General features: G+C 48.9%; 7 protein-coding genes across 14 annotated transcripts; 6 read left to right on the top strand and 1 right to left on the bottom strand.

Moving 5' to 3' along the window:
- The first annotated feature begins 6,832 nt into the window (after positions 1-6,832).
- On the top strand, positions 6,833-8,164 carry LOC131400415 (EKC/KEOPS complex subunit LAGE3-like). Its single transcript, XM_058535149.1, has 4 exons — positions 6,833-6,860; positions 6,997-7,171; positions 7,708-7,836; positions 8,029-8,164. Exons 1-4 carry the CDS (start codon positions 6,833-6,835, stop codon positions 8,162-8,164), a joined length of 468 nt encoding a protein of 155 aa, XP_058391132.1.
- Positions 8,165-65,468: 57,304 nt separating this feature from the next.
- Positions 65,469-85,504, bottom strand: IKBKG (inhibitor of nuclear factor kappa B kinase regulatory subunit gamma). 4 transcript variants are annotated; one of them, XM_058535036.1, is made up of 10 exons: positions 85,250-85,504; positions 81,262-81,463; positions 77,419-77,630; positions 71,975-72,093; positions 69,184-69,336; positions 68,271-68,367; positions 67,006-67,149; positions 66,584-66,726; positions 66,313-66,374; positions 65,469-66,107 (listed from the first exon to the last, which is right to left on the bottom strand). In XM_058535036.1, exons 2-10 carry the CDS (start codon positions 81,446-81,448, stop codon positions 65,965-65,967), a joined length of 1,260 nt encoding a protein of 419 aa, XP_058391019.1. In that variant the 5' UTR covers positions 81,449-81,463; positions 85,250-85,504; the 3' UTR covers positions 65,469-65,964. The 4 variants fall into 4 exon arrangements, with proteins under 4 accessions (XP_058391019.1, XP_058391017.1, XP_058391016.1 ...); XM_058535034.1 differs by lacking the exon at positions 85,250-85,504 and adding an exon at positions 84,956-85,243; XM_058535033.1 differs by lacking the exon at positions 85,250-85,504 and adding an exon at positions 84,376-84,931 and having other exon boundaries at positions 71,975-72,090.
- On the top strand, positions 85,469-103,307 carry G6PD (glucose-6-phosphate dehydrogenase). Of its 2 annotated transcripts, none has more exons than XM_058535030.1 (13): positions 85,469-85,671; positions 86,541-86,668; positions 95,358-95,395; positions 95,486-95,594; positions 96,320-96,537; positions 98,256-98,414; positions 98,535-98,660; positions 99,038-99,131; positions 99,515-99,701; positions 99,924-100,159; positions 100,237-100,313; positions 100,401-100,493; positions 100,582-103,307. In XM_058535030.1, the coding sequence occupies exons 1-13, from the start codon at positions 85,560-85,562 to the stop codon at positions 100,670-100,672; spliced, it is 1,668 nt and encodes a 555-aa protein (XP_058391013.1). In that variant the 5' UTR covers positions 85,469-85,559; the 3' UTR covers positions 100,673-103,307. The 2 variants fall into 2 exon arrangements, with proteins under 2 accessions (XP_058391013.1, XP_058391014.1); XM_058535031.1 differs by lacking the exon at positions 85,469-85,671 and adding an exon at positions 85,848-85,938.
- A 3,574-nt stretch (positions 103,308-106,881) lies between these two features.
- On the top strand, positions 106,882-119,153 carry FAM3A (FAM3 metabolism regulating signaling molecule A). Of its 3 annotated transcripts, XR_009217355.1 has the most exons (11): positions 106,882-107,229; positions 107,327-107,399; positions 108,964-109,077; positions 109,678-109,701; positions 111,898-112,021; positions 112,151-112,209; positions 112,710-112,760; positions 113,094-113,178; positions 113,254-113,380; positions 114,260-118,207; positions 118,584-119,153. XR_009217355.1 is itself a non-coding variant. In XM_058535037.1 (10 exons), exons 2-10 carry the CDS (start codon positions 107,387-107,389, stop codon positions 114,353-114,355), a joined length of 693 nt encoding a protein of 230 aa, XP_058391020.1. In that variant the 5' UTR covers positions 106,882-107,229; positions 107,327-107,386; the 3' UTR covers positions 114,356-119,153. The 3 variants fall into 3 exon arrangements, 2 of the variants coding, with proteins under 2 accessions (XP_058391020.1, XP_058391021.1); XM_058535037.1 differs by having other exon boundaries at positions 114,260-119,153; XM_058535038.1 differs by having other exon boundaries at positions 106,883-106,997; positions 114,260-119,153.
- A 1,948-nt stretch (positions 119,154-121,101) lies between these two features.
- Positions 121,102-124,985, top strand: SLC10A3 (solute carrier family 10 member 3). Of its 2 annotated transcripts, XM_058535028.1 has the most exons (3): positions 121,102-121,595; positions 123,178-124,578; positions 124,904-124,985. In XM_058535028.1, the coding sequence occupies exons 2-3, from the start codon at positions 123,316-123,318 to the stop codon at positions 124,928-124,930; spliced, it is 1,290 nt and encodes a 429-aa protein (XP_058391011.1). In that variant the 5' UTR covers positions 121,102-121,595; positions 123,178-123,315; the 3' UTR covers positions 124,931-124,985. The 2 variants fall into 2 exon arrangements, with proteins under 2 accessions (XP_058391011.1, XP_058391010.1); XM_058535027.1 differs by having other exon boundaries at positions 123,178-124,985.
- A 622-nt stretch (positions 124,986-125,607) lies between these two features.
- Positions 125,608-128,144, top strand: UBL4A (ubiquitin like 4A). The gene is made up of 4 exons (XM_058535029.1): positions 125,608-125,711; positions 125,899-126,004; positions 126,219-126,433; positions 126,549-128,144. Exons 1-4 carry the CDS (start codon positions 125,664-125,666, stop codon positions 126,657-126,659), a joined length of 480 nt encoding a protein of 159 aa, XP_058391012.1. The 5' UTR covers positions 125,608-125,663; the 3' UTR covers positions 126,660-128,144.
- A 7,292-nt stretch (positions 128,145-135,436) lies between these two features.
- LAGE3 (L antigen family member 3) lies at positions 135,437-137,113 on the top strand. The gene is made up of 4 exons (XM_058535026.1): positions 135,437-135,510; positions 135,630-136,097; positions 136,420-136,548; positions 136,792-137,113. The coding sequence occupies exons 2-4, from the start codon at positions 135,889-135,891 to the stop codon at positions 136,904-136,906; spliced, it is 453 nt and encodes a 150-aa protein (XP_058391009.1). The 5' UTR covers positions 135,437-135,510; positions 135,630-135,888; the 3' UTR covers positions 136,907-137,113.
- The last annotated feature ends 2,894 nt before the right edge of the window (positions 137,114-140,007 follow it).

Here is a 140,007-nt window from a genome sequence, read left to right as displayed (position 1 = left end):
AGTTTTTATATATGAACCTCATGTTAACCACAAACCAGAAACCTATAATAAATACTCAAAAAATTAAGAGAAAGCAACCCAAACATAATACTAAAGAAAGCCATCAAACCACAAGGCAAGAGAGCAAGAGAAGAAGAAAAGAACAGAGAAGAAGTACTAAAGCACCCAGAAAAAAAGTAACAAAATTGCAATAAGTACATTCTTATCAATAGCTACTTTAAATTTCAATGGGCTAAATGCTCCAATGAAAAGGCATAAGGCGGCCGGTTGGATAACAAAACAAGACCCATGCATATGCTGCATACAAGAGACACATTTCAGACCTAATTACACTCAAAAACTGAAAGTGAAAGGATGGAAAAAGATACTCCATGCAAATGGCAATGAAAAGAAAGCTGGGGTAGCAATACTTACATCACACAAAATAGACTTTAAAACAAAAACTGTAACAAGGGACAAAGAAGGATACTACATAATGATAAAGGGAACAATCCAGAAAGAGGATATAACACTTGTAAAGATCTATGCACCCAACACAGGAGCACCTAAATATATAAAGCAATTATTAACAGACATAAAAGGAGAAATAGACAGCAACACAATAATAGTAGGGGACTTCTATGCAGAAATAGAAGTACAACGATGTGCACCTGAAATTTATACAATGTTATAAACCAATGTTACTGTAATAACAAAAATATAAAAAGAAATGATAGTAGGGGACTTTACCACTTACACCAATGGATAGATCATCCAAACAGAAGATTAATAAGGAAACATTGGCCTTAAATGAAACATTAGACCAGTTGGACTTGATATATACAGAACATTCCATCCAAAAACCACAGAATACACATTCTTTTGAAATGCACAGGGGACATTCTCCAGGATAGACCACATATTAGGCCACAAAACAAGTCTCAGTAAATTTAAGAAGATTGAAATAATACCAAGCATCTTTTCTGAACACAATGGTATGAAACTAGAATTCAACTACAGGCAGAAAATCAGAAAAGCCACAAATATGTGGAGACTAAACGAACTGCCACTGAACAACGATTGGGTCAATGAAGAAATCAAAAGAGAAATCAAAAAATACCTAGAGACAAATGAAAACGAAAAAACGACATGCAAAAATTTGTGGGATACAGCAAAAGCAGTTCTAAGAGGGAAGTTGATAGCAATACAGGCTTACATCAACAAACAAGAAAAATCTCAAACAATCTAACAGTGCACCTAAAGGAACTGGAAAAAGAAGAAAAAAAGGCCAAAATCAGCAGAAGGAAGGAAATAATAAAAATCAGAGCAGAAATAAGTGAAATAGAGACTTAAAAACAATAGAAAAAAAATCAATGAAACTAAGAGCTGGCTCTCTGAAAAGATAAACAAAATTGGTAAGCCTTTATCTAGACTCACCAAGAAAAAAAGAGAGAAGGCTCAAATCAATAAAATCAGAAATGAAAGAGGAGAAATTACAATGGAGACCTCAGAAATACAAAAGATTATAAGAGAATACTACAAAAATCTATATGCCAACAAATTGGATAATCTAGAAGAAATGAATAAATTCTTAGAATCATACAACCTTCCAAAACTGAATCAATAAGAAATAGAGAATTTGAATAGACCAACCACCAGTAAGGAGATCGAAACAGTAATCAAAAACCTCCCAAAAAATGAAAGTCCAGGACCAGACGGCTTCCCTGGTGAATTCTACCAAACATTCAAAGAAGACTTAATACCCATCCTTCTCAAACTCTTCCAAAAAATTGAAGAGGAGGGGAAGCTTCCTAACTCATTTTACAAAGCCAACATTACCCTGATACCAAAACCAGACAAGGACAACACAAAAAAGAAAATTACAGGCCAATATCACTGATGAACATTGATGCAAAAATCCTCAACAAAATACTAGCAAATTGAATACAACAATATATTAAAAAGATCATACACCACAATCAAGTGGGATTTATTCCAGGGATGCAGGGATGGTTCAACATCTGCAAATCAATCAACGTGATACACCACATTATGAAAATGAAGAATAAAAATCACATTATCATCTCAAGAGATGCAGAGAAAGCATTTGACAAGATACAGCATCCATTTATGATAAAAACCTTGAATAAAATGGGTATAGAAGGAAAGTACCTCAACATAATAAAGGTCATATTTGACAAACCCACAGCGAATATCATTCCCAATGGAGAAAAACCGAAAGCTATCCCTCTAAGAACAGGAACTAGACAGGAACAGGAACTAGACAAGGATGCCCACTCTCACCATTCTTATTTAACATGGTATTAGAAGTCCTAATCAGAGCAATCAGGCAAGAAAAAGAAAAGGGATCCAAATCAGAAAGCAAGAAGTGAAACTAACTATTTTCAGATGACATGATTTTATATATAGAAAACCCTAAAGAATCCACAAAAAACTTTTAGAAATAATAAATGAATACAGTAAAGTTGCAGGAAACAAAATCAACATACAAATATCAGTCGCATTTCTATACACTAACAACAAAGTAGCAGAAAGAAAAATTAAGAATACAATCCCATTTACAATTGCAACAAAAAGAATAAAATACCTAGGAATAAACTTAACCAACGAGGTGAAAGACCTGTACTCTGAAAACTGTAAAACATTGTTGAAAGGAATTGAAGAAGACAGAAAGAAATGGAAAGCTATTCCGTGCTCTTGGATTGGAAGAATTAACATAGTTAAAACGTCCATGCTACCTAAAGCAATATACAGATTCAATGCAATCCCTATCAAAGTTCCAATGACGTTTTCCACAGAAACAGAACAAAGAATCCTAAAATCTACAAGGAACAACAAAAGACCCAGAATAGCCAAAGGAATCCTGAGAAAAAAGAACAAAGCTGGAGGTATCACACTCCCTGATTTCAAAATATACTACAAAGCTATAGTAACCAAAGCAGGATGGCACTGGCACAAAAACAGACACACAGATAAATGGAACAGAATTGAGAGACCAGAAATAAACCCACACGTCTATGGACAGCTAATTATAGACAAGGGAACCAAGAACATACAATGGAGAAAGGACAGTCTCTTCAATAAATGATGTTGGGAAAACTGGACAGCCACATGGAAAAGAATGAAAGTAGACCATTATCTTACACCATACACAAAAATTAATTCAAAACGGATTAAAGGCTTGAATGTAACACCTGAAACCATGAAACTTCTAGAAGGAAACTTAGGCAGCACACTCTTCAACATAGGTCTTAGCAGCATATTTTCAAGCACTATGTCCCAGCGGGCAAGGGAAAATACAGAAAAAATAAACAAATGGGACTACAATCTGAAAAGCTTCTGCACAGCAAAAGAAACTATCAACAAAACAAAAAGACAACCTAGCAATTGGAGAAGATATTTGCCAACCATATTTCTGATAAGGGGTTAATATCCAAAATATATAAAGAACTCATACAATCCAACCACAAAAAAAACAAACAACCCAATTAAAAAATGGGCAAAGGATCTGAAGAGATATTTTTCCAAAGAAGGTATACAAATGGTCAAAAGGCACATGAAAACATGTTCAACATCACTAATTATTAGGGTTGTGCAAATCAAAACTACAATGAGATATCACCACGCCCGTCAGAAAATGACTATAAGTAACAAGACGAGAAGTAACAAGTGCTGGAAAGGAGGTGGAGAAGAGGGAACCCTCATGCACTGCTGGTGGGAAGGCAAACTGGTGCAGCCACTATGGAAAACAGTATGGAGAGTTCTCAAAAAATTAAGAATAGAAATACCATATGACCCAGCTATTCCACTTCTGAGTGTTTATCAAAAGAACACAAAAACACTAAGGCAAAAAGATATATGCACCCTTGTGTTCACTGCAGCATCATTCACAATAGCCAAGACTTGCAAACAACCTAAGTGCCCATCAACGGATGAAAGGATAAAGAAGATGTGGCATGTATACACAATGGAATACTACTCGGCCATAAAAAAGGGTGAAATCTTGCCATTTGCGACAACAGGGATGGACCTTGTGGGTATAATGCTAAGCGAAATAAGCCAGACAGAGCAAGTCATATACCGTATGATCTCACTCATAAGTGTTAAATAAAATTAAAAAACCGATAACAACAGCAAACAAACGTATAGATACAGAGATTAGATTCGTGGTTACCAGTGGGGAAGGGGGGAGGGAGGAGGGTGAAAGGGGTAATAGGGCACATGTGTACGACGATGGGTGGTAATTAGTCCTTGGGTAGTGAAAAAAAATGTCTCTTTTTAAAAAATTGAGCTGTAAAGGCTGAAGCAGCAAGAAAATGAAGAAAGAGAAGACAAAGATGATAATGAAAATAAAGAGGTGGCTGGGGACAAGGAGGACAACAATTATAATTCCACTGAAAAAATTGGTTTCAACAAAGACGTTTGTTGTCTATACAGCATTTAAATCCCATTACAAATCACACTACTTCAAATTAAAAAAAAATTCGATACTCTGGAAGATTTAGATTTCTTTAGGCTGTTCTTGTGTACTCAATACCCTACTGTACATGTCTTTAGACAGTCTTGTCCTTTTGTGTCATTTTCAGTAGCCACTGACTCTGTCCATGGGGGGCTGGAACCCGGCCTCTACAGGTATAGGAGGTTCTTGTTGGTTTCTGAGGACGGCAGGTTTTTCTGGTTCACATGCATTTGATGCAGCCTCAATGAAGTAACCATTGTTCTGTTAACTAAATATCACACTGTATTTGCAAAATCCTACAATTGTTTTGAAAATAAAAGCTGGGTCCCAGCATCTATCCATACCTGGAGATGGGCAGGGAAGTGGGTGTGAGTGGCCCTGCTGGGCTGGCCTGCACCCTGTCTCCCCCCCCAACCCTGCCCTGCCTCCACCTCACATGAGGGGACCCCAGCTACGACCAATCAGGTTTGAGATAGTAGATGATGCCATCCAAGGCGCCAGGCACCAGCACTCCACGCACCAGCAGCACAACGAGGACCACGTAGGGGAATGTAGTGGTGAAGTACATGATCTGGGGGCCAGGCTGCTCAGAGGGGCCCTGCAGCACCCACCTCCCACTTTGAGGCCCTGGCCTGAGCAGGACCACCAGGCAGGCATGGTCCCCGGCTACTGGACAGTATGTTCAGAGGTAGGGAGGGAGGCTGGCCAACAGCGCCCCCCTTCTACTCCTCAGAGCCATGGCTCCTCCCAAAGGAAGCTGGGTGCTCAGCTGGAGCACCAACAGCCCCACGGCAAGCACAGGTCAGTTGCAGAGGGAGGGGAGAGGCAGGGCCCTCCCCAGGCAGGGAGTGGGACATCAGCATGGAGGCAGGTCCAATGCTTCCCCTGCCACCAGCTCCAGGTCATCCTCTGTGGAGAGGCGAGGTCCTAGGTAGTTGGGATTAGAAGTGGGCCAGCCAGAGACAGAGGCAAGAGCAAGACGGTCGACAAAGGCCTCTGCCTCCCATCCAAGTGGGGCCAACCAGCTCAGCAGGTTGGCCCTCGGCACACTGTCTATAACGTGTCTGTTCACACATTTGTCTCCCCAACCTGACAGGGAGCCCCTGAGTGAGGGCATGTGTCTAGCCCCCCCCCCGGGGTCCCCAGGGCCAGAGAGGCAGGCGAGAGAGACAGCCACAGCCCAGGTCCACCCAGACCATCAAAACAGAGTCAGATAGTGAGTGAGAGAGAAACAGGCAGAAACGGGGGTGGGGGTAGGGGCGGGCGCAGGGACGGGGTTGTCCGACACAGGGAAGGGGCAGCTACTGCCTTGGCCTCTCCCCCTCAGGAGGGAAGGCTGCTGGGCCCACATTTGGAGGGTGGGGAGGACTATCCAGCTGTGGGGTGGGGATCAAGTGGCCTGGATTGAAGTACCTGCCCTCTCCCCAGGCCCTGGCCCTGTCCCTGGCCCTGGCCCTGTCACCTCCCGTTGCAACAGGGAGACACCCCTCCCCCAGGCAATGCTGCCCCCCAGCCCTGCCATCATCCCTAGCCCTGCCCTCATCCAGCTGTCCCTTTCCTGTTGACTTGACCCCCTTCCAGACACAGAAGTACACCAGCACCAAGCAGGCCAGCAGACACAGGGTCACCTCCCAGTTGAGGGCCCCTGGCACCTCCAGCCCCCCAGAGAGCCGCCAGGCTTTGTTCCTGGGGGAGGGAGAGCCCATGAGGGCTGTGCCAGCAGAGGGCAGAGGGACAGGGAGCTGTCCCAGGAGTGGTGCTCCCCCTCATGCAGCCCTGCAGTCCAGCTGGTCTCTCCTGGGCCCAGATACCTGCAGACTCGGCCCACATGCGGAGCCCAGAGAGAGGCACAGGCAGGCCCGGCCCAGAGGTGCCTCACTCCCTCCCGGAACTCGAAGACAGGGGACTCGTGGTCAGCAGGCTGGTCACAGGTGAGGTTGGCCCAACTGGCACCGGCCTGGGCTTCGAGGCGCACGCGGCACGCCTGGGCAGGGGCAGGCTTGGCGGGAAACAGTCACGTGTCTGGTGGCCTCAAGGACGACGCCCAGACCACAGCTCTCTTCCCCGGAAACAACCGGCGGTGTGTTCGCACAGGCGCACTGAGGTTACTTAGCGCTCTATGGGGCGGAGCTTTATGAGGGAGTCCTCATTGGCTAGGCAGGCTACAAGGTCTCTGGGCCGGCTTGGCGGGAACCAGTCGCACTCCGCAGGACTCAAAGCGAGTCTGTTCGCGCAGGCGCACTGGCGATCCCAAGTTGCATTGCGCGCAAAACAGTGGGACTCGGTGAGAGGGCCTCAGTCGCTGAGCCGCGGGCTGAGAGGGCAGACGGGTTTGAGTTGGACTCTGAGGGGAACAGCGGAGTGGCAGCAGCTATGCAGGCTGCAGACGAAGGTGGCAGTGGTGCGGCTGGTGCACGGGGTGGCCCCAGCAGCCCTGAAGGCCTGGGTGGCCCTGGAGGCCCTAACAGCCATAGTCTCCCTAGCGTTCTAGAAGGCCAGGGTGGTCCTGTCAGCCCTAGTGGCCCTGGTGGTCCCAGCGACCAAGTTAGCCCTGGGGGCCCTGACAGCCCGAGTGGTCAGCGCGGCCCCGGCGGCCCCCGCGGCCCCAACAGCCAGGGTGGTCCTGGCGGCCCCAGTGGCCGGGGTGGCTCTGGCCTCCCTGATGGCCAGGGTGGCCCTGGTGGCCCAGGCAGCCCTGGAGGCGAGGGGACGGTGGGATCAGCAGCCATAGGTGCTCCCGACGTCGCGCAGGCAGCACATGCTTCAGGGCCAGGTGGAGATGCAGCACCAGTGGATGCAGGACCAGAAAGCCGACAGATGGTCTTGTATCCTTTCCAATGAGCCCCTGGGGCCTGGTGGCCAGGGGATGGGCCAGGGACATCCCACAAGGCCAGGGACAGGTCACAGGGCAGCCGGGTGGAGACAAAAAGGGGAGCAGTGAGGGGAACCTGAGGTAGCTTGCTGGGGGGGAGGGGCGGGGGTGGGCTGGGGGGGTTGACGCCTGAGGGGGCTGGAGGGTGGGGAAACAGGCCTGAAGGAGTGGGGGAGGTGAGACAGGGTGAACCGAGTGAGGAGGGAGGCAGGCAGGCCAGGGTGGCCTGAGCTGGCAGGACTGGGTGTGTGTGTGGGAGGGTGGGGGTGGACGGCCTGAGGGGAAGCTGGGGTGGAGGCCAGCCTCTGAGACGCAAGGAAGTCTCAGGCACTGGCAAATTCGGTAGCAGATGACGCCTTAACCGTGTCTCCCCCAGCACACTCACCGTGCCTTTCCGGTCCCCCCTGGAGGCAGAGATGGCCCACAGGGCCATGGCCCCAGATGCCCAACCCCACCGGCAGGTGGTTCAAAAGGAGTTCACAGTGAACGGCAGCGTCCTGGCTGTGTCAGTTCCAGAAGGAGCCAAGACGGGGGTGGCAGCAAGTGCTCAGGGCCTGAGAGCCAATCTCAGCCCAAGGGGCTCTGTGATGGATACGGGGAGACATTCAAGTGTTAGGTCTCAGGAGAGGGTGTGGTGTGCTGGGTGTAAGAGAGAGTCATCACCTTTAACTTGATGTTTACCCCTCACTTTTAGCAGGTGGACTGCTGAAGACCCAGGCCTCCTCCAAATTTCCATCAACTCCTTCCTGGACCAGCTTTCCCTGGTGATGCGGAACATTCGGCGCATTGGGGCCATCTTTCCCCTAAGTCTTGGCCGGGGAAAAGGAGGCTGATCCCTAACCCCGTGACCCCCACTAGGCAACGCACCGGGCATTGATTCCTGGAGTGGTTGCCACTATCTTACTGGGGCCTCATTGTTTGCCCATGTTGGCGTTTGACTCTCTAGGCCCACCTGTGTTTCCCTGTTGCTGGAGGAGGGGATGATTAAATGCTTGTTACTGCAGAAAACGAAATTGAGCTAGTAGTCTGCGTCTGAGTTTCTTTTCAGCTACTGCACCTCCAGATTTTCTTTCCTTTGTCCTCGTGTGGGAGGGGAGGTTCTGGGATTCAGATAGTCCAGTAGTACCAGGTAATTGACATTTAGGAAATGGAAGAAAATGAAAATCAATTGTGTCCTGGTCTCCAGCATTAAGTACTCTCAACATTTTGGAATATTTTTGCCGTTTTATGCTTGTATTTATACATTAAATGTATAATGATAATATAAACAAATGAGGTTATTACTTATAAGCATGTTTTTGCAAGTTTAGCACTGATCTTTCCTGAAATTCTTTCATTTAATGTAAACATTACCTCTTTCTAAGAGTGCTTCAAAAATATGTTAGGGAATGGATTCATAAAAGATGCATTATAATGTAATTGTCGAACATTCAAATTGATCCCAATTTTTTGATTATTATGGTTAGGGATTCAATGGACTTCTTGTATTAAGTCTTTCCATGAATGGTTATTTCCTTAAGCTAGATTCCGAAAGGTAGAAATATTGACCTGAACGTTTCCTTTCCTGTTTCTTTTTTACGACTCTTGATCACAATTGCTCTTCAGAAAATACACCTCCTACCAGATTTCTGGTTTTCCAATGTTCTTGTCACCATTGAGTTGGTTCCCTACTAAAATAAAAACTTAGTTTGCATGAAAAGAGAAAAAACCCAGGCACACTAAAACAGGAATTTTGTGGCTGACTGGCTTGTTTCAGATCAGTGAGGAAAAGTGCGGGGACAGTTGGCGAAGTGTTTGGGCAGGGGGGAGGTTGGCTCCCTCGAATTTGTCTTTTATCCTGCAATCTTGCTAAACTCACTGATGAGGTCCAGTCACTCTACAAAAGATTTCATTGGATTTTCTACACAGACAATCATATTGTCTGCAGACAAAGTGTTCCTTCTTCCTTTCCGATTGGGAAGACCTTTTATTGATTAATTTATCTCCTCGTAATGGGTTGGATTTTTCTGACTCTTGGCCTATCTGCTTATTTTTTTATTGCAGACTGTGTGTATTTTTCCTTGGGTGCTGGGTATTTTCGTATTCCTAAATGTATTCCTGAGCTTCTTTTTTTTTTATCAAATATTGCTAACTTCCTTTGGAACAGTTTGATCCTTTTGAGTCTTACTTTTAAGATTTGCTACATAGGACCAGAGCAGCTTTTAGTGTAGGATGAACTATTTTCCGCACTATTGATACAAGATCCCTCTGAGTACTGTACCTGATGTCACTCGAATTAGGAAGTTTTCCATGATGGCTAGTGGGCACAGGTGCTCACCTAGGTCCTATTTAACCTTTGATCCTTTCTAGTGGTCCTTTCCCAGGACGAGGGTAGTTTCCTCACATGCCTGTGCTGATCAGTATTCTCCTGAATACTCAAGAGGGACCCTCTGCAGATCTCCAGGATCCTCTCTGCCTACAGCTCTTGATCTACAGTACACCGCGCCTTAGGGCCCCGACTTCAATCTCCTTCTTCCTCGATCACCCGGCAAAGCCCGGACCCGCCTTGGCCCCACAGGTGGACTGCTGAAGCTGCTGGCAACATTAACACCTAAGTCAGGTCACGAAACTCCTCTGTTCCAAACCCTCCCTGGGCTCCCTTCTCACTCAGAGACAAAGCCAAGGTCCTTACGGTGGCCTGCAGAATCCAGTGTGATCTGGACCGCTCCCTCTCTGGCCTCCTCCTCTCCCCTCTCCACCTTGCTCACTCTGATCCAGCCACATTGGCCTCCTCCCCTTTTCTGAAACGCACCAGGCCCATGTCTACCTCGGGGCCTTTGCCTTGGGCTCTTCCCTGTCTGGAACTCCCTTCCCCCAGGGTTCCACCTGGCTCACTCCCTGACCTCCTTCAGGTCCTTCTCAGATGTCACCCCCTCAGAGAGGCTTTGCTGGCCACCCCATTAAAACTGCATCCAGCTTCTCTCACCCCCTGCATTACTTATTACCCCTGCAGTATCCCTGGCTCCGAGAACACTGCCTGCCTGGCACAGAGCAGCCCCAGATACACATGCTCCTTAATCAGGCCGTGGTCTCTCTCAGCGAGTCTCATCAAATGCTATTCTCTTGGCCCAGAACACTCCCGGGGCCTGGCCCAGCTCCCCTCCTTCGTCCTGCATTAATGGGTGGGGGAGGGGAGAAGAGGTCCCTCCCTAGCTTCACCATGATGGAGATACAGCCGGGACAGGAAGGGGTTGCCAGATTTTAAGGACTTTGGGTGCATTGGAGCCACACAGTGACGACATGATCTGCCTTACATCTTAGCAGGTTCTCTCCGCCTCCCACATTGAGCATAGGCTGAGGGAGGCCAGGGCAGGATGCCAGTGAGTGAGGTTGGCAACATCCCTGGGGGGACAGGTATTTACAGACGGAGAGGGTGAGGTGGAGGTAAATTAAATAAATAGGTCGTTGGGGATATAAATAGCAAGGAAGGCAGGGGCTGTCACAACACCTGGGTGCAAGGGCAGGAGGCTGGGGGTATTGCTGCTGCTGGGGTCGGGGGCTTGGTCCTGTCACCCTGTCCCCCTCCACCCCCCACCCCCGCCCCGGCGGGGCCCAAAGCAAGGCACTAATGAAGGGGGCGCAGGTGGGCCAGGGGCACATTGGCCCCGTGGCCTCCCCTGTCCCGCCCGATCCAGGGCTCAGCCCCTAGACCCAGGTGTGTGCCGCCCCCCTCGACGGGAGGACGGCTCAGGACTGAGAAGCCCCCTCCTCACCGGTTCACCACCCTTAGCTGTTGCTGGACAGGAGGCTGATGATCTGTTCCAGCTTCTGGCGCAACTTATGCTTCCGACAAGAGGCATCTCGGTCCAGAGCGGTGAGAACCTGGGGGAGGAGGGCCCCTCGGAGCTGGGCTCGTGGGGAGGGGCCAGCTCCTCCTGGGCAAACACCCCCTCCCCAGCCGGGAGCTCTTCCCTCCCTCACACCTCAGCACATCCCTCCTCCCAGGGGGCCCTGGGCACGTGGGATGGGCTGCAGTCTCTCACCTTTGAATACACCCTGCAGCTTCTCCTCGACCCCAAATCCTCCTCCAACTGCAGAACTTTCTTGTCGTCCTCTCCACAGCCAGAGCGCAGCGCCTCCCAAGAGTGGTCTGGACTCGCTGTCCCTGATTTCCCCTTACCCATTCAGTCCTGACACCCTCCCCTACAGCCTCTCTTGTCCAGGTCTCCATGATCCTGTCGCCAAGCCCCAGTGAGCGTTTGGGGCCTCATCTCCCTTGACTGTCGGCAGCACCCGACAGAGCCGACCACCCCCCTCCTCCCTGACCCCCACCCCCAGGGGGGGTCTCACTCGTGTTCCAGGACCTGCCCGGCACTCTTTGGGTCCCTCCCATCCCTCCTCAGTCTCCGCTGCTGGCTCCCCGTCTTCTCAGCCACCTCTGAGCGTCCCAGGGCCCCAGGGCCCAGTGCTGGGGCCGCTTCTCCCTCTATACCCACTTGGCGGCCCTTGGTGAGCTCAGCCGGGCTCGGGGCTTTCAGGGCCATGTCCTGGCTCACAAGTTCTTGTCTCCAGGCAAGGATACATCCTGAAGTCCACACCTCTACGTCCCCTGCCTCCTGAGGTCTCCCCTCGCAAACCCCCCAGGCGCTACAGTGGGGGGGGCCCCCATCCTCTGGGGATTCCTGCCCACACCTGCTTGAGTCTTCCCAGCTGAGGCCCCAGACATCATAGGGCAGAGACAACACATCTCCACTGTGTTCTGTCCTAATTCCTGACCCACAGGATCTGTGTGCACAACCTGTGGCTGTTTTAAGCCACCTACCCTTTGGGGTAATTTGTTATGGAGCCATAGCAACTGGAACAAATAGTGACGGCGGCAGCAACAAAACAGCCAAATGGTGGTGGCTAACCTTGACGCAACACTGACTTTGTACGGGTCCTTATTGCAAGCACTTTACTTACATTCACTCCAATTACTTCTCATGACAACCCTGCCAGGTAGGTATTCTTCCCACCTCCAGTCCCCAGACCATGAAGCCTAGGTCCAGAGCTGGCAGATTATCGGTCAAAGGTCATGTAGTTCTTAAGGGCAGGGGCTCTGGCTGAATCCCCACAGTCTGGCTCCACAGCCCATCTCTTAGCCACTGTGCTACGTGGCAGGCCACCCCTGATTCTTCTTCCAGCATCCTAACTTGCACTGCATGGACAGTGAGGTCATGGGGCCAGAGGGCAATGGCAGAGGGTGCTCATTTCACATTTCAGTTTTTATTTAGGAAATGTGCTGAGGGACCTTAGCAAGACAAGCATAAATCTCCACCTCCAAAACTGGAAGAGTGTCACCCTGCTGACACAAAGAGAAGGCAGGGATTGACACAGTCTTATTTTCTTAGAGTCTGGGACACCTGTCAGACATTCCAGCGCAACTACCCAGACCCGAGATTCTGAGCAAGTGGCAATGTGTCTTGGGGCAGCAACGGAACAGATTAACGAAAAGATTAGAAGTGATTTAGAGGAAAACAACAGTTCTTAGTTCGAACAGTCTCCACGAAGTTCAAGCTTTTATTCTGAGCAGGTGATGTGCTATTACATAAGTAAATTGCTCCCAATGGTAACCTCTTGCTGCCCTGCATGCCTGACACCGCGGGAACAGGGCAGAAAGAGAAACAGACAGCAGGCCACATCTACAGTGCCCTGGAGAAAGACAGAAATCGTTTAGGATGGGAGAGGCTGAGCCAGGAGGATTAGGGAACATGGATACATGGTGCAGCCCACCTGGAACCAATCAGTCTTTCCTGATCCCCTGCCTGACACCATTCAATGGCTCCTTACCACCCAAGATTCCTCACATGTATGTGTATGTACATATACACGCTTACCTTCATTGGTTTTTCATTTTAAAACTGACAAGTGCTCGCCATAAAAATATTCTGTGATACAAAAGCATAAAAGGTGGAAACTATAATTAAATTCACCCCCTTTCTCCAGTCCTTTCTTATTGTGGGCAGAATTTGAAGATGTCTGCAGAGATTCCCACTCCTGTTGTGTCCGCCCTGTATAATCTCTTCCCCTCGAGGGCAGAAGGGAGCTGAAAAGATGATGGCACTAGCAACCTGTGCCAGGTGTGCTGGCTGCCCTCTCCATCCTACCGCTGATTTGGGTTTTGAGAGATGTTAGGTGGGCAATTTAAAATGCCACGGCACTCTCCTAGCACAAATCAGCCCCTTCTTTCTTCGCCAAGCTTTTCCCTAGTGGTATGTTTTTGATGAGATTCCAGAGTTCTGTAGACATTGATTCTGACAGTTTTTGCCAGCTCATTAGTTGCTTTTGTGGAGGAATGCAGCCCTGGAGATCCTCATCTGCCCTTTGTTGGCGATGTCACGCAAAACATCCATGTGTCATATTTTAATTATAAATATCCAAACTCTAAGAGATGAACAGAATCTAATAGAACCACAGTGGAAGAATGAGGAGGAGAAGCAGAGTGGATGGTGTTGCAAAAGAGCTGAATGCTCTTCTGTGCATCAATAATTAATCTCTAAAAAAGAAGAGTCAAGAAAGGAGAAACGACCAAAACAGAGAGTGAGGGAAAGGGAGAGGGACAGGGAGAAGGAGGAAAAAAGGCAGGCAGGAAGGAAGAAGGGAAGAAAGAGAAACAGAAAGGGAGAAAAAAGGAAGAAGGAAAAAAAGAAAGAAAAGGGAGGAAGGAAGGAAGAAAGCAGAGAAAGAAGGAAGGAAGGGAGGGAGGGAAAAAGGAACAAAGGGAGGGAGGGAGGGAGCAAGGGAGGCAGGCAAGAAGGGAGAGAGGGAAGGAGGTGAAACCGAGAACAGAGAAGTTGAAAAATCTTCCCTAGAGCAAAAACTTGGAGATAAGCTTTGCTAACTGCAGCTGTGCATACTCAGCATAATCAACTGTTGTTCAAAACCAACCAGGTCTTTCTGTCCCTCCTTAGTAAATGAGTGAGCTGTATTTCCCAGGAAGTCAAGGTTCCAGTTAATCAAGATTCAGCCTCACAAGGCCAAACACAGGCTGAAGATGAAAACTAACCGGAAAAGTCCAGACAGTCAAGAGAAAAGAAACTCAGTCTTCAAGGCCAAACACAGGCTGGTGGGAAGACGCCAACCAGCAAGGCCACGTGCTCCCCCTCCCCTACCTAAAACCCCAGCACATGCTCCCCTCCCCCACCTAAAACCCCAGCACATGCTCCCCCTCCCCTACCTAAAACCCCAGCACATGCTCCCCTCCCCCACCTAAAACCCCAGCACATGCTCCCCCTCCCCTACCTACAACCCCAGCACATGCTCCCCCTCCCCCACCTAAACCCCAGCACATGCTCCCCCTCCCCCACCTAAAACCCCAGCACACGCTCCCCCTCCCCTACCTAAAACCCCAGCACATGCTCCCCCTCCCCCACCTAAACCCCAGCACATGCTCCCCCTCCCCCACCTAAAACCCCAGCACATGCTCCCCCTCCCCTATCTACAACCCCAGCACATGCTCCCCCTCCCCCACCTAAAACCCCAGCACATGCTCCCCCTCCCCTACCTACAACCCCAGCACATGCTTCCCCTCCCCCACCTAAAACCCCAGCACATGCTCCCCCTCCCCTACCTACAACCTCAGCACATGCTCTCCCTTGCCTACCTAAAACCCCCAATAAAAACCCCTCCCATTTTCCCTTCTAGGAGGTGGACCTAAATTTTAACTCCCATCTCCTCATCTGGCTGCCTTTTGATAATAAATCTCTTCCTTTGCCACAAGCCTGGCATTTCCAGTTTTTGGCCCTCCTGTGCAGTGGGTAAATGCCAGAACACTGGCCCTATGTGCATTTTTCTTGTGGCAAGGAAACAGGGTCTAAATTTGTTTGTTTGTTTTGTTTCTGGTTTGGAATGGGCATCCTTTTGGTGAGTTTCCTAGTTAAAACTGACCAAGTCCTATTTTTCCTTTCATTTGTTTGCCTCTGCTTCCTGGGTTTTGTTCCAGGTTACTGGAGTTTGTTTGGTGTGGCTCCAATTTGTTGAAAGGACTAGAGATCTCACTCAGAGAGGAACTGCAAGCTCCATCTCTTTTGATACTAGTGTGTGTGTGTGTCTGTGTGAATCTGTGTGTGTGTGAGTGAGTGAGTAGTTTGTTTGCCTCTGTTTCGGGGTTTTGTTCCAGGTTACTAGAGTTTGTTCAGGGGGAGCCTTGATTTGTTGAAAGGACTGACTCTTGGCTCCATCTGTTTTGATACTTATGTGGGTATGTGTGAGTGTGTATAATGTGTGCTTGGGGGTGGTGCTATAATGGGAAACTCATATTCGATTCCCAGTGGCAGCCCTCTGGGTTATGTATTGCAAAATTGGAATGTTTTCAGTTACAAACCTATGAAAAAGAAAAAGATGAAACAATTAAATTTGGGGTCTCAGCTTCCTCTCATGATCTTACAGATGCTAACAAAAAGAAGTTAACAAAAGAATAAAAAGAAGCTGAGAGAAAAACAAAGGGACTCTTCTCAACAAGGTAGAAATTTTTAAAGGTATTATTTTTTACTTTTTTTTATTGAGGTCATAATAGTTTATAACATTGTGAAATTTCAGTTGTACATTATTATTTGTCAGTCACCATATATATGTGGCCCTTTACCCCTATGCCCATCCCCCAACCTGCTTCCCTTCTGGTAAACACTAATCTGTTCTCTTTGTCCATGTGTTTGTGTATCTTCCACATATGAGTGAAATCATGTGATGTTTGTCTTTCTCTGTCTGGCTTATTTCACTTAACCTCATACGCTCAAGGTCCATCCATGTTGTTGCAAATGGGACGATTTTGTCTTTCTTTATGGCTGAGTAGTATTCCATTGTATATAAATATACCAGATCTTCTTTATCCATTCATCAGTTGATGGGCACTTGGGTTGCTTCCATATCTTGGCTATTGTGAATGATGCTGCAATGAACATAGGGGTGCATAAGCCTCTTTGAATTGTTAATTTCAAGTTCTTTGGATAAATACCCAGTAGCAAGATAGCTGGGTCATATGGTAATTCAATTTTTATTTTGTGAGAAATCTCCATACTGTTTTCCATAGTGGCTGCACCAGATTGCATTCCTGTGAGCAGTGTATGAGGGTTCCCTTTTCTCCACATCCTCTCCAACACTTGTTATTTTTTGTCTTGGTGAGTATAGCCATTCTAACAGGTATAAGGTGATATCTTAGTATAGTTTTGATTTGCATTTCCCTGATGGTTAGTTATGTAGAACATCTTTTCATGTGCCTATTGGCCATCTGTATATCTTCTTTGGAAAAATGTTCATATCCTCTGCCCATTTTTTGGTCAGGTTATTTGTTTTTTTGTTGTTGAGTTGTGTGAGTTCTTTATGTATTTTGGAGATTAACCCCTTGTCAGATATATGATTTGCAAATATTTTCTCACAGTTGGTGGGTTGTCTTTTTGTTTTGTTCCTGGTTTCCTTTGCCTTGCAGAAGCTCTTTCATCTGATGTAGTCCCATTTGTTAACTTTTTCTTTTGTTTCCCTTGCCTGAGTAGACATGGTATTTGAAAAGATCCCTCTAAGACTGATGCCAAAGAGTGTACTGCCTATATTTTCTTCTAGGAGTTTTATGGTTTCACATCTTACCTTCAAGTCTTTAATCCACTTTGAGTTAATTTTTGTGTATGGCGAAAGATAATGGACTTCTTTCATTCTTTTGCATTTGGCTGTCCAGTTTTCCTACCACAATGTATTGAAGAGAATTTCCTTTCTCCTTTGTATGTTCTTGGCTCCTTTGTCAAATATTAGCTGTCCATAGATGTGTGCTTTTATTTCTGGGCTTTCAATTCTGTTCCATTGATCTGTGTGTCTGTTTTTGTACCAGTACCATACTGTTTTGATTACTGTAGCTGTGTAGTACATTTTGAAGTCAGGGATTGTGATGTCCCCAGCTTTGTTCTTTTTTCTCAGGATTGCTTTAGCTATTCGGCGCCTTTTGTTGCCCCATGTGAATTTTAGGATTCTTTGTTCTATTTCCGTGAAAAACATCATTGGGATTCTGATTGGGATTGCATTGAATCTGTAGATTGCTTTAGGTAATATGGACATTTTAACTATATTTATTCTTCCAATCCATGTGCATGGGATATCTTTCCATTTCTATATGTCATCATAGACTTCTTTCAATATTGTCTTATACTTTTCATTGTTTAGGTCATTCACCTCCTTGGTTAAAATTATTCCTAGATATTTTATTCTTCTTCTTGCCATTGTAAATGGGATTGTCTTCTTGAGTTCTCTTTCTATTAGTTCATTATTAGAGTATAGAAATGCAACTGATTTTTGTAAGTTCATTTTGTACCCTGCATCTTTGATGTGGTTTTTGATTATTTCTAATGGTTTTCCAATGTATTCTTTAGGGTTTTCTATATATAAAATCATGTCGTCTGCAAATAGTGAGAGTTTCACTTCTTCATTGCCTATTTGTACTCCATTTATTTCTTTTTCTTGCCTAATTGCTCTGGCCAAAACCTCCAGTACTATGTTGAATAAGAGTGGCAAGAGTGGGCACACTTGTATTGTTCCTGTTCTCAGAGGGATGGCTTTCAGTTTTTCCCTATTGAGTATGATGTTGGCTGTGGGTTTCTCATATATGGCCTTTATTATCTTGAGGTACTTTCCTTCTATACCAATTTTATAGAGAGATTTTATCATAAATGGGCGCTATATCTTGTCAAATGCTTTCTCTGCTTGTATTGAGATGATCATGTGATTTTTAGTCCTAATTTTGTGAATGTGGTGTATCACATTGATTGATTTGCAGATGTTCAACCATCCCTGCATCCCTGGTATAAATCCCACTTCATCATGGTGTATGATCCTTTTAATGTATCGCTGTATTTGGTTTGCCAATATCTTGTTGAGGATTTTTGCATCTACGTTCATCTGCGATATTGGCCTATAATTATCTTTCTTTGTGTTGTCCTTGTCTGGATTTGGGATCAGGGTGATGTTGGACTCATAGAATGTGTTAGGAAGTGTCCCATCTTCCTCAATTCTTTAGAATAGTTTGAGAAGCATAGGTATTAAATCTTCTTTGAATGTTTGGTAGAATTCTCCAGAGAAGCCATCTGGTCCTGGAGTTTTTTTAGGGGGGAGGTTTTTGATTACTGTTTCAATCTCTTTACTTGTGATTGGTCTATTGAGATTCTCTATTTGTTCTTGGTTCAGTTTTGGGAGGTTGTATGAGTCTAAGAATTTATCCATTTCTTCTAGATTGTCGAATTTGTTGGCATATAGTTTTTCATAGTATTCTCTTATAATCTTTTGTATTTCTGTGGTATCCATTGTAATTTCTCATCTTTCATTTCTAATTTATTTGAACCTTCTCTCTTTTTTTCTTAGTGAGTCTGGCTAAGTGTTTGTCAATTTTTATTATCTTCTCAAAAAAACCAGCTCTTGTTTCATTGATCCTTTCTACTGTTTTTTCTTTGTTTGTTTGTTTAAATTTCATTTGTTACAGCTCTAATTTTTGTTATTTCCCTCCTTCTGCTGACTTGGGGCTTTGTTTGTTCTTCTTTTTCTAATTCTGTTAGGTGTAGTTTAAGATTGGTTATTTGATATTTTTCTTGTTTATTAAGGTGGGCCTGTATTGCTATGAATTTCCCTCTTAGGACTGCTTTTGCTGCATCCCATATGAGTTGGTATGGTATATTTTCATTCTCATATGTCTCCAGATATTTTTTTTTTGATTTTTATTGATATTTTAATGGTTTCTAACATTGTGAAATTTTGGGTTGTACATTTTTGTTTGTCCATCACCCCATATATGACTCCCTTCACCCCTTGTGCCCACCCCCCACCCCCACTTCCCGGGTAACCACAGTCCAGTTTTCTCTGTCCATGTGTTGGTTTATATTCCACATATGAGTGAGATCATACAGTGTTTGTCTTTCTCTTTCTGGCTTATTTCACTTAACATAATACGCTCCAGGCCCATCCATGTTGTTGCAAATGGGACGATTTTGTCTCTTTTTATGGCTGAGTAGTATTCCATTGTATATATATACCACATTTTCTTAATCCAATCGTCAGTCGAGGGACACTTAGGTTGCTTCCACTTCTTGGCTATGGTGAATAATGCTGCAATGAACATAGGGGTGCATAAGCCTCTTTGGATTGTTGATTTCAGGTGCGTTGGATAGATTCCCAGTAGTGGGATGGCTGGATCATAGGGCATCTCTATTTTTAATTCTTTGAGGAATCTCCATACCGTTTTCCATAGAGGCTGCACCAATTTGCATTCCCACCAGCTGTGTATGAGGGTTCCTGTTTCTCCACATCCTCTCCAACATTTGTTGTTTTTTGTCTTGGTGATTATAGCCATTCTAACGGGCGTGAGGTGGTATCTTAGTGTTGTTTTGATTTGCATTTCCCTGATGATTAGTGATGTTGAGCATCTTTTCATGTGCCTATTGGCCATCTGTATATCTTCCTTGGAGAAGTGTCTGTTCATTTCCTCTGCCCATTTTTTGATCGGGTTGTTTGTTTTTTTGTTGTTCAATTGTGTGAGTTCTTTATATATTATGGAGATCAACCCCTTGTCAGATGTATGTTTTGCAAATATTCTCTCCCAGCTGGTTGGTTGTTTGTTCATCTTGATTCTGATTTCATTTGTCTTATAAAAGCTCTTTAGTCTGATAAAGTCCCACTTGTTTATTTTTTCTTTAGTTTCCCTAGTCTGGGTAGGCATGTCATCCGAAAAGATTCCTTTAAACCCAATGTCAAATAGTGTGTTGCCTATATTTTCTTCTATGAGTTTTATAGTTTCAGGTCTCACCTTCAGGTCTTTGATCCATTTTGAGTTAATTTTTGTGAATGGCGATAGCACATGGTCCACTTTCATTCTTTTGCATGTGGATGTCCAGTTTTCCCAACACCATTTATTGAAGAGACTTTCCTTTCTCCATTGCATGTCCTTAGCACCTTTGTCGAAAATTAGCTGTCCATATATGTGTGGTTTTATTTCTGGGCTTTCAATTCTGTTCCATTGATCTGTGTGTCTGTTTTTGTACCAGTACCATGCTGTTTTGATTACTATTGCTTTGTAGTATGTTTTGAAGTCAGGAATTGTGATGCCTCCTGCTTTGTTCTTTTTCTTTAGGATTTCTTTAGCTATTCGGGGTCTTTTGTTGCCCCATATAAATTTTAGTATTCTTTTTTCTATTTCTGTGAAGAATGTCATTGGGATTCTGATTGGGATTGCATTGAATCTGTAGATTGCTTTAGGTAATATAGACATTTTAACTATGTTTATTCTTCCAATCCACGTGCATGGGATATCTTTCCATTTCTTTATGTCATCGTAGATTTCCCTCAATAATGTCTTGTAGTTCTCATTGTATAGGTCCTTCACCTCCTTGGTAAGATTTATTCCTAGGTATTTTATTCTTTTTGATGCAATTGTAAATGGTATTATCTTTTTGAGCTCTCTTTCTGTTAGTTCATTATTAGCATATAGAAATGCAACTGATTTTTGTAGATTGATTTTGTACCCTGCAACTTTGCTGTAGTTGTTGATTGTTTCTAACAGTTTTCCAACAGATTCTTTAGGGTTTTCTATATATACAATCATGTCATCTGCAAATAGTGAGAGTTTCACTTCTTCGTTACCTATTTGGATTCCTTTTATTCCTTTTTCTTGCCTAATTGCTCTGGCCAAAACCTCCAGTACTATGTTGAACAGGAGTGGTGAGAGTGGGCAGCCCTGCCTCGTTCCTGTTCTCAGAGGAATGGCTTTCAGTCTTTCCCCGTTGAGTATGATGTTAGCTGTGGGTTTGTCATATATGGCCTTTATTATGTTGAGGTACTTTCCTTCTATTCCCATTTTATTGAGAGTTTTTATCATAAATGGATGTTGTATCTTGTCAAATGCCTTCTCTGCGTCTATTGAGATGATCATGTGGTTTTCATTCTTTGTTTTGTTGATGTGATGTATCACGTTGATTGATTTGCGGATGTTGAACCATCCCTGCGTCTCTGGTATAAATCCCACTTGATCATGGTGTATGATCTTTTTAATATATTGTTGTATTCGGTTTGCCAATATTTTGTTGAGGATTTTTGCATCAATGTTCATCAGCGATATTGGCCTGTAATTTTCTTTCTTTGTATTGTCTTTGTCTGGTTTCGGTATCAGGGTGATGTTGGCATCATAGAATGATTCAGGAAGTGTTCCATCTTCCTCTATTTTTTGGAATAGTTTGAGGAGGATGGGTATTAAATCTTCTTTGAATGTTTGGTAAAATTCACTGGAGAAGCCATCTGGTCCTGGACTTTTATTTTTTGGGAGGTTTTTGATTACTATTTCAATCTCTTTACTTGTGATTGGTCTATTCAGATTCTCCATTTCTTCTTGGTTCAATTTTGGGAGGTTGTATAAGTCTAAGAATTTATCCATTTCTTCTAGATTGTCCAATTTGTTGGCATATAATTTCTCATAGTATTCTCTTATAATCCTCTGTATTTCCATGGTATCCGTTGTAATTTCTCCTCTTTCATTTCTAATTTTATTTACTTGAGCCTTTTCTCTTTTTTTCTTAGTTAGCCTGGCTAAGGGTTTGTCTATTTTGTTTATCTTCTCGAAGAACCAACTCTTTGTTTCATTAATCCTTTCTACTGTTTTTTTGGTCTCAATATCATTTATTTCTGCTCTGATTTTTATTATTTCTCTCCTTCTGCTGGCTTTGGGCTTTGTTTGTTCTTCTTTTTCTAGTTCTGTTAGGTGTAATTTAAGGTTGCCTATTAGGGCTTTTTCTTGTTTGTTAAGGTGGGCTTGTATCGCTATGAGTTTCCCTCTCAGGACCGCTTTTGCTGCGTCCCATATGGTTTGATATGGCATGTTATCATTTTCGTTTGTTTCCAGATAGTTTTTGATTTCTCCTTTAATTTCATCAATGATCCATTGGTTGTTCAGTAGCATGTTGTTTAATCTCCACATTTTTGTCACTTTCCCAGTTTTTTTTTCCTGGTTCATTTCCAGTTTCATAGCCTTATGGTCTGAAAAGATGCTTGTTATGATTTCAATCTTCTTGAATTTATTGAGGCTTGCTTTGTTTCCCAACATATGGTCTATCCTAGAGAATGTTCCATGCGCGCTTGAGAAGAATGTGTAGTCAGCTGTTTTTGGGTGGAGTGCTCTGTATATGTCTACTAGGTCCATCTCGTCCAGTTTTTCATTTAAGTCTAATATTTCTTTATTAACTTTTTGTCTGGATGATCTATCCATTGCTGTAAGTGGGGTGTTAAGATCCCCTACTATTATTGTGTTGTTGTTGATTTCTCCTTTTAGGTTTGTTAATAGTTGTTTTATGTACATTGGTGCTCCTATGTTGGGTGCATATATATTTATAAGTGATATGTCTTCTTGATGGAGTGTCCCTTTTATCATTATATATTTCCCTTCTTTGTCTTTCTTAACCTGTTTTATCTTGAAGTCTACTTTGTCTGATATGAGTATGGCAACACCTGCTTTCTTTTGTTTGCCATTAGCTTGGAGTATTGTCTTCCATCCTTTCACTCTGAGCCTGTGCTTGTCTTTAGTGCTAAGATGTGTTTCCTGAAGGCAGCATATTGTTGGGTCTTGCTTTTTAATCCATCCTGCCACTCTGTATCTTTTGATTGGAGAGTTCAATCCATTTACATTTAGGGTAATTATTGAAATATGAGGGTTGAATGTTGCTGTTTTGTCACTTATTTTCTGGTTCTTTTGCATTTCCTTTGTTTCTTGTCCCATTTGTTTTGGACTGCCAATTCAGTTTGGTTGTTCTGTCTTACGATTCTTCTAGTTTTCTCTTTGTTTATCATATGTGGTTTTAATTTGATTATTTGTTTAGTGGTTACCTTGAGGTTTGGGCGAAAAATCTTCTGTATGAGATAGTCCATTATCTGATAGCCTCCTATTTCCTTATACTAAGTCAATTCAGTCACTTTCCTCTTCCCCTTCTAAGTTGCTCTTGTTATACCTTATTCTATCTTGTGTTGTGGCTGTGTGTTTACAGTGATGAGGTTAAATTTATTTTTGGTGAATTTCTTCCTTTGATCTTTGATTTTAGTATTTAAGTGGTTGCTAACCTATTCCGGTAAAGATCTACTATTTCTCTGATTTTGTCTACCTACTTTTCTCCTTACTCCAAGCTTTGTGTTCCCTTTCTCTTCTTGTTTTCAGGCCTGAGGGCCTTCTTGATTATTTCTTGTAGTGGCGGTCTCGTGGCCATGAACTCCCTTAGCTTTTGTTTATCTGGGAGAGTTACTATTTCTCCATCATATTTGAAGGATATTTTTGCTGGATAGAGTATTCTTGGCTGAAAGTTTTTGTCTTTTAGTATTTTGAATATATCATTCCAGTCTCTTCTAGCCTGAAAAGTTTCTGTTGAGAAATCCGCTGAGAGCCTGATGGGAGTTCCTTTGTACGTTATTTTTTGTTTTTGTCTAGCTGCCCTTAATATTGTTTCTTTGTCGTTGACCCTGGCTAGCCTTACCACTAGGTGTCGTGGTGAAGGCCTTTGTCTGTTAATATATATAGGAGTCCTGTTGGCTTCGCTTACTGGTATTTCCTGCTCCTTCCCCAGATTTGGGGAATTTTCAGCTATTATTTCCTTGAATAGGCTCTCTGTTCCTCTTTCCCTCTCCTCTCCCTCAGGAATACCTATAATTCTTATGTTACATTTTCTAATAGAGTCCGATATTTCTCGGAGTCTTTCTTCATTTCTTTTTAGTCTTAGTTCTCTCTCTTCTTCCATCTGGAGTATATCTGTATTCCTATCCTCTAAAGTACTAATTCTTTCCTCCATATTGTCAGCTCTGTTCTTTAAAGATTCCAGATTCTCCTTTATCTCCTCCATTGTGTTCTTCATCTCCATCAGCCCTGATAGGTTTTTCTTTATGATTTCAATCTCTTTTGTGAAGAAACTCCTAATCTCATTTAATTGTTTGTCTGTGTTGTCTCGTATTTCGTTGAGTGTTTTTATGATAGCTATTTTGAAATCTCTGTCATTTAGTTTATGGATTTCTGTGTCTTCGGGGTTGATTTCTGGGTGCTTGTCATTTTGTTTCTGGTCTGGTGATTTCATATATTTTTGCATTGTGGTTCCTGTGTTGGTTTTGATTTTCCTCATCCTGGAAGTCTCTGGTTGCAATTTCCACCTGCCGCCACTGTGTGGTGGTAAAGGGCTGTGTAGTCTAAGCCCCCTGCGCTCTGCCCCAGTTTTTCTGCTGCGATCCGCAGTTTTGTTTTGTTTTGTTTTGTTTCTTTTCCCCACTGCGATCCACGGGTCCAGTCTAGTTTATTCAGGTCTGCCTCGGACCGCTAGATCTGGTCGAGCTGCAGACTCCGGGTTGCGGGGAGGGGGGAGCTCTCTCTTTTGCCCTCTGGGTCCCTGACGTGGGAGGCTTCTCGATTGCCCCTCTTTATCCGCTCTCTGGGTTGCTCAGATGTTGATGGTAGCCCTGTGGCTCCTCTGAGCCCTCTGTGCGGGAGTTTCCCACTGGCTGAGAGAGCCCGAAGAGCTACAGTTTCCCGCCGAGTGCCGCCCCTCCCCCCCTCTGGGAGCCGCGCGGACCGGGATCGCTGATCTGATGGGGAGGGAGCGGAGTTCTCCTTACCTCTCCCCACTTCCTCCGGGGGCCCGGCACGTTCCGCTCTCAGATGTGCGGCAGTGTGGATCCCTCCGCTCCAGCTTTTGACTGTCTGGGATTCCGTTGTTGGTCTGTGGCTGTTACTTTTGTTGTATTTTGTGGGGGAAGAATTCACGGGAAAGCTCACTCCGCCATGATGCTCTGTCTCCAGATATTTTTTGATTTCTCCTTTAATTTCTTCAATGATCCATCTGTTGTCCAGCAACATGTTGTTTAGCCTCCACATATTTGTCACTTTCCCAGCTTTTTTGTTGTAGTTGATTTCTAGTTTCATAGCATTATCTTTGGAAAAGGTGCTTTATGTGATTTCAATCTTCTTAAATTTATTGAAGCTTGCCTTGTTTCTCAACATATGGTCTATCCTTGAGAATGTTCCATATGCACTTGAGAAGAATGTGTATTCTTCTGTGTTTGGATGGAGTGTTCTATATATATCTATTAAGTCCATCTGGTCTAGCTTTTCATTTAAATCCACTATTTCCTTATTCACTTTCTGTCTGGATGATCTATCCCTTATGTGAGTGGGGTGTTAAGGTCCCCTACTATTATTGTGTTGTTGTTAATATCTCCTTTTAGGTTTGTTAATAGTTGCTTTATGCACTTTGGTGCTCCTGTGTTGGGTACATATATATTTATAAGTGTTATGTCTTTTTGATGGACTGTGCCTTTTATCATTATATACTGTCCTTCTTTGTCTCTCATTACCTGTTGTGTCTTGAAGTCTACTTTGTTGATATAAGTATGACAACACTTGCTTTCTTTTGTTTGCCATTAGCTTGGAGTATTGTCTTCCATCCCTTCACTCTGAGCCTGTGTTTGTCTTTAGAGCTGAGATGTGTTTCCTGGAGGCAGCATATTGTTGGGCCTTCTTTTTAATCCATCCTGCCACTCTGTGTCTTTTGATTGGAGAATTCAATCCAATAGAGTGATTATTGATATATGAGGGTTTAGTGCTGCCATTTTATTACTCATTTTCCAGTTCTTGTGCATTTCCCTTGTTTCTCTTCCCTTGGTAATTCGGACTACCAATTCACTTTGGTAGTTCTCTATGATGTTTTTCTCAGTTTTCTCTTTATTTATCATTTGTGTCTCTGTTCTGATTATTTGTTTAGTGGCTACCATGAGATTTGTATAAAAAATCTCATAGATGAGATAGTCCATTTTCTGATAGCCTCTTATTTCCTTAGACTAATCCAATTCCATCCCTTTCCTCTTCCCCTTATAAGTTACTATTGTCACAACTTATTCCATCTTGTGTTGTGAGTTTTCAGTTAAAATGACAAGATTATATTTATTTTTGATGTTTTCTTTCCCTTTATCTTTAATGTTATACTTAAGTGTTTGCTAACCTGTTCTGATAGACAGCTGCAATTTTCTGATTTTGTCTACCTATTTATCTGCTTGCTCAAGGCTTTGTAATTGCTTTCTTATTTTTTTCAGGTATGAGGGCCTTCTTGGTCATTTTGTGGGCGGGGGGGGTCTTATGGTGATGAACTCCCTTAGCTTTTGTTTATCTGGGAAAGTTGTTATTTCTCCATCATATCAGAAGGATGTGTTTGCTGGATAGAGTATTCTTGTTTGAAAGCTTAGTCTTTCAGAATTTTGAATATATCATTCCACTTTCTCTCAGCTTGTAAGGTTTCTGCTGAGAAATCTACTGAAAGCAGATAGGGGTTCCTTTGTAAGTTATTTTCTTCTGCCTTGCTGCCCTTAATATTTTTTCTTTGTCATTGACTTTTGCCAGCTTTACTACTATATGCCTTGGATAAGGTCTTTTTACATTGCTATAATTAGGATTCCTAATAGCTTCTTTAACCTGTATTTACAGCTCCTTCTCCAGGTTTGGGAAGTTCTCAGCTATTATTTATTTGAACAAGCTTTCTGCTCCATTGTTCTTCTCTTCTCCATCTGGAATACCTATAATCCTTATGTTGCATTTCCTAATTGAGTTGGATATTTCTTGGAGAATTTCTTCATTTCTTTTTATCTAAGTTCTCTTCCTCCTCCATCTGAAGTATTTCTGTATTTCTGTCCTCCACACTGCTGATTTTCCCCACCACACCTGGGACAGCTCCCCATCCCTTTTCCCTCTGCTGGCACAGCCCTAATGGGCTCTCCCTCCCCCAGGAACAAAGTCTTGCAGCTCCTTTGGGTGGGGGACTGGAGGTGCCAGGGGCCCTCAACTGGGAGGTGGTGCTGGTGTACTTCTGAGCCTGGACGAGGGTCAAGTCAACAGGAAAGGTACATCTGGAGGCAGGCAGGGCTGGGAATGATGGCAGGGCTGGGGGGCAGCATTGCCTGAGGGAGGGGTGTCTCTGCCAGGGATGACTGTTGCAACAGGAGGTTACAGACCAGGGCCAGGTCCTGGTGAGGGGGCAGGTACTTCAATCCAGGCCATTTGATCCCCACCCCATGGCTAGATAGTCCTCCCCACCCTCCAAATCCAGGCCCAGCAGCCTTCCTTCCTGAGGGGGAGAGGCCAAAGCAGTAGCTGCCCCTTCCCTATGTTGGACAACCCTGTCCCTGTGCCCCACCACCACCATTTCTATGTCATCGCCCCCCCAGTTTCTGTCTGTTTCTCACTCACTATCTGAGTCTGTTTTGATGGTCTGGGTGGACCTTGTCTATGGCTGTCTCTCTCGCCTGCCTCTCTGGCCCTGGGGACCCAGAAGTGAGTCTAGAACCATGCCCTCCTCAGAAGCTTCCTGTCAGGTTATGGAGACATATGTAAGCACAGCTGTGCAGTGGAAGAAGGCTCACTAGATGAAGGTTGGAATAGATGGTGAGGAGCCAAACCACAGAATCCACCACAGCCCTTCCCTTTGTCTACTCGGCACCCAGATGTACTTTTCTTCCAAGACATAATAGTAGCTAACACCTCCTATGTTCCAGGCCCTTTCAAGGGCTTTACATGTGTTAATCCCTTATATAAGTTTTCAGACAATAATAGCAACAACACTCTCCTGCCTGCCATAATGCAGGTGTCCTCCAAACAAGTAAAAATACACTCACTCTCTCCACAACAGGAGAGACTCAAAGCCCCATCCATCTCAGGGTGATGTTCTGTCCATCTCTAGTTCCTTCCTGATGTCATGTAGAGAACCTATAATAAGCTAGGGACTAAATTATAAAGTTAACTTCTACCAACACAACCACTATAACATAACAGACAGAAGGTGGGGAGGGGAGGAAATTGGCTAATATGAATGAAAAGATGCACCAAATAACAATGAGGTAAAGTAGGTATGAGTTACTACAGTCCTCATTTCTGCAATTACACATACAGCCATATGTTTTTTGTTCTTTTATGTGATGGTCAGTTAGGTATGGCCATAAGAGGAGACACAGGAGAGGCACAGAAAAAAAAAATGTTTATTATACTCAGAGTTCCTAAAGAGACAGAGTCACTGTACCTCATGCCAAGAGGGGGTCACATGGGAGGGAGTGCCAAGGGGATGGGCTCAACCAAGCTGGTGGGGAACAGGCAGAAAGCAAGAATCTGTGGGCAAGCACCTTTACTGGGAGTCAGGGTGGAGTACAGAACAGAAAGTGCAAAGGGATTTCATCGGTGTGTTTGAATGTTACTAGGTCACATACAGTAAGGGGAAGGTAGGAAGGGGACCTTGTGGCAGAGGCCAAGCTTAGACTGGTGCACCTGGGTGCCTGGGTGAAGTGCTTACATGCTGTTTGTGAGGATGTTGAGGCAACAGGAAAGTATGAAGTTTTAAAATTTGCAGTACACCATGGTTGATATTTGTCATTTCCCTCCTCTATTATCCTATCCGTGTAGTGTTTTTCCTCAGCCCACATTTCAGCTGATTATGATTCTTTATTATATGAGGTGACCTAAGTCTTCATTCCTGAGGGGGTGAGCCCTTGCTGGTCCTGTCCATAAGGATCTTCTGCTGTCCTCCTCTAAATTTTACCTTCCTACATAGCAGTACTAGCAAGTGCCTTCCAAAATTCTGTGGGTCTCAGAAATACTTTTCTCTTACTCCAGTTACATAGCAGAAATTCTCTCTTCTTGATAATCAGGACCCATCACCCCAGCCAACGCAATAACTCTCCTCTTGCTCATTAGTTCAGTAGCACAAGGATCACAGAGTGGCCAGGCAAAAGTCTCAAGTCTATTTCAGTAGAGCTTTTGTGGGGAGACTGTGATGGCAAATTAGGCTTTAGTATGTCCATGGATGGTATTGCTAACAAACCATGGTGGTGGAGAAGGCAGATACACATACAGAAAAAGTGTCTGTTTCACAGAGGAAAACTTGCTGCCCGCTTCAGAATGGGAAAGAAGCTGGCTGCCATTCACAGAGGAGGTCGTTCTATCCGGCTGATTATTGAAATCTTCCTGTGCAGCGGATGTGCTGCAGTGAACATTCACAGGGGCTGCACATCCCCTCATGTTGTGGACCCATTCTTGGCAATCCATTCATGTACCTCTTTCCCAGCCCACCTTGCTGTCAATCCTCCACCAAGTGCTTCCAGGTCTGAAACACATACCCTGGAAGGGACAGGGCTAAGGTAGAGGGGCAGCCAGCTGGAAGGAGGTGGGAGTGTGAGGAGTGAGTTTCTAACAATTAGTTGTTCACCATCATGTCAAACAATTCGTCCTCTCTTTTCTGATTTTCAGCACCGTACTTCTCTTTTTAAAAGAATATTGATTAAAAAGAATCATAAATGTCAACCAAACAATTGCAGGATTTTGCAAATACAGGGTGATATTTAGTTAACAAAACAATGGTTACTTCATCGAGGCTGCATCAAATGCATGTGAACCAGAAAAACCTGCCATCCTCAGAAACCAACAAGAACCTCTTCTACCTGTCAAGGCCAGGTTCAGACCCCCATGGACAAAGTCAGCGGCTACTGAAAATGACACGAAAGGTCAAGACTGTCTAAAGACACGTACAGTAGGGTATTGAGTACACAAGAACGGTCTAACGATTAAAAACAAATCTTCTAGAGTCTTAAATTTCCTTTTTTTGTTGTTTTGTTTTGAAAAGTATGAGATTGGTAATGGGGCAGTTAACTGCTTTAGAGACAAAAACACCTCTATTAAAACCAACTTTTTCAACAAAATCATCATCGTTGCCATCCTTGTCTTCAGACTCCTCATCGTTTTCATTATCATCTTTGTCTTCTTTCTCTTCCTCTTTTTCTTGATTTTTCAGACTTTACAGCTCCATTTGCTTTCTTTACATTAGGTATCTGTTAACCACATAGGCAATAATATCCATTATATATTTTTCTCCATCTGAACAACCTTATTATCTGCTCATTTCTCTCAGTTTCTTTGTAGCATCTCCCATGGAAAGGGCAGGAAGCTCTCCTTGACTAGAATGTGATACTCAGCACAAAGGAAAGAAATGGACATAGGGCTCTTGAATGCATTAGGATCCTTGCATTGTTTTCTTTTCTCTTTAGTGGAAAATGAGCTGTGTCTGCCTCTGCCATGTCTTGCCCTTTTCAGAGCATTTGGAGTGGAAGACTGAAGCATCTGGATGAAGCTTCTGATGTTCCTTCTGGCACCATCTGGACTCTCAATTCCATTCCACTTGTCTATATGTCTATCCTTATGCCACTAGCACACTGTTTTGATTACTGTAGCTTTGAAATAAGTTTTGAAATCAGGAAGTATGTGTCCTCCAACTTTGTTCTTCTTTTTCCAGATTGTTTTGGCTATTCAGGGCCCCTTGCAAATCCACATGAATTTAAGGATTGGAATTTCTATTTCTGAAAAAATAAAAAGAAATTCATTGGAATTTATATAGATATTGTCTTGAATCTTTAGATCATTTTGGGTGGTATTGCCACCTTAACTAAATTAAATCTTCCAAACCAGAGAGTCCAGAAATAAACCCATACATCCATGGCCAATTGATTTTTGTCGTGGGTGCCAAGACAATTCAATGAGAAAAGAATTGTCTCTTCAACGACTGGTGCTGGGACAACTGGATATCCACATGCAAAAGAATGAAGTTGGACCCCTACCCAACACCATATACAAAAATTGACTCAAAATGGATCAGCTACCTAAATTGGATGTCTTTCCATTTATTTAGGTCTTCTTTAATTTCTTTCAGCAATGTTTTGTGGTTTTCGTGTACAAGTCTTGCACCCCCTTGGTTAAATTTATTTCTATGTATTTTATTCTTTTTGATACTATTGTAAGCGGAACTGTTTTCTTAATTTCATTTTCAGATTATTCATTCCTGGCATATAGAAAAACAACTGATTTTTGCATGTTGATCTTGTAATCTGCAACTTTGCATAATTCATGTATTATCTCTAGAAGTTTTTTGTGGAGTCCTTGGAATTTTCTATATATAAGATCATGTCATCTCTAATAGAGATAGTTTTACTTTTTCCTTTCCAATTTGGATGTCTTTTATCTCTTTTTGTTGCCTAACTGCTCTGGCTAGAACTTCTAGTACAATGTTGAATAGAAGTGGTGAATGTGGGCATCCTTGTCTTGTTCTTGATCTTAGAAGGAAAACTTTCAGTCTCTCATCATTGAGTATGATCTTAGCAAAAGGTTTTTCATAAATGCCCTTTATCATGTTTAGAAAGTTTCTTTATATTCCTAGCTTTTTTAATGTTTTTATCATGAAACTGTGTTGGATTTTGTCAAAAATTTTTTCTGAGTCACTTGAGATGATCATGTAGGTTTTTTTCCTTTGTTCTATTAATGTGGTGTTATTACATTGATTCTTTGATAGATTTTCGCATGTGGAACCATCCTTGCATTCCTGGGATAAATCTCACTTGGTCAGGCTGTGTCTAATTCTTGTAATATGCTGCTGAATTCAGTTTGGTGGTATTATGTTGAGGATTTTTGCACCTATATTCATAAGACATGTTGATCTGTGGTTTTCTTTTCTTGTGATGTCTTTATCTGGCTTTGGTATCAGGGTAATGCTGGCTTCATAGAATGAGTTAAGAACTGTTCCCTCTTCTATTTTTTGAGTTTGAGAAGGATCGATGTTAATTCTCCCTTAAATGTTTGGTAGAATTCTCCAGTGAAGCCATCTGGTCATGTACTTTTCTTTGATGGGACATTTTTTATTACTGATTCAATCTCTATACTTATTATATGTATGTTCATATTTTCTTCCCCAAATATCCATGTGGTTTGCTCCATCACTTCTTTCAAGTCTTTGCTCAAATGACTGCTTCTCAGCAAGGTTTTCCCTGCTCACTACATCTAAAAAGACACACACCCCAACCTCTTATCTCTCTTCTATGGTCTCTTCCGTTAGTAATTATTGCCATTTACCACACCATTTATTATCTGTCCCCTCCACAGGAATATATGCTCCATAAGAAATTGTTCCATGAGCAAACTCTGTCTGGATTTTTCACCACTACAGGCCTAGTGCCTAGCAATAGAAGACACCCAATTAATATTTGTGGAATATATGCATAAATAAACTGGAGCTCAGTGAGTGGAATGGTAGTTCCTAGATGAGGCAGAGCCTCGTAGGCCATAGAAATGAGTTTTTAGTTCAGTTTGAAGTGCAATGGAAGGCATAGAAGAGTTTCAAACAAGGAAGTAAGATGATCTTATTTATGTTTTAAGATCAATCTGGAAAATAGATTTGAGGGACTCTATGCTGAAGGCTAAGAGACCAGCAACTTTACTGTCAATAGCTTTCAGAAGAGAGATGATTATGGCCTGAACTAGGTTGACAGCAGTGGTATGGAGAAAAGTTGATGAATTCAAGAGATATTTTGAAGATAAGTGGCACATAACTGGTAAATGAATTGGATATGAAAGAGGGGAGAAAAAGGTAGGTGACAATGATCACCTTTAGAGTAAAACCATCTTGGACCTTCCAGACAAGACCAGTCACCATCTGAATACCACCAACTGACCACAGTTGATATCACAAAGAGCAGAATTGGCCAGGTGAGCCTTGCTCAATTTCTGACCCAAAATATTGTAAAATATAATACCACGGTTGTTATTTTAAGTTAGAATAATTGCAAGTAGCTTATTACACAGATCAGATAACCAAAACAACACTCTCACTAAGAACAATTATAAATGCTGATAAATTATAAAATCATATTTTTAAAGGCAGGGAACTACAGAAACAATAAGAACTAAAAGGACTAAGATTCCAGAGAGGGGAGTACTATACACTGCATGTTTGTGTCCCCGCAAAATTCATATGTTGAAACCTAATCCCCAATGTGATGGTATTTGGAGGTGGGGCCTTTGGGAGGTGATTAGGTCATGAGGGTGGAGCCCACATGAGTAGGATTAGCTCCCTTATGAAAGGGACCCCAAAGAGCTCCCTGACCCCTTTCGCCATGTGAGAACACAATGAGAAAATGGCTGTCTATTAACCAGGAAGCAGGCCCACCAGACACTGAATCTGCCAGCACCTTGATCTCAGACTTCTCTGAAACTGTGAGAAATAAATGCCTGTTGTTTATAAGCCACTCAGTCTGTGGCATTTTTGTTATAGCAGCCCAAGCAGACTAAGGCAGGGAGAAACTTTCAGACTTGAGCCGAGGAACTGCAGCTGCTTTTTGCTTAAAGGAATATGCTAGCTATAGTTGAAGGCTAGATGCTGAGAATCTGAACTTGACCCAGGCAGAAGGCTATTGCTAAGGTTCAGAAAAACCAGCAGAGCGTTTAGCAGTTATGAGGGGCTATAGTGACAAAATTGGAGACTTTGGGGCCCTCAAACCCACAGCTACTCTTCCCCAAGACATTGGCATAGTTCTGAAGCTGCACGGGGTGGGAGGCTACAGACCTAAGCTGAGCAGTGATAGGCATTTTCTGCGGTCTCACAGTGCTTGGGAAACAAAGACCTGCTAAAGGAGGGGCCCTGAAAACACAACAAACATGAGTAAAAGCCCTGGAGGGAGTGGTGAATTTACACTGATCATCTGCAACCACTTTTTTCCTGGGAATAATTTCAGATCTCAGTGCAGATAGAGGCTGAGGGTTGCTGCTAGGAGGCAGAGAAATCAGCAGAGCTTTAAGTGGTCAAGTAGAGCGGAAGTGACAAAATTGGAGACCTGTGGGATGTATTAGTTTGCTAAGGCTGCTGTTACAAAGCACAACAAACTTAGTGGCTTACAACAACAGAAATGTGTTCTTACACATTTCAGGAGGCCAGAGGTCCAAAATCAAGATGTTGGCAAGCCATACTCTCTATGAAGGCTCTAGGAAAGAATCTGTTCCATGCCTTTCACCTAGTTTCAGGTGGTTGCCAACAATCCTTGGCATTCCTTGGTTTGTAGATGCATCACTTCAATCTTTGCCTTAATCTTCACTGGTATTATCCTCTCTGTGTCAGTGTCTCTCTCTTCTCCTCTTCTAAGGACATCAGTCATATTGGATTTATGGCACACCCTACTTCAGTATGACCTGATCTTTACTTGATTACATCTGCAAAGACCCTATTTCCAAATAAGGTCATGTTCACAGGTACCATGGATTAGGACTTGAACATATCTTTTTGGGAGTCACTATTCAGTCCACAACAGGGGACCTCAAGCATTCAGTTGATCCTCAGCTCAAGAGATACTTACAGCATCTCAATAGAATAGAGGACAAAAACCACGTGATAATCTCAATAAACACAGAAAAAGCGTTGGACAAAGTCCAAAACCCTTCATGATAAAAATATTCAACAAACTAGGAATATAAGGGAAGTTCATCAACATGATAAACAGCAGGTATGAAAAGCTCACAGTTAACATCATAGTGAATGATGAAAGACTGAATGCTTTCTCCTTAAGATCAAGAACAAGCCAAAGATGTCAGCTCTTTACTTTTCTATTCAACATTGTACTAGAGGTTCTTGCCAGTGCACTAAGGCCAGAAAAAGAAATAAAAGGCAGCCATATTGGAAGGAAGAAGTAAAACTATCTTTATTTGCAGGTGACATGATCCTGCAAGTAGAAAATTCTAAGGAAACCACTAAAAAACCATTATAACTGAGTTCAGCAAGATAGAAGATTACAAGATCTATATATGAACATCAATTGTATTTCTATACACTTGGAATGAATGATATGAAAATTAAATTAGGAAAACCATTCCACCTACATGGCATCAAAAACAACAAAATACGTATGAATGAATTTGACAAAGGAAGTGCAAAACTTACAGTCTGAAAACTACAAAATATTTTTGAAAGAAATTGAATGACATCCCATGTTCATGGAGCTGAAGACTTAATATTGTTATGATGGCAATACTCCACAAATTAATATATGGATTCAATCCAATCCTTATCAAAATCCCAGATAAATTCTTTGCAGAAATTGACAAACTGATACTGAAATTCATATGGTGATTAAAGAGACCAAGAATATACAAAACGATCTTGAAAAAGAACAAACTTGGAGGACTAGCTACAGCAATCAAGAGTGTGCGGTACTGGCATAAGGACAGACATATAGATCAAGTGGAATAGAATTGAGAGTCCAGAAATAAACCCTCACATTTATGGTCAATTGATTTTCAACAAAGATGCCAAGACAATTCAATGGGGAAAACATAATCTTTTCAACAAATGGTTCTGGGACAACTGAATATCTACATACAAAAGAATAAATTTGGACCCCTACCTCACACCATACAGAAAAATTAAATCCAAATTGATCATGGACCTAAATTTAAGAGATAAAACTACAAAACTCATAGAAGAAAACAAAGGTGTAAAACTATGATCTTGGATTGGAAAATTGTTTCTTAGATATGACACCAAAAGTACAAGAGGAATACAAAAAAATAGATAGACTAGACATCATCATCAAAATTAAAAATTTTGTGCTTCAAGGGACATCATCAAGAAAATGAAAAGACAACCTACATAATGGTATAACATTGTGCAAATCATATATCTAATAAGGGCCTACTATCCTGAATATAGAAAGAACTATTACAACTCAATATTAAAAAGAAAAACAACCTAATTTTAAATGAAGGAAAAGGTCTGAATAGATATTTCTCCAAAGAGGACATACAAATGCCCAATAAGCACATGAAAAAATGTTCAAAATAATGAGCCATCAAGAAATGTAAATCAAAACCAGAATGTGATACCACTTCATATCCACTAGGATGGCTATATTTAAAAAGACAGACAATAACAAGTGTTAGCTAGGATGAGGAACAAGTGGAACCTTCATAATACATTGCTGGTGGGAATGTAAAATTGTGCAGCCATTATGGAAGACAGTTTGCCATTTCCTCAATACGTTAAACATAGAATTACCACATGACTCAAAAATTTCACTTCTAGGTATATACCCAAAATACATGAAAACAGACATTCAAACAAAAACTTGTACAAGAATATTCAATGCAGTACTATTTGCAATAGCCAAAAGGTAGAAACACCTCAAATGTCAATAACTGATGAATGGATAAGCAAAATGTGGTCTATCCATACAATGGAGTATTCTTCAGCCATAAAAAGGAATGAAGTATTGATACATGCTACAATATAGATGAATTTTGAAAACATTATGGTAAGTGAAAGAAGCCAGACACAAAGGACCACATATTGTGTGATTCTATTTATATGAAATATCCAGAATAGGTAAATCCATAGACATAGAAAGCAGATTAGTGGTTGCTAGGGGCTAATGGTAGGGAGGACTGGGGAGTAACTGCTTAATGGTATGGGGTTTCCCATTTGGGGTGATGAAGAAGTTCTGAAACTAGATAGCAATGATGGATGCACAACATCGTGAATGTACTAAAGGCCACTGAATTGTATACTGTAAAGTAGTTAAAATAGTGAATTTTGTATTATGTGTATTTTACTACAATTTTTCTTAAATATCAGAGTAGAAACTTCCGCAGTCTCTCAGTGCTGAGAAGACAAAGACCCATACCCACTAGGGCTGTCAATCAAAAGCCCTAGTGAACCAGAAGAAGACTGCAACCTGGCATCAACATAGACCAGTCCCTGATTAGACAGAGTGCAGTGATCAGCAGAGAAAATGCTTCACCCTTTCTGGTGGAAGTCAACCTCATCTAGAGCATCTACGGTATTTTTTACACAATGTTTGGGACTCAACCAAAATTACTAGGCATGAGAATTGACAGGATTGTGTGACCAAATAACCAATAGAAAAACCAGATAACCAAGAGTAGCAGACTGAGGGGTGACCAGGTATTAGAACGAGCAGGAAATGACTTTAAAATAACTATCATTAATATGTTCAGAAAAATAGAGAAGACGGAGATTTTCATAGAGAATTGGAATATAAAAAATGATCAAATGGACATCCTAAAACTGAAAATTCCAATATTTGAAATTAAGAACTCAATGGATGACTGGCCAAAGGAAAGTATCTAAAACGAAACACAAAAAATAGATTTTTTTTAAAAACTGAAGAGTGCAAAAGGCATGTAGAACATGGCCAAGAGGTCTAACATACATATAAATGGAGTCTCAGAAAGAGACAGAGACAATGGAGCAGAGTCAATATTAGAATTTGAATTTTTCAAGTTAATGAACGACATCAAGCCACAGAATAAAGAAGGTCAGCAAAGGTCAAGCAAGATAAATACAAAGAAAACCATATCTAGGCACATTGTAGTAAGAGTGCTGAAATACAAAGAGAAAATCTTAATAGAAGCCAGAGGAAAAAAGGAGGGGAAAGGAACAAGACTAAGATGAACAGCTGAATTCTCCACAGAAACAGTGGAAGCCAGAAAATGAGAAAATCACATATTTAAAGTGCTGAAAGAAAATAATTTCCAACCTAGAATTCCATATACCCAGTGAAAATATCATTCAAAAATGAAGATGATGTATATGGAATTCCCACTACGACAGAGTGAAGAGGTTGACAAATTCTATCCACAAAACATCAAGTACAAAACTAGACAAAGTTATCAAAAACAACCATCGCAGGGCTCTGGAAAGTGACCAAAGGCAGACGATGAACTGTTACAACTTCAGCTAAGAACAGCAGGAATCTGCAACCTTCTTGCCCATCCCCTTAATTAGGCAAGGTCAGTACGTTACCAGTGCAGGGCTGCCAGCTGTGTTGCCACAGGAGGTGGTCTTGATTTGGAGCAGGGAGCAAATGTCAGGCTTTTTCAGCTAAAAGTGGAGAATTTGATAGGAAACTAATAGAGGAAAGCCACAGTTTGAATAACCTGAGGTTGTGATCATGGTTGGGGTGAGCAGTGAGCCATCCAGAAATTTAACAGAAAAACCTTGGAAATAAGAGAGTCATGAAAGGGTAAAATAAGATTTCCACTCAGCCCTGGCTGACTAGGAAATTACATGCATGAGCAGGGGAGACTCAAGAGAGACCAGCAGAAAATGAAAGCCAAGGAAGACTTGAAAGCTGTCTGAACTTGGAATGCACTCCCAACCCACACACAGATCAATCTGCAAATGGTGGCAGTGTTTTGGGCTCAATAAGTTTGAGCACAATCTCTACCAAAATCGTTGGCTGACCACTAAGCTATACAGACACTAGGAAGCAAGGTTAATAAATAAAATAAGAATTTTTAAAATATGAGGAGAGAAAACAGCAGCTTTACCCCATGGGTTGCATAGATTGTGGAAGCAATAGATTCAACAGTTTAGGTCCAGGAAAGTCATTAAAACAGAGCAAAACAAAACGAAAAAAAATGCTCAGAAAAAGCTCAGAATCCAGAGTTCCTACATCATCTAAAATGTCCATTTTTCAACCAAAAAACAAAAACATGCAAACTGTAGGGGTTAAGAAATTCTGTGTGGCACCCTGATGATCTTGCACATCTCCACATACGATACATAGGCAAGGACTGACTACAGTGTGACCTAGGTCTTGGCACTATACCCTGTGATTCTCCTGGGGCACGGAGAAGAAGCCTGGTATGGAGCTTCTGTGAGGAAATTTCTCATCCATATCTTATGAGAGACTTCAGCAAGGCCATTTCTTATCCATCTCCCTAGTTGCAGTTGAGCATAGAACTTTTCACCTTGTCTGCCCTTAGGTTACAGCTTCAGGTTTCTATACGAGTCTATCAATCTGCTTGGCTGTAATTTTAGAAGTGACTCCTCAATGGCAGAGTGATCCACTGCCTGTATCACCTGTCATTTGGTCCCTCTAGTTTGGTGTCATCCTGTGGAACTAGAGACATGATCTGACACCATGCTGATCTTGTTTTTGCTGACTGTGTAAGAAACAAACTGTCTGAATCAATTTGAGCTCATTGTCTCCTTACAAATTGAATCTATGGAAATGTGGCAAGCCAAGCTAGCAGCCACAGTGCTGCTGCCTAGGAATTGCTTGATGACTTGACAGAAAGAAAACGGAAAGTATGACCCAAACTCACGAGTAAAAGTAGTCAATAGAATCTGACTTTGAGGGGGCCTAGATATTCAATTCAGCAGTCAAAGGCTTCAAAGCAGCTATTATAAACATGTTCAAAGAAGTATATAAAACTATGCTCGAATAATTAAAGAAAAATATGACAATTCAACAAATGCAGAATATCAATGGAGAAATAGAAACTATATTAACCAAATAGGAATTCTAGAGTTTAAAAATATAAGAACTGACATGAAAAATCCACTAGGTGGACTCAAGAGTGGATATGAGATGAAAGAGGAAAGAATCAGTAAACTCAAAGACAAACCAATAGAAATTATCAAATCCAAAGAAAAGAAAGAAAAACAAATTGAAGAAAAATTAACAGAGTCTCATATGGTGGATATACCTGGTGGATGCCATCAAGTGTACCAACTTAAGTGTAATGAGACTCCCAGGAGGAAAGGAATGAAAGAAAGGGGCAGAAAAAAAAATAAATGAAAAAATAATGGCTGAAACCTTCCCAAATTTGATGAAAAACATTAATCTAAAGAACCAGGGAGCACAACAAACCCCAAATAGGACAAACAGAAAGGTATCCATACCTAGACAGACCATAGTCAACCTGTTGAAAGCCATACAGAAAAATCTTGAAAGCAGCAAGAGAAAAAAAAAATTCATCATGTACAAGAGAACAACAATTCACTTAATGGCTGACACCTCATCAGACTCAACGGAAAGCCAGAAGGCAATGGATGACATTTTCAAATTGTTGAAAGAAAAAAAATTGTCAACCAATAATTCTATATCCAGAAAAACTAGACTTCAAAAATGAAGTTAAAATAAAGACATTCTCAGGTAAAGAGCAAAGGAATTTGTTCCTAGTGGACCTAACTTACAAGAAATACTAGGGAAAGACTTTCTGGTTAAAAAGAAATAACACCTAGTAACTCAAATGCACATGAAGAAATGAAGAGGAAAGGAAATCCTGACACAAAACGGGACTTCAATACTCCACTTTCAACAATGGATAGATCATCCAGACATAAAATCAATAAGGAAACATTGGATTTGAACTATACTTTAGACCAAATGGACCTAACAGACATATAGAGAACATTCCATCTCAGAGCAGCAGAACACACATTCTTCTCGAGCACACATGGAACATTCTCTAGTATAGATCATATGTAAGGTACAAAGCAAGTCTTAACAAATTTAAGAAGACTGAAATCAAGTATCTTTTCCAACTACAATGGTATGAAACTAGACATCAATAACAAGAGGAAAATTGGAAAATTGCCTTTTTTTCCTGAGAAATTGATGTTTTACTGAGAGTTATGAGGGACAGAAAGGAGGAGGAATTTCCATGAGATGTCAGAGATCAACATCCTTTTAACATGCTTTATGTTCTTTAAAAAAAAAAAAAAAAGGTAATTTATTTTTTCACAGTTCTGGAGGTTGGAAGTCTGAGATCAGGATGACAGCATGGTTGAGTTCTGGTTCTCTCTTCCTGGCTTGCAGATGGCCAACTTCTCACTGTGTGCTCACGTGACCTTTCCTCAGGGCATGCGTGTGGAGAGAGAGAGTTCTGTCCCCTCCTCTTCTTTTTTTAAAATTTATTTTACTGAGTTCATATTGATCTATAACATTATATAAATTTCAGGTGTACATCATTATATTTTTACTTCTGTATAGACTACTCTTTGTTCACCACCAAAGGTCTAGTTTTCATCTATCACCATACATATGTGCCCCTTTACCCCTTTTGCCCTCCCCCTAATCTCCTTCCCCTCTGGTAACCACCAATCTGTTCTCCATATCTATTTGTTTGTTTATCTACCACAGATGAATGAAGCCATATAGTAATTGTCTTTCTCTGTCTGACTTATTTCACTTAGCATAATACCCACAAAGTCCATCCATGTCATCACAAATGGCACAATTTCATCTTTTTTATGGCTGAGTAGTATTCCATTGTGTATATATACCACATCTTCTCTATCCATTCATTCATTGATGGGCACTTAGGTTGTTTCCAAGTCTTGGCTATTATGAATAATGCTGCAATGAACATAGGGGTGCATATATCTTTTTGCATTAGAGATTTTGTGTTCTTTGGATAAATATTCAGAAGTGGAATAACTGGCTATTTTTAATTTTTTGAGAAATATCCATACTGTTTTCCATAATGGCTGTACCAATTTGCATTCCCACTAGGAGTGTATAAGGGTTCCTTTTTCTCCACATCCTCTCCAACACTTGTTATTTCTCGTCTTTTTAAAAATAGCCATTCTGATAGGTGTGAGGTGAGATCTCATTGTAGTTTTGGTGTGCATTTCCCTAATAATTAGCAATGTTGAACATCTTTTCATGTGCCTATTGGCCACCTATATATGTTCTATGGAAAAATGTTCATATCCTCTGCCCATTTTTTGATCACGTTGTTTGTTTATTTTTGTTTGTTTAGTTGTATGAGTTCTTTATATATTTTGGTTATTAACCCCTTATCAGATATATGATTTGCAAATATTTTCTCCCAGTTGGTGGATTGTCTTTTCATTTTGTTGGTGGTTTCCTTTCCTGAGTAGAAGCTTTTTAGTTCGATGCAGTCCCATTTGTTTCTTTTTTCCTCCTTGCCTGAGGAGACAGTTTCAAAAAGATACTGCTAAGACTGATGTCAAAGAGTGTACTGCCTATGTTTTCTTCTAGGAGTTTTATGGTTTCAGGTCTTACATTCAAGTCTTTAATCCATTTTGAGTTAATTTTGGTCTATGGTGTAAGATAATGGTCTACTTTCATTCTTTTGCATGTGGCTGTCCAGTTTTCTCAACACCACTTATTGAAGAGACTTTCCTTTCTCCCTTGTATGTTCTTGGCTCCTTTGTTGAAAATTAGCTGTCCCTAGATGCGTGGGTTAACTTCTTGGCTCTCAATTCTGTTCCATTGATCTGTGTGTCTGTTTTTGTGCCAGTACCATGCTGTTTTGATTGCTATAGCTTTGTAGTATATTTTGAAATCAGAGAATGGAATACCTCCAGCTTTGGTTTATTTTTCCTCAGGATTGCTTTGGCTATTTGGGGTCTTTGGTTGTTCCATATAAATTTCAGGATTCTTTGTTCTATTTCTGTGAAAAATGTCATTGGGATTCTGATTGGGATTGCATTGAATCTGCAGATTGCTTCATGTAATATGGACATTTTAACTTTGTTTATTCTTCAAATCCATGAACTTGGAATATCCTCCAATTTCTTTTTGTCCTCTTCAATTTATTTCACTAATGTCTTATAGTTTTCAGTGAATAGGTCTTTCACCTCCTTGGTTAAATTTACTCCTAGGTATTTTATTCATTTTGTTGTGATTGTAAATGGGATTGTATTCTTGAGTTCTCTTTCTGCTAGTTCATTGTTAGTGCATAGAAATGTCACTGATTTTTGTACGAAGATTTTGTACCCTGCAACTTTACTGTGTTCATTAATTGTTTCTAATAGTTTTCTGGTGGATTCTTTCGGGTTTTCTATATGTAAAATCATGTCATCCACAAATAGTTACAGTTTTACTTCTTCCTTTCCAATTTGGATCCCTTTTATTTCTTTTCCTTGCCTAATTGCTCTGGCTAGGACTTCCAGTACTATGTTGAATAAGAATGGTGAGAGTGGGCATCCTTGTCCTGTTCCTCTCCTTGGAGGAATAGCTTTCAGTTTTTTACCACTGAGTATGATGTTGATTGTGGGTTTGTCATATATGGCCTTCATTATGTTGAGGTACTTTCCTTCTATACCCATTTGCTTGAGAGTTTTTATCATAAATTTATGCTGAATCTTGTCAAATGCTTTCTCTGCATCTATTGAGATAAACATGTGATTTTTATTCTTCATTTTGTTAATGCACTGTATCACATTGATTGATTTGTGGATGTTGAACCATACCTGTATCCCTGGAATAAATCCCACTTGATCGTGGTGCATGTTCCTTTTAATGTATTGTTGCATTCAATTTGCTAATATTTTATTGAGGATTTTCACATCCATGTTCATCAGTGATATTGACCTATAATTTTCCCTTTTTGTGTTGTCCTTGTCTGGTTCTGGTATCAGGGTAGTGTTGGCCTTGTAGAATGAGTTAGGAAGCATCCCATCCTCTTCAATTTCTTGGAAGAGTTTGAGACGATATGTATTAAATCTTCTTTGAATGTTTGGTAGCATTCACCAGAGAAACTGTATGGTCCTGGACTTTTGTTTTTTGGGAGATTTTTGATTATGGTTTCAATCTCTTTACTTGTGATTGGTCTATTCAGATTCTCTATTTCTTCTTGGTTCAGTTTTGGGAGGTTGCATGATTCTAAGAATTTATCCATTTCTTCTAGGTTATCCAACTTGTTGGCATATAGCTTCTCATAGTATTCTCTTATAGTCCTTTGTATTTCTGTGGTATCCTTTGTTATTTCTCGTCTTTCATTTCTAATTTTATTTGAGCCTTCTCTCTTTTTTTAGTGAGTCTAGACAAGAGTTTGTCGATTTTGTTTATCTTTTCAAAGAATCAGCTCTTAGTTTCATGGATCCTTCCTATTGTCTTTTTAGTCTCTATTTCATTTATTACAGCTCTGATTTTTATTATTTCCTTCCTTCTACTGACTTTGGGCTTCATTTATTCTCCTTTTTTTAGTTCTTTTACATACAGAGTTAGAGTTTTTATTTGAGACCTTTCTTGTTTCTTGAGGTAGGCCTGTATTGCTATAAACTTCCCTCTTAGTACTGCTTTTTCTGCTTCCCATATGTTTTGGTTTGTTGTGTTTTGGTTTTCAATTGTCTCCAGGTATTTTTTGATTTCTCCTTTGATTCCTTCATTGATCCAATAGTAGCATGTTGTTTAGTGTCCACATATTTGTGACTTTTCCAGCTTTCTTCTTGTAGTTAATTTCTAGTTTCATACCAACGCGGTCAGAAAAGATGTTTGATATGATTTCAATCTTCTTAAATTTATTGAGGCTTGTTTTGTTTCCCAAAACGTGGTCTATTTTTGAGAATATTCCATCTGCTTTGGGATGGAATGTTGTGTGTGTGTGTGTGTGTGTGTGTGTGTGTGTGTGTGTATATATATATATATATATATATATATAGTGTTTCATTTAAAGCCAATGTTTCCTTGTTGACTTTCTGTCTGGAAGATCTATCCACTGGTGTTAGTGAGTGAGGTATTAAAGTCCTCTACTATCATTGTGTTGCTGTCAATTTCTCCCTTTTAGGTCTGTTAATAGTTGCTTTATATACTTTGATGCTCCTATGTTAGGTACATATATATTAATAAATGTTATGTCTTCTTGATGGACTGTCCCCTTTCTCATTATTTAATGTCCATCTTTGTCTCTTGTGTTTTTTTTTTGGCTTGAAGTCTATTTTGTCTGATATAAGTATGGTCACACCCACTTTCTTTTGGTTGCCATCTGCTATGAGTATCATATTCCATCCCTTCACTTTGAGTCTATGTTTGTCTTTAGAGCTGAGATGGGTCTCCTGGAGGCAGCATATTGTTGGGTCTTGCTTTTTAATCCATCCAGCCTCTCTGTGTCTTTTGAATGGTGAATTAAATCCATTTACATTTAGAGTTATTATTGATATATGAGGGCTTAATGCTGCCATTTTATCTTTTTTTTTTCTGGTTATTGTATATTTCCATCATTTCTTTTTCCTTGTGTTTATTTCTTCCATTTCAGTTTGGTGGTTTTATGTGATGTTTTTCTCAGTTTCCTCTTTATTTATGTTATGTGACTCTGCTCTGATTTTTTGTTTTGTGGTTACCATGAGGTTTGTATAAAAGATCTCATAGATGAGACAGTTCTTTTTCTGCTGATAGCATCTTATCTCCATTAGCCTATGCAGGTTCCATCCTTTTCCTCTTCCCTTTCTATGTTTTTGTTGTCACAAATTACCTTTTTTTTGTGTTGTGAGTTTCCTACAAAATTGAAGCGGTCATAGTTATTTTTGATGCTTTCTTTCCCTTTAGCCTTTATGTTATAATTAACTGATTACTAACCTAGTCTGATACAGAGTTGCAATTTTATGATTCTGTCTGTCTATTTATCACTTTGTTCAAAGCTTTGTAAACCTTTGCCTTTTTGTTTCAGGTAGGAGGGCTCCTTTCAACATTTCTTGTAAGGCAGATCTAGTGGCAATGAACTCCCTCAGCTTGTGTTTGTCTGGGAAAGCCTTTATTTCTCCTTTATATCTGAAGGATAACTTTGCTGGGTCAAGTATTCTTAGTCTGTAGCTTTTGTCTTTCAATATTTTTAATATATCATTCCACTCTCCCAGACTGCCGAGTTTCTGCTGAGAAATCCACTGATGGCCTGATGGGGTTCCTTTGTAAGTTATTTTCTTCTGGCTGTTCTTAATATTCTTTCTTTGTCATTGGCTTTCAACAGTTTTAATATAATATGCCTTGGAGAAGGTCTTTTTGCATTGAGAAAATTAGATGTTCTGTTAGCTTCATGTACTTGTATATCCAGTTCCTTCCCCAGGTTTAGGAAGTTCTCGGCTATTATTTCTTCGAATAAGCTCTCTGCTCCTTTCTCCCTCTCTTCTCCTTCTGGGATATCCATTATCATTATGTTGCTTTTCCTAATTGAGTTAGATATTTCTCATAGAATTTTTCCTTTTTTTAAAAAATCTTAGTTTTCTCTCCTCTTCCACCTGAATCATTTCTAGACTTCTATCTTTGAGTTCACTAATTCTTTCTTCCATATGGTCTGCTCTACTTTTAATGGTTTCTACTTTATTTTCCATATCATTAATTGTGTTCTTCATCTCCAGAATTTCTGTTTTGTTTTGTTTTGTTTTGTTTTTTAGAGCTTCAATCTCTTGGGTGAAGTACTCCTTCCATTCATTAATTTTATTCCTGAGCTCATTGAGCTGTCTTTCTGAATTTTCTTGTAACTCATTGGGTTTCTTCATGACAGCTGTTTTGAATTCTCTGTCAGTTAGATTGCAATCTTCTGTGACTTCAAGTTTGGTTTCTGGAGAGTTGTCATTTTCTTTCTGTTCTACCATGTTACTGTAGTTCTTTGTGATGCTTGATCAGTTGATCCTCTGCTGGCACATTTGTGGTAGTAAATGCCTTTCTTTTTTGGCTAAGGATTTGTTTACTTTGATTCCAAGCTGCTTCTGATTGTATTTGAGAGCCTGCACTTTCCACCCTCCACTGCCTCTGCCAGAGGCATTGTCAGTGCCCTCCTTGTGCTGCTTGTGCCTCCGAAGTTGCTGGTGCCTTGCTGCTTTCAGTGTCACTGCAGTCACAGGTGTCGCCACCATGGTCACCAGGCTGCAAGCAATTCTGCTTCTTCTGGGGTTGCCTGGGTCTCATGTTCCCCCACTGGCTCTCTGCAGGCTCTCCACAGGCTTGGGTGCTGCTGCCCTCTGCACCACCTGCACTACTGCCCCCAGGTTATCTGGGGGTTCTGGCAGCACTGCTGCTGGGACCCCTGGGCTCACAGATGTCACTGCCACTGCCAAGGGACCAGGGTCTTATATTCAGCCCCCACTGCTGGTAGAGCCTGTGTAAGGGTGCCACCACTGGGGGCTGGGTCACAGGTTCTCCTGTGGCTCCTGAAGCCTCAGGTCAAAGGTGCCACCTGTCACTGCTGGGGAAGGGGTAGAGGCTGAGCCATGAGCACCGCTGCTGCTCCTGCAGCCTCTGGTCACCAGAACATGCTGGTGTGCTTCTTGAAACCTCAGGTCTGGGCACCACCACTCCTGCCGGGAGCATCTGCCTTTTGGATTGCCACCACTGGTGGAGAGGGAGGGGGCTGCTCCCCTAGTTCCACTGCCTCCTGGAGGTCCAGTATACCCACCTCCATATTTATACATATATGGATCTCTCAGGCGTTCTTTTGTGCTGTTCAGAGAGTCCTTTGTTGGTAAATGGATGTCCTACTGGTTGTAACTTAGAGGGGAGAGACAAATGGAATAACTCACTTTGCCATGACGCTGACACCACTCCCTGGAAAATTCCTACATATGGAAATTAAGCAACACACCCCTGAACAACCAATGGGTCAAAGGAGAAATCAAAAATATCTCGAGACACACAAAAGTGGAAACACAATATAGCAAAACTTATGGGATGCAACAAAAGCAGCTCTAAGAGGTAAGCTCTTAGCAATAAATGCCTACATTAAGAAAAAAGAAAGATCTTAAATTAAAAAACTTAACTCTACACCTCAAGGAACTAGAAAAAGAAGAGCAAACTAAATCCAAAGTTAGCAGAAGGAAGGAAATAAAGATCAGATCAGAAATAAACGAAAAAGAGACTAGAAAAACAATAGAAAAGATCAACAAAACTAAGAGTTAGTTTTTTGGGGGGTTTTTTGTTTGTTTTGTTTTGTTTTTTGTTTGTTTGTTGTTGTTGTTGTTTTTGGTGAGGAAGATTCTCCCTGAGCTAACAGCTGTTGCCAATCTTCCACTTTTTGCTTGAGGAAGGTTGTCTCTGAGCTAACATCTGTGCCAATCTTCCTCCACTTTGTATATGGACACCAGCACAGCATGGCTTGATGAGCAGTGTGTAGGTCCATGCCTGGAATCCAAACCCACGAACTCCAGGCCACCAAAGTGGAGCGCACAAACTTAACCGCTACTCCACCGGGCCAGCCCTAAGAGTTATTTTTTTTGAAAATATAAACAAAATTGACAAACCTTTAGGTAGAATTACCAAGAAAAAAATAGAGAGAGCTCAAACAAATAAAATCAGAAATGGAAGAGGAGACATTACAACTGATATCACAGAAATACAAAAAAAATCATAAGAGACTACTATGAACAATTATATGCCAACAAATTAGATAACCTAGAAGAAAGGGATAAATTCGTAGAAACACACAACCTACCAAGACTAGATCATGAAATAGAAAAGCCATTCAAGACCAATAATGAGTAAGGATGCAAACTGGTGCAACCTCAATGGAAAACAGTATGGAAATTCCTCAAAAAATTAAAAATAGAAATACCTTATGATCCAGCTATCCCACTACTGGGTATCTACCCAACGAACCTGAAATCAACAATCCAAAGAGGTTTATGCACCCCTATGTTCACTGCAGCATTATTCACTATAGCCAAGACATGGATGCAACCCAAGTGTCCCTCAACAGATGATTGGATAAAGAAGATGTGGTATATATACACCATGGAATACTACTCAGCCATAAAAAAGACAAAATTGTCCCATTTGCAACAACATGGATGGACCTGGAAGGTATTATGTTGAGCGAAATAAGCCAGAAAGAGAAAGACAAACACTGCATGATTTCACTCATATGCAGAAGATAAACCAACACACAGACAGATAGAACTGTTTGGTGGTTACCAGGGGCAAGGGGGGGTGGGGGGTGGGCACGAGGGGTGAAGGGATGCATTTATATGGTGACTGAAAAACAATAATGTACAACAAAAATTTCACAATAAAAAAAGAAAAAATAATAAAACAAAGACAAATAATAATAATAATAATAGTAATGAGTAAGGAAATTGAATCAGTAATCAAAAAACCTCCCAACACAGAAAAGCCCAGGACAAGATGGTTTCACTGGTGAATTTTTCCAAACATTTAAAGAAGAATTAATGTAAAGCCTTCTTAACCTCTTCCAAAAAATTTAAGAAGACAGAACAACCCCAAACTGTTTTATGAGGCCAGAATTCCCTCGATACAAAAGCCTTATAAGGACACTACAATAAAGGAAAATTACAGGCCAATAGCCCCAATAAACATAGATGGAAAAATCCTGAACAAAATACTAACAAACTAAATTCAGCAGCACATTAAAAGGATCATACACCATGATCAAGTGGGATTTATCCCTGGGATGCAAGGATGGTTCAACATCTATAAATCAATCAATGTGATACACCACATAACAGAATGAAGGAATAAAATCACATGATCATCTCCATATATGCAAAAAAAGCATTTGACAAAATTCAATATCCTTTCATGATAAAAAAAAAATCTCAAAAATTAGATATAGATGGAATGTACCTCAACATAATAAAGAGTATATATGATAAGCCCACAGCTAGTATCATACTGAATGATGAAAGGTTGAAAGCTTGCCCTCTAAGATCAGGAACAAGACAAGGATGCCCACTCCTACCATTTCTATTCAACATAGTACTGGAAGTCCTAGTCAGAGCAACTAGGCAAGAAAAAGAAATAAAAGGCATCCCAATCACAAAGGAAGAAGTAAAATTATCTCTCATTGCAGATGACATGATCTTATATATAGATAACCCTCAAGACTCCACCAAGAAACTGTTAGAACTAATAAATCAATTCAGTAATGTTGCAAGATACAAAATCAACATTAACAAATCAGTTACATTTCTATACACTAACAACATACTATCCAAAAAAGAAATTAAGTAAACAATCGCACTTACAATCACATCAGAACAATAAAATACTTAGAATTAAATTTAACTGAGGTGCAATGGTGAAAAACTGAAAGCTATCCCTCTAAGAACAGGAACCAGACAAGGATGCCCACTGTCACCACTCCTATTTAACATAGTACTGCAAGTCCTAGCCAGAGCAATCAGGCAAGAGAAAGAAATAAAAGGGATCCAAATTGGAAAGGAAGAAGTGAAACTGTCACTATTTGCAGATGACATGATTTTATATATAGAAAACCCTAAAGAATCCACCAAAAAACTTTTAGAAGTAACAAACGAATATGGTACAGTTGCAGGATACAAAATCAACATACAAAAATCAGTTGCATTTCTGTACACTAACAACGAAGTAGCAGAAAGAGAAATTAAGAATACAATCCCATTTACAATTGCAACAAAAAGAATAAAATACCTAGGAATAAACTTAACCAAAGAGGTGAAAGATCTGTACACCGAAAACTATAAAACAGTTCTGAAAGAAATTGAAGAAGACACAAAGAAATGGAAAGATATTCCATGCTCTTGGATTGGAAGAATTAACATAGTTAAGATGTCCATACTTCCTAAAGCCATCTATAGATTCAGTGCAATCCCTATCAAAGTTCCAACAACATTTTTCACAGAAATAGAACAAAGAATCCTAAAATTTATATGGAACAACAAAAGACCCCGAATAGCTAAAGGAATCCTGAGAAAAAAGAACAAAGCTGGAGGCATCACACTCCCTGATTTCAAAATATAATACAATGCTATAGTAACCAAAACAGCATGGTACTGGCACAAAAACAGACACACAGATCAATGGAATAGAATCGAAAGCCCAGAAATAAACCCACACATCTATGGACAGCTAATCTTTGACAAAGGAGCCAAGAACATTCAATGGAGAAAGGAAAGTCTCTTCAACAAATGGTGTTGGGAAAACAGGATAGCCACATGCAAAAAAATGAAAGTAGACCCTTACCTTACACCATACACAAAAATTAACTCAACATGGATTAAAGACTTGAATGTAAGACCTGAAACTGTGAAACTTCTAGAAGAAAACATAGGCACTACGCTCTTGGACATCGGTCTTAGCAACATATTTTCAAACACCATGTCTGACCGGGCAAAAGAAACAATAGAAAAAATAAACAAATGGGACTACATCACACTGAAAAGCTTCTGCACAGCAAAGGAAACTATCAACAAAACGAAAAGACAACCTAACAATTGGGAGAAGATATTTGCAAACCATACATCTGATAAGGGCTTAATCTCCAAAATATATAAAGAACTCATGCATCTCAACAACAAAAAATCTACCAACCCAATTGAAAAATGGGCAAAAGACCCGAACAGACGTTTCTCCAAAGAAGATATACAGATGGCCAACAGACACATGAAAAGATGTTCAAAATCACTATCAGGGAAATGCAAATCAAAACTACAATGAGATATCACCTCACGCCCATGAGAGTGGCTATAATTAACAAGACAGGAAACAACATGTGTTGGAGAGGATGTGGAGAGAAGCGAACTCTCATACACTGCTGGTGGGAGTGCAAACTGGTGCAGCCACTATGGAAAACAGTATGGAGATTCCTCAAAAAATCAAGGATAGAACTACCATATGATCCAGCTATTCCACTGCTGGGTATTTATCCAAAGAACTTGAAAACACCATTGCATAAAGATACATGCACCCCTGTGTTCATTGCAGCGTTATTCACAATAGCCAAGACTTGGAAGCAACCTAAGTGCCCATCAAGGGACGAATGGATAAAGAAGATGTGGTATATATACACAATGGAATACTACTCAGCCATAACAAACGATGAAATCCAGCCATTTGTGACAACATGAATGGACATTTCGGGTATTATGCAAAGCGAAATAAGTCAGAGGGAGAAGGTCAAATACCATACGATTTCCTTCATTAAGTAGTAGATAATAACAACAATAAACAAACACATAGAGACAGAGATTGGATTGGTGGTTACCAGAGGGGAAGGGGGGAGGGGGGAGGGTGAAAGGGATAATTCGGCACATGTGTGTGGTGATGGGTTGTGATTGGTATTTGGGTGGTGAACATGATGTAATCTATGCAGAAATAGAAGTATAATGATGTACACCTGAAATTTATACAATGTTATAAACCAATGTTACTGCAATAAATAAAAAAGTAAAAAATAAATAAATAAAATAATACAAATAAATTTAACTGAGATGAAAGATCTGTACACTGAAAACTATAAAACATTGATGAAAGAAACTGAAGAAGACAAAAATAAATGGAAAGATATCCTGTGTTTATGGATTGGAAGAAGTAATATTGTTAAAATGTCCACACTACCCAAAGTGATCTACAGATTCAAAGCAATCTCTATCAAAATTCCAATGGCATTTTTCACCAAAACAGAAAAAAGCAATCCTAAAATTCATATGGAACCACAAAAGACCCCAAATAGCCAAAGCAATCTTGAGCAAGAAGAACAAAGCTGAAGGCATCACACTTCCCGATTTCAAATTATATAACAAAGCTATAGCAATCAAAATAGTATGTAGTTCTGATGTAAAAACAGGCACATAGACCCATGGAAAAGAACGGAGAGCCCAGAATAAGTTCATGCATATATGGTCAACTAATCTTTGACAAGGGTGCCAAGAATATACAATGGGGAAAGAATAGTCTTTTCAATAAATGTTGTTGGGAACTGGAGATCCACAATCAAAAGAATGAAATTAGACCCATATCTTACACCATATACAAAAATCAACTCAAAATGGATTAAAAACTTAATCTTAAGACCTGAAATTGTAAAACTCCTAGGAAAAAACTTAGAGAGAAAGCTCTTTGACATTGGTCTTGGCAATGATTTCTTGAAGATGACACCAAAAGCGCAGGCAATAAAAGGAAAAATAGACAAGTGGGACTACATTAAACTAAAAAGCTTCTGTATCGCAAAGGAAACAATCAACAAAATGAAAAGGCAACCTACAGAATAGGAGAAAATATTTACAAACCCCTATATCTGCTAAGGGGTAAATATCCAAAATATGTAAGGAACTCACACAACTCAAGATCAAACAAACAAATGACCCCATTAAAAAATTGTCAAATGACCTTAATAGACATTTCTCCAAAGAAGACATACAAATGGCCAAAAGGTACATGAAAAGGTGCTCAACATCACTAATCATCAGGGAAATGCAAATCAAAACCACAATGAGATATCACCTCACACCTGTGAGGATGGCTATTATTTCAAAAAGAAAAAATAAGTTTTGGTGATGATGTGGAGAAAAGGGAACCCTGGTACACTGTGTTGGTGGGAATGTAAATTGGTGTAGCCACTGTGGTAAACAGTATGAGGTTCCTCGAAAAATTAAAACTAGAACTACCCTGCGATCTAGGTATCCCACCTCTGGTGATTTATCCAAAGGAATTGAAATCAGGGGCTCCCCTGCTCATTGCAGCATTATTCACAATAGCCAAGATACGGAAATAACCTAAATGTCCATCAACAGACGAATGCATAAAGAAAATGTGGTATGTGTATGCAATGGAATATTATTCAGCCTTAAAAAGAAGGAAATCCTGCCGTTTGCAACAACATGGATGGACCTGGAGGTATTATGCTAAGTGAAATAAGCCACATACAGAAAGACTAATACTGTCTGATCTCACTTATATGTGGAATCTAAAATAGTCAAACTCATAGAAGCAGAGAGTAGAACGGTAGTTGCCAGGGCCTGGCAGGAGGGGGAAATGGGGAGATGATGATTAAAGGGTACAAAGTTTCAGTTATGTAAGACAAATAAAGTCTGGAGATCTATACAGCACAGTGCCTATAGCTAACAATACTGTGTTGTATACTTAAAATTTGCTCAGACAGTAGATCTTATGTTAAGTGTTCTTAACACACACACACACAAATAATAACAATAATAATGATGATGATGATGAAGACAGGAGGAAATTTTATGGCATAGATGGTGGTGATGGTTTCCTGGGTGTATACTTACCCTCAAACTCACCGAGTTGTGTGCATTAAATATGGACAGCTTCTTATATGTTGGTCATACCTCAATAAGTGGTTTTTTTAAAAGGCAATAGGAGAAAGAGAAGGAGGGGGAGAAGACGACAAAAAATTGTTACACGGCAATAGGTAACTGAAACAATAGCAAAACTATAAAGAAAAGAAAAAAAGATTAACATAAAAGATCAGAGTGGTGGTTACCTCTAGGGAGGAGGGAGAGAGTCATGATTTGGAAAGGATACAAGGGGCTTTCTGGAGCTATGGCAATGTTTTATTTCTTGCCTTGAGTGATGGTTACACTGGTGTTTACTTTATAATAATGTATTAAGCTGTACATTTATGTTTTGTGCCCCGGCTGTATATATGTATATTTCACAGTAAAAGGCTTAAGAAAGATTCAGCCAAGCCATTGTGTATATCTCTAGTTCATTATTTTCACTGCTGTATAATATTCCATTAAATGATAGATAACACAAGAGAAAAAACAGACAACCTGATAGCACAATTAGACCTGGCATAGCTGAAAATCAGAGATAACCCCGTTGGTTATTGCCTCCCTTCCTCTGCCCAGCCCCCATTCTCAAACAGAGGCAGGCTGAAGTTTTTACCTTCAGCAGAAAGTCATGGAGGGGAAGGTAAAGCCGGGTAAGGAAGAGGCACATGACCTTGTCTCAGGAAGCAAGACAGAGGAAGTGTCTCCCCAGTATCCTCCCAGCCCAGTCTCCCCAGATCAAGTCAATAAAACAAGTCCCCAACTGAGAGATTCCCAGAGTTACTGCCACTGTGCTGGAATTCCCAGCCAGCCACTGGACCCGGAATCTTCTCCATCAACGCTTATGCCAGAGCAAAACCTGCCACTAGATGGCACAAAACTCCTTGCAGGATCAGGACAGGTTTGGATGGCCCAGTAGGCTTGCCCCATTCATGTCATTAATCCCACAATGACACAATTTCACATTCTACGTGAGGGAATTTCTTGGAAGCTACCTATTACTTTATGGCAGTGTTTTACTGCTCCAGCTTATCTATTCTACTGCTGATGGGCATTTGGATAGTTTCCTGCCCTTGGCTATTATAAATAATACTGCTATTTCATTGTTTAATTAGATCTTTCATTTCTTTCAGCAATGTTTTGTAGTTTTCAGCACACAAGTCTTGCACCTCCTTGGCTAAATTTATTTGTTTATTTCATTTCCTGTTTTATATATACTCCAATTACATTTTTAAAAGTAGTTGGTCACCTAGAAACACAGACTGTATTACAGTTTTTCTGTCCCGCATAGTGCCTTGCTAAATATACCTTTGTTGACTGACTCTTTAAACTCACAAGTAAAGATTTAGTATGCTGTAAAATGTAAACTCACGGGTAAAAATGTTTGCTCTTTCAATCAACATAGATCATGGCAACACCACTTCATTCCTAAATGCCAACATAATGGATACTAGAGAGTTCGTTTTAAAGCAGCATTTTGAACAGCATTCACTTAAATTCTTAGTGGACTCCAATCTTCTTCCACTGCGCGTCTTACAGCAGTTTGGCTCTACTTGCTCTGACACCCCAGGCTGGTAACAATTAGTGAGGAGAGCTGCAGGCAATTTCTCTTCTTCTCCAATAACAACTTCTGACAAAGGAAAGAGAAAGGATGAAAAGAGAGAGAAAAAGAGAAGAAAGTAAAAGGGGTGGAGCCCTAATGACATCTATTGATTAATAAACATAATATTTACTACTTAAAGTGCCTGTCATATAAAACAGAGCTCCAGAAATGCAAGGTAACGTTTTTAAAAGTAAGGCTCAGCTAATTACTGTCTATTCAGCTCTGTTACACCAAAGAATGATTAACGCGCTACATGAAAACATATATTCAAGTGATATACTCTATGGAATAAACTCTAAGAGGCTTTGGAACTAAGAGGAGGTACGAAAAGAATATCAGGGAATCCTAGAACAAAGCTTCTCACCCCAGGACTAACCTTCGTCAGGTTACAGCCTGTCTGAGCCTCAGTTTCTTCCCCCATGAAATGAAGAGCTCATCGACTCTATGGTCTCTAAAGTTCCCTTCCAAATCCATAATTCTTTCCACGGGTTCAACGGGAAAAGCAGGGATAAAGCAGAACGAGATGAAGAACACTTTGACTGAACACATGGTCAGTTCTGGTATAGCCCTTGTTTTGAAAATACAAATTTGTTCCAATGCAATTGATATATTAGGGAACAACTTAAGCATAATTCAATTTTCGCATTTGCTTATGAGAAACACTAGATGAATGCAGAAACCTGTACTGAGCTGAACCAGTCAGTGCAGGACCACACAGAAGGTACGAATGTCCGCCTGCTTCCCCTGTTCACCGCGTGCACTCTGAGCCCCAGCCGCCCGCGTGCTCTCAGACTTCAGATCCCCTTGCTTTCACTAATTCTCAAGCTGCAGCCCTTCCACTGCCAAGTCCACAAGCAAACTTCAGGTCTTTGTCAAGGTAAAGTGCCATCTTTGTTGGAGGATTTATGTATTTTAACCATTTAACATATGTTAAATTGTGCTACTGTTTTTATTAGGTTCCCATCTTTTTTTACGTGTCGCAGAGTTTTTGAGTATTGTCTTCCTAACCCCATTCTTCCCATAAGCCTTGTGGGTTTTACTGCACAAGGATTTTTAGCAATGCATATATCATGCTGTAGCAGAGCTGCCTGTATTACTGTTCGAGAAAACTTAATCAATAACCAATTTATTTTTTCAAAGATCATAGATGGGCAGAATTCCAGCAAGTCTGCTTAAGCATTAAATCAAAGTCAGAGAACAGCTGTTTTTTCTCCAAGGTGTATCCGTTGAGTAGGTAGCTCCCCAACCAGAGACCAGAGCTGAAGCTGGAAGGAGATCATTCACCTTGAAAGAGTGAACAAAAACTTGGTTTTGTCAAGAAATAAAAAGGCATTAAGGTTACCTGTCTCCATGTAGCTTCAAAAATCTGACCTTGATTCTGGCAGAAAACCTCGGCATGTGTCACTGTAAGTGCCACCTTTACAATAACAGGATGTTCAACAGCTACTCGATGCCAACCAGGAAGGAATTTGCAGCAAAAAAAAACATCATTTCTGCAATATAGTATAGTCGTAACAGTGCAGTAGAAACCTTTGACGAAGTCTTTAGAAACACTCGCTCCTGATTCTTGATAAACTCAGTGAAATAAAAGAGGTTATACATGTTTCCTGGTTCCCATGCACACTTTTTTTTTTATTGTGGTAAAAAGCACATATTATAAAATGTACCATCTTAATCATTTTTAAGTGTACATTCAGTACAAAGTAAGTTGGCAGCTGGGTCCTCCTGACACAACCCCATGGTCTATGCGAGTTTCTCATTTTCTTTCACAATAAGAGGTCTCAGGTTTACCCTGAGCACCTCCTGCCTCAGACTTGACATCAGCCATTTCTGCAGGGAGCCCTGTTCCTTTAAGTGGGGTGGGAGATACTTAGGGACCACAGTCTTAATCCTAGCTGCGACTGGGTTGTCATTGCTTCTAGGCTTTTTCAGGAGACAGAAAAAGGAAATCTGTCTTTTTGAGAAAGAAAAAAATAAATCAAGTTCATGCTGATATTTCCAATTCAGATCTAAAATTACCCAGTTTTTACTTCTTGGACATATATTAAGTCACTTTTTATAGTTTCCTATTCCCTGCAGATATTTTCAAGCCTTTGTTCTTTAAACTTTCTAAGTTCAGTTGCTCTGTCATCATGGCCTGGTGGACCCCTGGAGCCTTCCTGTCTCAGGGCACCTGTCCTGCTCAGGGCACCTCTTCTCATTGACCACTTGGTTGTTTTTTACTGCTTGTTGTCGCTAAGAAGTTTTTTGTGGGGATTTTTTGGGCCATAGGATGGCATTCTCCAGAAAAGAATTGTGTTTGCTTTTGCCAAGCACCTAATGGTACTATTATGCGGTGAGTTATGCCATAGACTGAATGTTCCTGTCCCCTTGAAATTCGTATGTTGAATCCTAACCCCCAACGTGATGGTATTTGGAGATGGGGCCTTTGGGAGGTGATTAGTTCATGAGGGTGGAACCCTCATGAATGGGATTAGCGCCCTTATGAAAGAGACCCAAGAGAGGTCCTCAACCCTCCCACCATGTGAGGACACAGTGAGAAGACGGCAGTCTATGAACCAACAAGCAGGCTCTCACCAGACACCAAATCTGTCAGCACTCTGTGAGAAATAAATGCCTGCTGTTTATAAGCCACTCCATCTGTGCTATTCTGTTACAGCAGCCCGAGCAGATTAAGACAATTTGCGTCTCCCAAAAAGAGATGTTGAAGACCTAAGCCCTGTTGCCTGTAAATGTGACCTTATTTGGAAATAGAATCTCTCCAGATGTAATAAAGTTACAATGGTCACAATAGATTAGGGTGTCCCTAATCCACTGACTGGTGTCCTGATAAAAAAACAAAACAGAGACATAGAGACACACAGGGAGGAGAAGGCCACGTGAAGATGGAGGCAGAGATGGAGTGATGTGTCTAGAAGCCAAGGAACACCAAGGACTGCTGGCAGCACCAGAAGCTGGCAGAGAGACCTGGGACAGCTTCTCCCTCAGAGTCTCCAGAAAAATCCAATCCTGCCCACACCTTGATCTCGGACTTCCGGCCTCCAGCACTGGGAGAGAATAAATCTCTATTGTTTTAAGCTGCCCAGTCTGTTGTTAGCGCAGCTCTAGAAAACCAGGGCTGGGGTGAGGTGGGATTACTTTGGGTTTCCCCTTCAGAGCCCATGCTTACTTTGGGGGGCTTCCTATCCAATGGCCCACACTTCGGAAAGGCTTTGGGCCTTGACTGCTATCTTCCTTGCCTTCGGTTCCACAACCAAATCCAAGTTTCCCCAGGTTCACCAGCATCCTTGGGACAGAAGCAGCCTCAGTGGTCTGCTTCTCAGACTGCCACTTCCTCTTAGAGTTTGCTCTTTGTTGGTTCTCAGTTGCTTTAACAGAGTTTTAAAATATTTAATCTATCATTTTAGTTATTTTCAGCAGAAATATTTGTTTGAATACTACTACCCACGATTATAGAAACAGATGGCTTGTTCTGCAATACTCCCAGACACTGGGAGAAGCCTCAGTTTTGCTCTAGCAGACATTCATCCATGCGGCTCTGCAGGACGAGACATCAATCCCTACCCCGCCTCCGGGCCTGAGATGCTTGGAAGCAGTGGAACCAGTGGAATTCATGGAACAGTGTGATCCCTAAGTCCCCCTGCTCCCGGACCTGCCAGTACCTACCACACTTGCCCTGAGCTCTGTCCCTCCGAGGATGCAGTAGTGTCAGTGGCTGCCTGCCCCCTCTGAACACATGCACCCCCTCTTTGGGGGTTCGCCTCAAAATGACTCGAGAGAAAGCAGCCTCAGGGAAAGGATAGAGTGGCCTCTCCCATTCCCTCCCTCCAAGTCTGCTGCCTTGTAGTTGGTGCGAACAGCACCGGCTGCCTGTCCAAAGGCCCTGTCAAACAGAGCTCTGGGAGAGGGGCAAATGAAGGTGGATAAAAATGTTCTGAAATTGGTTGTGGTGATGGTTGCACAAATCTATGAATATACTAAAACCCACTGAATTGTATACTTTAGATGTGAATCATATGATATGTGAGTTATATCTCAAAGGAGCCTACAGGAGGCTGCACAGGGCTCTTAGACAACTGACCACCCTCTGTGAGTTTTCTCTGAGCCCCTAGTCACTCCCTCTGTCTGTTTAAAACTCCCGCCACCTCTGCGCAAATTGGAACGGAGCCCAGCTCTTTCCTCTGCTGTAGGGAGTTACCAAATAAACTGTTCTCACCACTCTAACTAACGTGCAGCTGTGTTTCTCTTTGACCACATGTCCTATGCTGCTGACACACTGAGAGAAATGAGGACTGAGGGGGGATGGGGAGTTAGTGTTTAATGGGGACAGAGTTTCACTTTGGGAAGATGAAAAGTTCTGGGAACGGATGGTGGGGGTGGCTGCACAACAATGTGAATGTGCTTAATGCCACTGAATGGTACACTCAAAAATGGTTAAGGTGGTCAATTTTATGTATCATGTATTTTACTACAATTTTTTTTAAAAAACAAACATACCCACATCACAAAGTGTTTGGAGAACAGCTTTGAAAATAAAAATTTAAGATTAGCTAAAAAAATGCATTACCAGTTTGGAATTGCTTTTAGGTTTACACAGTGAGGCACAGTTATCCTTGAACTTGCTTTGGGAGCTCAAGGGCCAGCACATCATGGGTGGGCAGCAATCAAGACAACTCGACAGAGCCTTCTCTCTGGTTAGACAGGCATGGGCGTTTCACTTGGGCAGGCTAGGGATTAATGTCAGTGTGTGTGTGTGTGTGTGTGTGTGTGTGGTTTGTTTTGACCAACACAGTACAATCCCTGGGGATGTGCTCATATAAACCAAACTGTTAGGAACATAAGTTGCTGTTAGCGCCCACCAATGACTGGAAAATGGAAGCATTTATGTGACAAAAGACTGTGTTTGTCACAAATCCATAAGTTGTGTTACCACACTCAAGAATAAGACTTAGGATCCTTTCTTTACTTCTTCCTGATTTTCTAAAGCAGCGGCTCCTCATCCCTGAATGAAACACAGGGTCGGCCACGCCTGTGGTCAGCAGAGCAGCCAATCTAGCCAAGAGCACTGAGACCTCTGCCATGGAGGACTGTGTTTGTCACACCTATGTCAGCCTGAAAGACCCCATAGAATCTTATGAAATAACTTTTGCTTGCCATCCTATGTTCAGCTGGTTGGATTTAATCGCTCCTGAACGTCAGGGCTCCTGGGGAAAGTCCAAGCATAGGTCCATGTGAGGCTGTCTGGCTGAGCATATCTTCTCATCACGTTTCTGAATATCAAGACACTCCTCCTAACCTCAATGGGACTAAAGAAGTCTTTGCAAATAAATGAGAAAACTCAGTAAAGGCCTGGGACAGCATGCCCCAAGTAATGCATACATAAATATGACCCTGTCTGGGACTGCAACTGAGTCCCGTCCACCATGGGGGCCTACCCAGACCAGGTCACGGACACTGCAATAACATGCTTGAAATTTTACACACCTTAACTTTTGGACCCCACCTCATGGTGCAGTGCATGGTTCAGATGTCTGCTTTGGGGGCTTGTGGTTTCTACCTCAGCCACTGCACTCCAGCTCTGCCTTGGGCAAGACTGTTAAAGAGCCACCTTGCGCACAGCTTCACCCTCACTACGGAATGAGACGCTCTGATAAGTGCGGAGGCCATGGACACCATGAGGCAGCCACACCCCCATCCTGCCAAGTGCTGCTGCCACAATCCTACTTGATTTCCTCTTCCTCTTCACCCATCGTGGACGAAAAGTGAGCAAACTACAGCCAGCTCTCAGTAGCTACTCAAATGGAAGTCAAATCTTTGATGTTCCCATTTTACAGATGAGGAGACTGAGGCTCAGAAAGGTAAAGTCACCAGGACACCATCAAACAGCAGACGGGCCCAGGAAGACCTCCTCCAGCACACCCGCCTCCCCTGCCAAGATGTTGCCCACTGCTGCTCTCTGCACCTCGGCAAAGCATGTGCAGGGATGCCTCAGTTCTTTCCCTTCAGACTGGCTATGTCCCGCCGCAGGGCCTAGTCCTCAGCCAAGGAAGCCAGCTCAGCACTGTTGCTTTTCTAACGCAGCAATGATCAGCTGGCAATTGAAGGCCTCCTATTCAGAATGTAGGCTGGGGCTGCAGCTGTGATTTCTAGTGGAAAAGAACAGACTCACTGTTTCAGGCCTCCTGTAAAACATGGCTCGGCTACCCACGAGTTATGAATTGAAAGCCCCCCCCCCCCCAGAAGGTATGTGAGTGTTCTACTCCCCAGTGCCTCAGAATGTGACCTTATTTGGAGACAGGGTCTTCACAGAGGTGATCAAGTTATAATGAGGTCATTAGGGTGAGCCCTAATCTAATCTGACGGATGTCCTTATAAAAAGAGGACATGCGGACACACAAACACACACAGAGGGAAGATGATGAGAAGACACAGGGAGAAGATGGCCATCTACAAGCCAAGGAGAGAGGCCTGGAACACATCCTTCCCTCAGCCCTCAGAAGGAACCAACCCTGCCCACACCTCGATCTTGCACTTCTGGCCTCCAGAACTGGCAGACGGTCCATTTCTGTTGCTTGAGCTGCCCAGTCTGTGGTTCCTTGTCACAGCAGCCCCAGCAAATACACCAGAGAAGCATAGAGAAGGCCCCTTGCACCCTTCATGACCAACAGTCATACAACAGTGTGGTCTTTTCCCAGCCATTAGTGCAGACAAAACCTCAGAGCTGCATTCACATCAGGCCGACTTTGCAGTAACATATATTTTCCATGTATCAAAGTAATACATGCAAATTATAGGCACTTACAAAATACATAAATACATAAGGGATACTTGTAATCACTCACATCCATCCAAATGGTAGCAGGATGTGCACCTATAGCTTTTACTTTTTTATTGGGCATCACACTTTGTACACAATTTTGTCTACTGGCTTTTTCACACCAACATGCTACAGAGGGTGTTCCATGTGACAGAGGTTCACAACACCAGCTGAGCAGGCCCACATGGTCCAGAAATGCAGCCTCTTATTTCACCATGGTCTTTGGTGGCTACAAGTGATGGTACAGCGGGCTGAGGATGCCTCCCAAGTGCTTGTTCCAGCCTGCCAAACTGGCCCCCAGGAAGGGGCAATATCACAGGCCTGTCCCCTGCACCTTGCCAGCAGGCCACCAGAAGTCATTTGTTGCTATCTCAACATCACTTTTTGTTCAGTTTGGGTCTGTCTGGTTTTAGTTACCAGCAAGGGAGAAATGCTTTCTTACTGTGCTTATTTTATTGGTCATCCAGATTTCCCTTAAGCATTGACCAGCAGGTAACAGAAGGGGCGCATGTGTGAGCAACCAGGAATGACACAGGTTTCGGCAGGATATGCTTCTAGCTGTCTGTCTCTACTGCTCAAAGCCAGGCTCATGAAGATCAAGGGGCCACAGCTAATAAGACAGGCAGGCTGCTTCCCTCACGGGAGGAATCCAACCACTTGTTCTGGAAGCCCAACCTAGGTAAAGCCTGAAAGGAAGAAAGCAGAATCCCTCACATGTGGGCGAATGGCCTGGTTTAAAATAAAGACCTTGGGGTCTTATGTACAGCTGGACCCTACAGAATGCTACGAGAAGGAAGGAGGCAGGTAGCAAGGACACCCAGACTCCAGAAAGGGAAGGTTCAAAAGAGCGGTGGTTCCCAGCCAATGCCTGGTCCCACGCCCAGACCCTGACTCAGCTGGTCCAGGGCCCAGGCAGGAACGTCTGTAAAGCTCCCGGCTGCTGCTGCTGTGTGGCCTGCATGGTACTACTGCCAGGAGCCTGAGGAAAGTACCCCGGAAAGAGAACATCCGCTCTCTCACCACTCCTGAGTCTCACCTTCTTTCTTTCTTTTTTTTGTGAGGAAGATCGGCCCTGAGCTAACATCCATGCCAATCCTCCTCTTTCTGCTGAGGAAGACTGGCCCTAGGCTAACATCTGTGCCCATCTTCCTCTACTTTATGTGGGATGCCGCCACAGCATGGCCGGACAAGCAATGCATCGGTATGCGCCCGGGATCCGAAACCAGGCTGTCAGCAGCAGAGCGCGCACACTTAACCGCTATGCCATAGGGCCGGCCCCTTACATTCTTTCTTTCAATCTCCTTTCAGAAGAGGGAGCTAGTCAGAGACGGGCTCCTACAGGCCTTTGTTCACCCTCTTAGAAGCACCAAGCCCATCCCTACACAGCCAGCAGCCACTACGGAAGGTGCAGGTGGTCCAGTGGTTCTGTCCTACTACAACCTACCCCCTTCTCCTGCCCACATCTGCTGGCCCCGGCAGCAGTGTCCAGCTGGAGACAAGACGTCTGAAAGAACAACAGTCTCCACGCCTGCAAGGGCCTGTCCCGCACCAAACTCCAGCTTTCCCCGCCACAGAGCGCCATGTGCCTCTGCAGCTCAGCGGCCACCATCACCCCAGGGAACAAGCCCCTGACCAGAGCTGCACGTCCTAAAGACATCTGCCTTCGACTGCATTTGCCCTAATGTGTGGGCTCCAGAAGAGGCCCCCATGCTGGGTTAAATGGTGGCCCCAAAAGATATGCACACGTTCTAACTCCCAGGACTTGTGATTGTGACCTTATTTGGAAAAAGGGTCTTTGTGGATGTAACGAAGGTAAGAATCTCAAGATGAGCTCATCTTGGATGATACAGGTGGGCCCTAAATCCAATGACTGATGTCCTTACAAGAGACAGAAGAGAAGACAGTAAGGTGAAGAGAAATGGCCACGTAACCATGGAGGCAGAGACTGGAGTGCTGTGTCTACCAGCCAAGGAACACCAAGGACAACCACTGGAAGCTGGGAGAGAGGCCTGGAACAGATTCTCCCTCAGAGCCTCCAGAAAGAACCAACCCTGCCCACACCTTGATTTCAGACTTCTGGTCTCCAGAATCGTAAAAGAATGAATTCCTGTTGTTTTAAGCCACCAAGCTCGTGGCCATTTGTTACAGCAGCCATAGGAAACTAATACACCCCCTAAAAACTGAAAGTGCTCTTGTAGAAAAATTGTAGGATTGGGATAGAAATGTAGCATCCATGAGCGGAGAGCCTGTCCGTGCCTTTTAACATTTTCCCGAAGTACAATCTGCAATTAGACACCTGGGCTTCAGAAAATGGAAAAGTCGCTCCCACCCTGCAGATGCCAAGAAAGCCCCCAGCCCAGGCTTGTTTTCAGTCCCAATACTAGACTTCCATCCTAATGCTGCTCAGCTCTCTCACTGCCAAATAGCAGGAAGTCCCGTGACAAGACCCAGGGCTGGCTTCGCAATACCCCATTCCCAACCTGGGAAGCTGGGAGGAGGGCGGGGGGAAGGCCAGGCCACTGAGGAGTAACCAAGGGGCCTGTGTTGCCTTCTCCCTCCACTTCCAATGTCCTCTCCTCACTACAAGTGCACAGTGAATGCCCATGGCTCTGACATCCTAGGAAATATTCAGTGTCTTGCAGAACAACAAGGAAGAGTCCTCTGGTGTTTGTAATCTGCCAATTGCTGCCAAGTGGTTCCTGTTCGCAAGGCCAGGGCATCACAATCTTCTGGAATGTTATGAAGGACGGCCACCACCACTCACACTGGGCGATCACGTTCTTGCAGTGTTAGGAAGAGGAAAGGAAAAGTGTAAGTGCGGGAAGCAGCCCTCCATCAGACCCCGGGGCAGTCTCAACAACTCCAACCCCAAAGCAGTTTCTCCCAAAGGTGGATAAATGTGATAACACAAAGGTAACAAACCGAGCAAGACCCAGACACCCAGCCCAAAGGCCCAGCAGGAAAAGATCATCGCAACTTCTATCACACGCAAGAGCAGATCCCACTCATGACCAAAGAGCTCCTGTAAACTGAGTAACAAAAGATGAACACTCCAATAGAAAAACGGGCAAAAAATACAAATAAGCTGTTCACACCAAAAGAACTGAAAGGATCCTTCAAGCTTTGAAAAGATGCTCAAGCTCAGTCTTCTAATAGAGAATCGCAGGGCTGGTGGATGGCAAGGCTATGGGGAGCAAGGTGGGCGGGAAACCACACATGGGGGGCAAGGGGGCCCGGCATCATCTACCCTGTTGGCAGATGCTCAATGGTGCTGTTTCTAAGAACCTAACCCAAAGATACACATGATAGATGCACAAGGATTTTCACTATAGCGTTATTAATGACAGTAAAAAGATTGGCAACAACCCACATGTCCATCAGTAACCAACCGGTTTAATCCACAGTGGTGCAGCCCCCACGTGGAAAACTACGCAGCCCATGAGAGCGCAGGCACCGCAGCGGGGTGGGAGGAGGGGCCCCTACACATCTCGCCGGGGAGGCAGTTCTCTCTGAGAGCCCCGGCCTTGATTCTTGACTTCCCCAGTGGAGGTGGAAGAAAAGGGAGCCCCAGGGACAAGAGGTTCAAGCAGACAGAACAAACAAAAAGAGCAAAGCGTCAGGCCTAGCTGGGGGTCCATGTACCCTAAAAGAGGTGAACCAACAGACAGGGGAGCTGAAGCATAGGGCCCAGCAGCTAGCTCTTGGGGCTCAAAGAAGTGGCCTGCTCTTTGTCACTTAGCCCACTATTCAGTACTCGGTGGGTGGGAAACGAAAGCACAGATGGCACTGTCCCGGGCTGGTCACCGGCAGGCGGCCCTACTCAATGCACTCCATGACGTGTATCTGCAGAGTGTCCATGTCAGGAGCCTGGTACTGGCACTTGGGGCAACAGAAGTCGGGCGGCTCCTCAGGGGGGCTTCTCCTCTGGCTGGGCAGGGCCAGGTGAAAGGAGTGGTGAGCTGGGGAAAGAGCGCAGGCACAGAAAGAAAGTCCTGACACTGGAGCCAACTACCAGGCTCCCTGCCACGAGCTCCTCCCCTTTCCCCACACCCCTTACCGATGGGGAGGGGTGGTGAGTGCAAGCTCCCACCGAGCTCCCTCCCTCCGTCACAGAATCCTTCTTCCAGCGCCCTACCCTCCCCCCTCCTCCTGCAGCTCACTTACCTGGGGCAGGGGCCAAGGGGGGCTGGGGGACCTCTACATGCCGCTTCCTCATATCTTCGATCCTTAGAGAAGAGAAACCGTCCGATCAATATGTGTGAGTCAAGGTCTGGGTACACAAAGCTGGTGGAAGGACAGGGCAGAAGGAGGGGAGCAAGAGGGCCAGCTCACCCTACCCGAACAAACCAGGAACACTCAGTCTCCTGTAGCTACTACTGGAGACCCCCCCAGTACCCAGCCCTGCTCCTTGTGGGGCACACACTCTGAGGCCCACCTGGCTGACTCCTGACAGCTGGCCTTCAACCTGCTGTACTCCCTCTGCAGCTGCTCCAGCTGCTCTTGCAGGCACTCCTTCTTTTCAGCCAGCTTCTCCCGGGCCTGCCTCTCTGCCTGGAAGTCCGCCTTGTAGATATCCGCCTGGCAAAGCCAAGAGAGGGGACATGCCCGCCATCCAACAGCCACTCATTAGACACTCCGTGCTGGGCACCAGAGAACAGGGCAGAGCCTGCTCCTGCCCTCCCAGAGCCCACGGTGCAGAGAGTCACCCCACGTGCACTGAGAGCTCAAGGAACAGCACAAGGGACTCGAAAAGCTTCCAAGAAGCCACTGCAAAATGACACCAGAGACACAGCAGGTCGCAGCACCAGTGGGCCCAGTCTGCTCACCCACATGCAGGCCACAGAGGACAGCCCTCACCTGGGCCTTCAGCACCGGAACGGTCTCCATCACAATCTTGTGCTGCTCGGCCTCTTCCTTCAGTTTGTCAATCACTTCCTGTTTGGCAACCAGGGCCTCCTCGGCCTGCTGGAGCTGCTGCTTAAGATCGTCCAGCTGCATTCCCTGGAGATGGACAAGGGGGAGATGACAGACCCCAAGCTGGCGCAGAGTGGGGGTCAGGCTGCCCTCAGGTCAGCTGCCATTCCAGGTGAGAGCTGAGAAGAACGAAACATCAACCCCAGCTGGCCAGCGCTAGGGCGATGCTGACCACAAGACATCAGTGTTTGCAGAGTACTGCAAAGGCAGAGGCTGGAGGGGACCTCTGAGGTCATGTGGCACAGCCTCCCACTCAAGCTGACATGCCCTTCCCAGATTCCCCAGCTAGACAGCCCTGCTCCAACCCTTCAAGGGACAGGGGCCACACTCCCCCTGAGACCACCACTCCACTCTGAGCTGGTCTCCTGCAATAACACCGTACCACATGCCCGCTAAGCCAAGACCCATCGGTCCTTCCGCTCTGCCACCTGGTCAAAGGTCTGCTGGTCCCCCACACGCACACACAGATGCGCGCACACACAGACATTACAAACACATGCACATACAGACACACATACAGATGCACACAAACAGACGCCCACACACGCCACCAAGTCTTCCCTCTGGAAATCAAAGGGCCGCGGTTTTGTAACTAACTTTTCCTCGTGTGACCTGTTTTCAGGCTTTACCCTTATAAGTCTCCCCTGGGTACGCTGACATTTAATGACATCCTTCTTAAAATGTGATTGCTAGAAACTGCACCCAGTACAGGTCTGATGAGGACAAACTAGAAAAGGGCTCCCAGCCACCTTCGACACTGCTGGAAATGGAAACATTCCCAGGGCTTACCTTGGCTCGGGGAAATACAAGCCAGGAGCCAAGCTGGTGATGGCTGGCAGGAAGGGCCGGCCATGGAGCAAGCATGTCCCAAGCCCACAGGGGGAACATCCAGAGGCCCAGCCCAGCTGACTGTAGGCAGCAAGCAGCACAGCCCGAGCGTCCCAGCTCCCTGCGGCCTGCCCTGAGCCGTCACACTGCGGCCTTGACAAAGCTCTCGGAGAAGTTGAATACCCCTCCCCAAAAGCCAATTCTGTCAAGTCTTCAGGTAGGGCCTTGAGTCCTAACATCCCCAAATTTGGGGGAGTAAGGAGAGGAACCAGGGCAAGATCAGTCCTAGACAGGCCCAGGGACGTCCCTGCCATACTCACTCGGTTCCGCTCACTGCTCACCATGCTGCTCTTGATGTGGTTATCATACTCTTGGAAAAGCTGGTGATAGGCCACCTGTAGCTGAGCCAGCTTCCGCCTAAGAAAAAGGAGCTTTCGCTGAAGAAACCACCTTGTCCTGGTCCAGCCACAGCTTTTCCTGCTTCCAACTCCACCCTCTTCCTGCTTGTTATGTCTACAGATAGGAGTGGTGCTTCCAGGGTGCATCTGGGCCTTAAAGGCCAGCAGTTGTGAGGCAGGCTTTGCTCAATAGTTACTATCATTTTCCTTAAAGCTAACATTTTTAAAAGTACAAAAAGAAATGTTTATAATAAAATACAACTGTCTTGCACTCTTCAAAAAAGTCAAGTTCAGGGGCTGGCCCAGTGGCGCAAGTGGTTAAGTGCGTGCGCTCCGCTGCGGCAGCCCGGGGTTCACCGGTTTGGATCCCGGGCGTACACCGACGCACCACTTGGCAAGCCATGCTGTGGTGGCATCCCATATAAAGTGGAGGAAGATGGGCACGGATGTTAGCACAGGGCCGGTCTTCCTCAGCAAAAAGAGGAGGAGGATGGGCAGATGTTAGCACAGGGCTGATCTTCCTCGCAAAAAGAAAAAAAAGTCAAGTTCATGAAAAACATTGAAAGGCAGGACGACTGTTCTAGATTAGAGGAGACTCAAAAGGCACACCAATGAAAAGAATGCAGGATCCTGGACCGGATGCTGTTAACATGTGGGCCAAATGGTGGAATCTGAATATGGACTGGAGAATGGATAATATTATCATATCAAAGATGGATCATTTGGGTGTGACAATGGTAAGGGACAGCCAGTCCCTAGAAGGGCTCCCCCAAACGCAGAAAGCCACTGATGGCCCCCTGGTCTCCATCCCTCCCAGTGTCAGGAACCCACTCACTTCTCCTCCGAGGCGGCCTGGCGCTCCATGCGCAGGGCGGCCTCCATGCTCTGGGTCTGCATGCGCAGCTGGTCCACCTGCACGTTGTGCTGCTGCTGCAGCGCCTCCCGCTCGCTCTCTAGCTGCCGGGCCTGCTCACTGGCTGCCCGGGCCCTGGCACAGGGGAAGAGGAAGGTCACAGCAGGGCCCAGGCAGGAGCAGGGTGTGCTAGGCACTGCCCACCGTGCTCACAGGATCCCTGCCATGCTGAGAAGGACTGGCAGCAGAAGGAAGGCAGAGCCAGAGAGAGCTAGAATCGCAGCAGTCCGCAGGAGAGGACAGGCGCGGGGAGAAGGCGTGGTTCAGAATGTCCTGTCAACGCAGAGCCAAAGCACTGTGAGAAAGGTGGAGGCCACCAGCTGTTCGGGTGGAGGCGCCGTCACCGGAGACAGGGACAACCACAGGGCACGAGGTTGGGGGTGACGTGTTCATGTCACCACAGGTGCCCGGCAGGCTACCAAGTACAGGTGGCAAGGAGACCTGGGGCTCGGCTTCAGTCCAATGACACCCATTAGGGAAGCCCCTTCCAAGGTGAAGGAGATGGCCCCAGAAGAGGACACTGCTGGTACCAGGGGAGAGAAGCCCCCAGGAACCACCCACTGGGTTCTAAGAGGTGGTTGCTGGGGGCCCTGGCCAGAGCAGTCTCAGTGGAGGGGGTCAGGAGAGACTGGGAGGACAGGAAGTGGAGGCAGTCAGCAAAGACAAGCCTTTCTAGAAGATCTGGGAATAGGAGGGGGGTCAGTGTGCTCAGGCAACTCTTTCCCTCCTGGTTGCTGTCCTAGAAGCAGAAAAGAGGCAGCTGGCCCACCTCAATGACTCAGCTGGAGTCCCAAACGCCCACACCTGAAAGAGGAGCCTCCCACCTGCCTGCCTGGGTGACAGCAATGGCCTTGGCAGGGAATTCCTCTTTCCCTCTACACTCCTGCTGGAACAGCTCATCTCTTCTCCCTCAATCTTCCGATCCAGGTCCGTAGCACCCTACGGCCCCCATCTCCCATCTCCACACTCGTATCTCCCCACAGCTCCCTAAATCTCCAATTTCAGGCACCAGCCATGTCATCCTGCTGTCTCGAGGCCTTCCATGATCCCAACCACAGGTGTTTCTGGGTGGGGAGTTTACTGGGCATTTTCACTGGTCTCACTGTTTCTCCGCACTTGTCCAAATACGTTGAACACATATCCATCTGTGATCCGACAAAAGTTAGGTGCTGCCATCATCATCACCAGATGGAAATGCTGCCTGCCAGGGGCCCTGGAACAAGGGGAAGGGCCACTCCGACATGCCAGGTCTGGGGCTCAGAGAGCAGCCATGTGTATGGAGTTTGAAGCTGTTTAAATGGCCACACCGAATGATCTGAGATGCAAGCAAGATTTTGTGCCCTGAGCTGCCCAGCTTGGCATTTACATGCTTGACCACATGGAGGAGGGATGAGAAAGGAGGTAGCCCAGGAGCCTACAACTGCCGGAGTAAACACCCGGGCAGGGTCATTAACTGACCAAAGTTGGCTGCAAAACTGCACTGACAGCACCACGCCTCCAGGAGCTTCTTTTACATGCACAGAAAAAAGATAGGCAGGAAATACACCAAATTGTCCTAAAAATTACACGTGATTTTGGAAACATGGCAGTACACAAGAGTACGCGGTGGGAAGACACCAGAATGCGACGAGCCAGAGACAACCAGGCCCAGCCTTTTGACGCCTTTCCTCGCAGTCCGTTCTCTAGATGGAAGCACGTTCGCGCCGTCTCACATATCGCTCTGATAAGGGGAGGGGGCGTCTAAAACGTTATTCAGACCCATTGGAAAACTCCTGCCTGCTCCTCTAGCCTTCTTCAGGAAGGCGTCCCTGACACCACCCAGTACACCCTGATCACCTCCTGCACTGGGGGAGCTGGTGACACCCCTTTCGGCTGGACCCATCTTTCTGGAGGGCAGCCGCTGGGCGGCATGAGAACTGCAGAAACATCCGTGCCCTTTGACCCAATGACACCACTTCCAGGAACCCCACCTTTGCAGAAAAGAGTGACTGGCAGGCCTGAGGCTGCTAGGTTCGGAAGGGTCCGCTTGCAAGGTTGGCCCTTGGGAGTGGGTGGCACCTGGACGGTGGGCTGGTCCGAGTCCCCTACGCCACCATGACGCTTTCCTTACTGCTAAGGGTGGTCCCTGCACCTGGACTTTTGCAGAACAGGATGGTTTACGGGGAGCACCTGCTTTCCTCCAGTAGTCGGGAAGTGTGGTGCGTGCCTGGCAGAGGGGGCCCTGCGTGACCAGCTCCCAATCAAACCCGGGGCACTGAGTCTTGAGTAGGTTCCCTGGGTCTCCAGTGACGCACATGTCACTGCTAGAGAAGGGAGAGCATTTGGTGGGCCCCTCCTGGGAGGGGCCTAAGGCCTGGGGTTCTCCCCGCCCCGACCTGTGTCTTCTGTCCTCATGGGTCCCAGCGTGTGCCCTTTCCCTGTAGTAAATCTCAGCTATGAGGGCACTGGGAGTGCTTCCCAAGATCACTGGGAATCACGGGTGTGCTCGTGGGGCCCCCCGAAATGCCCCCTAAGAGAATCATCCAAATTCCAGCAAAAGGTCAGAGAGTCCAGAAGCACCGCTGGGACCCAGGTCCTAGCTGCCCAGCCCACAGCTCCTCTAAGCACCTGCTGCCCCAATGCCCACGCGTGCTCATGCACCACGTCCTCCAGTCTGCCCTCTCACAGAGAAACCCCCAGAGGCCTCCAGGGTGGGCTTTCTCTACCCACTCACCTGCCCTCCAAAGCCTGCCGCTCCTTGGTGGCGGCCTCCAAGCGACTCTGGCTCTCTTGGAGCTCCCCCAGCAAGGACGTCACCTGGGCTTTCACTGAGGCCTTGTCCTCGGCCATCTGCTGCATGAAAAAAAGCCACTTCCTGTCAGCAATGCTTTCTCACCAGCTGCCCACCCCTGGCAGCCACAAGCCCCAGGACAGCCTGCAAGGGCCAAGACATGTCACCCTGAGGGCTTCTCTTCTGCCCTCAGCATCCCCACTCATCTCACCTATGGAAGCTTCCCTATCCTAGCAAGGCAACTGAGGCAGTGGAAACAGATAGAGTCCCATGAGCCCACACTCCCAAGCCCCTCCTTATCCCTGCAGATGGGACAACATGAAACCCAGCAGCACAGAGGTGCCTCAAGTCTCATGAGGCTGATGACCAGGCTGTGAGGGCTGAGCCGAACAGGAATCTCCCGGCCCCTCTGAGACTCGGTGCCAAGGGAGGCGAGACTCAAAGACAGCAACAAAAATACATGCTCCATTCCACAGGCCTGGGGCCACTAGAAGGTGAGCTAGATTGACCCTGTTTCCTGAAGACCTCCACCAGTGACAAAATTCCAGAGTTGTCCAAACTCCCCATCACCTGGTCTCCCTCATCAAACTGTCCAGACCCAGGTCCCTCACAACCTCAGGCTGCTCAACCCAGGGTTGAACCTCAGTTGCCGCCACCCCCGACCCCTCTACAGTAACCCCTCCGTAGTAACTGCCACTCCTGCCCTCTACAGCCCTGCCCCGCGTTCCTGCACGCGCGTGCGCACACACATACCCGCCTGCCACTCCCTCCCCTCTCCTTTGCAACTGCTGTCCCAAGAACGCGGCTCTTCTCCATCTACGTGCACATGCATGGTGATCTGATCTGGTCTCAAGGCTTTTGATATCCCCTAGAGGCTGCTATCTTCCAAATTCATACCGCCAGGACAAACTTCTCTCCCGAACCCTAACTTAGCTATTCAATTGCCTGCCCAGTATCTCCACGTCTGTGCCTGACAGCAGATCCTGTCGGCTAGTGCCCACCCTGGTCAGAGCCCCATGCCAGGCCGCTGCCATGGGCTTCCACTGGGGCTCCCCCCTCCACTCCTGTACCTGTAGGAATTTCCTGGGGTTGCCATAAAGGACCACAAAGTGGGGGGCTTAAGACAACAGAAATGTACTGTCTCCCAGTTCTGGAGGCCACGAGTCCAAGAGTAAGGTGTCAGCAGGGTTGGTCCTTCTGAGGGGTCTGGGGGGGAATCTGTTCCAGGCCACTGTCCTGGATTCTGGAGGCTTACAGCAGTCCTTGATGTTTCTTGGCTTATAGACATGTCACCACAATCTCTGCCTTCATCATGTTGCCATCTTCCCTGTGTGTCTGTTTCTCTTCTTATGAGGACACCAGTCATTGGATTTAGGCCCCTCCCACTCCAGTAGGACCTCATCTTTACTTGATGCCATTTGCAAAGACCCTATCTCCAACTCAGGTCCCATCCACAGGTACTGGGGGTTAGGACGTGGACATTTATTTTGGGGGGACACAATTCAACTCATAACTCCCCTCCTACACTTTGTACTCTACAGGAAGCCAGATAACGTCTCACACCAGCACAGCACCCTCCCACAGTTCCTGTCACACTCAGGACCAAAGCCAAATCCTCCCACTGGCCTATTAAGCCCACACGAGCAGCCCCTGCGACCCTGCCCTCATCAGCCCCCACCCACTCAGCCCCAGCCATGTTTGCCTCTTTGGTGTTCCCTGCACATGACAGGCATGCTCCTTCCTCTGAACCTCTGCACGTGCTTTCCCCGCCCTCAAAACGTGCCTGCCCCACATACCCACATGGCTCACCCCTCACTGTCTTCTGGTCCCTACTCAACGGCCGCTCAGGGAGGCCTTCCCCATCTAACTTTCCCTGTTAGATCAACAGCTCCACTTGGGCATCTAGTAGTCCTCTCAAAACTAAGCTCTGCAACACTGCACTCCTGCGAGTCCCCCAAAGCCAGGGCCACCCACAGCCTTCCTTATTGTCAGCTAATGGCCAATCCATCCTCCAGTTATCGGGACAAAAACCTCGGAGTCCTTCTTGACTCCTCCCTCCCCCACCCAGCTCATATCTAATCCATCAGGAAATCCTGTCAAAATGTATCCCAGAATCTATTTGATGACACTAAGCAATTAATGTTAACTATTTCAGGTGTGAGAGTGGTATTGTAGCTATGTTTTTTTAAATCTTTTCTATTTATTTTATTTATTTTTGTGTGTGTGAGGAGATCAGCCCTGTGCTAACATCTGCCAATCATCCTCTTTTTTTTTTTGCTGAGGAAGACTGGCCCTGGGCTAACATCCGTGCCCATCTTCCTCCACTTTATATGGGACGCCGCCACAGCATGGCTTGCCAAGCAGTGCGTCGGTGCACACCCGGGATCCGAACCGGTGAACCCCAGGCAGCCACAGTGGAGCACGCTCACTTAACCACTTGCGCCACCGGGCTGGCCCCTAAATCTTTTCTTAGAGATGCATACTGAAACATTGTCAGATGAAATTATATGGTGTCTGGGATTTGCTTCAAAATAATGGGGGAGGGCCGGCCCCGTGGCTTAGCGGTTAAGTGTGCGCGCTCTGCTGCTGGCGGCCCGGGTTCAGATCTTGGGTGCGCACCGACGCACCGCTTCTCTGGCCATGCTGAGGCCGCGTCCCACATACGGCAACTAGAAGGATGTGCAGCTATAACATACAACTATCTACTGGGGCTTTGGGGGGAAAAATAAATAAATAAAAATAAATAAATAAATAATGGGGGAACTCCTAGGTATGTACCCAAAAGAAATGAAAACACATGTCCACACACAATGCTCACAGCAGCATCACTCCTAACAGCCAAAGAGTGGAAACAACCTAAGTGGCCATCAACTGAAGAATGGATAAACAAAGGCAGTCTCTCCCCACACAGGAACATCCTTCGGGCATGGAAAGGAATGGAGTGCTTGTACACGCTACAATAGGCACGAACCTCAAAAACATTACGCTGAGTGAAAGAAGCCAGATACGAGGGCCACACACTGTATGATTCCATTCACATCAAATGTCTGAAGAGACAAATTCAGAGATAGCAAGCAGATGAGTGGGTGCCGGGGGCTGGGGAGTGACGGCTAATGGGAATAGGGTTTCTTTTTGGGTGATGACAACGCTTGGGAACGAGACAGAGATGATGGTTGTACAACTCTCTGAATATACTAAAAAACACTGAATTAAGGCTGACTTTAAGGTATGTGACTTTTATCTCAGTAGAGCTGTTAAAAAAATTCTTCCTTGTGGCTCTCCCAGTTTCTCCAGTGATGGCATTCAGGTTGTTCCCAGGTTTCTGCTGGGGTGAGCATCTTACTCCATCTCCTGTTGTCAACGTACAAGAGTTTCTCTTAGGTACATGCCTGGGGTGAAACTGCTGAGTCGGGAGTAACCTGAATGTTCAACTTTAGGAGAAAATGCCAGTTTTCCAAAATAGTGGCACCAACTGACGTGGCCACCAGCAACATGAAGCCACTCCAATACCTGCTACTGTCAGACTTATCAGCTAGAAACAGGGCTATGGCAGTGGCCCTGATCACTCCTGTGAAACCAGCATCCCATCATGTGAGCATGGGGCAGGCAGACAGGGTACTCCCGGGACTGCGCCGGGCGGCCGCTCTGACGGCCTTCTGCAAAGAGCGCTCTCTCCTTCTCACTTCTGCACTGAGAACACCAGTTCAGGATTGCAGTGGCTTTAATGGGGGCCCCCAAAATTTATGTCCACGTCCTAACCCCCACTACCTGGGAATGGGACCTGATTTGGAGATAGGGTCTTTGCAGATGTAATCAAGTTAAGATGAGGTCGTACTGGAGGGGGGTGGGCCCTGATCCAACGACTGGTGAGAACTACGAAAGAAATCAGCACAGAACAACTTCAGCTCAACTCCATCCAGATCCCTGCACTCCGAGACTTGACCAAACTTTAACATGGCTTCTAGCAGCCTAAGGTCACGGCCCTGGGACGACCCAGCCCCCTTTTGAGTTCCTGTCTGAGAAAACAGGGCTGGCAAAAGAATTTACTGTTTGTTCCAGCCAACACTTGACACAGGGCCCCCACCTCCCTTACTTAGAGCATTTACCAAAAAGGGCTCCCACTGTGAATACTTCCTCTCCCCCTTTGAGATGTCTGTGTAACTCCTACAACCCAGGAGAGTCTTGCTCAAGGACCTGAGAACCATCCCTTTGAAATGGAATCCTCAGGAAGCATAGGGCCTCAGTCTCCCAGTCTCTATGCAGGATGGAATCCTAACTTCCATAATGGCCAGCGGCAGACACGGCTGGCCTCATGCATTTACACTGACCACCCTCTGTGAGTTTTCTCTGAGCCCCTACTCACTCCCGCTGTCTGTTTAAAACTCCCGCCACCTCTGCGCAAATTGGAACGGAGCTCAGCTCTTTCCTCTGCTGTCGGGAGTTACCGAATAAACTCTGTTCTCACCACTCTAACTAACGTGCAGCTGCGTTTCTCTTTGACACTGGCATCTTTATAAGAAGAGGGGAGACAAGAGACAAATAGGGAGAAGGCAATGTGACAACAGTGGCAGAGATGGAGTGATACAGTTACAAGCCAAGAAACGCCAAGGACTGCCAGCCACCACCCGAGGCTGAGAGAGAGGCCTGGGACAGCTTCTCCCTCAGAGTCCTCAGAACGAACCAACCTTGCCGACATCTTGCTCTTGGACTTCTGGCCTCCAGAACTGGGAGATAATACATTTCTGTAGCTTAAAGCCACCCAGTTTGGAGTACTTTGTTATGGTAGCCCCAGGAACTTACACTTCCTCGAGTGCCCTGCCAGGCATGCTGACAGCGTGATTTGTGGTGGGGCCTTGGGCCGCACACATCAGCCTGACCTCCAGGGGACCGAGACTGAGTAACTAAGGTCAGGCACGCGGGCGTTCCAGGCCCACAGGACCCACCCCCAGTAAAGACCCTGGACACCGCGGCTCCAGGGGAGCTCCCCTGGTGGCAGTACTCCGTGCGTGCTGTCACACATCGCTACTGGGAGAAATTGTGCTGCCACACGACTCCACTGGCAGGGGACCTGGAAGCTCCTGCCTCGTCTCTCCCGGACCCGCCCTACGGATGCTCCTTTTATCTTTGCTGATTTCAACCTGTATCCTTTCACTGTAATTAACCAGAACCACCATAACCACGAGGATAACTGCTTTTCTGAGTTCTGGGAGTCCTCCTAGTGAAGCAGCAAGCCTGAGGGTGCTCTTGGGGACCTGTGACCACGGGTTCCCTCTGGGAACACTGGTGTTCCTGTGGGTTTTCAGAACGCAGGTGGCTGGTAGCACAGGTGGCCAGAGCCCCCAGCTCATCCGCTCCTGGGAAAGGGTCCCCCTTGCCCCCCTGGCTACCTGCTGGCATCTCTTCAGGTGCTCCACCTCCTTCAGGACCTGCTCCCTCTGCCTCCTCAGGTCGAGCTTCTCCATGCTCAGTCTCTCCACCAGTTTTCTGGCCTCCTGGAATTTCTGCATGAGGAACTCCTTCTCCTCCCTCTGGCTGCTTTGGAAACGCTGCAGCTCCTCACAGCGCTCCCGCAGCATCTGGTTGCTCTGCCGGATGGCATCTGGCGGCAGAGGAGACAGCAGAGGGGAGGTGAGCCCTGGCAGCCGGCCCAACAGCCCCTCCCTGGGCCGTCATGTCGCCCTCCCCAAAATACCACGAGGCCTCTTACACAGAGAGATGGCTTCGAAACACTTCATTTTATTTCAGGAAACACTTTCAAAATCAATTATGCTAATGATATGCCTCTAAATTTCTCCAACGAGATACTAAACACATCAGCTTCACTTAAAAGTGTGTGCCAAGGGGCCGGCCCAGTGGCACAAGCCGTTAAGTGCACACGCTCCGCTGTGGCGGCCCAGGGTTTGCAGGTTTGGATCCCAGGCGCGCACCGATGCACCTCTTGGCAAGCCATGGTGTGGCGGCGTCGCATATCAAAAGTAAAGGAAGATGGGCACATATGTTAGCTCAGAGCCAATTTTCCTCAGCAAAAAAAAGAGGAGGATTGGCATCGGATGTTAGCTCAGGACTGATCTTTCTCGCAAAAAAAAAAAAATGAGCGGCAAACGCCACTTTCTTTTTAAGTGACTCTGGAACTCATTTGTATTCTGGTCGGGTCAAAGGCTGCCTGCCCTGGGGCGCTGACTTCAAGATCAGGATGTCCTAACCTACCTGCGACTGGGAGGACAGCCACTGGGGCACACTTCCCTGCGGCATTGCTGGCTGCAGCCTGGGAGGGCCGCAAGGCTTGCAGTGAGCCAGTCAGTCACCTCTAGGAGCCTCACCGTCCTAATCTGCATGTTCGACAGGGACGATCCCACCCATCTCACAGGAGGAGGAGGCTTAAGCAAAAAAGCAGACAAAGGGCCAGATGCACGACACAAACTCAAGAAACAGCTGGTCCTCCTGTCACCAGGCTGAAGGCTGAGTGTTTACAAATGCCAGGCAGTCAGCAGAGGCCGAGGAAAGGAGAGCCACATGCCCAGGGGACACCTCAGGCAGCAGAAGACTGTCAGGGGTGACAAAACCAATCAGTGACATGCAAAGGTTCTAGCAACTACAGAGCTGCATAAGACGGGGGCAAAACCCTCACCTAGCTGACAGGGCCTGCTGCCGGCCCATTCTTTCACAAAAACTGCAGTGGTTTCTGAGCCTGGCTCCAAAGCTGCCTAAGCCACCTTATGCATTCTACCGTCCCCGTATGACTCCACCCCTGCAAGGGAGGGGTGCTGAGTGCAGGCCCTGGACAGGGGCCCTCCTGCCTCCGGCACACAGTTCCCCCACTGACCCCCACCTGTCGCAATCCCGCCCAGCCCCTGCCCAGCCCCTGCGCAACACTCAGCTCACATGCAACTTCTTTTTTTACTGAAGTTAAATTCACATAACATCAAATTCATCATTTTAACTATTTTAAAGTATACGGTCATTCAGTGGTTTTAGTGTATTTACAAAGCTATATACCCATCACCTCTATCTAGTTCCAGAACATTTCCATCAGCCCCAAAAGAAACCCCATACCCACTGGCAGTCACTTCTCCACTGCCCCCAGCCCCTGGCGTCCACTCATCTGTTTCTCTCTCTGGACTTGCCTCTCCTGGTCATGTCACATAAATGGACTCCTACACTAAGTACCTGCAACTTCTTCCATGAAGTTCCCCCACAAACATTGCAAGCAAAGTCTATGTCCTTCCTCTTGCCCCCTCCCCCATGGACAGAGTCATGAGCATTGTGGGGGCAGACACCTTCAGGGCACCAGGGTTTTGACCCAGGGCCTGACACACAGTATCCGTTTAGCAGAAACATGTGGAGCCGACAGGCTGTGCAAGCGCAGGTCAGGTGGCACAGGTGGAGGCCATGCAGCTTGAGACCTCCACCTGCCGCTGGAGCCCAAGCTCCCTGGGCAGAGCCAGGGGTGCCATGGTCCTTGTGCAGCCGGCCTGACACCCACTTGCCCGAGTCCCCCTTGCCAGAGCACTCTCCTGGGGATGAGCAGAAGCCACATACACAGCTGTAGAGGGTAAGCTGTATCCCCACCCCCTAACCTGGCTGCCAGTCCCATGTGGCCCCAACACAGCAAGACATCTGGGGACACTGTTGGCTCTCATAACTGGAGGGGTGCTATTGGCATCCAGTGGGAAGAGGCCAAGGATGCTGCTCAACACCTTGCAAGGCCCAGGACAGCCCCAAAATGTCTGAGCATTGAAGGGAAGGATCCTTCCCTAAAGGCAGGCAGGTCTTGTGGGCTCTCTGTGCTCGATGCAGGGCCAGCCCTTCAGGAGACCAAGCACCCCCTGGTGACAAGTTGACCACTTCCACCCTGGAAGGGAAGGTGATTCGTGTTGACAGGAAAAAGAGACACATATTCCAGGCATGGGTTTGGTCCCTGCCTGCAGAGCCTCAGCCAGCACCACTCTCTGAGGTCTACAGAGCATATGACTCATCAGTGTAGGGCCCCATGTAACATCCTGTCACACCAGGGGATACACCGTCCAGCAAAGGAGGTGAGGGAGCTGCCCCATGACTGTGGCCTCCAGTGGTTGTGTCACATGCCAACCCATCGGCCCACTAGGACAGGAGATGGCTGACTGAAAACAACTGAAGTACCAGCTTGAGGGTGAGTCCTCCAGGATACGGTGTACTCGGAGGCCGTGACCTTTGTTAAGCCCTGACTTCCTGACAGGAACCAAGGAATGAAACAAAAGGGGCCACATGCCCCACCACTCCCCAAGACCCACACGTGGAGTCTCTGCCGCCCCTCCCTGCTGGGTTCCGTGGTCTAGAAGGTCCCCACAGCAGAAATGCGAGAGTCTCACTGAATTAGAAGCTAGGAGTGCCACCTGGGCACCTGGGGCTCCTTGTACCAAAGGAGCAGCAGGCTAGAGGAGGAGCCCCGGGGGCATGATCACGAAGTGGGTTCAGCAGGGGCGGGGGCGGTGGGGGGCGCTGTCCCAGGTGGGGCAGGCAGGAATGTGCCACATTCCACGGCAGCCACGGGCAGGCAAAGTGCAATGGCCACTGGGACCTAGAGAAGCTGCCCTGGATCCAGGTGAGGACGTGCAGGGTGAGTGAGCGGCGCTGTGATGGAGACAGGGATGGGACGGCCAGGAAAGTACTCGACCCCCAGCCCCCTGGGGGGGGAGGGGGCTGCTGGAGGATGGCCCTCACCTGGGGTCTCCTCAGTGAGCCACCTGGCCCAGGGTGGCCCGCACCTCCCCCTTTCCCAAAGCACCCACCGACCCTTCCCAAGGCAGGCCACGCCCTCTGCCAGGATAGCCAGGGCTTAATGACTGATCAGAGCAGAGACACGAAGGCCCGGTCGTGTTGGCCCAACTTGGGACAACTCAGAAGGGTCATTCCATATCCAGAGCTCCCTGTAGGTCGGCCTGCACTGCAGCCCAGCTTCTCCCTCCCCCCACCCCTGGTTCTTCCCTGTCCTTCCCTTCCCTTCCCCAATGTTGGTCCTGAGCACTCTAAACAAACTTCCTGCATGCTAATCTGTATCTCAGGGTCCACTTCTAAGGAACACCACCAGAAACAAAGAGGGAGGGTGGACGAGTTTGAATCACTAGCTGGCGCTCAGGCACATGCCCACCCTAGACCCAAGAAACACAGAGGCGCAAGTGAGTGGAATAAGCCTTCCCTCTAGCAGGGCTAGGTCGCCTGGCTTTTTGTTGCCCATACCCCGTCCTCCTCACCTCGGAGCTCTTGATTCTCCTCCAGACAACGCTGGAAGGTCTCGGGAGTGCCCTGCTCTGAAGGCAGGTGGAGCATGGCCGGCTTCCCCAGAGAAGACTCTTCACCGAGCACGTCCTGGTCCCCTGTCGGGCCGCCACTGGGCTGCACCATCTCACACAGCTGACTCTTCCAGGGGGGCCTGCTCATCCAACAAGTCAGGGTCTGGAAGAGAAAGACAGCAGAGGTGTAACACAAGACCCATGCAGAATTCTGTTACCCTGCAGGACAAGGAGTGTAGACTGTGCAGGAGTTCTGGGGCCACACTTTAAGCAGGATGCCAAGCGTTTGGTCGAGTGTAATAGGATGCTAAAATGGGCTTTTTGGTCTAACAGGTGGCACATGCTCCCATTCCAAAGGGAGGTGCAGGCCCATACGTGGGACTCGGAAAGGCCATGGTTCAGCACTGGGTATAAAGTCTGCCTAGCACCTATCTCTGGGCTGTAAGCTAAAGGTAAACATTTCACCAGAGGGAGGAGTGTGTTGATATTCCCACCTCCTACACACCTCCAAACAAGAGTGGTGAAGGTTGTTGGCCCCTCACCTAGTGTAATGTTGAATGGTGGCCCCCAACAAGATACGTCTACTTCCTAACCCCTAGAACCTGTGAATGCAACCTTATTTGGATAAACGGTCTTTGGAGATGTAATTAAATGAGGATCTTGAGATGAGATCATCCTGGAGTAGGGTGGGCCCTAAATGCAATGACAAGTGTCCTCATAAGAGATGGAAGAGGAGATCCAGACACAGAGGAGAAGGCCACGTGAAAACAGAGGCAGATACTGGAGGGATGTGGCCACAAGCCGAGGAACACCTGGGGCCCCCAGAAGCTGGAAGAGGCAGGAAGGGTCCTCCCTTAGAGCCTCCAGAGGGAGCACAGCTCTGCCAACACCTTGATTTCAAACTTCTGGCCTCAAGCACTGGGAAAGGAGAAATTTCTATTGTTTTAAGCCCCCAGCTTGTGGTCATCTCTTACAGCAGCCCTAAGAAATTAATAGATCTAGTCAGAGGGGCTTTGAAGAGACCACGCAGAATCTGATCAGTGTTCCCTGGAACTGGGGGGCCGAAGGGGACATCTAGTATCTGACATGTGCTAAGTAATCTGAAAGTGAGAGCTGGCCTCGCAGACTAAGACAGCAGAGCAGAGAGACAGGCTGTTTGCGTTCTCTTCTGAACTAGAATAGAGGCAGCCCACGTGGGACAGCACCAGCCTAGAGCCCTTTTAAATCCTGCCCAAGAAGACTGACTACCTGGAGGAGGTGGACAATCCAAATACAAGTTTCCAGGAGCAGGCCTGAGCTGAGGAAGGAGACTTTGAACACTGAATAAACTTGGACGTTTGACTATGACACTGATCCTCAACACCCCACTAACCCATCAGCAGTATTTAACCAACCACTGACCCCTCCCTCAGCTTACAGAACAGCCCACTCTCCTGGTTTTCCTCCTACTTCACTGGCTGCTCCTGCAGTGGATCCTCCTCATCAACACATCCCTTCACGTTGTGGTGCTCCAGGGCTCTGTTCTGGGATCTCTTCTCTAACTACAGTCACTCCAGGACTAATTCCATCCAGCCTCACAGCTTTAACCCCCATTCTAATGCTCTTGATGCCCTAAAATTAGACCTGTTTCCTGGACTCCAGACTCACGTATCAGACTCAACATCTCCACCTGGGCATCTAGTAGTCCTCTTAAAACTAACCTTTTCAACACTGCACTCCTGCGAGTCCCCCAAAGCCAGGACCACCCACAGCCTACCTTACTGTCAGCTGGTGGCCAATCCATCCTCCAGTTATCAGGACAAAAACCTCGGAGTCCTTCTTGACTCCTCCCTCCCTCCCTCCGTCCATCCCCCTCTCCCTCTCTCCCTCTCTCCCTCTCTCCCTCTCTCTCTCAGCTCACATCTAATCCATCAGGAAATCCTGTCAAAATGTATCCCAGGGGCCAGCCCCATGGCTTAGCGGTTAAGTGCGTGCACTCCGCTGCTGGGCTGCTGGCAGCCCAGGTTCAGATCCCGGCGGCGCACCAACGCACCGCTTCTCCGGCCATGCTGAGGCCGAGTCCCACATGCAGCAACTAGAAGGATATGCAGCTATGACATGCAACTATCTACTGGGGATTTGGGGGGAAAAATAAAGTTTAAAAAAAATGTTAAAATGTATCCCAGAATCTATTTGATGACACTAAACAATTAATGTTAACTATTTCAGGTGTGAGAGTGGTATTTTAGCTATGATTTTTTAAATATTTTCTTAGAGATGCATACTGAAACACTGTCAGGTGGTGTCTGAAATTCACTTCAAAATAATGGGGGAACTCCTAGGTATCTATGCAAAAGAAATGAAAACACATGTCTACACATGAATGCTCACAGCAGCGTTACTCATAACAGCCAAAGAGTGGAAACAACCCAAATGTCCATCAACTGAGGAATAAACAAAATCTACTACATTCACATGGACAAACATTGCAGAGAGAAACAATTCACAAAAGACCACACAGTGTGTAATTCCATTTATATGAAATGTCCAGAATAGGAAAATTATCTATAGAGACAGAAAGATTAGTGGATGCTTAGAGCTGGGGGAGACAGGGTGATGTGGGTGATAGCCACAGGGTACGGAGTTTCTTTTTAGAGTGATGAAAATGTTCTGGAATTAGTAGTGATGGTTGCACAACTCCGTGAATACACTAAAAACCAGTGAATTGTACACTTTAAATGGGTGAATTGTGTGGTATGTGAATTATATCTCAATAAAATTGTTATTGAAAAGAATAATGGGAGACAATTGTGAGGGATATAAATTAAAATTAGCCATGAGTTGGTAACTGTTGAAGCCCGGAGGTGGTTCCACGGGATTTACCATACTAGTCTTTCTACTTTTGTGCATCTTTGTAAATTTTCATAATAAAATGCTCAAAGCACCATCAACTCTCACCTGGATTACTGCAATAACCTCTTAACAGATCACCCTGCTCCTATCCTTGCCTACTACAGTCTGTTCTCCCCACCGAGGCCAGAACAATAAGCCTAAAAAGTAATTACGATCACGTCCCTCCTCTACTCAGATCCATACCATGGTTCCTCATTGTCCTCCATGTAAAAGCCAGTCTCTTTGACGGCCTACAAGGCCCTGCACCATCTGGTCCCCCACTGCTTCCTCTCCAAGTATTCTCCCCTTGCTCACTCTGCTCCAGCTTTTCCTCCAATGTGCCACGACGGCCCATTCATCCTCAAATCACAGAAATGGTATGAGATTCGGTAGACATTAATCGTTTTGCAAAGTGAGCAAACTGAGGCACATGAGGTAAGATACTTAGCTGCCAAACTATATTTGAGGTCTTTCTAAAGAACTTAACAACCTCAAATACAGTCAAGTTTGATGAACAGAAAATATCTTCGAACTAGAAGAGTCACCCACGAAATAGGGGTGTGATCAGACTCCACAGCGGCGGTGGAGGGAGAGGCAGGAACAGTCCTGCTCACCGCCAAAGAAACCTGATCCTGCATCGCCCCGCCTTGGCCGGTGCTCTAGATGCGGGTGGCAGAAATGGGCGGGGGCCCAAAAGGAGAGAAAAGCCTGGACGTCCGGGAGAGTCTCAGAGGCGGTGGAACGCCCAGTGATGGTACCCTGCCTTCGGGGAAGAGGACCACACCTGTCAGCAGAATCGGTCCGACGTGAGATGGACAGAAGCGACAGGCCACGAGCGCTCCTCGGGCCCCGTCCCTCCGAGAAAGTCCCAGTTCCGCGGTCGCCTTTCCCTCCTCCCGCTGCCGAAATCCCCACTTCCTGCTTCCGGTGTCGTACTGTGGGATCCGGAAGTAAAACAGGGAAGCCCCGCCCCCGCCCAGGAGGCCCGCGAGAAGTACTAGGGAGGCTGCTCCAGAGGGAAGCCCGAGCCCACCAGTCTCGGTCGGCCTGCAGGAGGCTCCCCAGTGATATCCACCACCTGCTACTTTTCGGGGCGTCACGACCCACACTGCCCCTTGTCCCTCGGTCTACAGCATCCAGCCTCCGCGTGCTCGGCTGCCTCGGCCCCGCAAGGGGAGGAGCCACGACGAGGCTGCCCAACAGGGCCGGTCTGACCGAGCGGGCGACCGTCCGGTGAGAGGGCGGGGCTCAGATGGCCCCGCCTATAGCCTGGGTCAAGGAGGCGTGGCCACGCTGCCAGCGGAAGTGGAGCCTTCCGCGAGGGTGTAGGGCCGCCTGGGGCCTGCGAGAAAGCCGGCCTGTAGGGGCGGGGCTGAGCCGAGCCGGTGATGGGGACTCGGGCGAACGGCGCGGAGCTGCACGCGGAACCGCGACGCATCCGGGACGCGGCTCAGCGGCGGCGGGTACAGCAGGCGGCCCGCGGCCGGGCGGCCGGTGCAGGTGCCCAAGAGGCGGGGCGAGCCAAGGGCGGGGGGGCCTCGCGCGGGGGCCAGCCTGGGATGCGCGCGCACTTGCCTGCTCCCTCACCGGGCCCCGCCCCTGGAGGGAGGGGCCTGTGGGGGCACCGCCCGCGCGCCTCGCCTGAGGCGGGTCGGCTGAGACCAGGCGCCCGCCCCCGCTGATTAAGTGGGCCGGCGGGGCACAGCCCCCGGAAACGGCTGAAACTCCGGGGCTGCGAGTGCGACGGGCGGCGGCGGTAAGGTGCAGGTAAGGGAGTGGGCGGGCGCCGCGCCGGCGGAGGGAGGGATGTGCGGCACCTTAGGCCCTTTGATTTGCCATGCTTGGGAGCGGGGGCAAAACCGAGACGGCCTTAACCGATCCCACTGCCCCCCCTGCATCCCTGCCGTTGGAACCCTGAGGAGACTGAGATCTCGAGAGGACTTGCCAGGGTCTCAGCCTGGCAGAAAGAGAGCTGGAGCTGCACTCCATCATCTGCACGGTCTAACATGCTCCAGCTCATTGTGGAGTTTCTGCCTGAGTCCGGGGTGCGATGGACCTAGGCAGGTCATGCGATGTCCAGCAGGGTTTTGCTTGGTCCCTCAGAATTGAGGCTCTAGCTGGAATCCACTAGGGCTTTGGGCAATTTTGTATTGTACACCGTGAAAGAAGGCTGCTTGGGGAGTATGGCTGAAGCCCAGAGCCAGCAGTTTCTTACTTCCCAACCATCCTGCTCCCTGGCCATTCACAGCGAGTGGTTTCAATAATCAGGCGTCAGCTGGGTGAGAGCCCAAACGACTCCTCGAGAAAGGGGCTATCTTCTCAATGCTCTGATGTTCTTGTGCCTTGTCAATGAGCCTTTCTTCCACCAGAGAGCATCATGGCAGAACAGGTGGCCCTGAGCCGGACCCAGGTGTGCGGGATCCTGCGGGAAGAGCTGTACCAAGGTGATGCCTTCCATCAGTCCGATACACATATCTTCATCATCATGGGTGCATCGGTGAGTCTCCCCGAGGACCATCATCTTAAAACCCACACTTAGAGCATGACATTGCTTAAGGTCCCTTCCTGCTCAATGCCTGGGCTTTCCCAACTGACTGTTGTTGGGCCACGTGGGCTCTGCTTGGTTGGGCTCTCCGTCTTGCTCCTGCCTGTGTGCCACTATCATCCCAGCACCATACGGTATATACACGTTAGGAGGCATTTCCGAAGTCCACGCACAGCCATTGACTATATACATTAATAGGACAGCCATTGACTGTCCTGGAGCCCGGAAGTCCTTCTCCACGGAGAACACTGAAATGCAAACAGGGAGCCTAGTCATTCTGTGAGTGTTTTTCTCAAACCTGTTTGTGACTTGACAGATGTCACACAGTGAGTTAGTTCCAGAGGCAGGTTCTGAGGCCCGATCTCCACCTTGTCTTTCTCTACCACATCAAGTTCCCTGGGGACAAACACTCGACCTTTCTTTGAGCATTGTCTCTTTGCCCCATTTTGCTCTGATAGAGTAGAAGCACAGTGACGGTTTGTGATGGCAAGTGGGCACAGGAGAGGGAGAGTGGGTCCTAGTCAAGCCATGACCCTCAGACTAAAGCACTTCCCGGCGTACCGTGTGGAAACGAGATTTGCCAGGTGGCCAGACATGTGCAGGGGCTGCTGAGATGAGCTGCCAGGGTTTCATCTTGAAGAAAAGTGGTTTCTTCTCACTTTTAACCCTGGACATGACCAAGAACCTGCTAACCATTGTATAATCACCTCTGCCAGTAACTTACTGTGTAATCTTGAGCAAGAGTTCCACCAAAGTTAGAGAGTTCTTGACAGGGCAGGTCTTATCTCTCTGTGCCTACCACAGCACAGTCCCTTCAGCTCTGGAGGAACTTGGTTCTTTGTTCATATATCATAACCTGCCACCACCCTTTGCAGAGTCTACTCCCTGGAAACTTTGGGATTCTGATCCAGACTTGGAAAAGGAGAGCCAGAATGCAGAGCAGGAGGCAGTACAGGGTAGAAGGACTCTGCCAGTAGGAGGGAAGGGAGGGCTGCCCCAAGCAGTGTCTTCTGATGCCCTGTACCCAGGAGGAGCAGACAGGGGACACGCTTGGCCTCTACCCTGGCCTCAGCCGCATCCCCTTGGAGGAGCCATACCTCTGTTGGCCACAGACCTTAACACCTAGGACTCTGACCATTAGGTCCTTTGTCCAAGAAATAGGTTGGTAGAGAAAGTAACTCAGGATTATTTTTCCTCCTTCCCTCGTCTCCATGCCAGCCTATCACAGGATGCTCCTACAGAGCATGCCAGGCCGCAAGAAATGGCGTGTGACTCCAGGCCCTCAACTCTTAAGTGCCCCATTGAGAGCATCCAAGCTTGCTGTGTGACCTAGGGCAAGTGTCTTCCCTTCTCTGAACCTCAGTGTTTCCATAGCAAACCAGGGCTTTTGAAACAAGTGCCGAAGGTCCTCGGGCTCTACCAAGCTGATTCTGTGAGTCCTCACTGCCTTTGCCTGTGGCCAGCTTGGGGTTGGGCAACTTTGTTTCTTTGCAATGAGTAGGGTTTCCCTTTGCTCTCCTTTGCTCTGGAGTGACAACCGGAGGCTTCCAGAGCAGAAATGGGAAGTGCTGCTCCAGCAGGGTCGAGTGGGGGAGAGCAAGGGTTCTCTGAAGAAGAGCCTCCTTGTTTGTTTTTCCCTTCTACTCCAGGGGGCTGGAGAGGGTGGGCCGCCCACGCTCAGGCAGCACCTAGAACAGCTCCCACAGTCTGGCCTCCACTGCCTCACTGTCTCCTTCGTCTGGGTAGGAGGTGGGCAGAGTAGTGCTGGGGGCGCACTCTACCAGAACCTGCTGCTATGGGAGACCAGTGAGGTCTCTCTTCCTCCATCCAACAAATGCTGACCAAGTGCCTCCCCTGCAGCACAGCGAGCATGGGCCCTGCCCTCTTCTTGGGGCCTCTGTGGTGGGGGCCAGGACCTAAGGTGAGTTAGCCTAAGAAGAGTTCAGAGTGGAGCATGTGACAGAAGACGCAGACAGGATCCTGTGTCCCCAGCCCCCCAGCACACAGGTCTCATGAAGAGGGCCTGCAGAGAGGCCTGCAGAGCCAAGGCCGGCGGGGAGCACACCACACAAAGGGAAGAGCAGACACAGAGCCCCAAGTGGGGCAGGCTGGGCCCACGTGGCCATTCTCTGCCCCTTCCTCCTCCTCTTCCACTTACCCAACCCTCAGCGGCACGCCCAGCTTCCTTCCTCAGGGCCTCCTGATGCTGGCTCACAGAGTTACCCAATGGGCTTTGAGCTGCTCTCTGTTCCCCCTGCTATGTGGCCACTTCCGCCCTCCTTAGGACTCCCACCCCCAGCCAGGAAGGGAGTGGAGGTACTTACTATCCTAGTCCAGAAAGCCTTGGAATGAAGGAAACCGGTTTCTCCTTACAGACCAGCATGGGGGGAGGAACCTTGGGCCTGGCAGATCATGTCCTCCCCCATCTGATAGGACTCGACCAGCGGGCTCAGCGATTCTCCCCACCTCAGGGAGTGGAGAGAGGAATAGGAGTGAGAGAAAGAGAGACCAGGACTGGGAGTCCACTGGGCAGGATTGACTCCCTGCAGGGTCCGCAGTGAGCCCCTCGCCTCTCTGGGCTTCAGTCTCCCCACTTGGGCCACAAGGGCTATGGGCTCGATGGGTGCTCAGGCCCTCCCTCTCCTCCGGACGTTTCTGGGCTGCCTTCCCCCTTGGGCTGATAAGATTCTTGCTGTGTCATGATGACATTGGCACTCCCCCAAAGGCCTGGTGATTCGTAAGCCCCAGGGTGTAGGAGGGAGGCCCTTTTCTTGGTTTTACACCCGAGCCTACCTCAGCAGACCCTAGGTTCTCTCGGTCCAGTGGCCGGGAGCCAGCTGGGTCCCAGCCAGGGCCTAAACTCCATCCTGGGAGGCTGGGCGGATCCTTGACACGAGTGACCCTAGGGGGACTAGGGTGGCCCACCCCTGCTGGGCAGCCAGCAGTTGGCAGCCAGCAGTTGGCAGCCAGCTTCTTGAGCTCTTAGCCACATTCTCCGCCTTAAAACCCTCATAGATGTCGGCAGTGGTTTGGGCTTATAAAACTGGAGACTGAGGTCAATCCTGGGTAGCAACAGGCAGATGGTTGCCCAGGTCCCTTTGCCCCAGCTGAGCTAGAGACTGGTGGCTGGAGATCTTAATCGGATCCTGCTTCTCACGCTAGGTCACCATGTGTTCCTGGACAACTTCCCCTGCTGGTCCTCTGGCAAAAAGGGCATTGGGAAAGATGAGAGGCTTCCAACCACGTCTCACCAAGAGCCCCTGGAATCGCCCCCACCCCCACACATGGCCTGCTTAGATTTGGTCCATGTCTTCCCACATTCCTTCTTTCAAAGAAGTCCAGCCCAGGCCAGGAGGGCAGGCTGCCCCCAGCCCCAGGAGAGCAACTCGCCCCACTTCCCCATGGGAGGGAGTGGCCGCCGAGCACCCCCCCCACTTCCTGGGTCCTACCTCGCCTCTCCCTTGGGTGACTTGGAGCCCAGCAGACTGCCGATGGCAGGGGCAGAGCTGAACGAGGCGAGCCGGTTCTATTGCTAGTTAATCCCAAAGTGAGCAGCAAGAACAAACAGCTTGAGCTGTGGGGTCCCGTGACTTGGCAGACAGGATACTAGTCCCCTGCCATCAATCCATGGCACTCAGTCTGTCCTGACCCTCACAGCCTGCTGGAATTTGACCGTAAGCAAACATTACCTGCCACAGGGAAGGCTGGGAGGTGTTTGCAGGCTGTGGTTTTGATTGTTTCTCCTGGGAACTAGTCCCTAGCCAGCTGGTCCTCTCAGGAGCATGTAGGACCAACACTGAGCCAAGGTGACATGAGCAGAGTCCCCCTCCTGCCCCGCTGATGGAAGAAGCCAGAGGTGGGCATTGATGATTCGCCATGAGGAGTGCCTCGGTGGGGCTATTGGGCGCTGAGGGACATGGAGGGGGAGCTCGCAGCCCAGGCTGAGGGTCGGAGCTGGAACTTGAAGGACCAGTGAGGGCAGCCATCTGATGCGGCTGTTGCAGTGGTTCACGTGGAAGGTGCCAGTTACGTAGGGAGCCACTCCAGAGTGCTTGGGAGATCAGTTGTGAGCAGTGGGCAAGCATGGGCAGGGGTACCAACATAGGGAACCCTAGTTTGGGAACCACCCACTTTTAGTGTTTGGGGTCCCAGTGGGGCCTGGAGATGATCAGTAGACACCCATCTATATGGGCTTGATGCTCTGCGAAGTCTGGGCTGGAGCAAACACTTGGAGGTTTCCAAATGCAGGTCCCCACCTGAACCTGTGGGTGGAGGTTGTGTTACCCAAGGAGATTGGAGGTGAAGCAAAGAACAGGAGGAACACAAATATTCAAGGCGCCGGGCATCCCTGAGCTCCCATGGAGCCTGCAGTCTCTGAGATGCCCACCCCCACCCAGAGTCCCGGGAGCCATGTGTCCCACCGTGTGTGTGTGTCCTTCCTAACTGCCTGGGGAACCGGTCAGTGGCTTCCATTTTACAGTGGTTCATAGAAGTGAACTTATCCAGTGATTACATTGCTTCTAAAAGGTAATTTTGCATTGAATATTCAGGTCCTTATCCCCGGAGTTGATTTTTCTGCCTGGGACAAGCTCAGATCGGGCAGCCTGGGATATTCTCTCCTCTCTGATTGGCAACACTGGGTGGCGTGTCCCCCACTCTAAATACAGGGTGGGCATATGTAAGGCACACTGCTCCAGGCTGCTTCTGGAGGTGCTCGAGCAGTTCTTGCCCCTTCCTCTTCCACCTGGAGTGGAGAATTTCTTTGTCAAGATGTTGTGGTGGCTCCGGCACCTGGACTGGAGCTTGAGGAGCAGGGACCCTGTGATTCTTTCTGGTGAGTCTTCTGTCACACTGGGGACTGGCCATATCGCTGTTCCAAGTTGCTGGATGTTCACATCCTGGCTTTTATTTTGGAAAACGTCACACATACAAAGCCAACAGAATATCATGGTGAAGGCCCACTGCTCATTGCCCGGCCCCCACAACACCCTGCCATCTTGTTTTACTAGCTCCCCACCCTCTGCTCCATTATTGGTTTTTTCAGTCTTTTTTTTTTTAGGCAAAATTGGAACACTTTGAAATGCACAAATCTGAACTGTACAATTGGTTACACACCTTTATCACAATACAGGGCGTTTCCACCTCCCCAGGAAGTTTGTGGATGGCATTCCCAGTCAATCCGCCCCTGCTCCAGGCAGCCACTCGTAGTTTCTTTCACAACAGATCAGTTGTGCCTGTGCTAGAGCTTCGTTTAAATGAACTCAGAGGGCTGGCCCCATGGCTTAGCGGTTAAGTGCGCACGCTCCACTGCTGGGCGGCCTGGGTTCGGATCCCGGGCGCGCACCGACACACCGCTTTTCCAGCCATGCTGAGGCCGCGTCCCACATACAGCAACTAGAACGATGTGTAACTATGATATACAACTATCTATTGGGGCTTTGGGGGAAAATAAATAAATAAAATTATAAATGAACTCAGAGTATTTAGTCTTGTGTCTGGGTTTTTGGCTCAGCATAGTGTTTGTGAGATTCGCCTGTGTTGGGTGGGTCGCCAGCTGAGTCCTTGATGTCACTGAATAGTATCCTGTTGTGTGAATAGACAGCTTGTCCATCCAGCTGTTGATGGTTCCAGTGTTTGGGTCGATGCCAGCCTGGGGCTGTTGTGAGCTAAGGGCCAGGAGTAGTCACACCCCACAGCCTCTCCAGCACTTGAGGTCAGTCTGTCAGATTCCAGCCATTCCAGTGGGTGTGAAGTGATACCTCATTGTGGTTTAATTTGCACTTTCCTGGCCATTGATGATCTTGAACACTTTCTCATGTGTCTTTTAGCCACTCATTTCCTTGTGAAGTATCTGGTCAAGTCGCTTACCCATTTCTAATTGGGTTGTTTTCTTATTTTGGTGTAGGAATGGCTTATGTATTCTGGATACAGAGAAATTTGGTGAATATTTTCTCCTAGTCTGTGGCTTGTCTATTCATTTTCTTAATAGTGTCTTATAATGAACAGGAGTTTTTAATTTTGATGAAGCCTTAATCAGTTTTTCTGGTTATTGCGTTCTGTGCCCTGCCTAAGAAATCTTTGCCTATTCCTATCTATTGATTTTTTTAATCTAGCAACCTTGCTAAACTCTCATTAATTGTAATAATTTGTCCGTAGCTTGGTTTGAGGTGGTTTTCTTTTTTTTTTTTTTTTTTATTGTGAGGAGATCAGCCCTGTGCTAACATCCGCCAATCCTCCTCTTTTTTTGCTGAGGAAGACGGCCCTGGGCTAACATTTGTGCCCATCTTCCCCCACTTTATATGGGACGCTGCCACAGCATGGCTTGCCAAGCAGTGCGTCGGTGCGCGCCCGGGATCCGAACCAGCGAACCCCGGGCCGCCGCAGCGGAGCGCGCACACTTAACCGCTTGCGCCACCGGGCCGGCCCCGAGGTGGTTTTCTTTTAATAGACAGACTGTCACCTACAAATAATGCTGGCTTTTTCTCTTACTTTCTGATCCTCGCACAGTTTCGGTCTCCTGCCTGCTGCGCTGGCCGGGGCCTCAGTGGAGCGTTGACTAAAGAGCCAAGAGCAGTCACTCTCCTCTTGCTCCTGAGTGTTTAGAGGGGATTCTTTGGACATTTCTCTATCGTATACGATATTAGGTGCTCTGTATCAAGTGAAGGAAGCTCCCTTTTATTCCTTATTTGATAAGAGTTTTGTTTTGTTTTTTTGGGGGAGGAAGATTGGCCCTGAGATAAAACCGGTTGCCAATCTTCCTCTTTTTGCTTGAGGAAGATTGGCCCAGAGCTAACATCTGTGCACATCATCCTCTATTTTGTATGTGGGACACTGCCACAGCATGGCTTGATGAGCGGTGTCTGTCCACGCCCAGGACCCGAACCTGCAAACCCCCAGAAGCAGGGGGTGCTGAACTTTAACCACTACACCACTGGGTGCCCCCTGATAAGAGTTCTTATCATGATAGATGTTGAATTCTCTGGAACACTTTATCTACATTTGGGGAGTTTAGCAAGATTGCTAGCTTTTAAAAAAATCAGTAGATAGGAGTAGCCAAATATTTCTTATAGCTTTTTTCCTTTGATCTGTAAATGTGGTGAATTTCAATGATTTTTTGCTTTTTAATGTCAAACCAACTTTTTGTTTCCGGGATGATCCCAACTTGGTTCTGACATATTACATTTTTAACATTGCAGGATTAGGTTTGCTGATGTTTTCTGCAGGAGTTTTGCATCTGCATCTCTGTACGTGAAGGAGATGGGCTGGGGGCTCCCATGGGCCTTTCTCGTAGGTGTCAGTCCCCAGGTCCTGCAGGCCCATCAAGTGGCTTGGCAAGTGTTCCCATTCTGTTTGCAGGCTAAGATTGCCTCAGACTGGAGCTCTTTCTTCCTGGCATTTTGATAGAACCCCCTGGCGAAGCTTTCTGTGCCGGGGTTGGGGTTGTCTTGATGAGAAGGTTTGTGGCTGCATTCCGATTTCCTTAGTGCCTGTTGCCCATTGAGTTCCCTCACTGCATTTTGGTAGGATGGATTTTTCTAGAAACTTGTCCATTTCATCTAAGTTGTCAGACGTGGAATAAGGTTGTCCATAAAACTCTCTTCTGTGTTTCCTGACAGTAATTTTGTCCACTGCACTCCTAATTCTTGGTGCCTTTTTAGAAAGCAATCTTGCCAGAGGATTGTCTGTTTTTATTAGTCTTTTTCAAACACCAACTTTTGGCTTTGTTGGTCTTTTCTTTTGGTTTGTTTTCCATTTTATTGGTTTTTATTTTTCATTATTTCCTGCCTTGTCATTTGTTTGGCTTTAAAATTCTGCTGTCCTTTTTCTAAATTTTTTTTTTTGTGAGGGAGATCAGCCCTGAGTTAACATCCATGCTAATCCTCCTCTTTTTGCTGAGGAAGACCAGCTCTGAGCTAACATCTATTGCCAATCCTCCTCCTTTTTTTTCTCCCCAAAGCCCCAGTAGATAGTTGTACGTCGTAGTTGCACATCCTTCTAGTTGCTGTATGTGGGACGTGGCCTCAGCATGGCCGGAGAAGCAGTGCGTCGGTGCGCGCCCGGGATCCGAACCCGGGCCGCCAGCAGTGGAGCGCATGCACTTAACCACCAAGCCACGGAGCCAGCCCTAACTTCTTAAACTGAATGTGTAGCAGCTTCCTTTCAAGCCATTCTTGTTAGCTAATGTGAGTGTTGAAGGCCACATTTCACGACTTTTGATCTGTGCTCCTTCCATTGCCATTCAGTTCTAGTGAAGTGAGTTCTCAGGTTTTTTTCTTTAGCCCGTGAGCTGTTCAGAAGCGAGCTTTTTGGTTTGGGTTTGGTCCCACCTGCTTGCACTGAGACCAGAGCTTGCGGGTCTGTGTGACCGTGGGGCAGGTGGGTTGCTCGCAGTGCCTCCTGGGCAGTCCGAGGTCCGCTCACCTCCAGGTGGCTCCTGCGATGCACAGGCACTGTCAGCTCAGGGTCAGGGTGAAGGGCTAGCGCAGGCTCTAGTTCAAGTTCCTCTGGCTACATACAAGGGCAAGACAGGTATGCTTCTGGCTGAGTGGTGACCCTGAGCAACTGCCCGGGACTCCAGTGGGGGTACAGTCTAGGTCATGTCCCCAGCTTCTGTTAACCCCACCTGTTCCCTCTACCACAGGGCGACCTGGCCAAGAAGAAGATCTACCCCACCCTCTGGTAAGCACGTCCCCCCCACTGCCCCACTAGCCCTCAGCCTCCCTGTCCTCCCCACCTTGGCCACAGCTGTGCTCTGTGCTCTACCCTCAGGTGGCTGTTCCGGGATGGCCTTCTGCCTGAAGACACCTTCATCGTGGGCTACGCCCGCTCCCGCCTCACGGTGGCTGATATCCGCAAGCAGAGCGAGCCCTTCTTCAAAGTGAGTGGCTTCAAAATGGGGAGTCTCTACAGGGTACATCCCCCCATCCCATCACGGCTTGCCCTTCCCTCCTCCCGCTCTGCACTGCCTGGCCCTTCTCCCCGCCATGACAACCGCCTGGGGCCACTCGCACCTCAGCACTTCTCATCCTTACCCTCCCCAAAGCCACCCACATCACCCTGCCGAACTGGCACGGAGAACTCTGCCCCTCCTGCGCCTGCCAATACCTTGATGACTGGAGGAGCGCTGGGCACAGGGCAGGGTGCGGGGACCCTGCCGGCCTGAAACCCCTATTGCCCAGCACCACCCCCCTGACCTGGACTCACCAGTTCCTCCCCGCTGTACCCTGTGGCCTCTCCACCCCAGTAATCCTACAGAGCTGTGTCTCCTCAGCACACCAGTTTGGTGCAATGACTTTAGGGAGAGAGCTTTCTCCAGGGTGTTTCTCCCAGGTCACAGTTTAGCGAAATCTGACTTCTGTCTTAGGGCATGAGGTCCCAGGGGTGACCATGCCAGTCATGGGCCCAACCTGGGACTGCTGGGCTCCCTCTCCCCCAGTGCTCGTGCTGCCTCAGTCTCTCCCCGTGAGTGTGCAAAACTGATGAGATGGGGGTGAACCCAGTATGGGGCTAGGATGGCTGGCTCCTGGGGGAACATGCCCAGGCTGTGGAGATGAGAGAGGGAAGGCGAGCAGGGCCCAACATCCCCGTGTCCATCTTTTCCAGGCCACCCCTGAGGAGAAGCCCAAGCTGGAGGAGTTCTTTGCCCGCAACTCCTATGTGGCTGGCCAGTACGATGACTCAGCCTCCTACAAGCGCCTCAACAGCCACATGAACGCCCTCCACCAGGGACTGCAGGCCAACCGCCTCTTCTACCTGGCTTTGCCCCCCAGCGTCTATGAGGCCGTGACCAAGAACATCCACGAGACCTGCATGAGCCAGACGTAAGGCTTGTCTTTTGCCCTCCCTTCCTGCCTCCTAGGTGTGCCCAGCCCTGGGCTGACCTGCCCTGCTAGCTGTCCAGAGCCCCCAGGGCAAACTGGTCTAAGGAGTCTGAAAAAGAGGGATATCCTCTGTTTGTTCTCTATTTGAATTAGCTCTCCAAAGATGGGACTAGAGTATAAATATGGTGGCTTTCTACCAGGCTGTCCGGAAAATGCTTCCACATGTATCTACTATCCAAATCCTGGTGCAGACCTGCACTGTCTATCTCACTAGAAGGCAAACTGACCCTGCCAGCAGTCCCCACCAGCACCACAAGGTGGCAGTGTTGCTCCATGAAACTCTCCCTGCGGGTTGCTTATTCTCCGGCTTTTTTTGTTTGCTTTTTGTGAGGAAGATCCTCCTTGAGCTAACATCCATGCCAATCCTCCTCTTTTTGCTGAGGAAGACCAGCCCTGAGCTAACATCTATTGCCGATCTTCCTACCTTTTTTCCCCCTTTCTCCCCAAAGCCCCAGTAGATAGTTGTATGTCGTAGTTGCACATCCCTCTAATTGCCTATGTGGGACGCCGCTCAGCATGGCCAGAGAAGTGGTGCGTCGGTGCGCACCCAGGATCCAAACCCAGGCTGCCAGTAGCGGAGCATGCGCACTCAACCGCTAAGCCACGGAGCTGGCCTCTCTCTGGCTTTTCAGCGTTTCCCAGGGTTCCCTCCATGACCATGAGGTGGTGGTGTTGCTCCGCGAGAATACTGCTGCCTGTGATGCAGCGGCTCTGGCACTCCGTTGTTTTCCCAAAGCCACAGCCATCCCGGTTTCACTTTGTTCTGGTTTTGAATGCAGAATGCCCTGTTAACTCTCCAGGGGGAACAGCAAAGAAAGAGACCCTTTCGGGCCGGCCCCGTGGCTTAGCGGTTAAGCGTGCGTGCTCTGCTGCTGGTGGCCCGGGTTCGGATCCCGGGCGCGCACCGATGCACCACTTCTCCGGCCATGCTGAGGCCGCGTCCCACATACAGCAGCTGGAAGGATGTGCAGCAAAGACATACAACTATCTACTGGGGCTTTGGGGGAAAAACAAATTGATTAATTGATTTAAAAAAAAAAGAGACCTTTTCTCATTTTTATAATTTTATTTATTTGTTTTTTTTTTCCCCCAAAGCCCCAGTAGATAGTTATATGTCATAGTTGCACATCCTTCCAGCTGCTGTATGTGGGACGCGGCCTCAGCATGGCCGGAGAAGTGGTGCATCGGTGCGCGCCCGGGATCCGAACCCGGGCCGCCAGCAGCAGAGCACGCACGCTTAACCGCTAAGCCATGGGGCCGGCCCCGTCTCTCATTTTTAAACCCACAGAGGTAGCTGTACCCTGACGTCCTCTCCCTCTGCTCCCCCACTAGCTCCTAGGCCACTCCCAACCCACTGGAGACCCAGCCTTGGGCAGGAAGGGGGCGGGCCCCCTGGGGCCTGCCAGCAGTGCCTCTTCCAGTCTCCTGCCAGCGGGTCAGGCGGGAAGACTTCCAGGGGAGTTTTGAGCATGGCATTGAGGGCTGGGGAGGACAGGCAGAGGGACGGGCCAGCAGAACTTTGCTGGGTCACTTCAGAATGCAGAGAGGGGACGGAGAGGCTCTTCCCCGACTCCCTGAGGAGGAGGCGCGGGAGATGAGGTTCTGGCCCCTGCTCCCCAGGGAGGGTGTGGGGGTGACATGGCTCTGGGCTCCCACAGAGGCTGGAACCGCATCATCGTGGAGAAGCCCTTCGGGAGGGACCTGCAAAGCTCTGACCAGCTGTCCAACCACATCTCTTCCCTGTTCCGTGAGGACCAGATCTACCGCATTGACCACTACCTGGGAAAGGAGATGGTCCAGAATCTCATGGTGCTGAGGTGCAGACAGGGCGATGAGGTGGAGGGGGACAAGGTCACGGGCAGGCACTAGGGGGCCCAGCCTGCCCTGCTGCTGCCCCCTCGGATGCGGCACCAGCCTCTGCCCTGCCCCTCCCGCAGGTTTGCAAACAGGATCTTCGGCCCCATCTGGAACCGGGACAACATCGCCTGCGTCATCCTCACTTTCAAGGAGCCCTTTGGCACTGAGGGTCGCGGCGGCTACTTTGATGAATTTGGAATCATCCGGTGAGAGCCCATTTCTCCTTCCTGGGAGGCCAGCACGGACGTGGGATGTAATCCTGCCACACTGCAGGGTCACCCCTCTCTGTTCTGGGGGGTTCCTCCTCCCACCTCAGGGTTCAAAGTCTGTAGCTGGAGTGTCTGAGCAGTCGGTGGTGGCTATGAAGAGAGGGGTCACTGGCTCCTTCCTTGCCTTGAGGGGACGTGGCAGACACTGGGGATCAGGAAGCAAGTCTCGTAGCTTGCTGCTAGAAAGCCCTGTTTGGGGCCCTGAGCCCCTAGAACCTGGCCAACGGGGAAGGGGGCTAAGGTGAGCTCACTCCTCGCTCCTTCTTCCCAACCTGGAAGCCCCTGACCCGAGTTCCATCTGCTTCCCCTGTCAGGGACGTGATGCAGAACCACCTCCTGCAGATGTTGTGTCTGGTGGCCATGGAGAAGCCTGCCTCCACCGACTCGGATGACGTCCGTGATGAGAAGGTGGGTGGAGGTGTGCCCTCCTGGTCCCTGCCATTAGCCACAGTGACCAGCCCTGAGCATGGGGTGCTTTGAGCTGGAAGTCAGAAGCCCAAGATGTGACGTCCCAGGACTGACAGTGGCTGCTGTATGACCAAGGGTAGACCCGTTGCCTCTCTAGGCCTCAGCTTCTCCTTCAGAAAATAATGCAGAGGGGGGCCGAGCCTTCGGCAGAGTGAGCAAAGCTCACCGCACAACTCTTCCTGTCTGTGCAGGCCAGCCACCCCTCCAGGAAGCCCACCCTGCTGGGGCACGTGGCTTCCTCACACCCGCCGTGCTCGGCCCCACACGTGGGCCGCTCCACCTCGTTACCCAAGGGGCCCTTCCCTGCCCCGGCTCTCTCCCAGGTCAAGGTGTTGAAATGTATCTCAGAGGTGCAGGCGGACCACGTGGTCCTGGGTCAGTACGTGGGGAACCCCAGCGGAGAGGGCGAGGCCACCAAAGGGTACCTGGATGACCCCACAGTGCCCCGTGGGTCCACCACTGCCACCTTTGCGGCTGTCGTCCTCTATGTGGAGAACGAGCGGTGGGATGGTAGGTGACGCCTCCAGGCCTGGCAGGCAAGGCTGGTGTGCCCTCATGGAGCCCTTTTCCCTAGGGTCCAACCTGGGACGCTGCAGGGGGGAGGCCCAGCAGGGGTGGCATATGCACGTGCATGCACGCACACACACTTGCACACTCTCCCCTCGCTCCGTCACACACGCAGCCTGGACCGCCAGCAGAGCGGGTCCTAAGGCTACCTTGCCCCACCCCCAGGGGTGCCCTTCATCCTGCGCTGTGGCAAAGCCCTGAATGAGCGCAAGGCAGAGGTGCGGCTGCAGTTCCGAGACGTGGCTGGTGACATCTTCCAGCAGCAGTGCAAGCGCAACGAGCTGGTGATCCGCGTGCAGCCCAACGAGGCTGTGTACACCAAGATGATGACCAAGAAGCCCGGCATGTTCTTCAACCCTGAGGAGTCAGAGCTGGACCTGACGTACGGCAACAGATACAAGGTGGGCGCCGGCCCCAGGGTTGGGAGTGGCGTGGGTGGCAGCGGCATCAGTGTCAGTGACAGCCCTCCCCCCTGCAGAACGTGAAGCTCCCCGACGCCTACGAGCGCCTCATCCTGGACGTGTTCTGTGGGAGCCAGATGCACTTTGTGCGCAGGTGAGGGGCACCGCTGGGGCAGGCTCCTCCCTCCCTCCGTCCCTTCGTGTCCCCACACCCTGCCAAAGCCACATGGTGTCCCCTCAGCGACGAGCTCCGAGAGGCCTGGCGGATCTTCACACCACTGCTGCACAAGATCGAGCGTGAGAAGCTCACCCCGATCCCCTACATTTACGGCAGGTGAGGGTCAGGGCAGGGTCGGCAGGATCGGGGGGCCCTGGGATCCAGGGACTTCCTCACATCTGCCCTCTGCCTGTTGCTCTCCCAGCCGAGGCCCTGCAGAGGCAGACGACCTGATGAAGAGAGTGGGCTTCCAGTATGAGGGCACCTACAAGTGGGTAAACCCCCACAAGCTCTGAGCCCTGGGCCCCCATCCCCACCCCTCTTGGCCCTGTCTGTCTCTGTCCTGCCCACCTTTCTGCCACCCAACCCCACATCAGGAGGACTTCAGGACCATAGGCCTCAGCGTCACATTCCCAGCCCCAGGCTCGGGCCACCCCGCCCACCCCGTGCCACTGCTGCCCTGGGCCCAGCTACATTCCTCAACCACCAAGCACTTGAGACCCATGCCGTGACTGTCCCCAGCCACCACTGGCCCTGCCTGAGCCAGTTTCTGTCCATGGGACTGAGCCCCAACGGAAGGAAGGAGAAGAGTGGCCCTCTTGTCTGTTCCAAGGTGCTCGGCCTAGGACAGGAGTTAGGGACGACAAGGAGGAACAGTGGGTGGGCAAGCTCCTTGGAACTTGGGGGAAGGGGGTGAGCACGTCGCACCAGCCTCAGTGCCACTCGACATTCCTGGTCACCTGCTGGAAGGGACTTCTGTGCTGCCAAGCAATGCCCTGTGTCTCCGGCCCCCTGAACGTCCCTCTGCCCCACCAGTTCCCCTCACCACCCCATCTGCACTCCATGCCCACCCCACCTCACCCCAAGCACAGGTGGTCCCCTCGCTGCTGGAAAAGCAGAAGCAGCCGGTGGGACACCCCATCTCAGCCCCTGCCATTAAATCCACAGAGACCTGCCTATCCCCTTGTTGTGTCCTTCCTGCCACCTGTGACCATGGAGGAGTGTGCCTGCACCTGAGGCCAGCTCACCTGGTGGAGGGCCTGTGGCCATCTGCCTCCCTGGGGACCCATCCCTCACGCCCTCCCCTTCACCCACTTTCCTCCACAGGGGGCCAGGAGCCAGGGTATCCTTCACTCCTCGACCTCACATCCCAGCCGCCCCGAGTCCCCCTTGCATCCGTGCCCTGCTCCATGTGATTTCATCACGAAACCAGCTTGGGGTACGAGGACAGGTCGTGTTTATTTTCGCTTTCCAGTTTATTTTCACCTTCCACCCAAATGCTTGCACTGCACTTACTGCCAACATGGGCCTCAGCTGGGTCACTTCACCGTTGACACACACTGCCAGTCCACAGGAGCGAGAAGCATTTAGGAAGGAGAGACGACAGGATTTTGTGACTGATGTTGGCTGCTGAGGAGGGCAGAGTCCAGGGTGGCACCACGGCCTGGCCCCTCCTCTGAGGCAGGCAGCTGGAGTTCTGAGGTCTCGGAGTCTGCTTGTATTCATTCCCTGGGGCTGCCGTGATGAGGCCCCGCACACTGAGAGGCTCCAGAAGACAAATTGGTTCTCTTCTACCAGTTCTGGAGGCCAGAAGTCAAGGTCGGGCAGCAGTGCCCTCCCTCCGAAGGTGCTAGGGGAGGATCCTTGTCTCCCAGCTTCTGGTGGCAGCCGGCATCCTTGGCCTTCCTTGGCGTGTTAGTCACGTCACTCCAGTCTCTGTCTTCACGAGGCCTTCTCCCTGTGTGGGTCTATCTCCCTCTGTTTTCTCTTCTTGTAAGGACACCAGTCATACTGGATTAGGAGCCCACCCTACTCCAGTGTGACCTCAACCTAACTTAGCTTGATTACCTCTACAAACACCCTATTTCCAAATAAGGCCACTTTCTGAGGTTCCAGATGGACACAGATTTGGGGGGACACTGTTCAATCCAGTACACTCCCACCAAAGGCAGCACATCCTGAGCATCTGTCCTGCCCTCCCCAGCTCTGCTCTCAGGTGAGTGCCGGGGAGATGGCAGAACTATGGTCCCTGCACTCATGGCCTGGGTTCTCGTGTAGCCAACTGGGCACAAGATGAACACGTGGTGATACGTTTTATGGAGGGAACAAACCAGCAGCCCATCAAATGACCAGGGGAGGAAGGCTCCACTCCTGGGGAGGTGAGGACACACACTGGGCCCCTACAGCTGGCAGGGCTTCGTGTTCCATGATGGGGAAGGCCTGCAGCAACAAGGCCAGGCCCTCAGGCTGTTAGCAAGAGCTTGGCCACCATGACTCCTCCCTCCAGCTCAGCTGGGGCCCTTCTCTCCTACACCCCTGCTTGGGAGGGTGATTGCCCAGGGCTTGGTGCTCCAACTATCCGAGCCTCTCCTTGGCATGCCAATGAGATCCAGCTGTTCCTCCTGCATGGTGCCCCTGGGCCAGGATGGCAACAGTTTTGGGCCAGTTAGGATGAGAAAGACAGAGATGCAGCTTGACGGATGGAGTGCCAGGTCTGGAGGGTGAGCCGAGGCTCCCGCCAGGGACTGCAGGAGCAATACATAGACAAAGCAGAAACTCAAATGGTGGGCTGGCCTGTTCCCCTCCCATAAGCTAGGATGGTGCATGTGTGTGTATCCCACCACAAACTGCATGCCGAGGCACCATTCCCACTCTCCCTGTCTCCTGTGACCAGGGGGGTGTGGGAGGAGGGAGACTACCAAGTCCACCTGGACCCAGCTGAATAGGGAAGGACGAAGCTTTGTGGGATAGGGACAGGTTACAGACACTTAAGAGGTGACTTTACTCAGCTGGAATCTGCACCTCGGGGTGGCTCCTAGCCCAGGTCCATGCAGAGCAGCCAAGGAGGCTCCATGTGGACAGGATGGGGGGGAGCCTTTGGCCAGGGGGGCAGCGGCCTTGGTCCTCTTTCTTGCTCCTTTTGGCTCCAGCGTGCCTACGGAGGGTCTTGCCTTTGACTGTCTGAAATGTAGCCACACGAATGCGATGGGCTGATGAGGCAAGAGCGATGGGCCCCAGACAGTGGCCCAGAACGAAGGAGAGTGGGTCCCTGAAGATGCAGCCGCCCCTGCTTACCACCAGAGGACGCCGTCCTCCTGCCTGATCCCAGGGAAGAAACATTCAAGTCCCCAACTGCCTTGGCCTACTGGCCTGGAACCTCAAATCCCCAAGATACGGCCCTGCAGATGACATCAAATCCTCAGGGGAAAAACCAAATAAACAAAGGCACAGGGGTTTTTCCTGACCCCGCAGGGGTCTTCGTGCTCAGAACCCTACAGATGTTTATAGACTTTGGGGCACGTAGCAGAGCTGTGTGCTGGGGGATAGTCATCCCGGGTCCCCAGGTCCCCTGGGTAACCTGCTGGCATAGCATCTCTGAAGGGGCCGCTCCAGGAAGTCTGGGAGGATTCAGGTAGGGGCAGCAGTGGGAGCTCAAGGTGGAGGAGGGACTCTCCTCCTCCCTGGCCCCCAGCACGTGATGACTACGTGTGAGCAGGGAGGGAGTGGGGAGCTCCCCATCTAATCCTGCTGAATGTCTCCACTGCGATAGGCACGAGGGCCCAGGTCAGGGCAGTCAGCTGACACCTCAGATCTGGGTGCTACACTGGGGCATAGCTGTGAGGGCCCTGGTGAGAACACATCTCTGGGTGCCTGTGAGGGACAAAGAGACGGGGGCCCTGATGAGGACAGTCAACTATCATCTCAGCTCTAGGAGCCTGCACTTAGGAAGAGGCCAAGGTCCCAGGTAAGAACATTCAGCTGTCCCCTCTGCTCTGGGTGCCTACAGTGAGGCACAAGCGTGAGGGACAAGATGAGGACAGTCATTTGTGAGACAGTCACCTCATCTCGGGGTGAAAATGTTCTGACACAGACCTTAGAGCCTCCATGATTTGAGACAAATGTCACCTCAGTTCTGGGCCCCTACAATGGGGAACAGCGATGACAGACCCAGTGAGGAGAGACATCTGTCACCTGTATGTTTACACTGGGGCAGATGCAACAAGTCCCAGGTGAGGAAAGACACCTGTCACCTTGGCTCTGAGTGGCGACATTGGTGCTGAGGTATAAGGGCCTTCAACTGGCACTGAATTTCTACACTGGCACAGAGCAGGAGGGCTCATGTGAGGACAGCCACCAATCCCCTCAGCCCTGCGTGCCTACACTGGGCTAGAGGCATTGGGTCTGGGTTTCAGCATTCAGCAAACATTTAACTTTTGGATGCCTGGACTAAGGCGAGGCTTAAGGGCCCAGGAGTGGAGCATCACCTTTGACCTCAGCTCTCAGTGCCTAACCTTGGGGAGAGGCATGAAGGACAGTGAGGGCATTCAACTGTTACCTCAGATCTGAGTGCCTACCCTGAGGCAGATCATGAGGACCCGAGACACAATACACAAGTAGCACTTGAGCAATGGGAGCTACTCTGGGGCAGAGATATGAGGCCCAGCAGAGGGAACTCAAATGCCACCTTAGCTCTGTGTAGCTACACAAGTCAGAGACATGAGGGCCCAGGTGACAGCATGCAACTGAAAGCCCAGATCTTGATCTGTACACTAGAAAGGAGAGTGAGGAACTAGGTAGAGACATGAGGGCCCAGTTGGGGACCATCAGCTATCACTTCATGCTGGGTGCCTGCACTGGGGCAGGAACATGAGGGCCCAGGTACAGACAGTCAACTGAAAGCACACATCTTGTGCCTACACTGGAAAAGAGAATGAGGGACCATTGAGGTCATTCAACTGTCACTTCAGCTCTGGGTCATTAAACGTAGGCAGAGACATGAAGGACTAGGTGGAGGGAGTCAATTGTCCACTCAGCTCTGGGTGCCTCCTCTGGGGTAGAGGCAGGAGGTGCTCACACTGGGACATAAGCATGCAGGCCTGTATGATTACCACCAACCATCACCTCAGTGCTTGGTGTAGGTCTACACTGAGGGGAATGAGGGATCAGTTGAGGGCATCAACTGTCACCTCAGCTCTGGGTGCCTGTCCTGAAGCAGGGACATGAAGGCCCAAGAAAAAACAGTTAACAGGCACCTCAGATATGGGAGCTTCACTGGGACACAGGCCAGAGGGCCCATAGGAGACATTCTCTGCCACCTCATGCTAGCTAGGTGCCTGCACTGGGGCAGGGACATGAGGGCTTATGATATGAAGGTCTAATCCTCTCTATGTCCCCATTGAAAAACAGTCCCAGAGAAAATAAGGGATTTGCACAAGGCTGCCCATGAGGAACAGAAGACCTGAAACTGAATCCCAGGCCTCTGACCCATCATTCGATGGTGTCCCTGGGGATGATGGATGTGCCTCTGAAGCCTCAGGGGAGCTTATTAAACCAACCTTTCCCAAATGACTGCTCTGAGCAAGATGTAAACACCGTCCTCTATGAACTACCAGTCTGGCAGATGCCCTGTGCCTGACTGACAGCCCAAGAGTATAACTGGGAGCTTCCTTTACTGGGCACCACAACTACAAGCATTGCAGGAAAGACCAGTGAGGATGGCACGGTGCCCAAGGTTTGGTACCCACAAATATGAGAGTTTGGCAAATGGTCAACATTATCTGATCCCAAATTCCATGACAAAACCCAAACTAACACTTGACTGCAGCAGCGGAGCCCTGAAACTGATTACCTTGATCTTGCTAGGGAGAAGGAGGGAGTGTTGTGTATGCCGGTGTAGAAGCTACTGGATTCTAACCAGAGCTCTGTCATTGCCTGGCTCTATAAGCTTTCTCTGTATTTTGGATTCTTTCTTTAGGAAGGTTCTGGGAAGTGGCGTCATTGGGTCAAAGGGCATGAATGTTTCTGCGGTTCTCATGCCTCCCAGCGGCTGCCCTCCAGAAAGATGGTCCAGCCGAAAGGAGTGTCACCAGCTCTCCCAGTGCAGGAGGTGATCAGGGTGCACTGGGCGGTGTCAGGGACGCCTTCCTGAAGAAGGCTAGAGGAGCAGGCAGGAGTTTTCCAATGGGTCTGAATAACGTTTTAGACGCCCCCTCCCCTTATCAGAGCGATATGTGAGACGGCGCGAACGTGCTTCCATCTAGAGAACGGACTGCGAGGAAAGGCGTCAAAAGGCTGGGCCTGGTTGTCTCTGGATCGTCGCATTCTGGTGTCTTCCCACCGCGTACTCTTGTGTACTGCCATGTTTCCAAAAGGCACATATATCAACTTTAAAACAATTTCCAATTACGCGCCCAGATCCATCTGACTTCCCAGGCTTCAGAAATCTGACTACAGGGCAGGAGTGTAGCCCCAGCCCTGGAAGCCCAGGAAGGCTGGAATCTCCCACCTGGGAGGAGTCTGAGGAGAGACTTCTGGGGCGGGGCATACGTAGGAGCAGGGGCGGGGCCGGATAGGGCTCCTCCCGTTTGGCGGCCTGGCTACTCAACCTGAGCGCACGTCAGAGGCGGGGCCGGTGCGGGCCCCTCCTACCCGGCTGCCGGGAGGCTCAGCCCTAGCCGATGGCCCGGGTGGCGCCGGCGGGCTGTGGCCCCGCCCCAGGCCGCCATTGCCGGGCCTGTCGGGCCGCGCTACGCAGCTCCTTGTCGTGCCGTCGCCGAGCAGAGCGGGGCGACCGGCCTGACAGGGCTGCCCTCGACCGAGCTCGCATCTCCCCACCGCCAGGCAAGTCTCCGGCTGACGCAGCCCGCATCGCTGGCCCCCAGGCCCAGAGAGGCGGCCTGAGCTCGGGGCTTCCCACCGGAGGGGCCGCGTCCAGGAGAACCACTTCCACTTCCCAGCCCCAGAGGCTCCCGTGGGCACGATCGTGAGCCGACGGGTTCCCGAGCTCCCTCCTAGCCTGGCAGGGCTCCTCTCCGCGTTCCCGACGAACCTGGCCAGGTGGTTGGACGAACAAGTCAGTGTACCGATTGCACCCGCTCTACAGCAGGGGCCCAGCACAGGCTCATCCTTGACCCCTACCCAAATCTTCTCTTCTGTTTTGTTGCTCCCAGAGCGCACGGTCCTCAAACAGTGCAGTAGGCGGTGGCCCCAACCCAGCAGGAGAAGTGGACATGAGGTTGGCAGGTGGGTCGCTTCCACAGTGAACGGAAGGAGTTGGAAAGGGGACCTGGCTGGAGGCCCAGGTATCCAGAGGTCTGCATCTAGAGGGGCCCCAGGTGGACCACTGGGTTTGGTTTTAGAAATGAAGGACTCTGCGTAAACACTCATTCTATGACCTTGACTAAATCCTTTCAGCTCCACAAGCTGTGAGATGTGGATTAGGATAGTTGATTTCTTCCAACTTGGATAACTGGCCACTGTTTGGAAAATGAACTGTGGGAGAGGCTCCAGGGAGCATGGCCACTAAGCAGAGGGGGGTGGGGTGCAGAGGTGGAGAGGCACAGTCTTAGAGGAGAAACTGACCAGAGTGGTGGTGGGGTTGGGTATGAACCCAGTGTCAGCCCTGCTGTTGCCTGGGCAACTAAAATGAAGATGACTTGGGGAGGCACAGGTTGGGAGTGGAGAACAGAACTCAAGAACTGGAGTTCAGACGTGCTGAGGTTGCAGCGGTATGAATCTGTCCCATGGGAGCTGGCCATTGACGAACTGGCTGGGAGGGTGTGGCCTCAGCAGTGGTCAGGGCTGTCCATAGGGGTTAATTCAAGGCCAGGAGTAGATGAGAGCACCTAGAGGGAGGGTAGAGCATAGGCCGAGAAGGCAGCTTGAGACAGAAGCCTGGGAAAGTCCAGCTTTTCAGGGGAGGGTAGAGGAGGACGATCTAAGCAAGGAGGATGAGGAGTGTCCAGCTAGAGTTAGGGTGTGCTGTCCTGGAAGCCAGTGCAGAAGTGTTTCCAGCAGGAGGGCCTGGGCAGCAAACTGAGAGGTCAAGGAAGATCAGGGCCGACAGGTGACACGGGGAGTTGACACCAAGAAGGTCATAGGTGGCCTTGGCAACAAGCTGTTTTGGTGGGGTGGTGGAGGCAAGGCCAGGTTGGAGTAGGTTGGGAGAGAGTGGGAGGTGAGACTATGGAAAGAGCCAGCATAGATGACTTTGGGAGAGCTGACAGAGAAGAGGAAGGGAGGGGAGAGAGGTCAGTGGCTGGATGAGGGTGTGATTCTGAAGGAGGGCTTTTCCTTCTGTGCTTTCTTACCACGGGAGATGTTGAAAAGAGAGGAGAAAGGGTGAGATAGAGAGAATGATCACCATTACAAGAAACCTGAGAGGGGAGGAGAGCTGCCAGTCCACCTCACAGCAGGTGAAGGCACTGGTCTTCAAAAGGAGTAAGGACCCCCTCCTCTGTTTTAACAGGAGAAAAAGAGGACAGGATGGGTGGGACACAAATATATTGGTAACCTCAGAGGCAGGAAATTAGGGGGAGCACTGGAGCCCACTTGAGCAGTGAGTTCTGGAAGGCCCCTCCACACCTGCCACGGAGAACAGAGCCAGGAGCCTTGGAGTTAGAACTCAGTTTCCTCCTTCTACCTGCTAGGAGCTCCCCTCTCAGGCCATCTGGTGGATGGTGACAGGTACCCACTTTCCTGTCCTCCAGTCACTTCTTCCCAAGTGGACAGGGCAGTCTGGTCCTAGGGTCATTTGGGAGCTCACTGGCATCTGAGGTGGCCTTGCCTGTGTCTGTCCTACCTCCAGGCCCCCTCCGCATTGTGGCCCTGGTCGTCACCGTGGGCCTCACATGGATCGTAGTCAGCATCCTCCTGGGTGGGCCTGGCAGTGGCTTTCCTCGCATCCAGCAACTCTTCACCAGTGAGTGTGGGACTCTTCCTTGCCCCACTACGGAGATCACCAGGGCGGTTACCTGGGCCTGTGGGCTGAGGCTCAGGGTGGGGGTGGGGGTGGCCTGGGTTTTCTGTCTCTTCCTGGCAGGCCACCTCTAGCTGCCCTCAGTCTGTCTCCTGGCATCCAGCACAGCCTTCCCCCACCACCCAGTTGCTTTGGCTGGGAAAGCCAGTCCCTGCTAATCAGAATTCTGTGCCCGGTTGGAGTCAGTGGGACCCGAGTCGGGGGCAGAGGGGCTTCTGCTGAACGCTGGGGATGATGTTCTGGTTGCTCCTTGCAGGCTTTCCACCAGCCTCTGACATAGGGAGGGGACTCTACACCTAGTTATTGGTGACGCTTCACCTAAGTCCTTTTTACAATTCTGAATTACCCTTTTCCTGGAGCAGGGAGCTTTGCATCTGAACATCATTTAGACTTAAGCAGGAACATGCCAAGGCAACCTGGCTTGGCCCCTGGCCCCTGAGCCTGACTGCCCCTCCACCTTGACTTCATGGTGTAGGGCCAGGCTGCCCTGCTGCAGGTCCCAGAGGACTCCAGGCTAACAGAAACAACTCTCTGTACCCACAGGCCCAGAGAACTCAGCGACTGCAGGTAAGGCTCCTGTCACCTTCCTGCTCCTCCCCTGTGTCCACCCCTCATACTACTTTTGTGATACCGCTGCCTGCCCCTAGTCCTCCAGGGTTTCTAATCTCCATTCATCCCTCCCTAAACTTGCCATCACAGCCCCCGCAGAGCTGCTTGCATGTTGTGAACCTAGAAAACAAGTTACCTGCTTCCAGAATACACTGGTGGGACAGGCATGGATTAGACATTCCCGTTCCAAAAGGGAGAACTTAGAAGGAATCAAGGGGTCACCACTCCCAAGCAAGTCCAAAACCCAGCAGGGCAAATGCCATTAGGTTTCAAGGCCTGAGAAGAATCCTCTGTGACCCGATGCTCTGTCCTCTGGCCCCCCCGGGGGTGGGGGGGGACCTTCAGACCGGAGGGGACAGTCCTACCCTCTGGGCCTGTGCCATCTCTGGCCTCTGCAGCCACCACTCTACCCTCAGAGTCACCCATCCCTCCTTCTGTCCTTTCTCTGTCCCTTTCAGTCCAGGCCGGCAGTGTTTCTGCTAGTATAAAATTCTCAAAAACGTTGGTCTCCTGTGCAGTTCATGAGGGTCTAAGCTATAAGACAAGAAGGTCCTCCAGATCTTTCCTGGATAACCCCATTTCTATTCCTGGATTCTGCTGACATGGTTAAGTGGATCCATAAGTCACATGCCTCAGCTCTTTAGCAAGTAGTTGTCCAGCCACATCCTTCCTGTTCTCTCCAGAGCATTCTTTCTCGTTTTTTACAATATGGTTAGGCTAAGAATTTTCCAAATCTTCATGTTCTGGTTCCTTTGCACTTAATAATTCCTTTCTCAGTTTCTCTCTCTCCTCTTACGTCTTACTGTGAGCAGCAAGGAGAAACCAGGCCATGCCCTCGACACTTTGCTTGGAAATCTCCTCAGCTAAATATCCAAGTTCAGCATTTACAAGTTCTACTTTCCACAAAACACTAGAACACAATTCGGCCAAGTTCTTTGCCACTTTATGACAAGGACCTCCTTTCCTCCAGTGTCTGATGTGTTCCTCATTTCCGTCTGAGATCTCACCAGAAGCACCTTTAACATTCATATTTCTAGCAACCTTCGGTCATGATGATATATGTGTTCTCCAGAATGATAGAAGCTTTCTCTACTGTTCTTCTCTCTTCTTTCTGAGCCCTCACCGGAATCACCTTTAACATCCATGTTTCTACCAACGGTCTCCTCAAGGCTATCTAGGCCTTTTCTGACATGCACCTCAAAATTCTACAGCCTCTACCCATTACCCAATGCCAAAGTTATTTCCACATTTTTAGGGATTTGTTACAGCAGCACCCTACTTTCTGGTATCAAAATCTCTATCAATTTCCTGGGGCAGCTGTAACTAAGTACCACAAACTGGGTGACTTAAACAACAAGGATTTCTTCTCTCACAGTTCTGGAAGCTAGAAGTGTGAAATCTGGGTGTCATCAGGGCTGTGCTCCCTCTGCAGGCTCTAGGGGAGGACCCTTCCTGCCTCTTCCAGCTTCTGGGGGTCCCAGGTGTTCCTCGGCTTGTGGGCATATCCCTCCAGTCTCTGCCTCTGTCTTCATGTGACCTTCTCCTCCATGTCTGGATCTCCTCTTCCGTCTCTTATAAGGAGACTTGTTTCATTTAGGGCCCACCCTACTCCAGGATGATCTCATCCTAACAAATTATATCTTCAACGACCCTATTTCCAAATAGAGTCACATTCGGAGGAACTTGGAGTTAGGACTTCAACACATCTTTTGTGGGGGTACGGTTCAACCTGTAGCAGAGGCCATCCTCCTCCTGCCCTCCTGCCTCTGCGCCATGGGAACCAGGTGCTCTTGGCGCCGCTGTCCTGCAGTCTGCTCTGGCCAGGCGCTCGTCTGTGCGGTTGCCCCCCCAATTGCTCCTTCCTTCCCAGCCACAGCCCAAGCCAGCCCTCCCGCCTCTTTTCTCTTCTCCCACCAGTGGCAGAAAAGCCTCCCTGGGGTCCCTGTCACCTTGCCCTGAGGGCAGCCCCAGCGGGATGCAGAGTGTCTGTGGAAGTGTCCCTGGCCTTGACCTGAGCCATGTCCCCTCCCCGCCACCAGTCCTTTGCTCTGTGTTCACTCATTCCTCCCTGTGGGCTGGTCCTGACCTCCTTGTCTCAGATCTCGGGTAACCCCAGGGCCAGGCCCATGGGTCACCCCTGCTGTCCCCGCTCAGAGCCACGGGCCAGGAAGTACAAGTGCGGCCTGCCCCAGCCGTGTCCTGAGGAGCACCTGGCCTTCCGCATGGTCAGCGGGGCTGCCAATGTCATTGGACCCAAGATCTGCCTCGAGGACAAGATGTGAGCTCCTTGGGGTGGACGGAGGCAGGGGAGGGAATGGGGTATTGAAAGCTGGGTCTGCGAGGGCCGAGGGCCATGCAAGGAAGAGCAGAGCGGAGGTGCCACTTGAGGGCTCTGTCTCCCTGCTAGGCTCATGAGCAGTGTCAAGGACAACGTGGGGCGGGGACTGAACATCGCCCTGGTGAACGGTGAGTCCTCCATGATGTGTGGTCAGAGTTCGGACCAGAGAAGCAGAGCTGGCCGTGACCTGCCACCCTCCTTCCTCACTCTCTCATGAGGAGGCATCTGGCTGTTTGCCTTGGCCTTTCCCTCCCCTCCCTTCCGGGAATTCCCGGGGGAGGGGTCTGTGTGAGCTGAAGGCTCCACAGAAGAAGTGACCCAATGAACAAAAACATGGTAGCAGTAAAAAACTAGAAGTTTCCCGGAAGTTGGAGGGTGCTTCATGGAGAGCCCCTGAAGGGTGTCAAATGCCAGGCAGAAGCTCCGCAGCTTTAGGTGGGCTGCCACTATCTGAAGAAGGGGCACAGTGGGCATGAATATGGGGGGATGTTTGAAAAGCTTCCGGAAGGTCTGCACCCGGTGGCCACCACCATGTCCTGAACCTGGTGATCTGGGGGGGCCGAGGTGGTAGGGTGGAGATACCCTAGTGGCTTGCGCAGCAGGACCCCCTCCTTCCCTCTCGACCCAGGGGTCAGCGGTGAGCTCATCGAGGCCCGGGCCTTCGACATGTGGGCGGGAGGTGAGTTGTGGCCATGGCCTCCTCTTTATGACTGTGCAGCAGAATGACTGGGCATCTTTCCCCTGAAATGCTGCTCTCTCTGTCCATTTGCTGGGGGCTTCTCAAGCACTTCCTTGGGTTTGGAAAAGGCGGGAGAGGGCTAGGTGTATGGTCATGGGGATGGCCCTGATTTCTGATACCAGTTTGTCCCTGCACTCACTTGGCAACTCTTGGTGGGACGTGTCCCTGGCCTGATCCCTACTTTAGTTTCCTTGTTTGGAGCATAGGGGTTGGTGGGGGAGGGGTGATCAGTGGTGCCTGGTGCTCTGTGTTCCATTGGACCTGTCCCCCCAGATGTCAACGATCTGCTGAAGTTTATTCGGCCACTGCATGAAGGCACACTGGTGTTCGTGGCATCCTATGATGACCCAGCCACCAAGTAAGTGGTTGCCAAGGCCAGCCTCAGCCTGGCCCTCCTACAACGATGCTCACATCTCTTCCTTCTGTGCGGCAGGATGAATGAAGAGACCAGGAAGCTTTTCAGCGATCTGGGCAGCAAGAACGTCAAGGATCTTGCCTTCCGAGACAGCTGGGTGTTTGTGGGGGCCAAGGGCGTGCAGAACAAGAGCCCCTTTGAGCAGGTACGGGTGGAGAGCATGGCACCTCTGCTTCCTGGCCCAGGGCAGTCTGCCTGCCCCTTCTGCCAGCATCCTGCCAGGTCCCCTTCTGTTCACACCACAGCCTGCCCTGAATTCTGCCCCAGCACCTGCCCCCGGGGCAGCCCTGGCCCCCTCAGCATCTGTACAGGGAGGGGAAGTAATATGACCTTGTCTGTCTTATATGGATTTCACTCTAAAGAGTCTTTAAATGGCAAAGCTTTCACATTGGCAAGGCTCACAACTAAGCAACCTTCCTCTCAAACATCTTCAAGATGCTCAGTCGTGTCCCGTCTTCCCAAGGCCCAGTACCCCAGTTCACACTGCATGCCCTTCTCCCACCAGCCCTGGTTGCCCTCTGGCCACCTGCTCCTCCAGGGCCACACGTGTCAGGCGCCATCCTTATCTTTAGGAGGCTCCCAGCCCGTGAAGAGCTACAGTGCACCCAAGCCCTGTTCCCCACAGCAGGACAAGGCAAACAGGCTGTTCCAGTGGTTTCTGGAAGGCTCTGGCTGCCAAAAGAGCAGCTCAGCCCCCAGAGAAGAAATGCCCCCTCTGGCCTTGCTCTTTCTGCAGCTTTCAGCAGCTCCGTGCAGGCCAGGTGAGGGTGGAGACACACACACTCCCTCGTTACCTTCCTTGTGTGTGCCAGGCCCACATAAGGGCAAAGAAGTTGACCTCCCACTCCACCTGTGAGGGAGGCAGGCCAGTGCAGCTAGTGCCATTTTTAGATGAGAAAATCAAGGCACTGGGACAGAGAGTGCACAGTTGGTTGACACCAGCACAGGGGGACTGAAAGCTCTGTGTGTCCCCTGTGCCTCAGGGCTGAGGCTGTGACTTCCTGCCCCCCCCCCGACCCTGCAGCACGTGAAGAACAGTAAGCACACCAATAAGTATGAAGGCTGGCCCGAGGCGCTGGAGATGGAAGGCTGCATCCCCAGGAGGACCATGGCCAGCTAGCCAGCCGAGCGAGAGCACCAGGCTGAGGGAGGCTGCGTGTGCCCAGCCCAGGAGGTGGCGGTGGCGGCAGCAGCAGCAGCGGTGGCAGTGCAGGGCTGAGGCCCAACCCCATACCCAGCCAGGAGCGCTCTCTTGCCCCAGCACATTGGGGCTCCAAGGCAGTGACTGGTAACTGGAGTGTGACCGGTGGTGGGGGCTGAAGGGGCCGGCCTCATCACGATCTGTCAGGGGAGCCCAGGTACCCATCTCCTTCTTTTCCTAAGCTGCTCCCCCTGGCTAGCCCCTACCCAATTCCCAAGTGCCCCCGGCCACAAGGACCCTGGGTGCTCACCCTGTCACCGCACAAGTCTGGTAGCAGCTGCCTGGTGAGTTGGGGCATCTTCTAGATCCTCTCAATCCCAGTGCCACTCACTACTCTGCAGGCTAATCCTGTTTCCATTGTGATTCCTTCTGGTGAGCCACACCTGGCGGGCACTTCAGGGGACTGGCTGCCTCCTGCCTCACTCTCTGCAGGAAGGGGCTGCCTTGGAGCCAGGCCAGCCGGGCAGTAAGACAGCGAGCCTGATCACAGTCCCCAGCACGGCAGGTGGCGTCTCGTGCAGTTTGTCAGAGGGCCCACCTTCTAGATGAACTCTTAATAAATTGGTGGCCCTCAATGGAATGAAGTGCATTCGGTGGGGAGTCAGGGGTGGTGGTGTCGTGGGGGGGAGGGACATGTCCTGGAGGCTCAGCTGACCTGCCCCCACAGCCTTAGCAGACAGCCTTTGTCTCCAGGGCTCCTGCCACCGACAGGACCCATTTTGGCTGAGGTGTGACTCAGGCAGTGAGCAGAGCAGCTCCCCAGCTAGCATCCCCATAGCCTTGCCCAGGGGAGATGGTTCTACCCTCTGAGGCTGCAGGAAACTCACTCGATTCCCTCGGACACAGCACAGGCCTATAGGGACAGGGATGGAGATTAAAACTAGCCCAGGTGCCTCCCCTCTCTGCCCAGCCTCCCTCAGGAGCTAGTGTGTCTCCCCACAGCGGGATAGTGGATGCCTTTGAAATCAGGGCCGCAAAGGGCCAAGTCACGTGGGCTGTTTGGCATTTCTCACAGATTACAGTTACATTTCCCTCCACTGAGCAAGAACCAGCAGGAGACTATAAGGAGTTTTGCTGGAATAGCACATCCAGGGGCACAGGAGCGGTCTGGGGTTAGCAAAAGGAGAGAAGGCTGTTTGGACTTCCTAGATGGGAGGAATTGGGGCACCAACCAGGCAGCCTTGAGGGGTCCGTGGCGGGGGCGATGGACTTACAAGTCCTGCTCTGGAGAAAGGCTTCCCGAGCCTCTGCCTTCTAGGAGTTAAGTGCTGCCAGAGTGCGAACAAAACGTCAAGAAACGAAAGTATTTAAGGAGCAGGCCAAAGAGGAGTGAGAGGCCCAGGGACAGGCGGGAAGGAGAGGCTGTGGTTGTGCTGCCAGGACCGCAAAGGGTTGGGGAAGCGTCAGCCCAGGAGATGGTGATCATAGACCCTGTGCCAAGCGCTTTACGTGTATTCATTTTTTTAATAGACTTTCTTTTTTAGAGCAGTTTTAGGTTCACAGCAAAGTTGAGCAGGAAGTCCAGAGAGTTCCCACATACCCAACCTCCACTGACACAGCATCATCACCCAAAACCCAGAGTTGACATTAGGGTTCCCTTTGGGTGTTGTACAGTCTGAGTTTGACAAATGTATAATGACATGTATCCACCATTATAGTATCATACATATATTTATTTTTTAAACCTTTTATTATGGAAAATTTCAAACGGCCCCCAAAGTAGAATAGTATAATGAACCCCAATGTGCCCATCGAAACTGCCACTATGATCAACATGTGGCCACTGTTTCATTGCATCCCCTCTGGCCCGATATGTTGAAGCAAATCTCACCTTAGTTCTTCCATCAGTACTTCGGTTGTACACGTGTTATGTACGCGGTTCTCACAGCAACCCTAGCAAGAAAGTACTACCATTTTCCCCATTTCCAGAGAAGATAAAGGTCTCTGGTGAGCTTAGGAGAGTTTCACTGGAGCCGGGACGTTAGAAGCCAGATAAGTAGGGCTCTGCAAGGTTAGTAGCTTGCCCCAAATAACATGGAAGCTCACGGAAGGTCCACACTGCAAGGCTGGGAGTCACTGGGGCCACTGCTGTGATTGCCCGACCTTCCCCAGAGATTCACCAGGTGCCTGCCCTGGGCCAGGCTCTGTGTTACATGCCGGGAACTCGGGAGTGGGCCCCGGTGATGGCCCCTAACTCCCCAGGGGGCTGTGCCCTCACTGGGGCTCAGCAGAGTCACACCAATGGAAAGAGCAGGCCAGTTTTATCCCCCACTTGGCCCAACACAGGCTAGGAAGCTGATGGTGTGGAGCACAGCCTGCCCAAGTTTCCAAAGTGAGGTAAAGCTGTATCCTCAGGCCTGCCCTTTAGGAGTTAGGATATCCTCGGTTACAAGTGCCAGAATCCCAGCTCAAACTGGTGTGAGCAAAAATAAATAAGTAATGACAGGGGAAGGAGACTTATTGTTCCTGTAACAGATCCCAACCCCCATGGGTGTTCTAGCTCCAATAATGTCATCGGGATCATCAAGGCACGGACTCGCTCCATCTCTTGGCTCCGCTTTTCTCAGTATTTGCTTCCTTTTCAAACATATTGTCTCCCCCAGGTATGGGAAGCTATAGTAGAGGTCCCAGTTTAGCAACTCCAGCAAAAAAGAGCTCCCACCTTCCCAGTAGTTCCAGTACAAGTCCCTGGGGACTGTCGTTGGTCCAGATTGGATTATGGGCTTATCCTTACATCAATCTGTGTGGCTCTGTTTGGCTACACCTGGGATGGGCCCACCCGAGGCCAATGCTGGGGTCCTGCACTGGGAAACCTTGTGTACCGAGAGTGGAGGAGGGATGGTTCCTCAAAGAAAATTGAGATGCTGTGACCTGATGCCAGGCAGGTAAACACAACAGTGGTCATTACACTTCCCTGCAAATACCACCTGTATCCCATACTTGTACCGCTTTATCACCAAGCACTCCTGGGGGCCCCTGCCTGGAGAGCAGGAGGTGGGCACGCTGCTCAGGGTCGCCATTGTAACCCTATTACCTACTATGGTGGCAGGTCTCCCATCGGAAGTGCATTTCTTTTTTGGCTGACCCTATCGTTTGTTCTATCTGTTCTCTCAGTCCAGATGACTTCTCTTTTGTTTTGTTTTGGGTTTTTTTTGTGAGGAAGATCAGCCCTGAGCTAACATCCATGCCAATCCTCCTCTTTTTTGCTGAGGAAGACCAGCCCTGAGCTAACATATTGCGGATCCTCCTCCTTCCCCTCCCCCCTTTTCTCCCCAAATCCCCAGTAGAGAGTTGTATGTCATAGTTGCACATCCCTCTAGTTGGTGTATGTGGGATGCGGCCTCAGCATGGCCGGACAAGCGGTGAGTCGGTGAGCACCCGGGGTCGAACCCCGGCCGCCAGTAGCGGAGCGTGCGCACTTAACTGCTAAGCCACAGGGCTGGCCCCCAGATGACTTCTCTTTTGGAACTAGATATCCTTGACTGATTTGTAGAGCCCTTCCTCCTCTTCTGGGGTAATTTATTTTATTTTTTTTGTGTGTGTGAGGAAGATCAGCCCTGAGCTAACATCCATGCTGATCCTCCTTTTTATCCCTTTTTCTCCCCAAGGCCCCCGTAGATAGTTGTATGTCATAGTTGCACATCCTTCTAGTTGCTGTGTGTGGGACGCCGCCTCAGCATGGCGGGACAAGCAGTGCGTCGGTGTGAGCCCGGGATCCAAACCCAGGACGCCAGCAGCAGAGCATGTGCACTTAACCGCCAAGCCACTGGGGTAAATTATTAATCCCCTAACCCAACTACAAACATTCTCTTGCCTTTAATTAAGCTGTCCCTTTTTCCTGCAGAGAAGGCCTCCAAATTCCCTCATGTCAGACACCCCACCAGCCCACTCCCACTTTTCAGGGAAGGCTGAAGTGACTGACGACAATGGGGAGCAGCCTCTCACTACACCTGCTCTCCTTGACTCCCAGCACCCATTCCCGTTCAGTTGGAATATAAAAACACAGGCTTCCTCCAGGGAGGACACCTCTTTTAGGTTTTCCTTCCCCAGCTCTTCCTGCCAACCCATTCCCCTTCTCCCTCTGGCTAGTTTTACCCTGTCCTCGGACAGCCCCACCCCCACTGCTCTTTTCTTTTGCAAATTGCAGTCTTCAATGCAGCATGAGCCAAGCCCAGCCCTCTCACCTGTGCCAGCCTGCTTCCATCAGGATCCTACAACCCTATTTGAGAGGGACAGTGCAATAGTTCCGGGACACCAAGTCCACACACAAATGGCTTATGCCTTACTGGTCCTCTGAGGCTAATGAACAGCCTAGAGCTATGACCTCTGAATGTGTTTTTTTGTGTGTGTGATAAAGATCAGCCCTTAGTTAACATCCATGCCAATCCTCCTCTTTTTGCTGAGGAAGACTGGCCCTGGGCTAACATCCATACCCATCTTCCTCCACTTTATATGGGACACCGCCATGGCCGCCACAGCATGGCCTGACAAGCAGTGCGTCGCTGTGCGCCCAGGGACCCGAACCCAGGCGGCCAGCAGCGGAGCGTGCGCACTTAACCGCACCACGTGGCCAGCTCTGACCTCTGAATGTTTTTGATCACTGACATAAATCAAGCCCTCTTAAGCATGCTCCCCCACCATGTGTATATCTGCTTAGATATCCTATGCATGTACTAATCTGAACTTTATAAAACACACCAAATTTTTTAAATAAACAAGATGTATTTAAGTTTACATTTAAATAATAGATTTTTTATTAAAATTATTTATTTGAAAAATTAAAAATAGAGATGTTATGGGGTTATTTGGGACATTCTCAATGATGTGTCGTGTGCATCTCCAGGGGCAAAGTACCTGTAACTCTGGGGACCACTGGCTTCCATCACAGCCGTGACAAGAGGTTCTTCCAGAGCAGTGGGTAGCCACTGACCAGCGCGCTGGCAGACTGCAGTTGCCCAGCAGCCTTTGGGAACATGCAAATCCCCTTCCACTATGCACTTGCTTACTGTCTTCCCATGTCTTTTCTACACCCTCACCACCTTTCTGCCCATCCTTACACCATCTGTTTGCATTCCTTTTCCATGAAGCCTATGGACCTTGCTGGTAGCGCCAAATAGTTTTGAAAGGTGGATAAGTCCACTGATGCTCCGCAGTGTGAAATAGGTGCTTGGTCAATGCTTGAACAAAGGAAGGTGGAACTGGGTCGAGCCTGGGCCCCGGAGTCCGGGTCACTGGGACTCAGCCCTCGAGCCATAGGGCTGGGCGCCCTGAGCGGGAACGCAGAGCAGAGGCCTGCATGAATTGTGAGTTACTGAGCATTGCACCCTGGGAGGAAGGGACCAAAAGAGCTGCCTGTGTCTCCACACAGGTGTACATTCTGAGGAGGCTCTTTATTCTCAACATATTTGAAATCACTTAGCTGGAGCAGTCAGTTCAGACACACCTTGTGGCACAGACTTCACAGGACAAGCAACTGCCCTAACAATCCTTGTGAAGCAGCCACTGGTTGAGTGGGAACAGCATGGTGACTTGGGAGCTCCAGGGTAACTGTCCTAGTTTGTCTGACACACCCGCCAAGCTCACTGGCATGTCACCCTTAAGTCAATGCATAGCCCATCTGCCTGGAGAGCCCCAGGACTTCAAGGCCTGTTTCTACATGTGACAGATGCTTGCTTCACAGAGGCCTGTCCCTGCAGCTCTGCCTGAGGATGATTTCTAAATAAAACAAACTGGAATGTCTATCTGTGACTTGGAACCCTCCATATCCTTGGCCCTGAAAGAGATGAAGAAGGGCTTTGGGGCTCTGCAGTCTACCTGTATGAACTCTGGAAAAACAAAACAGAGGCCCTGGCTAATTGGGACTTGGGATTTGGGGGCCCAGATGACCTTCAAGTCAGGATGGCACAGATTTTATGATGCGCAACCGTAGAAAACTCAAAAGTGGCTATGTCTTAAATATAGACAGATCCTGATCCTGGGATCCCGCCACTAGCAGCAGCCCCTGGGCGTCCCAGCTCTGCTAACGGCTAAGCCTGTGTGTCTCACTGCCCCCAGAGGTCTCAGTGTATTTGGGAATGAGTGTGGCCCCTAATCGGAGCGCGTCGCCCCGGCGGCAACCACAGAAGAGTCGGACAGGCGGCTGAACGGCCGCACGAAGCCGTACCAAGCGCCGACCAACCGCGACCCGGAAAGCGACCAAGCCAGCGCGCCCGCGCCGGCTCGTTGCTCCCAGATACGTCACATCCGGTCGGAACCGGCCCCGGCCGCCAGAGGTGAGCCGGCCGCCGTGGGGGAAGCGGGGCGGGTGCGCGGGGCGGGGCCTCGGCTGGTCGCGGGCGGGGGCGAGGCGGGGCGGGGCCCTGGCCAGCCGAGCTCGCAGGCGTCCGCCGGCCCGGCAGGCCCGCTGGCTCCGAGCTCCGGGGCCGTGGCAGCAGGTGAGAGCCTCGGGCCGGAAAGAGCGGGCGGAAGGCAGCCTCTGGTCCCGGCCCGGCTCCGCGCTCGCCCGCTCGGGCGGCCGGGACCGGCAGGGAAGGACCGCCGCCGCGAGAACGTGAGGCCTGGCGCGGCCGCGGAGCCTGGGAGTGGCTTGAGGGCGCCTTCCGCGACCCAAGACCGCCAGGGCGGGCCGCTGGCCTGGCCGCCTTCCGGGTCGCGGTTGGCGACTACGGGGCAGCAGCCTGAGTCCGGCGGCGGCGCCCTCCTCCTTCCCTCCGTCCCGGGTTCGCGCCCGAGCTCTGCTCGTGCCCAGTCCGACAACTTCCGGACTCCCAGGTAGGGAGGAGCCCCGAGTCAGCACTGCCAACTGCCCTAACACCGAACACTCAGCCAGTGTGGAAAAAGCAGCCAGCCTGGGGTTCCTTCCCCTGCCTTGGGGTGCATCTGCTCAAACTCTTCTGGCCCCTCAAGCAGAAATGGTGTGGGATCTGGGCCAGACCCCTCTTGCAGTGACTCAAAGCCGCCAGCTGAACTGGAAGGACAGGGTGGATGACCCTTAGCCTCCTCTCCCTTCTGAACTGGTTCACACCACCGCGGTGGCTTCAGTCCCAGGTGCCTTCATCTTTTCCCTGTGACTCCCCTTCACTTTGCTTCTCATACTCCCTCTGGTTTGCCTGCCTTCCTCTTCAGCGGTGGGACACAAGGCTGGACCAAGGCCTCCAGGGTAAGTGACCCAAACTCCAAACCAGCCAAGACCATGGCATCCCAGGAGGCTGGGGGGAGACATTCCCAAGGATGAGCCTTTTGCTTAACCTGCCCTCCACCTCCTGCCTCCCGCGCTCCCCAGTCTCAGATGGCTGAGTGGGGGCAGGGACAAAGACTGTCAGGATCTACAGAGGCAGGGGCCTCTTCCAGGACTGGGACACTGCAGGGCGTGAGGCAACCAACAGTAGTGATGAAAAACCAGTGTCCCCATCCTGGTTGCCCCAGTCCCAGCAGGTGATGTGGCAATTGGATGGTGGCTGCCCAAACCTCCTCCTTTCACCCTGAGGCACCCCGCCCATGAGAAACACTCATAGTCCCCCTGGGCATTCCAGGCTCTGGTAGGGTGCGTGTGGGCATGGGGAGGAGCCCCTGGACTCCGAGCAGAGCCTCTCAGGTGTGACACAGTGGCTCTAGGAGCTCAAATTCTGGGACTGCCAGAGGAGTGGAAGTTCTGACAGAAGGAGAAGAAGCCCCCCAGCAGACATGTGGTCCTATCAGGCCCCCTCCTGCTGCCCCTTCTGGTGACTTCTCTGGGGAGAGGGGACCTGCTCCCCAGAGAAGAACCCCCATCTCCCCACTGTCAGCAGGTAGGGGAGGCCAGGGAACCATGGTGGCACCATTCACAACTGCACGTTGGTGGTGGACATCAGCCCCTGGGGCCTTCGGCCGGATGGTCACCCACTGCCCACGCCACTTTGCCAGCTGCTTTCTTCCTGGCAGATGATACTCAAATGCCCTAACCTGCACTCTGATGGTCTCTCAGATCTGGCCCAAGCCAGTGTTTCTTTTTTTTTTTTTTTTTTTTGTGAGGAAGATCAGCCCTGTGCTAACATCTGCCAATCCTCCTCTTTTTTTGCTGAGGAAGACTGGCCCTGGGCTGACATCTGTGCCCATTGTCCTCCACTTTATATGGGACGCTGCCACAGCATGGCTAGCCAAGCAGTGCGTCTGTGCGCGCCTGGGATCCGAACCGGCGAACCCCAGGCTGCCGCAGCGGAGCGCACGTACTTAACAGCTTGCGCCACCGGGTCAGCCCCAGCAAGCCAGTGTTTGTATCAGCACCCTTTGCTCTCATCAAGCTTGTCTCCTTGTCATCCCTGGGCAGCCTTTCAGAGATTTCATCGTGGTTGTGGGATTGCTGCGGCCCTGCTGTAGCTGCGTCTCGAAGCTGGTGGGGAACAGGCTAGTGGTGACAGGATTGGGGGTGGCTCTCCCGAATCCCTTGGTATCAGGATGTCTCTGCATGGTCACCATGCTGGGCAAGTCCAGGGAAATGAGCGGGTAGCAGCAGCCTGAACGGGAACTGCTATCTGTGAGTGTGTCCTCTGGGTGAGGGATAGGAAGCTTGAGGCAGTTGTGCTGGGTGAGAGGACAGCCGAATGGCACTCAAGGGCCAGCACTAGGCATTGCCTTTCTGTTCCCGGGCTTGGGGCAAGGGGCCCCACTGAGTCTCCCAGCAGTGGGCTTCCAGATCCCCAGGCTCCTGGGCTCACAGCTGCTCGCCCTCACCAGCCCCCTCTCTGTGTCCCTTTCCTCCTCAGGAAGAGCTCTGCCATCAAGGAAGGCAGCACAGGGCCAGGGCCCGCCTATGGACCCTTCTCAGGACAACCCAACGGTACCAGCAGGACTGCTCTCCTAAGCCACAGAGGGTCTGGGCTCGCCAGCCTTCAGGAAGAGCCATGGTGTTTAGGAGGGGCAGGGGCAGCTCCCAGCAGTGGCCTGGCCTGGGAGGGGGCAGTGGTTGCACAGGCCACCTAATCATGCTCAGGACTGCACTGCTGCTTTTCAGCCTGCCATGGGGGGCCTGGGGAACAGCCAGTGCCAACCTCAGCACGGCTCTGGGCCATACTGTGCCACTGACAGAGGGCCGCTACTTGAGCATTGGGGATGGCTCTGTGATGGAGTTTGAGTTCCCAGAAGAGAGCGAGGGCATCATTGTGATCTCGAGCCAGTACCCAGGCCAGGGCAACAGGACGGTGCCAGGCCCCACGCTAAGAGTCACCTCCCTGGACACAGAGGTGCTGACCATCAAGAATGTGAGTGCCATAACCTGGGGTCGGGGGGGCGGCTTTGTGGTGAGCATCCACTCAGGCCTGCCTGGGCTAGCCCCACTCCACATCCAGCTCGTGGATCCCCACAAGGCCCCACCTATGCTGATTGAGGATCGGAGAGATTTCTGCATCAAGGTCTCGCCTGCTGCCGAAGACGCCCCTGCCACCCTTGGCGCCGACCTGGTCCACTTCTCAGAGAACCCAATACTCTACTTGCTCCTGCCTCTTATCTTTGTCAACAAGTGTTCGTTCGGGTGCAAAGTGGAGCTCAAGGTTCTGAAGGGGCTCCTGCAGAGCCCCCAGCCCATGCTGTTGGGCCTCCTGGGTCAGTTTCTGGTCATGCCCTTCTATGCTTTCCTGATGGCCAAGGTCTTCATGCTGCCCAAGGCCCTGGCTTTGGGCCTCATCATCACCTGCTCGTCGCCTGGCGGCGGGGGGAGCTACCTCTTCAGCCTCCTCCTTGGAGGGGATGTCACTCTGGCCATCTCCATGACTTTCATCTCAACTGTGGCTGCCACTGGTTTCCTGCCACTGTCCTCAGCCATCTACAGCCACCTGCTCAGCATCCATGAAACACTCCACGTGCCCATCTCCAAGATCCTGGGGACCCTGCTGTTCATCGCCATCCCCATAGCAGCAGGCGTAGTGATCAAGTCCAAGCTCCCCAAGTTCTCCCAGCTGCTGCTGCAGGTTATCAAGCCCTTCAGCTTTGTGCTGCTCCTGGGTGGCCTCTTCCTGGCCTACCGCATGGGAGTCTTCATCCTGGCGGGCGTCAGGCTGCCCATCGTGCTGGTGGGCCTCACAGTGCCCCTGGTTGGCCTCCTGGTGGGCTACGGCCTGGCCACATGCCTGAAGCTGCCAGTGGCCCAGCGGCGGACAGTCAGCATTGAGGTAGGGGTGCAGAACAGCCTGCTGGCCTTGGCCATGCTGCAGCTGTCCCTCCGCCGCCTTCAAGCCAACTATGCCTCCCAGGCCCCCTTCATCGTGGCACTGAGTGGCACCTCAGAGATGCTGGCCTTGGTCATTGGCCACTTCATCTATAGCAGCCTGTGCCCAGTTCCCTGAGGCCCCTGGGTCAAGCTTTTGCCACCCCTAGCCCCCACCCTCCACCCACTGTCCCCACAGTTCTTGTGTACCAAAGGCCTTTAGTTCTCATGCACTATGCACTCAGAAAAGTCCAGGCTGATTTTTTTTTTACTGGTTTTTTATTCTCCAGCTTTCAGTGCCAAAGAGGCTATGCTGACTTAGGTAGGTAGGCACTGCCCAGAAAATATATTTCAATAAAAGAGAGAAGCAAGCTTGGGTCCCTTCCCGTCTTTGCCCTTTAAGGCCTGGGGGTGGGGGTAGGAAGGGTGTGGCTGGGTAGGTGTGGGTCGGCGTGGAGGACTGGCTTGGGTGACACGGTGATCTCTGTGCAGACTTTCTTTCTCAGCCCTCCTTCTCCACGCACCCCCTCTGTGAGAGGTGGGCCTCTCTGTTCTAGAATGAGCCACGGGAGCATGCGGGCAGAGGCCTGGCTCCTGCCTGCTCCCAAGCTCAGCTGGTTTTCTTCAGCCAGACTAGAAAGGAGACAGCAGGCCCGCCGCGGGCACTGGGGTAAGCTTGGCAGGGCTGGGCCGTCTGTGGATTCCTGAGAGACACAGACCGGGCGATGGCGCTGCCCTGCTCCGCCGGTGGCCCTCCCTCCTCCCCAGACGAGGCCGGCCCCACCCATTCCTCCTCTCTGTCCCGGCGGGCTTCCCGCGCCATCGCCGTGGGGGACCTGTCGCCGGGGCGGGTCCCTGCGCGCCGGCGAGGCGGGACATCAAGGGGACTCCTCCTCCGGGGGTGGAGGGGGCGGGGCCGGGGCGCCGGGCGCGCCCCTCTCGCTGCTTCCGGCGGCGGCGGGTGGTTCCGGCGCGCGCCCGGGGCGGCGGCGCGCGGCGGGGGGGCGGTTGGGGTGCGCGCCGGCCGGAGTGGACGCCGCCGCGGCCGCCATGCAGGTGACGGTGAAGGCGCTCCAGGGCCGCGAGTGCAGCTTGCAGGTAGCGTCGCCGGGCCCCGTCGCCGGGCCGGCTCGCGCCCTCAACCCCAGCCCCGGGCGTAGGGCCGGGCAAGCCGAGGGCGGGAACGGGGACGGGGCGGGCGGGCCAGCCGCGCCGGGGAGGCCGGGAGAGCGCCCTCGGCGGGAACTCGGGCTCAGCCCCTGCCTCCCACCCTCGGCCCGGCCAGGTGTCGGAGGATGAGCTGGTGTCCACGCTGAAACATCTGGTCTCCGAGAAGCTGAACGTCCCCGTGCGCCAGCAGCGGTTGCTGTTCAAGGGCAAGGCCCTGGCAGGTAACCGGAGAGAGGAGACGCCCCAGGGGCCCCGCAGGAAGTCGGGGGACAGGATATCCAGGCCGAGCCCGGGCAGCGGTGAGGGTCTGGGCGCTGGCCACTTGAGGGGAGGTTGCTGAACCTTCCTCAGCCAGATGCGGCAGCACTCCGGCTGCTGGGGCTCCTTGAGGCCACCCTTGCCGCTGTGGGTAACAACTTAATCTCTCTTTGGCAGATGGGAAAAGACTCTCCGATTACAGCATTGGGCCCAATTCCAAGCTCAACCTAGTGGTCAAACCTCTGGAGAAGGTGTTACTGGAAGAAAGCGCTGCCCGGAGACTGGCCGAGACCCCACCCCCACCCCCACCCGCCTGGCAACTGATCTCCAAAGTCTTGGCCCGCCACTTCAGTGCTGCTGATGCCAGCAGAGTCCTGGATCAACTACAGAGGGTGAGAAGGGTAGCCTGGCCCATCCCCTTCTGCCCCTGCTGCTCCCACCCCTGGCCTCTGTCACAGTGTACTGCCCGCTGGCACCCCCTGAATCCTCCTGACTTTCTCCCCTCAGGATTATGAGAGGTCCTTGAGTCGCCTGACCCTGGATGACATCGAACGCTTGGCTAGCCGCTTCCTGAACCCCGAAGTGACTGAAGCTATGGAGAAAGGGTTCTCCAAATAGGATTCTCTGAGTGTGGGGAGGAGCCCGCCAGGCTGCAAGCTGCATGTAGCATTAAATGTGTTCTCATGTTGCAATTTGGCTCATAATAGTAATAGCTGGCAAGTATCCCTCCCTGGCTCTTGCTAGGTGCCAGGCACCTCGCACAAAAGGTGAGACAGCTGAGGCTCCTGGCAATGAAGTGATGGAGCCAGAACCTGAGTCCAGCCAGCTTCTAGAAGTGCCTCAGGGTGAGAAGGAGAAACGGGCTGTTGGAAGGGTTCCAAGGGATGGGCTTTGGCATTTTGTGTTTAGCCCACTGAGAATAAACCCTCGAGCGACTCCTTTCCAGGTCTGAAAGGGGAAGCAGCTGGCCCCTGCTGCCCAGTCCTGTCACCTGACCTCTGGCAGGTCTAGCATTGGTGGGAGGCCAAGTGGCAGCCAGCCCGGAGCCCCCTCAGCTGCTGCAGCAAGTGCACTCGACGCAAGATATGCAGGTTGGGGAATCAGGGATGAACGTCGCCCAGCTCTGCAGTATGACTTCAAGCAAGTCCCTGTGCCACGTTGGTCCCCAGCTGTTGACTCTGCACAATGAGGGCCAGTCCTTAAACCTCAGTCAATTTCCTTCATCCTTACCCCAGCCCTGGGGTGAGGAGTTGGCGGTGATCCTCCCTCTTGTTTTCCATAAACAAACTGAGGCCAAAAGCCAAGCGATGGCCAAATGTGGCCCAGAGATGGGGTGTCCGAGCCTTTTGTGTCACAGCTCTTATGTGGGCACCCCCCCCCCCGCTTGTACCCTCCTGGACACGGGCAGTTCTCACCCCTTCGGAATTACAGGTCACTGGCTTGAGGTCACTCAACGAGGCAGTGCGAGAGCTAGGCCTCAGCCAGGCCCCTGTACCCTGCGCTCACCCATAGCGTGGAAGGGATCCTTCCCCTGCCACGTGTGTACAAGGGCTTTCACTTTGCACACCCCTCACTGCCTGAGACGAAACCTCGGGTGCCAGGGACGGGGAAGAAGCATGGGCTAGTGGCACTGGTCCTCCCACCCTCCCTGGTGTGTGGGCACTAGAGGTCATCTACGAGCCTCCTTCTTAAAGGAGGGCATCCGGGGTGGTTAAGGCTGGAAGGAAGCTGCCCTCCAGCCTGGGCCTCTTGGGGCAAACGCTGGGTCCCCAGGCTGGGAAGATGAACAGAGGTCTGATGGGCAAAGGCTTTGAGGAGCAGACAGAAGCCCCTGACCCCAGTTGAGAGCTGGGAATAGCAAACAGGGCCCACTTAGGAGCCCGTGTGGTCTGGCAGCTCATGTGACAGACTTAGCAATGCTCTCATTTCTTTTGAGTCAGGAACTTGATGTTGAAATTTTAAATAGCACTCAAGGTGAATGTGAGACTTGGACTTTTATCCAAAAGGAACTATATTAGCTAGGCTGCTTTTGGTTTCCAATAATTGATTTAACCGTAAAGGAAATTGATTTAAACAATAAAGGAAACTTACTGGTTTACGAAACTGAGAAGTCCAGGCCTATTGGCAGCAGATGAACAATTTCAGCAAATACCCAGTTTCTTCCTACCTCCCCTCTGCATTCTGCAGTGTCTGCTTCATCCCAGGCCGCTGCCTCAAGATCCAAATATGGCTGCCCTGAAGCTTCCACTGAATCCCTCATTCACAGCCAGCAAGGAGCACCTTCTCGCCCTATAGTGTAGCTTATTTCTCAGATGCCCCTGACAAATAAACGCTGTCCTTTCATTGGTCAGAACTGGGTTGTGCCACCAATCATTTTGGCTGGGCGTGAGGTGGACAGTGGGAGGCCAGCCCCCTGGACACCCATGGGCTGTGGGAGGGAGAGGGGATTCAACAAAAGCCAGGTCCGCAGGAATGGCTGACTGGTCCACTGCAGGGGAGTGACACACGCAGATGCAAGTTTCAGACAGACCCTAGAGATGGTCATTGAGTCCCTTGTGCCAGCACCTCTCGGCTCGGAAGTGACAGAGCCATCTGGTGGTTAGGAGCCATTCACTGGGCAGTTGGACACGGGGACAGGAGCTCGGCGGGGCTGGACATGGAGACTGGAGTGGAGTCTTCAGGGTGTGTGGTGGGAACCTTGACGGAAGAGCTGACTGGCACCCAGGCCCGGTCCGATTCCAAAGCCCTGTGCAGCCTTCGACGATGACGTTCAGGAGTTACCTGTGGACAGGATGTCCTAGAAGCTGTGAGGACGGATGAGATGGCTTCCCCGAGAGTGTGGCATGAAAAAAGGAGAGGACTGGACCTTGAGGAAGTTTACCAACTGGTAAAGGCCGAGGAGCATGCTCAGACACAAGGCCACAGGGAGAGCTCAGTGTCAGAAGCCAGGAACGCCCCTCCAGAAAGGGGGAGTTGTCCAGTGCTGCCAAGAGGCAAAATTAGGGCAGGACAGAGCCACCTCTGGCATTAGTAACAAGAAGATCATCCGCGATGTTGAGGGGCAAGAAGCAGTTGCAGGATGGGCAGGGGAGGAGTCAGTGATGGTGACTGACTGGGGACCCCTCATTCCAGAAGCTTGTCTGTGCAGGAGTATGTAGCTGTGGCAGGGCAGGGATGGGCAGGTTGGAGGCTGGCAAACAAGAGAGGGAGGAAATGCTGCAGGGATGAGAGATGGGAGGCCCTGGTACCGGGGAGGCTCTGGGTCCTGGTCTCTGCTGTCATGAGAGGAGACTGAGGACTCCATGAGAAGATGGAGTGGCTGCAGACTGCACCACACCTTTGCCCCTAGAATCTGGGGGGTGGCCCCATGTACACCTGCAGGCCCCAAATGCTGAGATCCTTCAACAGGGGTCAGAATGTTTACTGCAGGCATGGTGCTCCTCTGATCCAAGTGTCCACCTGGGTTGTGGGTGCTGACCCACCGCTACCCCTTGTCCCCTACCCACTATGGTGCCCTGAGACCTACAGCCTGCCCCTAGGTGAGGGGCCTCAGGACAGTCCCTGAGCCCCAGGGACGTGGTGCAGCTTGCAGGCCCTGTTGTGATCGCAATGATACTGGGAGACAGCAGAATGAGGGAAGGGCCCAGCTGAAGTGGCCTCTCAGACAGAAATGGTCTGGCACCTGGAATGAGATGCTTGTGGTGCCGTTTCGCAAGGGCACATGGGAGGAGGAGCAGACTCAGAGGAGAGCAGCATTTGCTTTGGGGTGGGACTCGTTGACTTGGAGGTGCCCAGGCGACAGATCAGCTGTGCCCACAATTTGCTGGCGCCTTACAGGCCTGGCCAGCTCCAATAGGTCTGACAAGGCCGCTGCTTAGCCAGGCCAGGCACTCCCAGGAGCAGATGCGGCAGCTGTCGCTGGCCTCAGACCTCCAGGCCCTGAAAAGCCTGTGGGAGAGACAATGGCCTCTTTTCACCAAGCGGAGCAGAGCGGCCTCCGTGGGCACCTGGGGACTTGCCCCTTCCACAAGCCTCTGGCATTCCTCATTTCCCGCCCTCTTCTGCCCTCACTCTCCTGCTTTTTCTTCCACTTCACTGCTCTCTCCTTCTCTGGCTCCTTTGCTGGTTCTTTCCTCCCACACACTCCACCTCTTAATGTTGGGGGGTTCCAGGGCTTTGTCCCCGGACCCCTTTTCTTCTCTCTATTACTCCCCAGGGGAGCTTGTCCACCTTCATTTCCATTTCTTTTTTTTTTCGCTTGAGGAAGATTGTCCCTGAGCTAACATCTGTGCCCATCTTCCTCTATTTTGTACGTGGGACGCTGCCACAGCACGGCTTGATGAGCCGTGCATGGGTCTGTGTGTGGAATTCGAACCTGCGAACCCTGGGCCACCAAAGTGGAGCACCCAAAGTTAACTACTATGCCACTGGGCCACCCTTCATTTCCATTTCTATGCTTCACTCCCACGTCTGTGGCTTATCCAGGCCCTTCTCCTGAGCTCCAGGCCACATCTCCAGGGTGGGACTCCAAGACAGCTCTTGGCTCTCCTGCAAACACCTCACTCATTCCTTCAGCACACACTCACTGAGTGCCCGCCATGTCCCAAATGCTGGCAACACTGAGACTGAAAGACACAGTCCCTTCCCTCTTAGCACCCATGGCCAGTGCTGGGCAGCCCCTCAGCACCCACATTTTCTCCACGACCTGGCTCAATGAATGGCAATACCACTCAGCCAGGCTTTTAATGACAGGAAGTGGGAGGCCACCTTTGCCTCTCCCAACTCTCCCTTCTCCATAGGCAATCTGTCAACAATATTTTTAGAAGAGTCCAGAGCAGTTACTTTGTAGAATGTTCTAGAGTCTGGATTTGCCTGATTCCTTCCTTGTTAGATTCAGCTTAAGCACTTTGACAAGTTGCTTTCCTTCCCCCTCTCCCTCAACAGCATCAGCAGGCACTCGGGGTCAGGTGGTCCCACTGTGGGGGAGGCTCGGTTTGTTTTGATCACGTGGTCAAGGTGGTGGCTGCCAGGTCTCCCCATTGCAAAATTGCATGTTCTCTTCTTAATGCACAAGTAATCTGGGGTAATACCTTGAGACCCTGTCCATATCTTGTGCGCAACAATCCTTATCTAATGGTTTCACCAACCAAGGATGAGCCTGACCAGAAGGAATTGCATTGGGGGCTGCAAAACAGTGGTTTTCTGATCCTTTTTTTTCCCTGAGGAAGATTTGTCCTGAGCTAACATCTGTTGCCAATCTTCCTCTATTTTGTATGTGGATCGCTGCCACAGTATGGCTGCAGATGAGTGGTGTAGGTCCACGCCCAGGAACTGAACCTGGGCAGCTGAAACAGAGCATGCTGAATTTAACCTCTAGGCCAGGGGGCTGGCCCCTCTGATGCTTTCCTTCTTTCTACAATTGTTAATTGGCATTTCTCTATGAAGAGCTTTCCTTTTCCCCTGCTCTCTTTTCTCAATTATCATGGTGGATGCATCGTTTTTTTTTATTCAACAACTTAGAATCCAAGAGTGTCATTTTGGGGTCATTTTTATTGGTCTACAGCATTCATGCAGTACTGTGCATAAATCATATCACTGTACAGTGCAATGGACCTTTAAAGTGAACACCCTATGTATCTATCCTCTCCAGACTGAAATAGAGAATACCACCAGCACTCCAGCACCTTCCCTGGTGCCCCCTCCCAGTCATGCTCCTCTCCAAAATCGTTCATATTCTTTTAGATGCTCAAGTTGTTCTAGCTTTGCTTCTCTCGGGTTAGTTCCTGAGTCCCTTTGACATGCCTCATGCTTCTGTTGTTCAAGCACTTCCTGACTTTCTGGCACTACAAGGTGCTCCAGGCTCAGCTTGTGTATTTCTTACCCCAGCCCTAGAATCCACCATTACTTTTTTGTTTTTTTTTCCCCCCAAAGCCCCAGTAGATAGTTGTACGTCATAGTTGCACATCCTTCTAGTTGCTGTATGTGGGATGCAGCCTCAGCATGGCCGGAGAAGTGGTGTTTCAGTGCGCGCCCGGGATCCAAACCCAGGCCGTCAGCAGCGGAGCGCGCGCACTTAACTGCTAAGCCACGGGGCCGGCCCGAATCCACCATTTCTCCAGGGAGCTCTGGTCCTTTGAGTGGAGAACGATACTGAGAAACCAAGGTCTGAGTGCAGGGTGTGTTCATTGCTACTGGGGTGTCACTGCTTCTAGACTTTTTCACTGGCTCGAACTAGGAAATATATATATATATATATATATATATATTTTTTGTGTGTGTGTGTGTGTGTGTGTGTGTGTGAGGAAGATTAGCCCTGAGCTAACATCTGTTGCCAATCCTCCTCTTTTTGCTGAGGAAGATTGGCCCTGGGCTAATATCTGTGCCCATCTTCCTCTACTTTATATGTGGGACGCCTGCCACAGCATGGCTTGATAAGCAGTGCATAGGTCTGTGCTCTGGATCCGAACCTGTGGACCCTGGGCCGCCGAAGCAGAGCACGTGAACCTAACCACTATGCCACCAGACCAGTCCCAGAAATATATATTTTTATGAGTTCATACTGCGGGGCCGGCCCAGTGGCGCAAGTGGTTAAGTGCGTGTGCTCCCCTGTGGTGGTCCAGGGTTCACCGGTTCGGATCCTGGGCGTGCACCGACGCACCACTTGTCAAGCCATGCTGTGGCGGCGTCCCATATAAAGTGGAGGAAGATGGGCACGGATGTTAGCCCAGGGCAAGTCTTCCTCAGCAGAAAAAAAAAAAGAGGAGGATTGGCAGATGTTAGCACAGAGCTGATCTCCTCACACACACACAAAAAAGAGTTCATACTGCAATCCCTAATTCCAATCCAGCATCACAGTTCTTTCTCACCTTCCCCCATTCCACAGTGAGAATTCGGGTTCTCGACATCCATATATTTACTCTTTTGCTCTACCGGGTGGAGTCTATGTTAAAGCACACCCCAAAGAGCTCCACACTGACCTCATCACTACCATTGCCAACGACGAACATACTAAGAGGAAAGCCAATTCTTTTGGTTCTTAGAATACATCCCATGAAAGCAGTCCAGTCAGAGAGCTGAGTTGAAAGGCACCTAAATTGTTTTCTGTGTGGTTTTGTTATCAATTGGATATGCAGTTAGGCTCATTTGTTTTTGTTTTTATTCAATTTTAGCATTTGATTTTTTTCACTCTTTCAAATGTATTTTTGACCACATAAAATATTCACATGGTTCAAAGTCAAAAGTACACAAAAAGGTATATTCCAAGAAATCCCATACCCATCTGAACACCCTAGAGGTGACCATTTTCATTAGTTTTGCGTTTCTTCTTCCTATGTCTTTTCTTTTTTTCCAATAAGCATGTGTGTGTCCTTTGCACTCTGCTTTTTTCACATAACAATATATCCTGGAGATCATTTTATTTTTCATTAAAGATTTTCATTCTTTTTTACTGCTGCTTAGGACTATTGTATGAATGTAGCATAGTTTATTTCACCAGTTCCCTGCTGACAGACATGTACCTTGTGTCCAATAGTTTTCCATTACCAATTATGTTACAGTGAGTGGCTCTGTGAATGTGTTGTTTCATATTTGTGAAGTAACATCCTACATGCGGGATTGCTGGTTCCAAGGCAGTGCTCCAGTTTTGTACTTAGTTAATACTCTGTTTCATTCAACAAACAACAAAGCACCTACTGCATAAACTGCACTGAACACATACCAGTGATGATATATCAACAATACAGAAGAGAACAAAACGAAATTATAATTTCAGATTATTAGAAATGTTATGCAGCAAATTGAAATGGGCAAATATGAAGAAGCGTGCTGGGGGTAGTATGTCAGATTGGTGATCCAGAAGCCCTCTCAGAGGTGACATTGGAGCCAAGATCCTAATGACAAAAAGGAGCTAGCCATGGGAGAGTTTGGGGACATAGTCTTCCAAATAGCAGAGTAAGTGCAAAGGGCTGAGGGCAGGCCACCCTTGGTCAGTAGCAGAGAGAAGGCCCCAGAGGCTGCAGAGAATGAGAAAGCAGGCAGGTGGGGTCGGAGGAACTGGGAGCCAGGTCACACAGGGCTTTTATAAGCTATGACAGGGAGTTTGGATTTGATTCCAAGGGCAATGGGAAATCGTTTTAGGATTTTAAGCAGGGACATGATATGATGTGATTTATATTAAAAATTAAGAACCGATTCTGTTGTGTAGAGAACAGGCTGCAGAGGTGCAAGGGTAGAAGAAAACCAGTCAGGAAGCTGTTGAAGGAGTTCAGAGAGAGACGGTGGCTCCCACAGGGGACTAGCAACGGAAAGGGAGAGAAGTTGGCTGATTTAGCATCTATTTTGAGGAGAGAGCCAACGAGATTTGATGATATAGTTCAGATTCATGTCCTTCCTTTTGATTCCAAAGGAGGAAAATAGAAAAGCAACGACAATCACCACCAAAAATTTCATGTCACTTTAAAAACATATTTTTTATTAAAAATGTCATAAAAGATTACTGTCAAAAATTTTGAGGAGGGCCGGCCCCGTGGCTTAGCGTTTGAGTGCGTGTGCTCTGCTGCTGGCGGCCCAGGTTCGGGTCCCGGGCGTGCACTGACGCGCTGCTTCTCTGGCCATGCTGGGGCCACGTCCCACATGCAGCAACTAGAAGGATGTGCAGCTATGACACACAACTATCTACTGGGGCTTTGGGGGAAAAATAAATAAACAAATAAAAAAAATTTTTTAAAGTTTGGGGAAAACACAAAAAAGTTAACAACACAATCCCATCACATCCAGATAACAAGTGTTTACATTTTGCTGTATTGTTCTAGGATTTCTATGCATATAGACAGTAATTTCCCTAATTGGGATTTTAGTGATTTTAGTCTTGCATTCTGATGGTTCTCACTGCCACTACTTTATTTCAGGTCCCTATCATTTGTCTTCTTGCCTCCATGGGGGCCTCCCTGCTGGCAGGCTTGACCTCCACACGGCCCACTTAGTGATCTTTCTAAAAATAAAATCTGATGGGGTTGTTGCCCCCTTTAAATTCCCCTTTGGTTTCTCCACCTACATGGCCAATGGGGCGGGGTGCAGAGCAGTATCCCTCGGGGACTATCCAATTCCACCTCCCTCCACAAATCACTGCCAGGACATCGAGCCACATCTCTTGGGGGTATTGGCTCTGGGAAAGAGATAGGGCGGGAAACCGGCCACACATCTGGCGCCCTCACACGAGGTCTTGCGGGGCGGGGGGGGGGGGCGGGGGAGCGAGGTGGCGAGGCAGGACCGGTTGTGCAGGCGCGCTGGGGTCACATGTCGTTCTAAGGGGCAGAGCTTCATGAAGGAGCATTCATTGGCTAGGTAGCCAACGGGATGTCTCGGGGTGTGGCAGGCCTGGCTGGGCGGGAACCTGTCGTCCTTCCAAGGAATCAGAGGGTGTCTGTTTGCGCAGGCGCTGTGGGGATCCCCCGTGGCACTGGGCACTAAGGTGCGGAGCTTGGTGAGGGACTGCTCATTGGCTAGGTAGCCATGGGGTCTCCCGGGGCCCGCGGGCGGCAGGGCCTGCTGGGCAGGAACTGAGGCCTCACTAGGGGCCTGTTTGTGCAGGCGCCCTGGGGTCGAGTCATGCGCGAAGGAGTGGGGCTTCTGCAGGGAGCCTCAGTTTCTCAGCAGCCAACGGAGTCTCCGAGAGCCTCCAGGATGGTCGCTTTGGCGGGAATCCACCACGCGCCCGGCGGCCTCACTAGGGCCTGTTTGCGCAGGCGTGCGGGGCGGAGTCAGCGTGAGGGGGCGGAGCTTTGGGAAGGAGCCACAGTTCCTTAGGCTCCGGCAGAGAGGGCGGAGTCGAAGGCGGAGCGCGGCGGCCATGCAGGCAGCAGACGCAGGCGCAGGCGGTGCGGCGGGCGGTGCCGAGAGCCAGGACCGCGAGGGTGGCCACGGCCTCCACGGCGGTGCAGGCGCGGCGACCGCTGCAGCCGGGGGAGCTCCGCGTGTTACGCGAGCACAGCACGCCCCAGGGCCAGGTGGAGACGCCACATCCACAGCCAGAAGGCCAGAAAGCCGACTACACATATTGTATCCTACCGGAGGGGACAGCGGGGAATGGTCTGGGGGCTGCCTGCGGGCGGGGAATGACGTGCAGAGGGACAGATGGGTCGGTGGCAGCCTGGGGGCGGAAAGGGGAGCGGGGGGGAACCGGGGACGGCTGGGGCTGGGATTGGTATGGGGGGGAAAGAAATGAGAGTAAAGGGGAACGGGGTGGCTGGGGAGGACTAGGGCCACGGGTGGTCTGGAGGGGGTGGAAGCAGTCCTGGAAGGAGTGAGACTAGTCAGGGTGGTCTGAGAGGGGTCCCGAGGCACAGAGTCTTTATGGATGGTGCCTTAACCGAATCTCCAGCGTCCTCAGCGTGCCTTTCCCGTCCCCCTTGGAGGCGGAGATCGCCCATGGGTCCCTGACCCCAGATGCGGAACCCCACCGAGGGGCGGTTCGGAAGGAGCTCACAGTGATTGGCAGCGTCCTGGCGGTGTAAATTCTCGGGGCTGGGTAGGATTAGCAGCGGGTGTCCAGGCCACCTGGGGCGCTCTATTGGAGACACGGAGACACGGGTTAGGTCTAGAGAGGGGACATGGTCCGCTAGACCCGTCTCCGTCTGAGGGGGCGCTCTAATGCACATAGCAAAGGATTCGGTGTAATGGATGCCTGAGAGGCAGAGCGAGGAAGGGGAGGAGTTACCGCGTCCAAATTGATTTTCTTTTCCCCTCACTTTAGCCGCTGGAAAGCTGAAGATTCTCGCCTCCTCCGAATTTCCATCATCAACTTTCTTGACCAGCTTTCCCTGGTGATGCGGACCATGCAGTGCTTTGGGCCCCCTGTTTCCCGCTAAGCCTGGGCTGGGAAAGGGGGCTAAGGTCTAACCTCCTGTCCCTTCCAAGGCAGTGCATCTTTCCTAGGCGGAAGATTGCTGCAGTCGCTGCCACTTTATTATGGGGCCCTGATGTTTTGCTTTTACTGGCCTTTGGGCACTCAGGGTCCACTTGTTTCGTTTGGTGATTCAGTGTTCATTACAGCAGAAAATAAAACTGAGCAGCTATTCCGTGTCTGAGTTCCTTTTCAGCTACTGCACCTCCTAATATTCTTGTCTTTGTCCTCATGGTGCGGGGGCGGTTCTGGGATTCAGATAGTCCAGTAGGACAAGGCAATTGAAGACAATTTAGGAAATGGAAGAAGGTGGGTCTTGTCATTCAGTATTAACTACTGTCAACATTTTGGAATATTTTCTTACTTTTATACTTGTATTTCTATAGTAAATAATAATATATAATGCATGATATTTTGCAAGTTTAGGATTTTTCCTGATATTTTTCATCTAATATGAACTTTCACTCTTTCTAAAAATTCTTCAAAAGCATTATTGAATAAATGCATAAAAGATAAATTGTAATTATTGAACATTTAAATTATTATTTTTGTGTGTGTGAGGAAGATCAGCCCTGAGCTAACATCCACGCCAACCCTCCTCTTTTTGCTGAGGAAGACAGGCGCTAAGCTAACATCTATTGCCAATCCTCCTCCTTTTTTCCCCTTTTTCTCCCCAAAGCCCCAGTAGATAGCTGTATGTCATAGTTGCACATCCTTCTAGGTGCTGTATGTGGGACACGGCCTCAGCATGGCCGGACAAGCTGTGTGTCAGTGTGCGCCCAAGATCTGAACCCCGGGCCGCCAGTAGTGGAGCGCACGGACTTAACCACTAAGCCACGGGGCCGGCCCCTAAATTATTTTCAATTTTTGCCCTATTATAGGTAATGATTCAATGGAATTCTTGTATATAAATCTTTGCATTGGGCTGGCCCCGTGGGTTAGCAGTTAAGTGGGTGCGCTCTGCTGCTGGTGGCCAGGGTTCGATCCCGGGCACGCACCGATGCACCGCTTCTCTGGCCATGCTGAGGCTGCGTCCCACATACAGCAACTAGAAGGATGTGCAGCTATGACATACAACTATCTACTGGGGCTTTGGGGGAAAAAATAAAATTAAAAAAAAATCTTTGCATGAATGATTGTTTCCTTAAGATAGATTATAAGAGATAGGATTACTGCGTTAAATATTTACTATCTAGTTTTTGAAGCTCTCAATCTACCGTGCAAAATTGCTCTCTAGCGAATGTACCCTCCCACCAGAATGCTGGTTTCCCACATCCTTGTCACCACTGGGTCGCCTCAGCAAATTTTTTTAAAAACTTAGTTTGCATGAGAACAACAAAAAAACAAAAATTCTGGAATAGGAGCTTTGTGGCTTACTGGCCTTGTCAGTAAGTGAAGCAAAAGTGAAGAACTGCTGGGACAACTGTTTAAGCCTTTTGTTGGAAGAAGTTAGTTCCCTGTAAAATATGTTATATCCTGCAGCCTTGCTAAACTCACTTATTCTGGTAGCTCCTTTATAGAATCCATCAGATTGTCTATATAGGTGATCGTGTCTGCAAATAAAGGCAGTTTTTCTTCTTTCTTTCCAATCTGGATGTCTTTCTTTTATTGCTTGATTTCTCTCCTCATTATGGGTTGGGTTTTCCTGCTGCTCTGCATGCCTGGTAATTTTCGATTGGATGCCAGGCATTATGATTTTCCCTTGGGTGCTGGGTACCTTTGTATTCCTCAACATCTTCATGAGCTTTGCTCTGGGATGCTGTTAAGTGACTCGGAAACAGTCGGATCCTTTTGAGTCTTGCTTTGAAGATTTGCTACGTGGGACCAGAGCAGCTTTCAGTGTCAGTCATTTTTTTCCACACTCCTGAGGCGAGACCCTTCTGAGCACCCTGCCCGATGCCTCCTGAATTATGAGGTTTGCCATTGTGGCTGGGGGGGACGGAAGCGGGGACAGCTGCTAGTCCCTGTCCTGCTTGAGCGCTGGGCATAGTTACCTTTTATCCTTTCGGGGCAGGGAGGTCTCCTTTCCCTGGCCTCCCTTGCGTAGTGTCCTCCCACACTTGTGCTCGTCAGTGGTCTGTGGAATGCTCCCTGCGGAGCATGCAGGGTACTCCCTGCGGGTATGCAAGGTTCTGTCCCTCTGCTGCTCTCTTCTCTCCAGTGCTCTGTCCCCGCCAACTCTAGGTGCTCAGAATTTCAGTTCTATCTCCCAAACTCAGGGTCTCTGTTGGGCCCCATCAGGAAACTCTCTCTCCAGTCAGTCAGCTGGGGCAACTGCAGGGCTGACCTGTTTGTCCTCAGCTCCCAGAGATCACTGTCCTTCCCCGCCTGATAGCTAGTGTCTCCAAACCTGTAGTTCAGATCTGTTGTCTGGTTTTCTGGGGTGTTTCAAGTGGGAGGGTAGGTGTGGTCCCTCTTACTCTGTATGCCTGGGCGTAGTCTGCCACTGCAGAACTTGGAGAGCTCTGATGTTGTGGGTTGGAGGGAGAGAGATGTTGTTGATGGGGTTGGTGGCAGTGGTCCTGATGATGATGAAGAATCTCACCTGACAGCATGCCATAGCTATAGTGGCTACAGCGAGGGTCTCTTTCTCTTTTTTTAAAATCATTTTTAAGACAATTATAGATGGACAGATGAGAATTTAGCTCTTTTACACCAATATCCACTCTGCTTCCCCTCTTCCTTCTCCCAAAATGGTTCTATGCCATTCATTTCTTGGGGTTTCTATTTTCCCTGAGGTTAAAAATTGCCTTGTTTAGTTTTCTATTGGCTTAGCTTCTCTTAGCGCACAATGGTAATGTTTAAAACCATCTTCCTTGGTGTCCTCCCTCCTCTTCCTGTCTGGGTCTCTCTAGGTCACCTGCTTGCACAGCTGTCATCCTGGGCCTTGCCTTTCTCTGGGCTGGAATCTTGAGCCTGGGTCACATAGCTTTCCCTTTACTCTTGCGCCTCTTCTTTTTGTTTCCTTGTCTGTGTTGGAAGCCAACTTTAGTGAGGTCTAATTTCCACAGGCAACTTCCCTCTTTTTAGGTGTACAGGTCCAGGATTTTGGCAAACACATACAGG

The sequence above is a fragment of the Diceros bicornis genome, chromosome X (assembly GCF_020826845.1).
Source record: "Diceros bicornis minor isolate mBicDic1 chromosome X, mDicBic1.mat.cur, whole genome shotgun sequence".
NCBI lineage: Eukaryota > Metazoa > Chordata > Mammalia > Perissodactyla > Rhinocerotidae > Diceros > Diceros bicornis.
This window is presented reverse-complemented; position numbering and strand designations above follow the sequence as displayed.

Coding starts and splice junctions, on each gene's coding strand:
- LOC131400415 (XM_058535149.1), top strand. CDS start 6,833: ATGCAGGCTGCAGACGAAGGTGGCAGTG. Junction 6,861..6,996: donor TGCAGACGAAGGTGGCAGTG/GTGCGGCTGGTG, acceptor TGGTGGTCCCAG/CGACCAAGTTAGCCCTGGGG. Junction 7,172..7,707: donor GCCCTGGAGGCGAGGGGACG/GTGGGATCAGCA, acceptor TGTCTCCCCCAG/CACACTCACCGTGCCTTTCC.
- IKBKG (XM_058535032.1), bottom strand. Junction 66,375..66,583: donor AGCTGTCAGGAGTCAGCCAG/GTGGGCCTCAGA, acceptor CTCTTCTCTAAG/GATCGAAGATATGAGGAAGC. Junction 66,108..66,312: donor CCCCTTGGCCCCTGCCCCAG/GTAAGTGAGCTG, acceptor CTCTTTCCCCAG/CTCACCACTCCTTTCACCTG.
- G6PD (XM_058535030.1), top strand. CDS start 85,560: ATGGGGACTCGGGCGAACGGCGCGGAGCTGCACGCGGAACCGCGACGC. Junction 98,661..99,037: donor GATGAATTTGGAATCATCCG/GTGAGAGCCCAT, acceptor TTCCCCTGTCAG/GGACGTGATGCAGAACCACC. Junction 100,494..100,581: donor ATCCCCTACATTTACGGCAG/GTGAGGGTCAGG, acceptor TTGCTCTCCCAG/CCGAGGCCCTGCAGAGGCAG.
- FAM3A (XM_058535037.1), top strand. Junction 112,761..113,093: donor CTTCGACATGTGGGCGGGAG/GTGAGTTGTGGC, acceptor CTGTCCCCCCAG/ATGTCAACGATCTGCTGAAG. Junction 113,381..114,259: donor ACAAGAGCCCCTTTGAGCAG/GTACGGGTGGAG, acceptor CCGACCCTGCAG/CACGTGAAGAACAGTAAGCA.
- SLC10A3 (XM_058535027.1), top strand. CDS start 123,316: ATGGTGTTTAGGAGGGGCAGGGGCAGCTCCCAGCAGTGGCCTGGCCTG.
- UBL4A (XM_058535029.1), top strand. CDS start 125,664: ATGCAGGTGACGGTGAAGGCGCTCCAGGGCCGCGAGTGCAGCTTGCAG. Junction 126,005..126,218: donor CAAGGGCAAGGCCCTGGCAG/GTAACCGGAGAG, acceptor TCTCTTTGGCAG/ATGGGAAAAGACTCTCCGAT. Junction 126,434..126,548: donor TCCTGGATCAACTACAGAGG/GTGAGAAGGGTA, acceptor TTCTCCCCTCAG/GATTATGAGAGGTCCTTGAG.
- LAGE3 (XM_058535026.1), top strand. CDS start 135,889: ATGCAGGCAGCAGACGCAGGCGCAGGCGGTGCGGCGGGCGGTGCCGAG. Junction 136,098..136,419: donor GAAAGCCGACTACACATATT/GTATCCTACCGG, acceptor CCGAATCTCCAG/CGTCCTCAGCGTGCCTTTCC. Junction 136,549..136,791: donor ATTGGCAGCGTCCTGGCGGT/GTAAATTCTCGG, acceptor CCCTCACTTTAG/CCGCTGGAAAGCTGAAGATT.